The sequence below is a fragment of the Camelus dromedarius genome, chromosome 23 (genome assembly GCF_036321535.1).
Source record: "Camelus dromedarius isolate mCamDro1 chromosome 23, mCamDro1.pat, whole genome shotgun sequence".
NCBI classification, from domain to species: Eukaryota; Metazoa; Chordata; class Mammalia; order Artiodactyla; family Camelidae; genus Camelus; species Camelus dromedarius.
Window position 1 is genome coordinate 12,784,462 of NC_087458.1, and position 144,179 is coordinate 12,928,640.

The 144,179-nt window shown below is 39.7% G+C and overlaps 1 long non-coding RNA gene across 1 annotated transcript; it reads left to right on the plus strand.

The window, feature by feature from the left end:
- The first annotated feature begins 25,130 nt into the window (after nucleotides 1-25,130).
- On the plus strand, nucleotides 25,131-101,959 carry LOC116148090 (uncharacterized). The gene is made up of 3 exons (XR_004131560.2): nucleotides 25,131-25,390; nucleotides 60,530-60,668; nucleotides 100,693-101,959. It is a non-coding gene; the product is annotated as an uncharacterized LOC116148090 (long non-coding RNA).
- The last annotated feature ends 42,220 nt before the right edge of the window (nucleotides 101,960-144,179 follow it).

Genomic DNA, 144,179 nt, shown 5'->3' on the forward strand with positions numbered 1-144,179 from the left:
GGAAAGCAGGCCCAGCCCTCCGTGGCACCATCCCCAGGGCCTGCTAAGTAAATCAGCCAGCGCTCCGCCGGGGTGCGCCCTGCTTCTGCTCCGATTCTCTCCTCCCGCCCGACATCTCCGTGACGTTTATTAAGAGATGACAAGTCTATCAGGCCTCATGAGCAGTCTTTCACAAGGAGGAGATCTTCCCGTCCACCCAGCGAGTGTCATCAATCTCGTGCTGGCTCTGCGCTCGGAGCCGCTGGGAGCGCAGGGCCCCTTCTCCGCCCCGCCCCCTCTTTCTAACCTCCTCTCTGGGGCTTTGTAGCACAGTGGGAGGTGGCAGAGAAGAGATGCTATTTGCATAAAGTGGATCTGGTAAAGAGATGGGTACTGAAGGACAGAATAAAAGGGCCCTTTTCTCCTGTGTTCCCGGCTTTCGGGAATATATTTTATTCTAAGAAATGGAATGGGTAGAACCGAGACCACAGAAATGACTGCCAGCCACACAGCTAACATTGCTTATGTACAAATCTACAGTCCACAAGTGATACATGTTTCATATTATGTATGTGAATATTATACCCATGTCACAGAGAATTAGTTGTACATCTTTGTAAAATATCAAGAATTTGGATATTCCATTCAGTGTACATCGGCACTGTGTTGCTTTTCCTACATGCGTGCTTTTTTTGTTTGTTTTTTTCTTTCTAGGAAGAAGCTTTATGTTGTAAACTATTAGCATCGAATACTCAAGGAAAAGACTCCATTGCTTTGCGCAGAAAGCAAAATAGATACCGGTAACTAGCAATTGCAAATGGACCTCACTGAATCTGTGTCTTTCGAGCATTATATATGTCACCATATTTGTAAGTCAAATGTGCTCCACGTTTATTTTTTATTAGAAGGCCCCTAATCTGAACCACACCGCTTCAGGTCCTGAAAGACACTCTGTCAGATGGGATAATAATATCATTTTTAAATTTCATGAAATCTATTGAGGTTTACACATCATTTTTTGGCACTGGTTCAATATATAAACATTTCAATCGAACACATCATAAGGTTGTTTTTTATTTGGGGATGGGAGAGAGAGAGGAAATTATTTTCCTGTATCATAAATGCTTCCAAATATTTTTTTGAATCTTGTTCTTTACTATAATATGTGCTTTTCAAAGATTTTGACACTGGGCTTTGTTTGGAGACATGAGGAAGGTCATGAAAAATGGCTCTTTTATCCTTTGCACGGCACCTCGATGACTGTAGCAGAATCAGATAGAGATGAAAGATTGGGCTGGTTTCATTCGCATTGGAAGGCCCTCTGTTAAGACTTAGCTGCCGGTAAAGTGCTTTACAATGCTTAGATTCTGTGATTTGTTTCCATTGGAAGCTATTAAAGGTCCAGAGGTGCAGTGTTCAGGAATATATTAAGAACCTAACACTAAATAGTCGCCTATACCAGCCTAGCCAGGATCTGCCTCGGTACTGCAGGTGAGGTCCCCAAACTGTCACGTCACAACCTGACATGGGCTTGAGTGCATGCACATGTGTGAATGTGTGTGTGTGTGTGTGTGTGTGTGTGTGTTAGGAAAGGCAGGTATGGCTCAGACCAGAGAAAGAGTCATGATAGCGACAGAAATGACTTCGGATGGTGAGACTCGCTCTGCTTCAGCTATCTAAAGAGAAACGTGTTACAGTTAAACGTAAAATTATATTATTTTCCCATTTTGATGAGCACTACTAAAACTGAGAAAAGTGCCTGGTCTTTTATAGGAAAAGGACATTGCACAAAAAGTTTCCAAATCTTCAAATTAGTTTATGAGAAAGATTTCAGGTTCTATTAAAAATTAGCTTCCAATACTAGGTTGAGATTTTGAGTTCTTTTTTTTTTTTCATAGGATATGTAGAAGCTTTTATTTGCATGGGGGAGAGGCGAGGGGGGAGGGTGTGTCACATCTTCATCACCATTTCAGACATGGTTTGGTTTTGGTTTTTGTTTTTTAGCAGTTTTATTGAGATATAGTTAAAACCCCATACACTTCACCCATTTAAAATGTATAACTCAATGGCTTTTTATAATTTACAAACTGGTACAACTATCACCCCAATCAACTTTAGCACATTTTCTGACCCTAAGGAGAAATTCCGCCTCCCTTAGCTGTTGCCTCCCAACCATATCAACCCCCTCCAGTCTTACGAAAACATGATCTATTTTCTGTTTTTATAGATTCCTATTCTGAATATTTTAGATAAACGGAATCACCTAATATGTGGGTTTGTGACTGGCTTTTTTCACTTTGCATGATATTTTCAAGTTTCAGCCATATTGGTACATGTTTGAGTATTTCACTTTTTTCATTGGTGGATAGTATTCCATTGTAACAATGAGTTTGATGGGCATTTGGGGTTATTTCTACTTTTTAGCTATTATGAATAATAATATAATAATAATGAATAAATTCATGCGCAAGTTTATGTGTGGCTATATGTTCACTTCATTTAGATATAAATCTTGGAATGGAATTGCTGGGGTCATATGATAACTCTAGGTTTAACATTCTGACAAACCACTAGGCTGTTTTCCAAAGAAGTTGCACCATTTTGCTTTCCCATTAGGAGGGCTCCAATTTCTCCACATCTTTGTAATTAACTGTTTTTTTGAGTATAACCATCCTGGTGTGTGTAAAGCAGTATCTCATTATGATTTTGATTTGCATTTTCCTGATGGCTGACACTGAGCATTTTTATTTTTCCTTCTGTGTATCTTCTTTAAAGAAATATCTACTGAAATCTTTTGCTCACTTTTGAATTGTATTATTTGCCTTCTTATTATTGAGTTGTAAGAGTCCTTTACTCCTGTGTTCTAGGTAGAATCTCTTATCAGATATACTATTTGCAAAAAGTTTCTCTCATTCTTTTCCCTTGCTTGATAGTGTTGCTTGAAGCACAGAGTTTTTAATTTTGATAAAGCCTTTTTAATATATATATATATATAGCTTGTGCTTTGGTGTCATGACCTTTATTTTTACATGGCTCTTTAAAGGAACTCCTAAGCTTCTGGATTCAAGCTGCAATAGGAGTATTGATGGACGATGGTATTGGAGAAGATGGAATTAAAGATAGATACCAGTGACTTTAGAAAACCTAAATTTCTGCTTCAGGCATCCTCACAACCTACCAAAGTCTTGCGACCTATTGGTTAGGAAAATATGTTGTAAAATGTTCGTTGTCTCACCTTTTCCAAGTCTGTGTGATTGTAAGGAATGCATAGGATTTTATATTCAGCTCAAAAATATTATACAGTATGCTGCCACCAGGGGGTGGTAGCAGCAGCCTTGAACAAACAGGCTCATTGTTTGAACTTCAGGAAGCAGTTTATCTGAGACCTGGGTTTTCTGTTCTAAGAACAACTTTTCAGGGCTCCATTTTTTTGTTTGTTTGTTTGTTTGTTTTTGTTTTGTTCTTTAACAACACTTTTCTAATAAAACCAAACCCTGAATGTTAAGAGCATGCATTTAAAAGATAATAAAGAGAAGGAATAAACATTTACTAAGCACTTATTATATGACTTTATATACACCTTTTTATTTAATCCTCATAATACGTTTTTCAATATAGCTTCAGTGTCCTCAGTTTAAAGATGTTTAACTTCTTTGTTTAGGGTCACATAGCAGCGACATGCCACAGTTCAGGCTACCTGGCTGTAAAGCCTGTAAGCTACTACTATGCCTATATTTTGTGGCTTCTTCTCAATAAATGTAAATTCATATTCAAGTAACATTTCATAAGCATCCACTGTAATTGTCATACATGTGGGTACAATTTGGACTTTTTTCCCACTAATCTTATTTGTTATCTAACATTGCTTAAAATAAAGGTGATCTTCCCTAGACTTGGTAAGGGTTCTTTTTCTCTCTCTCAGTCTCTCTCCACCTCACTTTCTCCTCCTTCCCCTTAAAAGCAAAACCTTTCATAGGCTGGTATGCGGCTTAGGGGTTTCTGCTCAGCACATTGTCTCAAAAAAAAAAAAATCCTCCAGAAGTGAGTCTACAGCTTTTTGGTTGTTTGCAGATTTCCTGTTTCAGCCTCAGAAACACTCTTCTTGGCTTAGTGTCATCGCCACTAATTGGCAGCAACCTTGTCCATACAGATCCTCTGAGCTTCCTGGAGGCAGAAATCCTGTCTGCTCGTTCTCCACTTTCACGCCTCAAAATGCTTCTGATGCGGTAAGGGTGCGCAAAATATTAGTGCGTGCTTTGACTGGGCATGCCTTTGGTACCGTCTGGCTTCTCCCTCCCCACTCTTGAGCCAGGTAATGTATAGCTGATCCCAGCTGGGTCAACCAGATCTTCCCTCCAGAGATTCTGAAACTTTGATGGAAATCATAGGGATGAGAAGCATGCTGGTTGTAATGGAAGCTCCCTAGAGAAGAAGCCTTAACTCTTTGGGCTTATCTTAGATGCTAGGGTTCCTGGGGATTTTAATCTCTTCCTTCAGTTTACTGAACTACTTCAGTATTCTTACAATATAGCTCCTCCTTCACTAAACTTACATGGGGTTAATTCAACCAAAACATTTAAGCTATCATATTGAATAGACTTCTTCCTTTCCTTCCTTCCTTCCTTCCATCCTCCCTTCCTTCCTTTCTTTTAATGAGGAGGCGTATGTTCTGCCCGGTCACAAGTATTTCCAGGGGGATTGCTGTTCAGGGCTTTTTGGCTTTTATCTGCATTGCTTCTCTTTATTGTGGCAATTACCATCAGGCTCCCAGATAACTGATCTCTGCAAGACGGATCTTCAAAACTGATTTTGAAAACAGTGAGCATGAATCCTAGGATAAGATTTGTTTCACCAACATTGTAACCAGGGTTCTGAACTTAAGGTTTCCTCAAGATTTGGAGAAGCAAAACCCTTATGTACCATACCTGCTTGACGGAGAGTTAGGAGAGCAGGGTTTTTTTATGAAATACGATAAGGTGGAGGGGTAGAGTTGGAGGTGACTGGGTTCAAGGGCTGGTGTTTCTCCAGAGTCAGGGAAAAGGGGCCAGTGTGGCAACAGGGAAGCCTGGCCTGGGTCGTGTTCCTCATGTAATGCACAGAAAAATTGCCACTTGTGGAGAGACTTACATTTGCAAATGGCTTTCACATCTTGAGGCAATATCTGTGCATACAGATATTTTAGTTGTTTTGCCTTTAAGTGAATCAGCAACTGATTACAGTTAATGGGCAATTAAAAACGAGTCATTTCCAACAAGCTGGCCATGGAGGGAAAAAAAAAAAAACCTGGTGTACTTCCTTCTGATTTTATTATCATTCCTTTTCAGTTTCTGAGCTTAAGTTGGTAGTAAGAATGACAGGAAAATCCAGGAGAATCTTTAAAGCTTTTGGAAGCCCGGAGCATTTGTGTGGGAGTTGGTGAGAACATGGGGCCAGGCGAAGCTAGCCCTGAGCTCTCTTCCAGATACGTTTCAGAATTTGGATCTATGATTGTGAGAAGATTGCAATTTGCCAACAAGAGCAGGCCTGCCTGCGGGTAGCCAGGAGCTTCAAATGGGAGGTGTGACACCAGAAATAATGCGACGGGAGAGACACCAGGGTCTGATTGGCCATTCTGTGCCCTGAGTCATTCCCAGAAGTTTTTAACTGCTTTCCAAAAGAGGTATAGTCTCTTGGGTTTCCCTAGGACAGCAAAAGCACACATAGAAAAGTTCAGATATCCAGACAGGCAACTGTTTAATGATGTGAACTGAGGAGCTCCTGATAAGGTACTGAAAATCTAACTCATCTCTGCCAGGGTGTTTTACCAGCCCCTAAGCATATTCTCTGCCCTTGTTAAATGTGCCTCTACCAAGAGTGGGGAAGAATTATCCATAATTACCCATCAGCACCTAACAGAAGCACCTCTTCCTGCTTCCTCCAGGCAGAATAAGTGACTCTGGTGTTCTCATAGACCTTTTACACAACTTTGCTGTACTTTTATGATAAATGCTGGAGAGGGTGTGGGGAAAGGGAACCCTCCTACACTGTTGGTGGGAATGTAGTTTGGTGCAGTCACTATGGAAAACAGTATGGAGATTCCTCAAAAAACTGAAAATAGGCTTATGCAATGATCCAGCAATCCCACTCCTGTGTATATAGCTGGAGGAAACTCTAATTTGAAAAGACACCTGCACCCCAATGTTCATAGCAGCACAATTTACAATAGCCAAGACATGGAAACAATCTAAATGTCCATCAATAGATGATTGAATAGAGAAGCTGTGGCATATTTATACAATGGAATACTACTCAGCCATAAAAAAGAGTGAAATAATGCCATTTGCAGCAACATGGATGGACCTGGTGATCATCATTCAAAGTGAAATAAGCCAGAAAGAGAAAAAAAAATACCATATGATATCACCTATATGTGGAACCAAAAAAAAAAAAAAGACACAAATGAACTTATTTATGAAACAGAAACAGACTCACAGACATAGAAAACAAACTATGGTTACCAAGGAAGGGATAAATTGGGAGTTTGGGATTTGTAGATACTAATGACTACATATAAAATAGATAAATAGCAAGACCCTACTGTATAGCACAGGGAACTATATTTAAAACCTTGTAATGGAGTATAATGAAAAAGATGATGAAAAGGAAAAATATATATATATGAATCATTATGCTGTACACCATAAATTAACACAGCATTGTAAATCAACTATACTTCAGTAAAAAAATTCATTCATTCATCATATATCATTTGTGTTGCCAGGTGGTGAACCCTGCAGGCAGTGGATATGAAGCTCACTAGGAGTCATTCCCTGCTCCCCCCACCCCCTGCCCCCAGGCTCACAGCCTCAGGAAGCAAACACATGGGTAAGCAAAGGATTAGAACAAGGTGATCGTTGTCCTTGGACATGTGTTGGGAGCACAGAAGGGAGGAGGAAGCTTTCTGAGAAGATTGGTGAAGGCTTCGGAAGAGGTGAATTGTGAAGGGTGGGAAGAATGTTGTAAGTGAGCAGAGGCCATGGAATGAGTGAGTAAAACAAGTGCGAAGGTTCCCAGGTGAGTGTTCCCCCCAATGTATTGGGGAGGTGAGTGCACACATTGTACTGGGGAGGTGAGTGCACACATTGTATTGGGGAGGTGAGTGTGCACACGTTGTGTTGGGGGAACGACCACAGGCTCATCAAGGCTGGGGTGAAGTACGGTAAGGGGAGGCAGGAGGGCTCTGGAAGCAGACAGGGCCAGATCACAAGCTTCTAACATGCTTTATATAAAGAAGTGGACCTTGTTCTGAAGATGGGACAGTTAACCAAAGGCAGAACAGTTAGGATGGTCCTCCAGGGGAGAGACGAGGAGGGCAACAAGGGAAATGGTAGCAAGGAGGGAGAGGTGGGATCCACCGAAGAGGGACAGAATTTCAAGGATTTGCCACAGCAGGTTTCTTGGAAGGTCTCTCCCAGTGTCCTGAGAACCTGAGAGCAGAGTTGGGTTTACCTGGATCCTCTGTCCCCAGGGCCCTCTGTGCGTGGCGGGGAGCTGTCATGCAGTCTACACTTACCCAGCAAATGTGGGAACGGGACTCATGACCTTGTGTGAAAGAGCTTATTCACTTGGTTTCTATTTGGGAATCGGTTTTGATGGAAAGGAGAGGAAGAGAGTGAGGTGAATACGCACATATTAATTTATAGTGAGGGGTAGGAACGATCCTTGAATGGCTCTTTACTGTCTCTGCTGACAGCAGCTTCTCCTTACCTGTAAAGGCCACAGAACCGCCCAGTGTGAGCTCGGCTTCGGAGATATTTGATCCACGGTCTGTACCCCTCTTCCTTTTGAATGGCCCTCCCACCTCAGTAGCTCCTCACCTCCTGTCAATGCAGGGCGGCCAATCAGGGCCGACCATCCGGCCCCACCTTTCTAGTATAGCACTTTACGAGTTAAATGCTTAAAAAGACTTTTTCCATGAAGCTCAATAGCACAGAGAAAGGGCTCAATAAATGGCAGCTCTTATTTATTTATTTTTTCCCGCAACTTGAACCAGCTCATGACTTAAGACTTTCTAAGAACAAATCCTTCCTTGTGTGTAAATGAGATTAGCCTTCTTGAGTACATCTTTGGATTTTGAAAGGGGTCTTTCTGGAAATATAGTGACCTAAACCGAGGAATGGTTCTGATGGTGGGGCTTACGGCCACTGGGGAAGGTGTCCTGGAGCTGAGTGCATTTCAGAGCTGTCCGCCTTGTACCCACAGGGATGGCTCCCCACCCCGTTTAGGAGGCCGGGCCCCAGGAAAGATCACATCGCTTTGGTTTCTGTCTCTTTGTAATGACCATCCAGAATGGCTTCAATGTGTTTTCCATGTGTGGAAGTGGTTGTAACTTCCTAAAGATGTCTCGGTGGGGGATGGGTTTGGAGAGGAGGGAGGGGTCTGGGCGGACGAGGCAAAACCGAAAAAGAACTTTGCACACAGAACGACGAAGCCCAGGGAGGAGGAAGCAGAAGCCACAGTGAAACACCTGTCTCTGCTCTAGCTTTGCCCCACTTCTTGTTCAGCCCCAGACGGCCTGGCTCTGTTTGTGGGACGCCATAACCACAGCCTGAAAGCCAAGCACATTTCTGTCTGTCTTGCTCCTTAAGGAGCTCATTGACTGGTGGGAAGAGAGAGGAGGAAATAGGCAATCATAGTGAAAATCACTGCAAACACTTGAATTCCCTTTATGATGGCACCGTTTGAAGTAGTTTGTATTTTTTCACCCATTCCATTCTCACATCTCTGAGATACTGGTTTTGTTGTCCTGTTTTGAAAATGGAGGGACTGAGGAAGAGAACAATTAAGTGACTTGCTGAAGGTCACATACCTAGTGACTGGCCGGGCTGGGATGTGATCCCAGGCCACTCAGCTGGACCACACCAGCACTTCCCCCATCTGTGACACTATTTCATGGGAGAGGGTCTCAGCCCAGACTGGAACCTCTGGGAAAGCTTCCTGGAGGAGATGATACCTTAATCTCGAAAAATGAATACAGTGGTGAAGGGGTCTTCCAGGCAGACGCACGTCAAAGCCTGGAGATAGGAAGAGGGCAGGCTGGTTTCGAGGATCACCAGTCACTTGAGGTCCCTGGAGCCAGGGGTGCGAGCTGTTGTTGCTCCTGCAGAAGCTGGAGAGGTAGGTGCCAGGTCATGGAGGGTCTTCTAGTCCCAGCTGAGAAACGTGGACTGAATTCTGAAAGCTGTGAGCAACCTCGGACGATCTCTAGGTTTACCCAGCTTGAATGATAGACCTTGCCATCCTCATTTATGTGCATTTCTGAAAGCCACGTTGTAAAGGCTGCAAAGAGAGGAGCCGTTCCTTCCTTACCAACTCCCCTCCCCTCCCTGTGTCCGCCCCCCGCAGATGCTAAGATAGGCTTTTGCTCATTCGTTCATGTGGGCAACGTTTATTCAACAGGTGTTCATTCAGCACCTATTATGTGTCAGGGATGGTGCTAGGTACCGACGTTACAAATGTGAATGAGGCACAGGAAAGGACAGAGTTTACAGACATATCAATGCATAGTTTCAAAGCACTAGGCAAAACGCAACATAATGGAGATATTCAACGGGTCCCAGTGCCTAGTAGGTCTTCATGGCTAAGAACCCAGAGCCCGGAGCTGCACTCCTCTCGGTTCAGACCCCAGCTCCGCCACCTATTAGCTCTGGGACTTGAGGTCACTCGCTTCACTTCCCAGAGTCTCAGTTTCCTGATGTCAGAAATGCAGATCATAATATTAACAACCTCACAGAGTTGTTACAAAGATGAAGTGGGTTAACATTTTGAAGTCATTTGGTTCAGCACAGAAGCAGGAGCCCTGAAGTGACGTCGTTCCCCAGTAGGTGTCACTGCTACATAGCGAGTTAGGTGAGATGCTATCTGAGTTCAAGTCTCCCACTCAACAGGCCCTTCAGAAAAGTGCTACATAGGTGGCTTTCGTCTCAAAATGCAAAATACGGCAGAGGGTTAGGAGGTTGTGATGTGTGCAGGGGTGAGGGGTGACAGGCACCTCTTATAAAAACGTTCCTCTGGGGGAGGACACAGCTCAGTGGTAAAGAGCGTGCTTAGGATGCACGAGGTCCTAGGTTCAATCCCCAGTACCTCCATTAAAATAAACAAGTAACTAAAAATAAGTCGTATTACCTTCGCCCAAGACAAAACCCCAAAACAAACAAACAAACAAACACAAAAACAAAAAAAAACTTCTTCTAAATCTTGAGTCTGACTTGACAGTTGTAAACTTTCCCTGTAGCAGCTGACTGGTGGAAGCAGTTATCCCCCTGCTTCCTAGGAATCACGTATTTGATTCTTGCAGCTTAAGCTTTGTCAGGAAGCATCTAAGCCTTTCCAAGTTTTTCAAACCATTTCTGAGGAGGCGTGGCATAGTGACTGACAAAGCCACCAAGCCTAACTTTAAAAGGGACTCACGATGGGGAATTGGGACTTGGTGATGCAGGGGGAACAGCTGTGAGGTAGCAAGAGGCAACTTCGCTGGGGCTGGCTTTATGGCAACTGGGTTTGAACCTCTAGCTTTATTTTCCATAGGCCAGGCCAGGTCACAGTTCAGAGATTCCAGCGCTGCCCTGTGACCTGTGTAGATCTCAGCCGAGGCGTAGCATTGGGTGAATGAGTCTGGGTCTTGATTCTGACATGACCAGCCCTTGAGATCAAATGGGCAGGCGGAGACAACGGGGGTCATCGTCTGCTCATCTGCTATCAGAGTTTTACAGAAAACCCCTTTGGGCCAGGCTGTGTATTAGGTGAAGGGACACAGAGATAAGTAAGGCCTGGCCCCTTTCCTTTCCTCAAACAGTTCACAGTCTAGACGTGAGTGGGAGAGACAGACATGCAAGCATTTAGCTCTAACACAGCACTTTAAATATTATTTGAGAACTGGCAACAAAGTTTGTAAAGAAGGAAACATTGAACATTTTCTGGAAAGATGAATAGGAGTTTGTCATGTGGAGAAGTGAGAGAAGACCATGCCAGAGAGAAGAAACAATACATACACACGTATAAAAATTTAAGGGCAGAATTAATAGCAATTTCTTTGAATTGAGGGTGTGAGTCTTTGAGCAGACAGGTGAGGTGCCACCCTTAATTCAAGGAGACTGTACCATCGGGTGAAAAAGGCCCCAAACCTTTATAAATGGAGTCTTAAAATACTGCAGAATTGGAGCCTCCCTTCTTTCTTATCTGGTTGATTCTGTAACTTCCGTTTACTTGCTAGGTATTCAGTGCTCACTTCATTTCCCGGGGGCCTGGGCTGGGAAGGTAATTCTGGGCTCACCGCACAGTGTGCATCGGCCCTTGTGAAGGGCATCCCTGGTCAAAACCATTAGCCTTAACGTGCACCAGCTAATAATAATCATGATGTTAACAGTTTCTAATCTTGTTGAGTGCTCTCTGTCCAGCACTGTACCAAATGCTTTATGTGCATTATCTCACCTAATCTTTATAATAATCCTATTAAGAAGGCAGGATAGTGTCAGGGTATACAGGAGAGCCTGGGCTTTGGCTGTCTGGAGCCTGACTGCCTGGGTTCACAGGCTGATTCGATTCCTTATTAACTATGTGACCTTCGAAAGCTGCTCAAACCCTCCGTGGGCCTCAGTTTCTCCATCTCTAAAATGGGAATAATAACAATACCTACCTTTAGTGAGTGAGTTTGTTTTAGGAGAGGACACCTCAGGAGCTAAGCTGGGAGGCAGGTTGCCCTGGGTCTGCAGCACTGAGAATGATTTAAAAACCCTGCTTTGTATCCAGCTGGCGTCCCCCGTTCTTCACTCTCCGTGAATGAATCCAAGAAATTCAACAGGTACAAGCAATCACCGGAAAGCTATCTGTTGTGATTGGAAAACACTCAAAGAAATGGAGTGCTTCGCAGATGATTTAATATTTTAGAGGTAGCACATGAGAATGAGGAAGCTCAGGGTATGTGAGTGAGTTTACATTCCACATCAAGGTTTTACTTAAAGTTTACATTTTGTTTAAATGAGAGGTAAGATCAATGTAATACGGCTTAAACCTTTCTCAGAAATTTATGGCTTCTTTTAATAAACCTCATAAAAACACTTTTAAACATATGCAGCGTTCTTAATGTAATGGTTTCATTCTTGAAATATATAGTATTTAGGCTGTATCCAAAATGCTCTACAAGTACCACAAAGGCTGTAAAAATATTGTTAACGGGAAGAAATCTTTTAGAAGGATAAATATTTTCTTGGAAAAGGAAAAAGCTGTGAACCTTTTAGACAGGGGAATGGCTTGGTTTTGAAAAATAACAATTTGCCCTTTTTTTTTTTTTTTACTATCCTTTCTGTGACTCTTCCTCAGCCAATTATTAGATTAAAGCAAGCTGTTGCTACGTGCCCCAGAAACTCAGATGGATTTGATGTTGCACCCTAAGTTTGCGAGGACAAGTTCCACTTAAAGCTTTAATGAGGTCAAGGGAACAAAGAAGGAGGCTGGCTGAGTCTTTTGTGTTATTTTCAGACTGTGTCTTGGAATTACGAGGCTTGCATAATGCCATGGAAAGAACGCAGGATTTAGAGCTAAAAGCCCTCAGTTTGAGACCTGGCTCTGCCGTTGGCTAGCTTTGTGACCTTGGCGTAATCACCTGGATGCTCTGATGCTCACTTTTTTTGGGGGTGGGGGGGAGGGTCTAGAAAACAGGGTCAAGAATACTTGCTCTAGAAAAGAGAGAAAATAGCTCAGTGGTAGAGCATGTGCTTAGTGTGCGTGAGGTCCTGGGTTCAATTCCCAGCACCTCCATTTAAAAAATAAAATTAAAAATAAAATTAAATTAAAAAATGAAAATAAAAGATATACCTAACACTAAAAAAGAAAGAAAAAAGAATACTTGCTCTAGCCACTTTGCAAGGGTAGCATGGGGTCAAATGAGATAATACAAGAAAAAGGGCTTTGTGGCCAGAAAGGCATAAAGTGCACGCAGACTTTATTTGCTTGTCAAACATTTGTTGAACACTCACTACGTGCAGACACAGAGCAGAGCCACCTCTAAACCACTCTGCACAGATGAGGCTGTTCTATTATTGAAGAGAAGTAGTTACATCCTTCTTTGGTGACCAGTTTCCCTCTCTAGAGAGTGCCGCCTTCAGAAAAATTTCCAGTAAGTATAACGAGGGACACACGTAGCTGCGAGTAATGGGGAAGCACGCCACGCTGCAGCTGGAAAGAACATGGAGTCCAACTTCTTTACAGCACAGATGAGGAAGCAAAGATGCAGAAGCGGAGACGGTGTGCCCTGTTCAATTCAGTTTTCACCTGCTGCAAGCCACAATTCTACATACAGACACAGTGAAATAAGAAAAACAATTTCTCCTGCCAACTGCGCAGACTTATGCTGAGTGAAGAGGGGGCTTGTGGAGAACGAAGCTAGAAAGTTTGGCCAAGGTCAGTCCAAGAGGGATCTTGTATATAGAGAATTTAGAGATTATTGTGAAAATGTGGGACTCCAGTAAAATATTTTCAGTAAGAGATTCATAGAATTAGTTGCATGTTTTAGAAAGAAGACCCTGGGGCAGTGTAGAAGAATAAATTGGTTTAAGTCATGACAGGCAGCGAGGAATCGGGTTGAAGGCAGGTATAGAACCCTGAAAAGAAATAATGGCTTGAAGGGAGGAATGTTAGTGGGCGGGAGATGGGAAGAAGTGAGCCTATTGGACAAGGTGGCTGGAAGAGGGGTTCTGGGTCTATGGCTTGGAGACCAGGGTGAGTGATGGTTTTCACTGAGAAGAAAAGATGAGTTTATTTGGGGGAAGATTGAATTTAGGCTGACGTTTCGGGGCAAGCGTAAAAATATATAGTTGAATATGATCCTATGATCAGATATTAGATCTTTAAGTGTACTTTTTCATCCTTCCTTCTCTATTCCTCTGCAGTCTGTGTTGGAGCCTGTTTATCCTCCACATCTTTTGACTTCTCTTTCACTTTAAAAAAATGCAACCTCTGTTTTAATAGGACTTGACGGCCAAGTTAAATAAGGCAAAAAGTGGGATAATCAGTCAAAGTACTAATGAAAGATTAATATTTTTTTAGGTACAGTAATGCTGCCTTTTAAAATGACACTTTTCTTTAAAATATTTCTTTATCTGTGCTATGTTTTTGGACGAATTCTTCAGTATTAATTTGTATTTCACTTCTGTGCTTTGTGTCAAATCCAAGAGTTAGCTGTATATTTTTCATTTCCAGGATATTTTTTTTTGTATTGCTTTTCTTTAGAAAAGACCTCTCTCTCTTGTTGTTTCATAATGTTCTACTTTTTGTGAGTAATAGTATTTCTTCCTTTATGTGGGGATATTAAATGTTATTTTTAAAGTCACTTGAATCGGCTCTATTGCTTTTATTTAATTTCTTATGAATTAATTCCCATACTATTGATTTTGGTGACTTTCTCAACATTCTTTCTCCTTACACTTTTTAGCTTTTTTTTTTTTACATACTCATCTTCTGTGGACAGCATGCTTTGTACCCTTTTTATCTTACTTCTCCCTCCATAGTGCTTTTAAGTGTGACCTCAACCATCCTTATCAAGAATCCAGTTTCATATTCGTGTTAAAGGCTCCTACTCTATTTTTATTTTCTAGATACTGCAGATCTGTTCACCGATCTGGGTGGCTTGACCCAGGTCCGGCTCAGAAGCTACTTCCTCCTTCCTCTCCAAGGAAGCAGCTTTATATAATTCATAATGGAGACAGTGTTTGACTCTCTTTACAAGTGGGAGGAGCTCACTTCATATTTGATTTTTAATTGTTAGTTGGGTTCTGGTTTCATTCTTCACAGGGGGCACATTTTACTCCCCATTACTCAACAAGGTGTTAGCTTTTCATTGCTTTTGCCTATTTTGGGCACTGAATTTAGAAGATCTATGGATTTAGCCCGATTTCCTATCTCAGTTTCTCTTTCAGTTCTGTTCCATGGAGATGTTTATTTTATTTCAGAGCATTGAAACATATATGGAGATTGAGTTTGCCCTGCAAACATGAGTTCCCCATGCTATTTTCAAAAATAGTTTTACTGAGTTGTAAGCAATTACAAAAAAAAAGGGTGCATATGTAGAGGGTATAATTTGATAAATTTTAGTACATGTGTACACCTTGAAACTGCCATCAAAATCAAGATAACGAACACATCTAACATTTTCAAACATTTTTCTCATTTTCTACCCAGCGTAGCTTCTTGAACCCCAACCCATCCTCATGCAATTGATGATCTGTTTTCTGTTCCTATGGATTAGTTTGCAGTCCTTTAAATTTTATATTAATTGTACCAAACAATATTTACTCTTTTTCTTTGGTCTGGATTCTTTCACAATTATTTTTAGAATCATCCATGTTGGTGTGTGTCTCAATAGTTCATTTCTTTTTATTGTTGACTAATATGTCATCATACGAATGAACTGCAATTTGTTTATCTAATCACCCATTAATGGAAATTTGTCTTGTTTTGAGTTTTTGATTGTTACAAATCTGATTTCCCTGAATATTGGTATACAGTCTTTTTCATGAATACATGGTTTCATTTCCCTTGAGTATTTGCCTAGAAGTGGAATGACTGGGTCATGAGATAGATGTAAATTTAACTTTTTAAGAAACTGACAAAAAAAGTTTTCCAAAACAGTTATTTTAGATTCCCACAAGAGTTTATCAGAGTTCCAGTTTTTCCACATCCTTGCAAACACATGATATTGTCAGTATTTTAAATTTTAACGTTTTTGCTAAGTTTGAGTTTGTATTTTCTGTGGATTTATTTGCATTTTTTAATCACTAATGATGTTGAGCATCTTTTTATGTGCTTATTTGCCACTGATATATTCTCTTTGGTGAAGGATCCGTTCATATATTTTCCCCATTTTGTTATTGGGTTTTTGTTTCCTTACTGTGTTTTTAAAGTTTGCTATCTATTCTGATACAAATTCTTTACCAGTTAGATATATGCTTTGAAATGATCCCTGCAGTTGGGATTGTCTTTTCATTCCCTTAATGACTAGAAAAAGTTTTAATTTTTGATGAAATTGAATTTATTGATTTTTCTTTTATGAATCATGCTTTTGGTATCATATCTAAAAAATCTTTGCCTCACACATGAGTCACAAAGTTTTAGAAGCTTTGTAATTTTAAGTAGTATCTTTACACATATGATCTATCTAGAAGTAACGTTTCAGTTTGGCATGAAATAAAGTTAGAAATTTATTTTTTTATGTGTGGATATTCAATTGCTACAACCACCATTTGTTGAAAAGATTATTCCTTCTGGACTGAATTGCCTTTGCACAACTTTGTCAATTAAATCAATTGACCATATATGGATGGGTGTATTTCTCGACTGTGTTGACAATTGTATTCATTTGTTTTTATTTGCACCAATATCACATTGTCTTGATTAATGTAACTTTATAATGAGTATTGAAGTCAGGTTGTGTTACGTCTTCCAATTTTATTCTTCTTTTTATGATTATTTAAAATATTCTAGGTCTTTTGTATTTCCAAATGAACTTAATAATTAGCTTTCACAAAAACATGCTAGGATTTTCATTGGAATTGTGTTGAGTTATTCACCAATACTGGGACAACTGACATCTTAACATTATTAAGTCTTCTAATTAATGAACAAATTATATATATATATATATACATATATCTCCACTTATTCAGATCTTCTTTAATTTCTCTCAGGAAGAGTCTGTAGATTTTAGTAAATACATCTTGTTCGTACTTCGGTAGATTTATACCTATTCATAATTTTTGATGTTGGTACAAATAGTATTTTTATTTCAAATTCTGATTGCTATTGCTAGTATATGGAAAGGCTTTGGAATTTTACATACTGATCTTTTATCTCGCAATCTTGCCATGGACACATAATAGGTTTTTTTGAATATTCCATTAATTTTCTACATAAATGATTTGTCATCAGTGAATAACAACAGTTTCTACTTTGTGCTTTTCCATTGTGATGCATTGTATTTCTTTTTCTTGTCTTATTTCACTGACTAAAAATCCTGGTACATTATTGAATAAAAAAGTGAGAGTGGACATTTTTCCTTCACTCCTAATCTTAGGAGAAAGCATTCAGCGTTTCATCATTGCATGCTATAAACCATGGGTTCTTTGAGATGTCCTTTATCAGGTTGAGGATGTCCTTTTCTATTGCTGGATTCAGACTGTCTAGGCTCAGCCCTGGCTCCACCATGTAAGAACTGTGTATGCTTGAGTGAGGTTTAAAACGTTTTTGTCTGAAATCTCTTCTGGACAATGAAGACAATAATAGTACACCTGCCTCAAATGGCTGTTCTGTGGGTTTACTGAGCTAATGTATACATTAAGTTCTTAATGCTAGGCAGTGCTAGACACATAGTAAATGTCAAACAAATGTTAGTTATTGGTATCGGAAGAGATCACTAGGATTCCTTGTCAGCAGACTCAAGCAGTCAAAGAGGCTGGTTCAGATTGCTCTTATCTCTGCAGTTCCCCTGTCCTTTATTACCTGATATCTAATGATTTGAAAATTGTTGTTTTATTTACTTTGTATGTTATGTTATCTGTTTCAAAGGGAAGGCTAAATTTAGTCCCTTGCAACTTCAAGTTGTCTAAAAGCAGAAGTCTCACGGTGCTATCTTAACAAAGAGTCAAGAGTGAAAGTAAATCCTTGTAAGAAGCTGGATTTCCATAGTACTCAGAAACAGAGAAGGTTAAACAGAGCAGGGTTCTAAACTTCTGAAAAATTTCTTTGTAAACCTGCCTGGATTCCACTTTTAATTTACTTCCAGCCAAAGCCCCAATGAATTATGGCAGCAGCGTGACCTCTCTTTCAAGATGCATATAGATATCAGAGCTCACATCTCATAAACTTTATCTTTGTGCTGATCTGACATTAACACCACAAGAACAATGAAAAATATTATCCCAAACACCCTTTTCTCTGTAGGCACCATCCCATCATTCATTCACTCATTCTCTCTGGAATAAAGTTGTTACAAGGAAAGTGGTAGAAATAGCTAGGTCCTGGATATATCTCGGAAATATTTATTTTTGCATGACACACTGAAAAGTTAAATGTGGGGTATGAAGGAAAAAGAGCAACCAAGAATAATAATTGGGTTTTGTACCTAACTAACTGAGTTGAAGGTGCTACCATTTACTAAGATAAGGAAGACTGGAGGAGGTGTAGACCAACAGGGTGTGGATGATAAGAAAACAAAAGCTGTGTTTTGACCAGTTATGTTTGAGATACCTGTTAGCCATCTAAGAGGAGATGCCAAATAAGAATTTGGATTTATAAACTCAATAGAGAGATCTGGGCTGGAGATAGGGTTTGGGGAATGCTGAATTATACATACAGATAATTTCCACAGCACTCAGAAAGATCATCGGAGGAGAAAGTGTAGCAGAAGGTCAAGGACAGAGCCTTCAGATCCTGGGAGTGTTACAACATTTAAGGATGTTGCAGAGAAAGAGATGCCAGTTAAGGGATTGAGGAGAAGGCAGTGAGGTCAGGAGAAAACTGGGTGAGTGCAATTTCGTTAGAGGCTTATAGAAGAAGGTGTTACAAGAAGACAGGTGGGATCAACTGAGTCAAATGCTGGGCAGAATTTGAATGAGATGAGCACAGAAAACTGACTTTTGGATTCTGAGAAGATGGAAGTTATTGGTGACCTTAAAGAGTCCTGTTTCAGGGCTTAGAGATGGAGACCAAAGCCCAGTGGGGGTGGCTGAGAAGGGGATAGAATGTGAGGAAGCAGATCCAGGGAGTACATACAACTTTCTTGGGGTATTTTATTATGAATAGGAGCAAAGAAATGAGATGAAAGCTGTTGGGGAAATCAAGGTCAAAGGGAGTTTGTTTTTCTTTCTTCAGATAGATGATATTAAAACATAATGTTAAGATTTGTATCCTGATGGTCATAATCCAATAGAGGAGAAGAAATTGATGGTGGGAGGCCAAAGAGGGATATTAGGAGGATTGGGGAAATACTTGAGTGAGAAAGAATGGACTTCAAGATGTAGAAAAGGAATAAGTGAATTGACTTGGGTCCTAGAAGAATTGTCTGACGGCGCTGTGTACCTAAAATGATGATCTTAGATTAAAAGGGGTGTGTGTGTGTGTGTGTGTGTGTGTGTGTGTTTTTCCTCTGGCAACATTCAACTGCTTAGATGTAGGTGTAATATAAGTGGAGAGCTGGACGTGGCAGCATTGGGACTGTGCCAGGTGTGTGTCATACAGGCAGCAAAAAGGCAAAGGGTTTAGGGTCGACAGAAAGGGAGTAGTTACGGTGTCACACTATGAAATCTATGCAGGGTACGTTGGGCAATAAGGACTTGGGCGGAGTAAGTAACTTTGATTTAAGATGGCCAAGGAAAGTCTGCTCTAACCCCACTACTCTTGGAGAATGCATGGAGACAGTTCTGCCTGATGTTGGTATCCTGGGAACAGGCGACTTGCTTCCATTCCATCTCCACGCCATCAGCCCATGTTCCTTGACCCTGCTCTGTGTCAGGGGCTGTCCTGAGACCAAAGGAAGGCGAATTTCCACATTAAAGTGGCACTTTTCTTGTCATTAAGGTTCAAAGGTTTACTCCTGAGAAGACCTGATCTTCTGGCCTGCTGCACGTGTGCCCCTTTTGAGCTGTGCCCGTGCTTTGCTCCTGGGGAAGGAAGACATCACTCAGGGGCTGACGCATCCTTCCAGTCCAGGTCAGTGGCCTCAGAACCCACGTGACCATCATGTCAGCAGACTCCCAAAGGGAGAAGGTGAGGAGTGAAGACTAGAGTGGAAAAAATACAAGCCCAGATAGAAGACAAGGCCATCAGTCCTGAGTGTGCCTCTGGCTGGTGATGTCACATCTGGTCCTTAGCCCCTTCACCTGTAAATAACAGGAAATATGAGATCTCATTTAGGCTCAGTATTCTGCAGTAGGTGGTACCAGGTATCCTGCAGCTCCCCTGTCTCCTTACAACTATTTCCCACAAGAGCCTCCATTGCTGGCTAAGATGTCTAATATTTAGCTTACGTTGTCAAAAGCTTTCCCAAAGAGTGAAGAACTTAATCTGATGTCATCTGAGAAGTTAATTATTATCCCATCATAGAAATATATTTACTTGGTGAAAATCTCTGGCATTCATTTCTACCTGGAAGAACGCAGGATATGGAAAAGATTCCTTGGCTACATGGGTCCCAAGTTAATGAAGAGAAAGATTTTGCCACCACTGGACATTGTTGAGAAGGAGTGTGTGTGTGTCTGTGTGTGTGTAGGATGAGCTGAGCAGCAGAGGAACACATAAAAACGGGGGAAGCAGGGAAATACATACAAGATCTTATGGTAGCTCACAGAGAAAAAAATGTGACAATGAATATATATGTTCATGCATAATTGAAAAATTGTGCTCTACACTGGAATTTGACACATTGTAAAATGATTATAAATCAATTAAAAATGTTAGAAAACAACAACAACAACAACAACAAAAACGGGGGAAGAGGACTGACTACTCAGAGACTCGGCATTAAAAATATGAAGGGGATGCTGGAGATTTTATCAGTCCCTATCAGCATGAGAAAGCTAAGACCCAGAGGAGGCAGCTTGGCTCCAAGCTCCCTCATCCTTGGAGCAGCAGAGCCAGGCCTGGGGAGCACTGTTCAGAACCCGAGTCCACTGCACTCTATGTTGTTACTCTTTTACAAGCAGTTATATATCTCTCGTCTCTAGTTTTCCTAATTGCATAATTATCTCTCCAACCCACTGTTCTGCCTCAGGCAGGCTAGTTATGTGTTAATATGAGTGGACCAAGGAAGGAGTGAAAGATTTATTTTGGTCCAACAAGTGCAGCAGGTGACAGTTTCTGGACGTGGGGTTAAAAATGAGACAACCTCTGTGACCCTTGGGAAGAGAGTCACTCAGACTCCCCTGAGCTGCTGTATCACTCAGGACCAAATCATATGTCCTGATGGGCCTTTTTCACCCGAGCCCATGATGTGGGCTCCTGCTAAAGACTGAGTTCCAGAGCCTCAGGAGAAACTTCCCTACTGCCTTGAAGTCTCAGGTAATGGTCAGGGCTGCAGGAGCCCTAGGAAAAATCTTTTATTCCCGCAGGTGCCCCTTCCCCTCCCTTTCTTCCTCTCCTCCCTCCCTTTCTCTCTTTCCTCCCTCCTTCCTCTCCCTTTTTTCCTTCTTTCCTTCCTTCCTTCCTTCCTTCCTTTGGCCAGGAGGTGGCTCTGTACTACATGCTGGGATCAGATACCAAGGAACACTCAGCAGTAAAACTCTTGAAAAATCTATGATCAATACTAGTTAGGAAAGGAAAACAGATGTTCTTCTTTTACTTACGTAGATGAGATGCTTGAATGTTCACTAACACACATACGCAAACGCAGAATCAGTGGATTTCCAAAACTCGGTAGCTCCAAAGGACTCTCTAGAAGACAGAAGTCACAATTTACCACCAGCGTGGATATCTGAAGCAGGGGAAGCACTGCTGAGTTTTTAAACAAAAGAGAGGGTCCGATTTCCAGTACGACATGCACAGCTTTAAATGGGCTAAACATACAGCAGAGAAAATCTGTGTTGGGAGGGTGGGACGAGGTGCTCCGGGGGCCTTGCTAACTGGTATTCAGGGACAGCAAGGAGGAGGGAGCCCTGGTGGAAAGTACTGAAAGGTAAACTGAGGCATACTAAACGTTTTAAGAGTTTGAACAAAAATCAATTAAAATTGGGCAGCGTCCAATCCAGCAGACAGAAGGGAGCTCCAAGGAGCTGTACAAAATGAAAGACCTTTATAAGCAGAAGGGAGGAGGAGCAAGGAAGTTATATTAGGCGAAAAAGCAGGTTGGTTATTACAAGGTTACCTTCCTTTGGGGGATGACGTGGGTCTATCAGGCAGTTTACCTAATTAAATGCTGATCAGATGGTGCCTGGGTGACTGGGTTAGGATTCTATTTCTGGGAGACCCAAACCATAATTAAGTCTTGGTTTGGTAATGAGGAGCTTGGCATAAGTGACTCCATTTTGATTGGCTTGTCCTTAACAGAAGTCTCAGTAGAAACAAAGGCAGGAGGGCCAGCGTCCACAGGGGAGGGGAAAAGGGAATTGCTTTGGACAAATGGAACCTGTGCTTGCTGACATAGCTGGTGCTTTGTGGAGGGTAGCTTCAGGCAGGAATCCACACTCTCTCTGCCTCCCCCCACCCCACCCCTCTGTTCACACACACTTGGAAATTCTAAGTAATGTTTATAGGTCTTAAATCCATGGGATGTTAGAATGGGAAAGGTCATAGGATCATTCGATCTGACTCCTCTCATTGTCTAGGTGGGGGTACTGAGCCAGCAGAGAATTTGCACCTTTCCCTGACCTTAGTGTGACTATGAGATGGAATTTCAGGACCACGAGCACTTTGAATTGGCTAACAACAACCTCCTGCCCACAGTAATTTTCTGAGCCCAAGAAATCCTAACTCAGCCGCAGCGTACATGGGAGGAGTGGCAGCATGGGTTAGATCTTTATCTCCTAACTGCTGCTCAGGACGTTCAGAAGAGGCTCCAACTTCATGAGAGAGGAGCCAGGGCTCGTGACCAGGCAGCTGGTTACTGGGCGGTGTGTGTTGATTCAGTTCAACCTGCCCACATCTTTTGCATCCTAAAGGGGCAGGTTTGGCCCACATCTGCAGGAAGCACACGCCATCCATCGCAGCCTCATGGTCTTTCCCTGACTTTCTTTAGTCCAAATACCAATAACAACAGCTTCTCAATACCAGGCTCCGCACCTACTGTAACAGAATCCCCTGAGAGGAAGCTTTTTCAAAAACCAGCTCATGGGCCCACTCCTGGAGATTCTGACTCAGTAAGACCAAGTCGGAGTGGAGTGCAAGGCTTTGTAGTTTTCTAAAACGTCCACAGGTTAATACTGATGTGAGCCAAATGCTAGACACAAATGTTTTCTATACCTAATGAGCATAAAAATTAACTTTTTAGTCTTTACTTAGTGCCAAGTCCTCTATGACTATTATTTCAAGTAACCCTCTCCCCACCCCAATGACCCCAAGAGGAAGGTGCCATTGTCTTTTGACCAAGGACTTTCTCAAGGTCACAGAGTCATGGAGTGGCAGGATGAGGTTGGAATCCCCTCACCATATGTTCACTATCTGACTTTGAGCAAATGAGCAAATCTTGTTGAGCGTCTGTGTTTCCCCTGGAAAATGAAGATGGAAATATTGTCTGTTCCATGGGGTTTTAGCAAGGAAAGCATAAGTGCTTAGCGTGTTGTGTTAACAGGCAGAAAGCACCCCTCGTGTGGCGGTACTGTTTTGGATCACTTAGGAACCTAACTACCTCACCGAGTATGCTTTAGAAAGGAGGTTTATGGTGCAATTAAACTATTACAATGTGTACGTTGTCTGGACTCCAAAGACGTTCTTTACCATGAAAGTTTTACTGTTTACACTAACAAAGCACTTTTACTTACCATTTGCTATCTGCTCTTCAAGACTATTATGAGGTATTCCTCTCTTCTGTATTCAGAAAAAAAATAAAGATAGAAATTGGAATACTTCAAAAACTGTCCTAAGTTTGTTTTTTTTTTAATAGTCCACTGTGGTTTATCAGAAATTCTAACCGTATAAGCCCATGAATATATATACGTATGTATGTGTGTGTGTATATGTGTGTGTGTGTGTGTGTATGTATATATATATATATATTTGTTGTATCAAAATCTAAGATGTTATAGAAAACAAGTTTATGGTTACCAAAGTAGGGGAGGGGGAAGGATAAATTAGGAGTTTGGGATTAGCAGATACAAACTGCTATCTATAAAATAGATAAACATAAAGGACCTACTGTCTAGCACAGGGAACTGTATTCATATTTTGTAATAACCTATAATGGAAAAGAATCTGAAAATTATATATATATGTATGTATAACTGAATCACTTTGCTGTACACCTAAACTAACACAACAGTGTAAATCAACTACACTTCAATAGAAAAATGCACCTTCCCTCCCAAAAAATCCAAGATGTTATTTATCTTTGTTTAAAGCAAAACAAATTCATCCCCTACCCTGCCCCTCTGCCCCCTTACTCCATCCAACCTCCTCTAGAAAATATTAGGAACTGGTCAGGGTGTATTAAGAAGGCCTCCCTGGGAAAGGAGCTCCTGTTTGACTGTTTGAGTAAATTTGGAATTTTCATTTTATCCTAAGGTCGATTTGCCCACCCTAGGAATGACACATCTTTGATGAAATGTCCTGGTGTAAGATAGATAGTTGGTTCGGTTAGACAGGAGTGAGACATTAAAGACGGAAGATACAGCACAGAACAGATCATTTCGTGCGCCCGGCCCTGACCATGGACCCCCGGAATGATCTGTCTCCCCCGGGCCACTTCTCTCCTTTCCTTGGGGAAGCCCCATGTTGCAGTTGATTTCTCGTCGTCTGTCATTCTGATGCTCAGTGGAGGAGGTGAGGGTTCTTTCTGGATTTCACCCCAGTTCCCTCAACCCTTTGTTCCGTGTCTCTTTTCCCAGACTCATTTAAGGACCTCGCATTTCACATTCTGCAGTCTTTCATTAATCTTCCGGAAATGTTGATACAGTCTGCCTTTAATTCCTCCTACACTTTATGGATCTTTCAGAAACGTGGCCCGTTTAGCTCTTAGTGGTAAAACACCCTCTTTAGCAAAATGTATTTTAGTCTGTTGCATTTGACAGTAAGAAGTGTTTTCTTAATGGTCAAGCCTAAAAGCTGGATCAGTGTAGGTGACACTGTATCGCTGAAGCTTCTGGCTCAGACCTTTGCTTCTCAGCGTGCGTGGTTTCAGGGGCTCCATGGAGACAAAATGGACACATCTCTTTCTTGGTGGATGGGGGACCCAGGCAGGGAAGGAAGAAAAGACTGCAGGAAGCCCCACAGCACTCTCTGTCCAGAGCACAAGGAACCTTCTGCCTTCCTGCACCCTGAGTTCTTCTGTCTATAAGAATCTATCAAACCGATAGCTCAGTATTAAAAGAATCAGAACCATGGCTCCATTATAATAAAGCTTAATTTATATGCATGTTTGGTTTCATTTACTCAGCTCCTTTCCTCCTTGGTCTCTCTGTCTGCACTCCACCCCCCTCCCACCCCCACACCGCTTCTCTTTGTCTTCGTAGTCGTTGGGTTGATTTCCACCAGCTGTGGATTAACCCACTCCCCTGGACTCCTAATTACCCACTTCTCCCGTCTTCCAGACCAGGCCTCTCAGGGTTCTCGTTCGAGGGCAAGAGCTGGATGCCCTGTCCTGGGCAGGATGTCGCAGCTGTGTCGCCAGCATCTGCAGACAGACCCATGGACGTTTTCATCCTTGTGGTTTCATCGCACAAAAGGTTCTCACTCAAATGTAAGTTTGTATTTCCTCTCTGAAACCATATGTTTTTTTTTTTAATCTTTTCTTTTTTTATTCCAAGATTTAGGCTATTCTAAAATTGCATTTCACTTCTGTGCCTGGTCGCCCAGTCTGTGTAATAAGGTTCTTTTGGATGAGCTGTATTTTCTGCACATTGCCTCTCAGCCTATTCCTTACACAGAATTACTATGTCTTGATATGCAATTCACAGGGCTTTTCTTCTGAGACTTCTAAAATATTTTCAACATGGGATTTCCATGATATTAAAATTTTTTTATGGTGAAATACATCATCCGTAGAGTCTATATAACATATACTTAGAATTTAGAGAAAAATATTGAAATAAACTCGTATGTACCCATCAGACTGCACACAGAATAGGATAACACCAGTATCTCTTACCATCCTGTGTGCCCTTCACAGGTCACGTTGCCTCTCTCCCTGCTTGGGCTAACCATGGTCTGGATTTGCTCTTTTTAAAATTATTATTTTTTTATTTTAATTGAAGTATATAGTCAGTTACAGTGTGTCAGTTTCTGGTGTGCAGCATAATGTTTCAGTCATACATATACATACATATATTCCTCTTCATAGTCTTTTCCATTTTCATTATAGGTTACTATAAGATATCGAATATAGTTTCCTGTGCTATACAGAAGAAGTTTGTTTTTTTTAAATCTATTTTTATATATTAGTAGTTAATTATAAATCTTGAACTCCAAATTTATCCCTTCCCACCCCTTTTCCCCCAGTAACCATAGAAGAAAGAAGATGCTAATGAAACTCACCCACAAAACAGAAACAGACTCACAGACAATAAACAATCTTATGGGTTTGGTCTTAATCATTCTCATTGCTTTCACACATGTGTGTCTTCCTGCATGATATATTATTTACTTCCTTCTGTTTTTGATTCTTATGTAAATGAAGTCAGGCTGCAAACATCTTGTGATTTTGAATGCTTTGGTCAATACTGTATTTTTGAGATTCACCTAAACGTTTACATAGGGCTGTATTCACTCATTTTACTGTATGGTATTCCCCGTTTATCACATAATACAATTTGTTTATCCTTTTTAATGCTGAGGCATTTGTGTTGTTTTCAGCTTTTTGTGGTCACAAGCGTTGCTTTGCTGAACAATCTTGTACGTCTTCTGGGGCAGAGTTGATGGGTCTACGCACCTTCAGGTTTCCGAGGTGTTTATTACCAAATTATCTTTCAAAGTAGTTGGATCCCTTTATCCTCCAATCAGCAGAGTCTAAAACTTCTCATTACACATTCTTGTCAACTTCAGGTTTTACCCAGCAATTCAGTTTTTGCTAACTTGTTGACTGGGATCTTAGTTCACAGTTCACTGATTACTAATAAAATTATTCTCTTTTTATATGTTTATCGACCACTGGTGTTTTCTCTTTTGGAAAATGCATGTTCATGACTTTTGCCAATTTTCCTATTGGGATTTTTTTTTCTATTTCTTTTTGAAATGTAGGGTTTCTTTCTTTTCTCTGAACACAAGTCCTTTGTTATTATATGTGTCGCCAATATTTCTTCCTAGTTGGTGGCTTGCCTCTTCCACTTTCTTTATGGTATGTTTTGTTAAGAGTTTAAGTTCTAACTTTAATATAGTTTAATCTATCAATTTCCTTCTTTATGATTTTTGCTTTTGAGTCTAGTTTAAGAAACCTTTTCCTTCCTTGAAGTCACAGAAGTCTTTTCTTACATTTTATTCTCAAAGTTACACATTTTGCCTTTACATTTAGGTCAGTAAGTCTAGCTCTAGCAACTAATACTTTCAAAGAGTGGGAAATAGGTATTAAATTTCCATTTTTTTTCATATGACCAAGTGTCTCCACGTTGTTTATTCTATAGAATCTACTTTATTTACTGATTTGCCAAGTCAGTTCTGTCACATATTAAGTTTCTAAGAATGTGGAAATCTCCATTTGATTGCATTTGTCTATTTATCTTAGCTTAGCCCAGAACTACACTGTCTTTATCTGACTTTAGTATAATTCTTTTTGTTTGTTTGTTTTGGTGTTTTTTTTTTTAATTGAAGGATAGTTGATTTACAAAGTTGTGTTAGTTTCAGGTATACAGCAAAGTGATTCAGAGTATAATTCTTGATTATAGTCAGATTCACGATCTCGTCCTTTCTTCTCCATTAATGTATTGGCTATTCTTGATTTTTTGTTTTTGGATATAAATGTTAGGATCAGCTTGAAAGAAATTTGTGCAATATTCTTTGGAATCAAACTGAATACAAAAACTAATTTGAGAGAGAATTTACATGAATCAGATGTATCTCTCCACCTACTTAAGATTTCTTTAATGTCCTTCAATAATACTTTCTAATTTTCTCCATAAAGGTTTGGTCTTCATACCTTTCAATGCATTTTTCCCGTGTCCTTTTTATCATCATAAATAGTACACATAAACACACACGTAAAATATTTTCTAATGCCTTCATATTCTTTACAGCCATGCGATTGATTGTTATAGATTGATCTTATTGTGGGAAACACTGCTAAATTATTTTATTAATTCTAGTAACTAGTCTCTATTTTTTTGATTTCCTATGTAGACAATCATATCATCTGAAAATAATGACAGTTCAGTTTCCTTTTTTCCAATCCTTGTATTTATTATGTTTTTTTTTTTTCCTGTAGTCAAATCAAGCTGTCTAGGTTCCAATACTATGTTGACTAGAAGTGGTGACAGTAGGCTTTTAAAATCTTATTCATAATTTAAAAGAGAATGCTTTTAATAATCTCCATGAAATATGGAGTTGCTATAGTTTTTGGCACTTACCTTTTACCAGATGAAGGAAATTACATGTATTCCAAGTTTTCTACGATTCTATTTTTAAAAAAATCATGAATATCAGCTGAATTTTATCAGTTTTCTGTATTTACTGAAGTGATTTTTTTATCCTTTTAATATGGTGAATCACATTAATGCACTTTCTTATACTGAAATTGTGTTGCATTCCTGGAACATGTCTAATTTGTTAATGATGTATCATCTTTTTATACATTGCTGAATTTGGTTTTTTTGATGCTGTATTCAATAATATTTCATCTCAATTTGTGAATGAAATTGGCCTGTGCTTTTTACATATTCATAATTTTCTTGTTTCATCTTGAATTTGCATCTAGATTATTCCTATAGAATGAACTAGGCAATATTCCCTCCTTTTAAGTCTTTGAAGAAATATGTGAAACATTGTGTGAATTTACCAATGTCTTAAATGTTTGGTGGAATTCATCTATACAACCATCTGGACCTGGTGTGTTTTTGATGAGCAGACTTTTTAAATAAGTATTCATTTTAATTAATGGCTATAGATAGGAGTGACCGGTAGAATTTCTGCTGGTGGTTTGGATCAGGCACTGGACTAGTCAGGATAGATGCCAACAAATACGTGTGAAACGGGATCTGTAGGCCTATGGTACCCAGAACTGATCTTCAGTTGATAGATTGTGGGCAGGCTTATACGGTCTTGGGGAAGGGGCAAAACTGGCCCAGTTAGTACTTGGGGATCAAGATTGGGGCTCTTCAAAGCTAGCGTGTAAATGTTTCAATATTTAATAACCTAAATGACCTGTATTACATTAAAGCAATGTATGCCGAATCAATAAAAGAACTTTCTAAATTGACTTTTTGGGGTAATTCCTATTTTTCTAATACAATTTCTAACAGTTAGGCTAGCTTATTGGTATCAGCTTATTATAATATCTATTTAATATTTGTTGAATCTTTCATGCACCTATAGTCTCATTTTTATTCCTAATGCTGTGTCCCAGACCTTCTCTTTCTGTCCGTGTCTCCCATGTTCTTTTTCTGTAATCAGTTTTGCAAATGGTTTGTCAATTTACCAGACTTTACAAGGAACCATCTTTTTGATTTTTCTGAGCCTTTCTAGTGTATGTTTACTTCTTATTTCATTAAGTCAGCTCTTATCTTTTTTTCTACTTTTTTTTCTTTTCTCTGTTTGCACTCTTTTTCTAACTTCCTAAATTTGATGCTTACTCGTCCTAAACCTTTCTCTTTTTTTTATTATAAGCATTAATTTAAATTTCTTTCCAAATCCTGCTCCTTCAGTGTTTTCCAAATTGGACATAGGATGTTTTTACTACTGCTCAGCCCAAAAGTTTTCTGAACTGAGATGGTACCTCCAGATATGCAGTCTACCATCTTGCTGAAATTCAAGTCACCGCCGGTCCTTGTAAACATCTCTGGAAGGATCAGGTCACACGTGATTGTTTAATCTTCTAATTAGAAATTGTTGTGACTGAATTTTTGAATTGAAGTGGATTCTTCGTCTCTCCTTATGCTCACCAAAGTGCCAGGAATGAAGTAATTAAATAAAGGCACAGCTCCTTTTGACAATCTGTTAAAAATAAACGGGACAATAATTTTTTCTCTTTATTGCTTGCTTGCCCCTCCCACCCCCATATCATTTTCCAGATTTATTGTAATATTATTGACATATAACATACATAATTTTAAGATGCACCATGACATGATTTGATACATGTATCTACTGCAAAATGATTACCTCAATAAGGATAGTGAACCCTTCCATCTTCTCCCATAATTACCTTTGTTGTTGTTGTGATAACATACAAGTTCTACTCTCTTAATAACCTTGAGTATATAATGCAGTTTTGTTCATTATAGTCACCATGCTATACGTTAGATTCCGAACACTTATCTATCTTCTACCTGGAAGTTTGTACCCTTTGGGCAACATCTCATTTCCCCCACCCTCCTGCCCCTGGGAACCATCAATCCACTCCATATTTCTATGAGTTAGGCTTTTTGAAATTCCATGTATAAGTGAGAACATACAGTATTTGTCTTTCTCTGTCTAACTTATTTCACTTCACACAATGGCCTCCAAGGTCCATCCATGTTGTGCAAAAGGCAGGACTTCTTTTCTTACGGCTGAATAATAGTCCATTGCAGATATACACCAACAAAGAGAGGGAGAAACGTTAATTGATTCACTGAATATAGAGACAGACATCAAGACAGCCTTTATGAACACACAGACACCAAGCATGTGTGTGTGTGCACACACACGTAAACACACACATACTCACACTCACACAGAAGAAATGAGGGAGACACACACAGTGAGAGATGGTGGGGCGTGGAGATGAGATAACAGGTATGAAGAGAAAGGAGAGAGAAGTAAAGAAAGAGGAAAAATCAGATTCACACGGGGAAGAAAAAAATAGAATAAGAAATACCCAGAGGGAGATAAAGAGAAAAAATACAGAAGAAAATTAAAGGATACAAAAAAAAATAAAAACCACACACACACACACAAAGATGCAAGGATACAGTTCTAGAAATACACCCAAGAAGAGAGAGAGAAAGCCATTGTGAGAGGCTGTAAAATTCAGAGACAGAGGCTCGGAGAGAGTGAGAAACTTCGAGATACTTGTCCTTGCAGAGGTGGACAGAGACAGCCATACAGAGAAAGAGACAGAGATGAGTTAGAGTAGACACAAGCAGAGGGTTAGAGGAACATCCTGGGGCGGGGGTGGATGGAAGCAGAGACATGGAGAATAAGAAAGAATAACAATAAGAATAAGACACGGAGAATAAGAAAGAGAGACGGGGAGAGGCAGTGAGCGGTAGCTGAAGATCAGGGGGCTGGAGGAAGGCAGGAGTGGGCAGCCCTTGGAATAAAAAAATAAATAAAAGAATAAACAAATAGGACAATTCCTGTTATATTTTTCCTTCTGACACGTTCCTCTGCTGAAAAGCAATACAAAGAGAAACAAGTACGGGGAGAATAAAGAATTTGGTCGACATCACACAACGACTTTTTCAATATGGTGCTAAACTTCCAGAGAACATACTTTTTTAAAAATTTTTCTCTAGTTGTTGGCATTGGATACTAGTGATTCAAGTCAGCACAACATCTGGAAATGAAAGTTATACAGACACCCGGGGGACCTGGATTAATCACCTCCCCTGCTGCCCTTACAATGAATCAGCAGCAACTTCAAACAATAAAACAGCCCTGAACCGGTGATTTCTCAAGGGTTTGTTAACGATGCGGTACTCGAAAAATGTATCAATTAAAAAGTACATATTGAATGGCACAATCTATCATCACTGTGTGCTAAAGGGAGATTAAAAAAAAAAGAGCTCTAAAATATAACCCCACTTTCTTTGGAATTTATAATTTAGTTATGAAGATTTGACTCATATATGAATACACTATAGAAAAATAATCCACTGAATTGTAAGATACTGAGTATTGATCCTACTTTTGTAAATATATGGTATAGGCTGGAAAATAAATTCTCTGAGGACAGAGATTTGTATTTGTGCTGTTCACTGAAAGATCCTCAGAGTCTAGAATAGTACCTGGCATACAGTAGGCATTGAATTTCTTATTAACTGCATCTAAATGGGATTTTGAGCCAGACAGATTTATCTTTCTACTATTTATCAGCTATGTAGTCTTGGGCAATTAGTTATCTAGCCTCAGTCTTCTCATCTGTAAAATGGGGATGACAACAGTATTAGCCTTACAAGCAATTATGAGGCCTAAATTAGGTTATACGTACACACTTTGTCCAGCATATGAACAGTAGCAAACAGTTAATAAATGGCCCATATTATTCTTATTTATTACTGTCTGCTTCTTAATATATCTTCTGCTTTGAAACATTTTGCTAACTTGGTAGAAATCATTTCAGTACCATCAAAATTTAAAGCATACATTTAAGAAGTACTTTATAATTCTAATTATTAGTAATTAAGAGGATTCCTGCCTTAAGCAAGATGAAGTAGTGAATTTGACTAATATTGTAAGAAATCAGATACACAGATATCACTAAATCCATAGGGTTTTTTATTTCACTTAGAAAACTGTGTTATATTCATGAGATTATTAGCTGCGATACTAATAAAAAAAAAAAAAGAATTGTAATGATCTCCACATTTTTTAGGTGTGATTCTGCATTTCAGGGTCAGGTCCTGGAAATGCAGATGCAAGAACAAACTTAACCATTCCAGGGAACAGAAGTGACCGATATTTCCAGTCATGTCCAATTGCACCAATGGCGTAGAAACACAGAGAGTGATGATGCTTAAAAAAAGAAATAGTCAGCACATTTTCAATTTAGATTGACACAATTCAAGAGACAGACATAACTGACATTTGTTCAATAACGTTTAAGTATGTCAAAGAATGGTGAAAGAAAGTTTGATGTCTGCAGTCAGCTTAAAGTCAAGCACTGCACTAGGAAAATGTGTCTCAGGCAGATGCAGATGTTCTCAGATGAAATATTCCCCTTAAAAAGTTGAAGGAGGTGTTCAACTAATGGAACACCCGTGGAACATCACTTAGCCTTGCCCCTCCATAGTCAGTAGTAAATAAATCTCCTGTCCTTAAATATGTGCATGTGTACATTAATTGTTTGGTTGGAATTGGTCATAGACAATGTACTGGCAGGAATAAGATCTCCATTGACATAGCTGACACACTACGAATCATGAGCCTAACCCCCCTTTCTGGCTGTTAGTTTGTTACTGCCATCTGCATACCTGATCTACGGCCATCTAGGACCTCTGATTGTTCTCAGGACATAATTGTGTTTTCCTCCAGTGTGCCGTCCCTCAAGGAGTGCCTACCACATAGAACATTCCCTATTCTTCTACGTGGTCATTAATATCCTACTTGCTCATTGAAATCCATCTTAGACGACACCTTGATAATCTTTCCTTACTCTACAACCAGACAGAATTTCTCCTTTATGTGAAAAGCTCTCAGGTTCGCTATGAGATTATAAGGTCCTACATGGCAAAATCTCTTTCCCTTTATGTTTGTATTTCCTGTAGAAAATGACTCAAGAGTTTTCCATATAAGGCACCCACATTAATGACCCCAATTTTTCTTCCTGACAAATCTCCATACCGTTTGCGTATAACTTGACACTACCCTTTTGCGGTGGGCAGGGTGTACCTTCTCCGCCCCTTTGTTTGGGCACATGACCTGCTGTGGCCAATGGCATGTTAGTAGGCGTGGTGGGAGCAGAGACTTGGAAAGTGCTTGTGTGAGTGGCCTCCTTCTTCTTGTTCTTCTGACATCACCATGAGTGAGAAGGCCATTCTCAGGATAAAGATGAGAAGAAGAGATGTAGAGAGCAGAGTTGCTCCAAGTAAGATGCTCTGGTCAAAACTGCAGAGATATAAGCAAACTCAGCCTAGATCAACTGAGCTGCAAAGATAATCATGTGAGAAATAAGTGTTTATTGTTCCAGGCCACTGAGATTTTGTAGTTATTTGTTGCATAGCAATTTTGCAACAATAGCCAGTGGACACAGTATTCAATTAATGTCTTCAAATAAATTGAAAGAAAATATTTTCCAGACTCTAGAATTCAATATTTAAGGACTATTTTATATGCACTTCAAATGTGGAAGAATGACCTATGGAAGACTTTATGGATTTGTTAAATGCATATTATAATGAGACTAGACTAAAGTTGTGGTTGTAATAAACGTTAATTTCAGTGGAGATGACCTGTGGACTATGTGGCGAGGTAGGAGTGAATGACACTTGCTAATTGGATTTTGAACTGGTAAGGGGATACGTCCCCAAGGCAATGGGAAGGCAAATGTCGGTAGGGAAGGAGCCAGGGTCCCCATCATCACCCATCTCTGAGTGATTTGCAGTTGCTCAGTGTTCTCCCCGGAGCATGAAGCCCAGAGATAAACCCTGTATGTGAGGGCTCTTTGTTAACTGTAAACACTGAAGAAATATAAGGGGGTGTCTGTGATGACGACCGGGATGATGACGGTGACAACTAAGGTTCTTTCCAACTCCGGCTTTCTCAGCTTTTATTTCACCACCCTGAATTTGAACTTTAAAATTCCTGTTCTGCCTTTTTATGAGAGTCATCTTAAGGCGGGAATTTTTGACATAAATACCGTAGGAATAAAATAAAATGACTATAAATGTCAGGCAAGAGAACAGACCATTTCTCTTTACTCTGAAAGCTAAAACTGTTCCCACGAAGCCCTACCAATGGCCTTATATTTATGAAAAGTATGTTCGCCATTGACATCTGGTTTCATCCCCAGCCCAGCCTTGTGAGGTTGGTACACGTTAGCCTTCCGCAGCCCCCTCCCCATTCGACAGATGGTGTACTTGCCTTGCAGACAGACTAAGTGATTTGCCCCAAGGGTATATGAGGAGGGAGCAGTAGGGCTAGGCTTGGAAGACAGGGCAGAAAAATCACTGACTGCCTCTCATAAATACTTACTTCAGGCTTCTTCTGAAAATTTAATACACACTGAAGAAAAACTTCCAGTCACCACGCTTACCATAAGCTTCATGCAAGCCGTCAGAGACGTGGTGCCAAGAGTCAGGACGCAGACTTGGCCCACGTGTGCGACTTCAGCAGTGAAGGGCTTTGACTGCTGAGCTCAGGTGTCTCTGGGTTCTGAGGCTGCATCTCCCAGACAGAAAGGGAGGCAGAACGAAGTGTGCATCTAAATTACTGTCACTTGTTATTGATTTACTGATGGCTTCTAAAAATGTCGCATTTGAACTGTCAGTGGATTTGCCGACTGCTGGCACGGGTGATGAAAGCAAGTGTGAACCATAATTGATTAAGCCCCATTTGCTTATCCATATTATGCTAATTAGATCTGCAATCTTTCCCTTTGTACCATCACCCAGTGACAGAGTGAATCAGGGTGATTGGGATGCAGATAGGACTGGAGGCAAGACTGTAAGATTGAACAGGGCCCATCTTATCTGAGAGAAAGTTTATTTCTTTAATATACTTCTCTTTGGAAATTAGGCTTTATATGACTCCCTTCCTTGGCATTTTCTCTGGGATGATTTTATTCGAATTCATTTTAGCTTTCTGGACCCAGGACTTGAATTCTTTTTGCATAAACCCATCCTCTGCTTGTGATGGCCAGGTTTGGAATAGGGTCAGAACGAGGAATTCTTTGGCAAGAAACTAGGACCACAGTACACTCTGGGGCAACTCCTAATAGACCAGGAGAAGCTGAGTTTATTCTCTCTGACCTCCCAGCTGCCCGTAGAAAGTGAAGATTTTCTCCCATTTCTGAAGAGGGTAGCTGGACTCCAAAGTCCACATTGTACTAGAGTGTGAAACTTTTACATAAACTTTTTACTGCTGATCCTTACATGGCTTCATCAAAGCACCCAGACCTCAGGAGAACGCGATGCTAGCTAAGAGGAAGCCGTTCATCACCAAACACATGTTGAACACACACTAAGTGCCAAATACCAGAGTATCTTCTCTTTTTTTTTAAGTTGAACTATATTTGATATACAACATTGTCTAAATTTAATGTGTACAACATATTGATTTGATACATTTATATGTTGCAATATGATTGCTATCATGGTGTTAGCTAACACCTCTGTCTTATCACATAATTATCATTTTATTTTTAGTGTTGGGAGCAATTAAGCTTTAGTCTCTTAGCAAGTTTAATGTGTATAATAGAGTTTTGTTGTCTATAATCACTGTACTGTGTAGTAAATCTCCTGGACTTAGGTATCTGCTAGTCACAAGTAGATACCCTTAAACAATGTTTGTCCCATTCCCTCCACCGCCAGCCCCTGGTGACCACCATGTTTACTCTCTGCTTTTATGGGTTCAGCTTTTTTTTTAGATTCCACATATAAGAGATTATACACAGCATTTGTCTCTCTGTCTGAGTTACCTCACTTATCATGACATCCTCAAGGTCCATCTGTGTTGTCACAAATGGCATTTCCTTTTACCTCATGACTAACTAGTATTCTATGTAATATGTGTATTACATAGAAAATATATATATATTCATATATATATATGGTACCAATTCTATCCATTTATCTATTAACAGACACTTAGGTTGTTTCCATATCTTGGCTATTGTGAATAATGACACAATAAACATGGGTGTGAAGATATCTTTTTGATATCCTGTTTTTATTTCCTTTGGGTATATACCCAGAAGTGGACTTGCTGGATCATGGAAGTTCTATTCTTAATCTTTTGAGAAACCTCTGTACTGTTTTCCATAGTGGCTGAACCAGTTTACAATCCCACCAGCAGGACACAAGGGTTCCCTTGTCTCCACATCCTCACCAACACTTAAAGTATGCTTGCTGGGTCATCAGTGTAACCGTCTCCTAAAGTGTTTGTTACAATACAGATTTTTATACCCTGCCCCAGCACCTTCGGAATCAGTCTCTGGCATTGCCATCTGAGTATCCACGTGTTTAACAAGTTCTCTAGGTGATTCTTCTTTGTATTAAAATGTAAGAACTACAGTCTTAGTATGATTCAATGATACAAAAGGAGTGTAAGAGGGAGATTCTGGCAGTAATTAACTTAAAATCTAGATGGAATTATAATGATGATGATGATCATAATAATAAACATAAGAATATGGTATAATTAACAAACAAGATTATTTTAAAATCTTAGGGAGAGAGTATTAAATAGCATCAAGTCTCACACTTCTCAAACAATTTTTATATATCAAATCCCAGAAGGAACCCAATAAATAAACTGTTATAGTTGAAAAAAAACAAGGGGACGTGGAGCCCTGGTATCTTGGTAACTCTCTTTCTTCCCATGGTGGCTCCAGGAACCAGAGGGACCTTGTGTTTACATTGGAGAAAAAGATTATTAACAACAAATTGAAACAACCAATAAACTGTGGAAAAAGTGCTTAAGTTCATTAGCAATCACAGGGATGCAAGTTAAAACAACTTCATAAGCGTCACATTGGCAAAAATGTACATGAGTTGGCTAGACCTCCAGACAACTACCAGAAGTGTTCTTGAACATTGTTGGTGGAAATAAATTAGTAAAGTATTTCTGGATGATTCTGACAATATACGTTAAAAAAAATAGACTTATTCTTTGAAGCAGCAATCTCATTCCTGGGGATTTATCCCACAGAAATAAAAGCCCTAGAACCTACAAGGATGTTTATTGAACAGTGTTTTCTGTTGCTAAAAACTGAAGACAAATAAATGTTCATTGATAGGGAAATGAAGTTGTAGCCTACCCATAGGATGACAGGTTAAGCCATCATTAAAATGATGAAGGTAGTCCTGTACCAGTTAGCTTAGAGTGATTATCGGGGCGTATTTTTATGTGAGAACAGGTAGATTTTAACAACTCCAACTTTTATGATGTCATGCAAGTCCTCCATATAGGTATATTTTGTTGTGTATGTATATTGTTTTAAGAGCGTGCTGCAAGTCGGAGAGTTGTTAATGATGTTGCTTATTGTGTCTGGTTGAGCAGTGAGGAAAAGAAGATAAAAGGAAATATGCTATTTAAAAACTAGGGTTTGTACTATAAACCCATAGTATGATTTATGTAAAATCGTGTGTCTGTCATGGATACATGCAAAGATTTATATACAAAGATCGCCACCAAATTATTAATAGTGGTGGGATTTCAGGTATGTTTTATCTCCTTTGTTACATTTCTACATATTGTTTGAATTTTTTTCCCCCAAGATACACTGTGAATAATAAAAGCAAAACACTGATTTTGATCAAGCCCTTCATTTTAAATAAAAAAGCTAAAGGTCTGAGAAGTGTGGGTGAGGTGATTTGCCTCTGGTCAAATAATAAGGAAATGACAAAGCATGAATCGAAACTTTGCTCCCCTCAAGTGCTACTGATCAGCATTATTTGTCGATGCAATGATGTTCTGAGTCATCACCTGGATTAAAATCTTAGGGGCAGACACCATGCCTCATTCATCTTCCAGTCTCTAGTGCCTTGCACATGGTAGATAGAATTTTGTAAGTGATATAAAATGAGCAAATCTAATACAGAAAAAATAGCCTATAAATATTATTTCAAAACGTACACTTGAAAAAAGGATACACTGAATTTGTATAGATTTTGTATGTTTTTGTGCAAATGTCTACCCATAAACCTTTCTCATTGATTTAAAACTGGAACAGTGAACTTTATTCTAGCTGTTCAATTGCCATCTAAACAGTTCTTCAGGACTCAGGAAAGTGTGAGACCTGAGATCACGGTGAAGTCCATTAACATGGCCAACTACTTAAGTACTAAGGCAGAGATTTTTCATTTTAAGCTGACCTTATTTTTTCAGTGAAGTTCCAGATTCTGAAAGCTATTTGTTTATTTATTTTTTTTTACCATATTACACTGTTTCATAGCATTACAGTTACAAAAGTTACAAGATGTGTTTTTATACTCTGAATATTTTATAATGCTGCCAATCTTACTCACCATTGGAAACAATTTTACAGAATGAAAAGATATTCAAAGAAGTCCTCAAAACAATATGATCAGTTCTATTCAAAGCCATTGTTCTTATTACTGTTTATTGTTTTTATTATAGTTAATATTATTAACATAAAAGTAATAATCAGATGATTAAAAGATGGGGCAGTTTAATTAGTATGATTCTGATAATGAATGTACACCATCTAAACAGGATTCAAACCCTGGGCAGTTAGACTCCTAAACTCATAAACGTCCCACTGATTCTACTATATGACAACCCTGGTAAGTGTTAATGTCTATTAGTTCAAACCTTAAATAAACATGATGTCAAATCAACTATGTGGTAGACCAGTTGACTTGTTTGGTGATTCCAATACACATGGTATTTGTATATGTTCTCTAGTCAGACATCCTTGAGAGTCCACTTACTAGTTTTAATTAATCTTCAACAAGTTAATTACTCAAGTCTCCATTTCCTCATTTGTAAAATGAGGATATTAATATAACTTGACCTCATGGAGTTACTGTGGGGATAAAATGAGATAATAATTGTAAGGTGTTTTGAATGGTGTCTAGCACATATTAGGCACTTAACAAATGTTAACTATTACTATTAAATGCATAACTTAAGTGCCACCCAGTAAGTGTGGCTGATGAGTTTTCTCATGGACAAAATCCATCCTGCATTGTGTCAATTTGCCAACGCGAATAACGAACACCACCAGCCATGCTGGCATGAAGGAAAGTGAACTGTAACAGGCAAAGCAGAGCAGAGCTGAGCTTCGCTGTTCTCAGCTGAAAAGACTTAGGGACCTTGGTCTCACTGTGATTCAATACGGCCATGAGCAGGGCCCACTAGTCCACATGGCCTTCAGGTGCATTAGAAACTGTCTCCCCTTCCCCCGTTTGGGTATGCTGATTGTATTGGAACAGGAAGCATTACCAGCATCTCCCGAAGAGCCGCCGTGATGAGCATGCAGATCTGTGATGTTAGTGTGTGAACTGTTCCTCCCAAGATGTGGCACTGTGTGTGGGGGCTCTGCCTATGAGCATGGCTGCTGCCAGCCCTGGTTTTACAGATTGTGAAGCAATCTTTAGAAGCCATGGTATGGCACACTCTCTAAATCTTTGAGGTAGGGAATCATGTAAACCCACTTTGCCCAACAAGATTTTATAACGGAACATATGTTGTGAGAACAACAAGAATGCCTACGTAATAGGCTTTTTACTCAATCGTGAAGAAAATTGCTTTATTTGAATTATATTATTCAGTGTTTAATCTACCAAGTACAACCACATCTATGGCAAAATGATATCCTAATTAAAAAGGAGCTGTTATTCTTATTTAACATCTTCTCATGGTTATATTTTAAAGATAAGGCTGGCTACTTATACTCTAAAAGCTTTATAAAAACTTTGCCCACACAAAAAGTCGGTGATTATAACCTGCTAAAACTATCCAGCCTAGAAATGCTTCTTAGAGTCAATGTTCCTGTTCCTGCTTCTGGCCCAGGCAGGTGTCATATAGTCTGGCTATCACTTCTTGCTGTTCACAGAATCAGTCCGGAGTGGTCCACTTCCGCCTGATCTAAATGCCTCACCAGTTCCCCTCTCAACCCTTGAGGCCCTTGCTCTCATTCATTGTTTATTTCAGTTCTCGTCTTCCTTCATGCTTTGAACTTGGCATGTCCTTGTACCTCTATGTGACAAGGGTCTTAGTTCCTCCTGACAATCGGCCTGAATTTTCTGCCCAGAATCACCATCGGACTGCTTGAGTAGTGACCTCCTCATCTGAACCGTGCCTCCAAGGATCTTTTCACCCTGACTCTATTCTATTAGATTGAAGGTTACTTGAGGACAGGGAACGGGTCGCATTAGTGAGTGCAGAGTTGATCGTGTTCAACAAATAAATTTCTTGAATGTTGTTGGACAAAATTAGAACGAATTAGGAGGCTCCCACAATAGTCTAGGTCAGAGAAGCAAAGTGTAAAATACAAAATAGCTCAATGTCTGTGAAGCTGAAAATAGGCAACATACACAACTAAGAATACAAGGTAGGGTGATAGGATATGGTTTCCAGAAGTGACTGAGAATATGCTTGGGAGAATGAAAAGACTTGGAAGAGTATTAGGGAAGATGAAACAGTTTCAATTCACCCTTTTTACCTATAAGACAGTTACGCTGGCGTTAGCTCTTATTAGTAGGCATGAACTCATGACCATGAACTATGGGGACGTTTAGAAATGGAAACCACATATTCTAAGTATTTGCTGCACATCAGAGAGTGCAGTCTTGGCATTCTCTATTGAGTGGATGGGTGTAAACAAAGAAACCAGAAAATTCGGAGACAGAACTTAGCAGAAAATCTTGTCAGGGTTTGGGTACAGGGGTTAGCGTATTGCCTCCGGTCAACTTCTCTGAGCCCCTGATAAGTCTTTTGTGAGGTCCCAAGGCAGGTTTCTGTCCTCAGAGCTTGGTGGGATCAATGGAGATGCTCCCATCACATTATGGAAATGAATGGTTCCACTTAATGTATGGGGTGTCCTCACAATTTACTCATATGAACTGGAGCAGCATCACGCATTATTTTTCAATCCCTTTTATTAAATGTGCTGGGTCTGACTCAGCAAACTGCAGGGCCTTGCTGGCCTCTGGACCTGAATGATGAGGATAACTGCATTTATTAAGTTGATAGGCACAATGGTACAGGGCCTCCACCCTCATCTTCACTTGTTTATAATCTTATCTAGTCTCTACAAGCACATGGTTTAAAATCTGATTATTTAAGAAACAAGTTGGAGGAAGTGGTGATTTTTTAAGAGGTTTTGAAAATAAAAGCATGGTTAAGTTTACTAAATTTTTTTCCCACTCTTCATGTCTTTCCAAGGAAAGGGCAGGAAAAAAGCCATGTATCTTCCCACCAGGCTGAGAACTCTTGATGCTGAGTTAATTGTTGATTCTTAAAAAGCCCTAGAGAGTGGTGTTTATCCCAGTTATTGGAGGGTTTCTTTAGAAATGGGTTATTTAGCATTTCTTTGCCACCTGCTTTGAAGCTTATTCCCTAATTTCGGGGCAAAAGGAAATATCTCACTTACTGTTCTTTCACATTTAATCTCCATAAGCTGAGATAAAATTTTTATGGTCTCTGGAAAAAATGTGTCTTCTCTGAGTGCTGGAAAGAACTGTAACTAACTCCATTCGGATATCATTTCTACCCTTGGGACCGTCTACCTGAGACATCACTCTGGGGCAGATGCAAGGTGTCTTTTAGGCAGCCTGGACCCTCTGGTATGGCCTGAGGGCCTCTGAGTTGGATCCGGACCTCCAAAGATTGCCCAGTGATCCAGAATCCTTAACCTACCATTGGCTTTCTCTGTATCACAGTTTCTCATTGTGTATAATTACATCCTTCCTTCACAGGGATTTTATTGGGGGGCATTGTTAGGCATAAGATCAAGAAAATTTATTAGTGTGTTTTTTTTTTCCCCACACCATGACATTAACATAAATACTAACTGCTTTATAACATTTGAAACATTGGAGCATTAAGACCACGTGTAGAAGGAAGAACATGTATGCGTATGAAGTGTTATTAGTAATTAGTTAGGGCACAAAGCCAATAATAAATAGTAAATGTCAAAGAGTAGACTCCAATTTACTTTTATCTTGGGTGTTCTAAGAATCTGCATATATTTTTACCAAGTTGTAAAGGTGTGTGGTTTAGTGTAGGCTATGTTCTTATTTTCGTGGGTGAATTCCTTTCCTTGGGGTGAGAATCAGTTATTCCTGCCACCCATGCTAATTTTAACTCACTTCTGAATAACTTGAATTCATCCTCCATTGTTGGAAAGGGTAATTAATGAACCATCAGGAAACAAAGGTTGCATAGCTCCCTCTTCCTCTTCACCTGTCAAACAACTGCTTCATTGAAGGCAGAGTCCAGAGCTGAGTGTAGAGACAGGCCAAACTGGATCCGTAGGAAGTGGGTGTTTCCATCTTTACTTTTGGTTGCCGTGTTGAACCTCCTGGGTTTGGTCCATCGACTCAGTTTTCGTTTCCTAGTCAGTGCCGCTCCACATCTGCTCTTCCAGTGGATTCCCTGCTTCCAGGGCTGAGTAAAGCTCCAAGGACAAGCTGTTACAGGATAAAGAGGGGCTGATGATTCTTGCATCTTTTTTAGCACCTTGGAGCTTCAGAGCCTCCTCCCACCTCAGTGATGGCCCCGGGGCTTGCTCATGGGAAAAAAAAAAAAGTAAATTAAAACAAGGGTCACTTGCTGTTTCCTGCCTGTGAGGTTTTGTTTGTGATGTGAAGGGAAAGGCGGTATTGGCGAATGGAAAACATATGAATACAAATAGAAGTACAATGGCTGGACTTAACCCTGATTTGTCAAAGGGTTTCTGCTCTGAAGGCATCGCAAAATATGGCTGAAGTTGCTATTCAGAGAGGTCAGAGAGTAAACGTGGATAACACGTTTCAGAAAGGACTATAAGATGAGGTGGGAACAAATACAGAACTTATGGCGTATGAACTTCAGATACCACTGCCTCTTCCTGGGCTGGCGGTTTCCCTCTCCCCTTCCAAGCAGAAATGACCTTATTTTTTTTGAAAGATTATAAGAGTAACTCATGATCGTTGTGAAAAATATTAGAACCTACAGATAAAATTAAAGAAGAAAAACGGTAAATATAATCCTACCACAAATATTTAAATAGTTACCAACTCCTTGTGCTCTGACTTTATCCTTTTGAATTCCTTTTTGGGTATGCATCCATTCTTCCCCAGGAGGTGAAAACCCCTGACCTGGAGAGCCGGGACCATGACGCTTTTCTTTGTAGATTTGTTAGTAATCAAAGGGAACTTTATTTCAGCTTTTGCCATATAATACATCTTATTCTGGTGACCTAACAAGTATGAGCTCATTTAATTTTGACAACATCACTGTAGGGTGAACGTTAATCTTCTATTTATAAATGAGAAAACTGAGGCTCAAAGAAGTCAAGTAACCGACACTGCATCTTGCAGTTTTTAAGTGATGGAGGTAGGACTGTGAATCAAAGAAGTCTGGCTTCAGAGCCCATGACCCTCACCTTTACACTTCAACCCTTCCTCTGTTAGAGATGCAGTAAAAATCATTAATGATAATCTGATTCTGTAAACATATAAAGGCAGAAGAACTGAGACGAAGAACCAAGTCTTATTGCCTCTAGAGGACTACACAGACCACAGGAGTCTTAATTTTCATTTCTTTGGTCTAAGCTCTACTCAAATCCCTTCCCTTCTCAGGTTAAGAGACCACCACATCGACAGTGAAGGAAGGTGTGATTTAGTGACAGGTGCCCTCCTCACAGAGAGGGCACAGGCTTCAGCTTTGTACACTGGTAATGTTTGCAAACAGCGCCATATTGATTTTGGCCCTAGCAATGAGAACACAAACAGCCACACATTATATGCCCTTTTTGCTCAAATGAGAGCAAAGCCTTAATCAGGCCCAGACATTCAGCATCCTATATGAAAGAGAGATATATAGATATAAATCCAATAGATGCTTGCCTCTGTCATTTTACTTTAATTGTAATTTTGCAACTTCAACAACAGAAGATCCATTAGGCTTTCCTTCTCAATCAATACACAATATATTATCGGTCTAGACGACCAAAAACGACTTGTATAAAACATCAGCGCGTTGCATTTTCATTATGTAAATGGAACTCTGCAGGAGAATTAATTGATTATTCAGTTACTATGGATCAGTCTCAGATGTCTTAGTGAGATAAGACAGAAACTTATCAAGCCTCTCCAGTGACTATAACTTAAAAAGGAACAAGGTACTAAAAAAAAAAAGCGAGAGAGAGAGAGAAACACAGAGCACATTTCACTTTCATTGGCAGCCTGGGCAAAACCTATGAAATGCTGAGAGAGAGAAGAAATCCATTACCGAGTTTATTAGTGATGGAGTGTCGAGAGTTATTAGGCTGGTTACTGTTTGGGGATCAACATTTTAAAAACCACACAAACAAAACGGAAATATAGTCAGTGAGAATCCGCTAGCTGTCTCCCCAGACTCTCAGTGCCCCAAGTAATTCACACCCAGACCGTATATAATTACAACAGGATTGTTTAAGTAATAAATAGACCCCTTTCTTTTTTCTTGCATGGGTGGAGGCTGGAGAATGAAGGAGAGATTTTTTTTTTTTTGTCTGTAGCTTCGAAGAGATATGAGGGGAATAGTGGCCTCTTCCGGCTTCCCCTTCTTTCAAGTACTGAAGACAAAAAATTGTTCTCATTGCTACTACAGAAGTATATGTGTTTGGTTTCAAATGGATGTGATTTGCTTTTAAGAAACACACAACAACTACATACATTAAGTTCTCCCTTTCAAGCAGAGGCTGTTCCGCCCTTGTTCAAAGACACTGCCTTTGCTTAGAAATGAGATCTCCCTTGGGGGTCACTGCCTACAGGACGTTCAGAACACATGGGTAGGGATAGTCTTTTTGGTCCATTAGTTCAGGGTTGTATTTAATTTTTGCAAATCATCACTACTCTTCCCATACTCATGTGAAAGAGAAGGTTGTTAGCTTAAGGAGTATTTCTCTGTTTCAAAATGAGGTTTTGAAAAGCAGCAAAAACTCCTGGCTGTAAAGTAATAGCTTTTTTTTTTTTTTTTTTGCAGTACTCTGCAGGCAAGTTCCAAAATATTGGACACAATGACGACACTGAGGAAGAATATATCATGATTCTTAAAGGGGTCATTTTGCAAAACAGTCATCCTGGCTCTTCCAAATATGTTTAATACCAGTCAGGCCAAATCAAGCCAAACCACCTTATGATTTTATTTTTACTTTGTGTGTAAGCCAGGCTTAGCTGGTAAGAGTCAGGTATTTTTCATCTGGGGACAAAATACAAAGTAAAATGTGATTCGCCTTTGCAAGGAATTTTGATGTGGTGAACAATTTCCTACAGCTGCTGTAACTCATGACCTCAAACGTAGTGGTTGAAAATAATACACATGGATTATCTTATTGCTCTGTAGGTTAGATGTCTGACACTGTTGTGCTGAAATCAAGGTGTTGGCAGGGCAGTATTCCCGGAGGGGAGGTGGAGGGGAGAATCTATTCCTTTACCCTTTCCAGACTCTAGAGGCTGCCTGCCTTCCTTTCCTTATGGCCTCCTTCCGATTTCAAACCCAAAGCCAACAACGGCTAGTTGAGTCTTTCTTATACTTTCTTATACTGCGTCACTCTGATGTTGGCTTTTCTCCCTCATTGTAATTACATTGAGCCCAGCAGGTAATCCAGGATAATCTCTTTCTGTAGAGTAGCAGTGTGGCAATCTTAATCCCCTTTTACCATGTAACAAACAGTCGCAGGTTCTAAGCATTAGAATGTGGACACGTCTGGGGGCCAGTATTCTGCCTGTTACAGCTATGGCACAAGGATGACACTTGCTCTTTTGAGAACACGTCTGTAAAGTGTTTAGCTGCTTTTGGACATTGAACGAGCATTGGGGTAGCTGGAATATCGATGTTCTATTACTATGTTGTTTTCCCACTACTTCTTATGAAAATGAGAGTATGAGAACAATGAGTAAAGAACTTTCCAGATATAGTTGAAGAAACAGCCATCAGAACTGTCTACAGATAGCATCAACTACCACATAAGATGTCCCTCTTCCTGGGATTGAGCCCGCATAGGCTGGACAATCACCGGGAGGGATTACGGTCACTTCGTGGGACACAATCACTGCAGAGAGAACACTCACCTCTGAGTCAGTGCTCCTTCTCCTCCTGGGATTCCATCATTTAGTGTCTCCAGAGAACTCTGCATCTTACTCAGCTTACACAAGAGTTGTGAGGTCCAACAGCTCTTGTGTTTCCTTGTGTGTTTCCCCCTACTTTTCTCAGGGTGGCCCCTGCTCCTGTTCAGCACGGACATGCTCCCTTCATGTGATGTATTGAAGGCTAAAATGACAGGCAGATATGCCACTGGCTCAGGAATGGGTTTGGCTCTCGGGCAGGCTGGGCCCCCAGCAGCAGCATTCGTTGGGCTTGGGGATAGAGAAACAGCCAGGATCTGATGTAGCAGATATCAAGTCAGTCTCCCTTGTGTTTCCCCAGTCAGGATTTGATCTTCCCTTGAGACAAAATCCAGTTATGTGGATAGAATTTGGTCTTTCAAATGAGGGCTGGAAGTCCTACAGAGGATGGACAGTTATACACGATGAAAAATTGTTTTGCCAAAAATGCTAGTAGGGAACTTACTCCCCCTCCATGATAAACACTATCTGTATTAGGTTAGTTGGTTGGAACTCAGCTGAAAAATCTTCAGGGGCCAGGTGGAAATCTCACAGGACTGAAGTCAATCTGATGAGGATGGTGGTCAGCTTAGATACCAGTAAAATGAGCAGAACCTATCGGCTTAAGCAAGTGGTTGCCAGGTAACAGATTGGTCCCAGTACTGCTGAGTGTTCTGATTTTTCAAAAGAAGCTGGATACTCAAATCTCAGTTGAAAAAAAAAAAAAATCTTAGTTGAAATATCCTCTATGTAAATGTTAACGACTAATTCACAAGTTTAAAAATTATTATGCAGGCCAAATGGAATAATTTTGAGGGATTAATATTTCCCCCCGGGCTGCTGGGTTTTTTGTTGATTTTAATTATTCAAGTTCTTAAAGGAATTGGGACAGTGATTTTAGGTCATTAGAGGAAAGAGGACAGTGATGTTTGTGAGTGGGGACAAGGGGTGAGATGGATAAGGGTGCTTTTTTTTTCTCTGCTTCTAGTTCTGCAATTTCCCTTAGTTTTCAGAATCTCTTCTGCATAGTCAATCAACAAGCATTTACTGAGCTCATGCTCATCTTAGAGTGAGTGGTACAGCTGATCAAGACACTGTCCTATCTCTCAAGAAACTCAAAGCCTGACTAAGAAGACAGAAAATAAGCTGAGGAAAATACACACAAGAAAGTCATTACTGCTGTTACTGAATATTCAAATACTATAAATAAAACCTGAGAACTCTTAGGGGAACAAATTAATTATCAGTTGGAGAAGGTGGGAGAGAGCTGAGGAGGCAAGTGGGTTTTACACAGGAGATGATATGCATCTTAGATCTTGAAAGAATAAGTAAAATTTAGAGACGTTAAAATGAGGAGGCACATCCTCTCTCTTAGAAATTTCCCAATCACCTTTAAAAAAGATCAAAAGTCCTTTCCATCTAAAAATGCAAAACGAAACAAAACAATGTCTCTTTTGACTAAACTTCTCTGTCCAGCTTTTGCCTATTCTCTTTCCTTCTCTTCAAAACCAGAGTTCTCCAGAGCTGCCTACACTCTCTGTATCTACATTCTTTCCTCTCACCCAGTTCTTTCACCCAATTCAACTGAGCTTCTTCCCATCTCTTCAGTAACATGGCTCTTGGGAAGGGTACCTCTGATCTTTGCTTAAAGATCCCTTTCTCGGAGAAACCCAGTCACCTCCCTACTTGGTTGAGTTCTGTGTGGATGTGAGAACTTTGCATGCACTATCACAATTGATTGCTCTTTCTCGCATCAGAATAACGAGTTACCTTCTACCCATAGGAAGTGCTCAGTAAGTACGAGGGGAATACACGCAGGCATATCTTTTACCATCTAAAATCCTTCCCACTCGTCATCCACTACTATGGCCAATATGCAAAACCGTTGCTTAAAGAGTTTGATTTTGTTGCGTTTCAGAAGGTAAAAAAAATAATGATGATGAAGTAATCTGAGTAGAGGAGGCTATACATTGAAATTTTAACTTAAGGTGGGGACTTATATAATTGAGTGTATATCATGCTGACTGACATCTTCTTGGACCAACTGAGACGATTCTATGCCTCAAGGAATTGGCTGAGGTAGCTGGCTTGATTGATCCAGGATGCTCAGAAGGTTTACTGGAAGCCACAGCCCACCACAGCGCTGGTGCAGTGCTGGTGCAGCATAATGTATGGCTGTGATTGTCCCGGTGGCACACAGCTGTGTTTTCTAACTTGTTTTTTTATTTTTACTGTCACTCACAGTTAAGAAATACAGTTTTTGTTGCAACACATGCACTTATACACACGAAACTGAAGATAGAATATCATAAAACAATATTTACTCTTATTATATGAGATACACTCTGATACTTGCTATTGCATTCTATTTTACATTTTAAAATACTTATTGTGAACCACTGATATGATTTCATGACCCATCAGTGGGTCTTGACCTGCAGGTTGAGAAATGCTAGCATATACAAAGTCCATTGAACATATCTGTCAATAGTCACCTGTGAAGAATCAGAAGAAAAACAAGGAATGTTGAATGCTCTTACCTCCTTTTTTTCAGATTTTGAAGCACCAGTAAGAAAGTCTTTCGAGCTCTGTTAGTAAACTCTCTTTCCTTCTTCTGCCTTAAACCTGGCCCTCCTAATATGTCCAACCATCTCTCCCTTTACATACACCATATTTGCTCACAAATTCTTAATAAAAGGGAAAAAGGAATCCTGCATTCTCATTCTGACTCTTGTCACCTGTCAGCTTCCTCATCCATAAAATGAAGGTTGATCAAGTGAGATTATGAATATGGAAAACTTTATAAAGATAAAAAAAAATGGTTATTGTTTTATTTGTCAGAAGTGGGCATCTGATGCACTCATGGGCATCTGGTCAGCTCCAGACAGACAAGCATCAGAATCTGAATGTCAGGGTCTAAGGCTGCACAGTGAAATGAAAAGAATTTCGGCTTAATTGAACCAAACTTGCCTGAATTCAGATCCAGTGCTGTCACTTACTAAGTATAACTGTGAGGTTTTGAGAAATCTATGTAGATTTTCTGAGCCTCTTTCTACTCTGTAGAAGGAGAATACATCTGCTTTAAGCATAGGTGTGGGGATTGCATGAAATAATACATACAGAATACTTAACATGTTTAATAATTTAAAGTAAAAAGAAGATTCAGAAATCCAGAGAAGTTTTGCCTAGAACACTCCTGTCCACTAGAAACATAAAAGAGCCACATACAAGATTTAAAATTTTCTAGTAGCCATATTCAAAAAATTAAAAGAAACAAGTCTAATTCATTTTAATAATATTTTATTTAATCAAACATATCCAAAATATTATCATTTCAACATGTAACGCATATACATAATTATTAAGGAGATATTCTACTTTTATTTCTACAAAGTACTTGAAATCCTGTGAATATTTTATGTCTATAAACATCTCCATGAAAATGCTCCATTTTATCAGAAATACTTGATATCTATTTAGGTTTCATCAAATTTATAAGGGAAAAGTAGTTTCATACACCCAAGTAGTTATAGACCTTCTTGAATGTTTTCCAATAATTGAATGAACGGTCAGTTTTTAAATGCACGTTAATTAAAATTGGTTAAAATTGAGACCTTATTTCCTCAGTCCCATTATCTATGTTTCAAGTGTGCAGGAGCCCCCTGTGGCTCATGGCCACCATATTGGGCAGCACAGGCCTAGAAGGTGTCTTCCTCCAACCCCACGTCAGCAGGATCTGGGAGGCCTCTGCCAGGTCTTGATGGAGTGTGAACACAGAGGTGTCCTCTGGAGGACCGCGAGATTGAGAAAGGCAGAGTTTATAAAAGAGTATCCAGAAACATTACAATTCTCCGTGGAGGCCCTGGGAACAGAAGGCAGAAATCAACAATAGCTCATATCCACTCTTCTCTACTAGCCAACAAGCTGTCTTCTCCCTGTAAAATATAAAATGAGGGAGTTGGGTGGGGAGAGGGGTCACATTCTGGTCCAAACTTCAGTACCTCCTCCCTGGAATAGGGACACAAAGGACAGCTGTGAAAAATGAGCAAGGACCTGGCTGATGAGGGGAGCTGGCAGGAAATGAGTGTATATTGAAAACATGGCTGGGGAAAGCTGAAAAGGGAGTGACATATTAATTGCCCACAGGGATCATCAAGGAAGGGGAAAAGTGTTCAGAGAGGTCCAAGAGATCATAAGGAGGGGCTGAAGAATTAAATTCGGGAAAAGAAAACATCAAGTAAGTTCAGCACAGGGATAAAGTTCCTGAGGATAGGACACATCAATCTGAGAAACAGACTCTACAAGGAAGAAGCGAGAAAATCAAGACTTCAAACATTACAACCCAGCCAGTCGTAACAACGGGGAGGAGGAACCATTCTGTTCTTGCTCTGAACAATGAGATAGACTAATAATTCAAAAAATGAAAGATATAATTTTACACTTGGAAGGGAACTAGTAAGTTATTTAGATGAGGAACCTCATTTTATAAGGGGGCAAGTTGAATTCTATCACATCTCTAAATAGCAGTGGGATCAGAAGTAGAACCTATTGCTCTAATTGTCAAATACTCAGTCTATGATCTATTGTCTACTCATTTTCAACAATTTTATGGACATTTATTAATAAATCTGTAAAGCATCAATAGCGTATGTCTTTGATCCTTCTCTGGTTAAAAGAGAAAATTGGAGCCTTGAGTTAGTGTAGGTTAGGGGACCTGCCTGTGGGTATCTCCAGCCATGCTATCCAATATGGTGGCCACCAGCCACCTGGAGCTATTGAGCACCTGGCACGTGGCTAATCTAAATTGAGCTTTGATGTACACACTGGATATTTTAGACTTGGTACAAGAATGTTAACTCTCTCATTACATCCATGTACATTAAAATACATTTTAATGTATAAAATATATTCTAACGTAATGACTACACATTGGAATAAACACATTTTTAATACGTTTAGTTAAATAAAAATATTATTAAATTTATATTGCCTTTTAAAAATATTTTTAATGTGATTACTAGAAAATTTAAAATTACATACATGGCGCTATTATGTTTTTGTCAGCTTGAGCTGAATAGAAGCTACTATGAATTGAAAAAAGGAGCCTGATGCTTTATTTCAAGCTTGCTTCCTCAAAGCACAAATTAAATTCTTAGGCCTTCAAAAGGCATGAGCAGGTCTTTAAGAGCCCAAATTCAGATTAATAAATAGCCCCTGAAAATTAGCATCTATTCCAAAACCATTAAAGAGAAAAAAAAAAACTTTCCATTTGCCTTGTTCTTTATTCTCATGATTGCTCAGTGAATTAAGACGTTTAAAAACCCCAGCGTGTTTAGCCGTAGCCATCCTCCATTTCTTCTCTACAACAGCATTGCGTTGTAATGAAGACCATGAAAAAGCATTTCAGAAAATAGCCTCCAATATGAAGCAGCAATCAGTATGCACGGTATATGCAATCCAGCCAGAAAGATGTGCAGGAGAGGCCCAAATATCTCTGGCCTGCTTAAACACATGCTTTCTGCTTGCCAGCCAACAAATCGCTTCTATATATTACATAAGACTAAATTAATACCTACACGAAGACAGTTTATTGTGGATGATGGATCGTGGGTTTGTTACTCATACATCCAGAGCAGGGCCCTGGAAATCGCATCATCATTGCATTCCCAGGGAAAGAAATGATTGTCACATGCAGACATGTTTTATCATGGAGAGAGAGACTGATCGGGGCCCATCTACTGGCCGGGAGAACACTGCCTCCTCCTGTGATGAGTGCTCGGAGGGAAGACTTGGTGTTGACTGCCAGATGCCAGCAAGAATATGGTTTCATTACAGTTCCCCCTGGGGGTAATGAGGAATGATCTGGCTACATCCCACAGTCTAAGTTGTTAGGTTTGGGGGGCCCAAGTAGGAGTGTCATTTAACTTTAACAGAAGCAACCGGAATAGCATACGCTCTACTTCGGGAAGCAAAAATTATCTGTGTTACACATACTGCAGTCAATGGTATAATATAGATGGACCCCCAAACCCATAGATGCAAGTCCTAGCATAAACGTAGGAGGTGAATGAAGGACAGATTAAACTGAAGAGATGGGTCTCTTTGGCCTATCTCCTGACAAACTGTCTGGCTGCATCAGCAAAAGTCAAGTGCGATCAATACTTATGAAACAACAACACCGCCTCAATCAGAGGCAGAGCAGGGTTGGAGCGCTATTACCATAAGTGGCTGAGTCGTTGATGTGAATGTATATGTCATTTTGCATACCATTTGCATGTTATTTGTGCAGCCCTGCCAATAAACAAATGCAATTTATCAACTTACACAACCTACCCTGACCCTTATAAGTATACGTGGAGGAAAATAAACTAGACCTGCAATGAATTACTATTTGTTTAGCATAAAAAAAAAGAAAGAAAGAAAGAACAGTTCAGATCCGGGGAGTAAGTTATTAACTTCAGTGCTCTCAACTGGGTAGAATGCTTCCTGTGGGCAAGGCTTCGTTTCAGACATTTGTGTTTCTAGCCCTGCTTAATGGTCTCACATGGTGAGTACTTCCTGTGTCTGTGTTATTGCAGATCTCACTAAGAAATATGTGTCTGTAAATTGCATGCTTGTGTCTCTTTCTCTCTCAATCACATTTATTAAGTGCATCCCACATACTAAGCAGAGTAGTAAGTGCTTTACATATATTGTAATTTAATCCTCAACAAAAATGGTCTAGTTTTACAGACAATGGAAAAAGGGTATAAGCATGTGGACAAACTCTTTGGGACACACAGGTGGTAAGCAGAACATGGATTTGAACTCAAGTCTATCTGACTTCAAAGCATGATGAGTTCTTAGCCGTTTAACAACTGTACTAACCCTAACAATATATAACTAGATGACAGTTATATACGATTTATATCAAAAGATACAGGCGGGCAAATTTTCCTTTCCCCAGGGGTGGATACAGGTTTTGTGAAACCTGAGGCATATAAAATTTAGGGAAACTTCTAGAAGAAAAATGATGCAAAATTATGAATACCACCTTAGATATAAATGTGCGTATTTCGAATAAGAAAAGAAATCCTAGCAAATTAAAATACCACAAACATAATAAAATACAAAACATAATATAACATTTTTATTGATTGACTGAGTTAATCTCTATCCATCTCCTCAATAATTTTTCCTGAATGATATTTGCTATCTCTTTGATCATCTTTTCATATGAAAGCAATTATTGTAATATTTTCTAACTAGAAAATAAAAAGAACAATTCATTATTTCCTTCAACATGGTTGATCAAAATTTGATTTTCATTAACAGTGGTAAAACACAGCCTCACCCGTGGACACATATGTACAGTGTCTGTTGTACTGCTGCAGATTCGTGTCTCACAAAAACACAACTTCTAGTATATTTTAGAATGAAATACTCTGCATGAAAACCAAGTAAATTCCTTGCAAGGGTGGATTTCTCTCTTGACCACATGTTGGTGAGGACTGAATCTTCTGCTTACGACTTTAGATGTCTAGTTATTGGGAAATTTTTACACAGACTAACTTTGGATGCTGTACATTTCAAACCTCGTCTCTCCTCTGTTTCCCCCTCTAGCTATGATACGGAGCTATTTACTTATTTCATCTTAAAACCTCCAGCCTGCTGCTTCATTTCATTAACAAGTAGGTCAGCTCAGAGAGCCGTATGGGTGGTCCTGGAAGCCATTCCAGCACTGTGCTTGTTAGCAGTACCTTAACTATGTGTGAGGGAGTGACGGCAAACTACATAAATCTATCCCACTAAATCTGGTTTAAATACACCCCCCAACTCAATTTCTGAAATCCCCCAAATGACCACAATTACTCTAAGGACACCAGACAAAAGGGGAAGTGTATCGGAGTGGAAAGCAGACTGGACTTAACTGATTGATATTCAAATTTTTACTTTTGCAAATTTCACAAAATCTTATCATCATGTGACCATTTTCCTAGAGTCCTTCCCAGGGCCTTGTGAGGGACAATGCAAGGGAGGGCCGCTGAAGCTTAAGTGTCATTAGCTTCTTGGTATGTCTACCTTTGTATCCATATTTTGAACAGCTTCATAGATGGGAAAGACCTGTCCATTCGGCTCCCTGCCATTCACAGAGTTGACTGGACCTATGACCATAGGTGGGAGCCACATGTCCACTCCCCCAGTTCCAGTCCCCATTACTTGTTCTGTAACAGCTCATGACATAATTGTTACTTGGATTTTATTTCCTTTTGACAGCTATACATCAGTCAAGCCCACCCCCATCTCTATGAATGCACTCTCCAGCAGTGCTCCTAAAACTTCTTGAGTATGATGACCCACCGATAGACCTAACAGATGGGGCTGACCCTCACATATATTAATAACTGTAACTTTAGGTATTTCTTGACCAAATACATAAAAGTTCTTTGTGTTTGGTACTTTTCAATTTTTGCATATTTCATGTAATTAATAGTATACATTTTTCATTGTTAGATTCATATTTCAATGCTTTATTTATTATATTAGTATATACTATTTATTATAGTCCTTATTTATTTGTTTATTATTACATGGTATTTATTTATTATTATATTATAATAGTATCTAAGTGCATTTGAAATCTAGGAATATATGTGTGGGGAGCCTGTTGTTTATTCCCTCAACAGACTATTCTTGGATATATCTCTGACCTCTGAAATGACTTTCTTGATCTCAGGAATTCTACAACCCACCTTCCACAAACTACTCCTTTAAGCCTTATACCACCTAAAAGTACTATGGGTCGGGCTTCTCCAGACATCCTCAGTTTTAAAGGAAGAAAAACAACCAACTCATTGTGGTGGTTACTGTGGAAAGGAATACGATCTAGTGTGTGGGAACCCCTAAGTTGAATTATTTGGAATTATAAATATCTGCGTAATAAAAGTTGACTTTCCCATGATTTGGGACAGTTGGTTGAGAGGAAGTCACTGACCAATATGAACTGAAGTTTGTACTTTAGGCTTTGAAAAAAAATGAGTTTGCATTCTCTCGGGGAGAGAATGTGTGACCATCTTTCTTCCCTTGGCTGGCAAGGCACGTTGGCTTCATTTTTAAAATAGTGCTAGGGAGGGAGGGAAAAAAATGTAATGTATTCTTAAAATGTTTATATGTCAGCAAAATCCTGAAAACCATTCAATAGATTAATCTTCCTGCTGACTTAAAAAGGATGGATTTCCAGCTATAACTGAGATTGGGAAAAATTGATTTCCATGTTCCTTATGACTGAATAAGATAAAAGCCACTACCCTGGCAAGCTTCTCCCAGCCTGGATCCAGACTTCTGGAGGGCTGGCTAATTGAAAAGTCACTCCAAATACCCGGCCCCGACCCTTTGAGGAGATCTGGAAAAAGAATCAAGGGCAGGCTGTCCATTTTTCAAGAATGATTTCCAGAACACTGTTTATTCTCAACATTGCTGAACAGCTGCTGTCAAAGGTGAAAATACTTTCTCTCCCTTTTCTTCTAACTCTTCCTCCTTCCCCCCTTACCTTCTTCTCTTTCTCTCCATTTCTCAAGTTTCTCTTCCTATGATTTATGTAAAGATGGCTTCAAAATGAGCTCACCACCTGGTTCAAAGCTCTCTTCTTAAAGCTCTGAGCAATGGTGAGCCAATTTCTTTCTGAGATCTTAGTTTGCCCAGTTAAAAAGAAGGCATCATCTCTGTGCCTGGGTTTATGGTTAGCAAAGCGTTTCACCCACCTTGGCCCATTGTAATCCTCATATGGTAGCTGTGGGAGGCCAGTTAGTATTGTCACTGCTGTAAAACGATCTCAGATGACTTACAAATGACATGGAGCCAGTATTTGCCAAAGCTGGGACAAGATCCCACATCTGATTCGACATGGAATGGGTGTCCACTGAGTCACAGTGGATTCCCGCATTATTAACACTTCGTTCCATCACACACATGTTGAGTGAGAGGCTTCACTCATTTACTCGATCATTCGTTCTTTCATTTCATCAATATTTATTGAGCATCTAAGACCTCCTGGGCACTATACAAAATGTGACAACAACTGCGAACTAGACAGGCAGGATCTCTGCTGGCAAAGAGTTTATCATCTACTGATAAAGCCAATTTGAATATGGAGTCGAAGAACTATGGCAAATTCCAGATTCTTCAGAAAGTAAAATAGTCCAACATCTCTAACACCGACACAATGTTCAAAGGACAATTTTAATGGAAAACATAGTAGATTAAGTTTTTTTTTTTTTTTTAAAGAGCTCAACTTTGATGAAAGAGTCTTATAGGATTTACGGACCTAAGTGCTAGTTAAAATATTTGTGTTTTCCTGGTTATGTTTTTTTTTGAATTGTTTTTTAAGAAATTTCTCTCCCATCTATTCCATGCCATTTCTTCCTTTCCTTTTACTTTTAAGTTTAACCCCCCCACCCCATCTTGTTTCCTACTCCATCAGGTCATTTCTATATGGAAGCCAATGGGCCTGTCATTTTGAATCAATCATATGATGTCATTTTCCTAGCCAGACAGGACAGTGGCTGGAGCCATGTATTTGTATTTTCCAAAGAATTCTATAAAGTTCTCCAAAGCACGTGGTTCTGAATATTCATGAAGTTATCTAAATAGGATAAGAAATTCTCAAACAGTAAGCTTAATCCTCTGAACCTTGATATAGAAACAATAACAATAACAAATATTATTAAATGGCACTTCCCTCTGAGTGCCATATAATTATATTCTAACTAATTGAATCTTCATGACAACTTTTTGAGGTACTATTTAAATTCCCAATTTACAGATAAGAGAAATGAAGCACAGGGAGAATTATTTTACCCAAGTTTATAAGCAAGTTAATGACAGAGACTGGATTTGAACTGAAATCATCTATTTGCAGAGTTTATTCTCTTCTCCATGTACCCATAGCTCTCATAGAATCAATTAGACACTACTCAGTCAATTGACAACATTAGCAAATGGCATTTGAATTCTCAGGCCAGCCTTCCTAATCACCCAGGGCTGGGGTTGATAAGTATTTTGTGCCATCACCTGATCAAGTATTATACCTTCCCTGATTTTATTAGGCTCTTATCCCTTTAACTTGTAAATTGCAGGAAAGGGGGGCGGGGATCTGCACTGACACATCCTGCAGTTTCCACTGTGGGTCAATCCTTCGGTGGAGGACTGGTATCTACATGCACGTTTGGTATATGCACAGTGGGAGAGGAAGTACCGAAGACTACTGTACGTGGACAGAGGGAAATGGGGTCATGGCTGTAAAACCATCAGTGGTTATTTGCGAGTGGGTAGTTGTGATAACAAGGTTTGCTTGTATGGCTTCTTGGTGGGTGGAATCAGTGGGGAGACGTTCCCATAATGACAGGGGTGTGGTGTGGTGGGGTGTCTGTGGGTGGGTAAGTTGAGGATAAGCATTTGACAGAAAAAAGTCCCACCAACACATTTTGTTCCTCCTCTCTTCCTTGTCCCCTCCCACCTCTCCTCCAACCAAATACCCACTATGTTGTGGTAGAAATTAAAATGGCTAAAGTGTGAAGAGGGATTTTTTTTTCTTTTGAAACAGAGTGTAAAACCACACTCCTAACAACCAGGTTCCCTACATAAATCTATTTTTAAGATGATTACAGGGTTTCCATAGCCATTCTACCATCAACTGCTGGTTTTGTTTCCTCGTCGTCAGTAAACTGTTGGCAGGATAGTGCACCAGAGGTATACTTTTTAAAGGGTGTAATTGCATGGCTCAGAAATTATCACTTTCTCGACGACGGGTTTCATTGGTCTCTCCCTTTGAGAATCCGGTTTAGAAGCTGGGCTTGTCAGTCCCTCCAAGCACACATCGCATTGTGTGTGTTGGTCTCGCAGTATATCATGCTGGCAACCACTAGGCAGAGGGTAGTAATTAAACCACACAATAGGCATCAAGGGATGAGGAGAAGACACTGTGTTTAGAATAAACGAACACAAGAAGTGCAGCCAGCTTCCCTAGGAAGGCTATCTGAGCAGTGTGGCGAGCCAAGATTGGGCAGCCTTTGCAAAGCAAGCTGGGAAACTCCCCATGGTGCCATCAGCCAGCAGCTGAGGCTGCATCCTTCCCGAGGATCTGCCATGGGCTGCCTTCTCCAGGATTAACTTTCTCTGGAGCATAGGAACCTAGGAGTGGCTTTGCAGAGTTATGCCCTTTCTACTGCCAGGGACCAGACACTATGCAAATTTAGACTAATTTGGCAGCTATTTCGAAGAGGCACGTCTAATAATGATGGGCACAGGAACTGGAATTCTGTCTCCAAAACAGAGGGCACAGCAGGCAGAAATCAGCCTCTAAAACGGGCCCTAGAAGCACCAACATGTAATAGGTAAAACTGGCAGAAGTAACTGTTTCTTAAGGGTGATAAGGATGTGGCAATGATAAGACTAAGTACTCAATTTCTGTCTAGGAGAGTCGAGAAAACTACCCCAACAAAAGACCACAGTGTTTCTCACTTTAATCAAGACGGCCAGCATGGTGCCTCAGTACTGAAACGCAACTGGTGTTGAGAAACCAAAGCTCATAAAGTAATGAGTGATGACTGTCTGCGATAACTATGTCTAAAGACTAGAAAAACGTGAGCTGCAGAGCAAGAACGGAGGGTAATTGAAGTAGTAGTATCCAGGGGAAAGGGCACTGGGATGCTAACAAATTATCTACAGAGGAGAGAAGGGCTCTTCACCCAGTGCCCTTGACTAGATAAAAATAGATGTTACAGGCATCTAGCAGCTCTTGTCCTCAATCTGTCTCACCAAGCGAGCTTCAGATCTGAAACTTGGACTCCGAGGGCCCTGACCCACCAGAAGTGAGAGTCCTGGGAGTGTTTCTTCATTCAAACATTTGTAAGTACCCTGATGTCCCAACCATACCAGCACTTGGGTTGCAGGGCTAAAAGGATGTTGCACATTTTCAAGGGGCTCATAGTCCAGTTGGACAAACTAGAGAAGTCAACATATAATCATAATGTGGAGAGACAGAATCCGTTAAAGAGAAAGCAGAGCGTGGATTGGGAGCATGGAGACGAGGCACCTTACCCAGCCCGTGGTAGGGGCGAGTCCATGAAGTCTTATCAGATGAAGGGATATCTGAATTTACCCTTAAATATGAAAAATCAGAAGTGGTAATAGAGGGTTAAGATGGTAAGTCAGGGTTCACATCATGTTTAAAAGAGGCAGGGGGCACATTCAAACCAGATATTCAAAGCATGGGCACTATAAGAAGACACTGGAGAGCACTGTGTGTTTGGGAAAAACTGTCACATTATTTAGTAGGTTGCGTGTGAGGGGTGGTATCGAAGGGGATGAGGTAGGAAGTGGTTATGTCAGCAATTGCCTGATTAGCAGTTTGTAGGCAGAAGGAGGGATTGAAAATGTTAAGCAGGGGAGTAATATGGTTGAATTTGCAATTCAGATGGAATTCCCATACACGTCTCCCACTCCAAATGAACTGATGTTTTGATGTGTGAGTTTGGTAGACGCACATTTCTTACTTTGATTGCGTCCGAGAGCTTAATGAGCTTTAGGCGGGCTGGTAAAATTGAGTTTTCAGACTTCAAACTTGAGGGCTGGACTCTGGACTTATGGACATCCCCCATCAAGTTTTCACTTGTGAGACCCTGCTTGAAGCTGTCCCCTGACCTCTCTTTGCTGTATCTCTATCTACAGAAACTTGGGTGGAAAATGGAACATGCAGTTAACATTCAAAACACCCTGACATGTCAGTAAGAGATCACAGTGTGGAAATTATCCCAGGGAAGGGAAAAATCTCACCAGTGCAACTTTCTTGATGCAAAACCCTATCTTCTGAGCTTTTAAACAATTTCTCTTGGAATCGTATGTTTGGCAATAAGGAATAAAATGGCATTCCCTTAAAAAGAATGCCACTGATGATTAAGACTATTGCACTATCAATCTTTGTCAAGGCTTTTTAGCAAGTGGATTTAGCCCCAGTTCTGAGATGGTATGCCTCATTTTACTTTTTTATTAAACTTACAAATGGTCTTTCTGCTTAGGGTGAAAAGCACGTGATTTAAAATCGAACAGAACTTTCTGGAGAGGACGATGAAGAAGATCAGAGTGGGGACTATTCAAGAGGAGACTGAAAATTTATTAATTCAATTAAAATGGGATTTATAAATATACTACGCTCAGGTAAGAAAGAATAGTATAAGACATAGTACAGGAGATAGAATGTTCAAGATGAAAGAAATCCAGAGAATGATGGAAACGGTGTATGTCAAGTGTTCCAGGAGTACAGAGAAGTGTTCCAGCATGCGGGAGGGAAGGGAAGTTAGATCAAGAGGATGGGAAGTTTCCAAGTGTGATGGGCACCATGAATTAAGACCCAGAAGGAATGCCTTTCCTGAGAACATGGGTGATGATGAGGAAGCTGGCCCACATGGAGGAGGGGTTCATGCTGAAGGGGCCACCACAGCCACTGGTTTGCCACAGGGCAGACATGACCGCAGGGAGTTGTCATTGTATAACACAGTCAGAACTGTGGAGTGTGCTTTTCAGTCTCTCGACACCATGTCCCTGGCCCTGTCTCCCTAGTCTTATCCTAGTAGGGCACTGGGCCCTGCCTCTGAGCTACGGATGTGCAGACAGCAGAGCTCACACGGTGGGAGGGATTCCAAGCACAGGTTACAGGAGCCGGTCTCTGATCTGCCACTTTGCATAACAAAGGTCATAACTGATAGAGCCTCACTCCTAACATGTGCTCAACTAAACCATGTCAGAGTCAGTGTCCTGCGTGATGCAGGGTCAGTGAGATGCAGGGCACAGGTATGGAACTTCAGAGCCAGCAGGGACCTCTGATCCCAAGAAGTCCAACCTTCTTATTTTACAGTTGAGGAAATGAAGTCCCCGGGGAAGTTCAGTAATTTGCTTGAAGTCACATAGCTAGTGGCAAAACTGAGACTAAAGTCCAGTTCCCCAATCTCTCAATTCAGTTCTTTCTTCATTCTTACCACATTTTTTAAAAAAGCAATGATCTGTAAATATTCAAGATGATCCCTCTTTTCCCTTATTTGAAAACACTCTTAAATGTCTGCATTTTTCTTTAAGTTTGAATACTTTTCCTGTGATGCTCGATTAATAATTGTAGTTTTAGGCTTGTGTAGAATACAGAAGGCCCCCGGGAGGTTGTTTATTTGGGACAAATAATCAATCCTTTTACCTGCATATGTTTTGCCTCTTTCAAAACTTTTGTATGCATTTCTCCACTGAATTTCACAAACGTGCCACACGGTGAGCTGGGCAGCCTTGTCTCGTCATTTGACCATTGAAGGAAACGTATAGAGAGACTTTCTCTTAGCGATGGCATTGAAACTAAAACCCCACGATTCCTTAAAACAACAGAAGAGAACCAGTGAGAAGGAACAATGGTTGAGCGTGGGTTGAGAGATGTTAGTTACATCGTCAAGTTCATGGTTTGTCATGCTTTGCTGTTGTTGTACACAAAAACTTTGCCCAAGTTGCAAAGCTGCCCCACGGAGAGGTCCGCAGACCACAAAAGTCATATTTGAATTCCCAGATTATGCTGCTGTACCTTATATGAGGCCCAAGAAAGCAAGCTCTAAGCCTGATGGAAAAGGACAGGATCCGTCAGTGCGTTGGTGTGACTGGGCTGAAAAAGATTCAAAGAGACATGATCTGTCTCTGGAGACAATTAGAAAACAGAGTAGGGGGCCCTTGGCTACATCTCTCTCTTTGTTTCAAATGTGGCTGTTTAAATTTGAATTGAATGTGTTTGGGGATTTTCTACAAAGGGAGCCACTTGGAAGGCTGCCGTTTCTTGTTATCAGTCATGTTTTATTATTGAGAGGAGGGACGCCCAGAGGAATGTCAGAGCTCAGGCACAGGTGAAAAAAAATATGGGAGGGACTGATGCACGACACTACTTTAGTCCCATGGCATCCAAACTCATAGACACTGTCTTCAAGGATAAATGAAAGATTCAGTAGAAAAGACAATTTCAAAGAACTTTGAATGGGTATCATCTGAAAGGTGGAATGAGAATGTCAGGAAGGGCAGTTAATCTATGCATATTTTTTTAAGCACTAGCTATTGACTCTTACTGCACCAGTTGGAGAGAAATCAAAAGAATCAGACCCCTTGGTGGCCCTCAGGAAGTGGACAGTGCAGTCTTACCAGCTTTAACATACTTACGCCCACTAAAAACCAAAGTATGACTCAAATCAATGAGTTGATAAATAAGTGGTACTGATTAGTGTTGTGAATATGTAGAGAAGATGCTTGAAGTCTGCATTCCGTTAGACAGGAAGAAATAATCAGCAGCACCTTTAAAGTTGTGGAGTAGGGTGAGGGGGGGTAGCAGCCAAAGGGAGGGAGAGTCAAGGATTAGAGAGTAAGGAAAGACAATGTAAGTAGGTTAGGGGCACCTGCTGCTTCCTTATCACCCCTACCGTTCGTCTTTGCAAAGGGAAATATTTACGTGGTCTCCATTTGCCCTTCTCGTGCCTCAGTCAGTTCTGAATGGAACAGGGAAGTTACTCAAGCTCTTCATGCCTGACATGATCCCATCTGTCATAAAGGGAGTTATATTTCTCGTATAGATAGATGCCAGCGTTTCTGGAAGTTTAGAAGCAATGATGTTTAGTGAAAGTCCTTTAAAATGCACTGAGAGCTATAAAACTGTGAGGAGTTATTCGTGATTTTCTCTGTGTAACTTTTTAAGAGGTACCCACACTGCCTGGTTAGAACTGGGATTTGCAGCTTCCATTCCGCGTGACCACCCCGATGAAAGACAAGCTTCCTCATTTCTTTATCACGGTGTCTTTTTGCCCAGAAGAACACAGGTGGGGCAAGGTTTAGCCCAATCCAGTGATAGGTGTTAACCCTTGGAATGTGACTTTAATAGCCAATAGGTATTTATAATTAATGTGCAATAACTCAATTATGCACATGTCTTTAAATTTAATAGGCCCAGTTAAGGTAAGATCATTAAGCACCCAATTGAATGTTAAACACATATATTTGAAGTTTAACGACTATGCAGCAGATGCAGGATGGATTATGGGATTGTTAACGGGCATTAAGAAAGTTGTTAATATGGTGGGGGTATTTAATTAATGTTTTAAACAATCTACCCTTTGAAATCGGCCCAAAATGCTATGTGAAACCTGTTCGGGGAGCAGGAACCTAATTGACAGCGTTACTGTTTAAGCCCCACCACACTGAAGAACACAACAAAGCAGCCCTCTAATTAGCGTGAGAAATGACAACAGCACAACAAAAACCATGGAGTGTCTCCAATGACAGGTGCAGCAAATAACAAGGCTGATGAAAGATTCTGCAATTAAAGATTCCGCTATGAAGATTAATGGAGTATTATCTTAAATTAATGTAAGGCGGGCTATCGAGACGAGCTTCTGCCTTACAAGCATCCGTCCTTTTCTACTTCTCTTGCCTCAATTCGTTTCTGTGCCTCGGAGTCCTCGTTACTATTCCTCAATATTCAAATGACTTTTTACTTTATAGCTTCTGTATTCTTTTTCTACCTGTCCATGATCCATTTTTCTTTCTTGTTGCCTCTTATCCTCTCTCTCTCTCTCTCCCCTTCTCCTCCCTCTCTCTTACTTGGAATAATATGCTTCCAGCCCAATGTCAATGCTCTGCCTCTTACACCCAAACTCTCACTAGGGTCTCTCTCTCTACATCTACAGTTGTGTTTACACTGCAAATTAGCCTCGGAGCTCTCAAGGATCGCATAAATTTGCAATATTCAAGATGTCCTTCTCATTTAGTTTCCCTTTTCATTAAAGATTTTTTCTTTTTCTTTTTTTAAATTGAAGTAGAGTCAGTTTACAATGTTGTGTCAATTTCTGGTGTACAGCATCATGTTTCAGTCATACATATATGTATATATACATACACACATATATTCATTTTTATTAGAATATTTATTTTGGATGTCATCATCTCACGTTCATTCTCTCAATAGGTATTTATTAAGTGTCTACTACATGCCAAGCGCTGTTCTAGACACTGGGAGTACAGGCAAAGTCTGTCTATTCATAAAGTTTACATTCTCGTTGAGTTAACAGAAAGTAAATACCAAAGCAGAAGCATGGCAGATGGTGATCGATTCCATAGACAAAAACACAGCAGAGAAGCGAGCAAGGGAATGTCAGGGATGGGGGCTGCTCTTTTAATCTCACAAAGAGTGACGCTTAAGCAGCCATCTGAAGGAGGTGAGGTGGGCAAGAGCAAGGGGGCCTGTTTGGCTGGAACAGAGTGAGAGAGGCAGGAGGTCGAATCAGAGAAGTGGTGGGGGGCCAAACTGCACAGGGGGTTATTGGGAATTTAAGGATTTTGACTTTTATTTCTGGATGATCTAGAAAGCCACCGAAGAATTTTGACCACAGGAGAGAGATGAGTAAGTTAAGTTTAAAAATCACTCTATTAGCTGCTGTGCAGAGGGCCACTGAAGAGGTCCTGGAGAGGATGCAGTAAAAGTTGACAGAGCAGATTGAGAGTGGTTTGGAGCCGGGTGGTTGTAATACAGGAGGATGATGAAGTCAGATTCTAAATGTGTCTGCAGATCAAACCAACGGCATTTGCTGGCAGATTAAATGAGTCTAAACTTCCGGGGCTAAGCAATTAGAAGACTGAAGTTGCCATGTACTGAGGATGAAAATTTGGTGCGGGAATTCAAGGATTTCTTTGTGGACATGCTAAAGAGAGCTATCCAGTAGGCAAGTGGGTGTAGGAGTCTGGATTTCAAGGGAATGTTCAGGAGGAAGGCACGTATTTGGAAATTACTGGCCTATTGCTGGCATTGGAAGCCGTGAGCCTGGATTAAATCACCTAGGGAGACGGAGAAGAAGGGAGGTCTGGGAACTGAGCCTCCAGAGGTTGGAGAAATAGGAGGAAAGAAGCAGAGAAGACAGAGAACGAATAGCCAGGCAGAGAGAAAAAAGACTGAGAATGAAGAAAATGCTTCAAGTGGGAGGAAATGATCAATTGTGGCAAGTGCTGCTGATGGGATGAGTAAGATGAAAACTGAGAAATGCGTGTTGCTTTAGCAGCGCCATTGGTGACCTTGTCAGGAGCTATTTCAGTGAAGCATTGGGTTAAAAGACAGATTGGCATGTATTAAAGTGAGACTAGAAGAACCGGAGACAGTGAGAACATAAACCTCTTTGGAGAAATGTTGCTTTAAAAAAGAGCAAATATACATGAAAAAATTCTCAATGTTGCTAACTGTTAGAGGAATGCAAATCAAACCTGCATTGAGGTATCACCTCACACCAGTCAGAATGGCCGTCATTCAAAAATCCACAAATGACAAATGCTGGAGAAGCTGTGGAGAAAAGGGAACCCTCCTACACTGCTGGTGGGAATGCAGTTTGGTGCAGCCGCTGTGGAAAACAGTATGCAGATTCCTTAAAAAACTGAAAATAGACTTATCCTCTAATCCAGCAGCCCTACTCCAGGGCATATGTCCGGAAGAAGCTCTAGTTTGAAAAGATACATGCACCCCCGTTTCCATAGCAATGCTACTTACAATAGCTAAGATGTGGAAACAACCTAAATGTCCATCGACAGATGACTGGGTAAAGAAGTTGTGGTTTATAGATACAATGGAATATTACTCAGCCATAAAAACAGATGAAATAATGTCACTTGCAGCAACATGGATGGACCTGGAGATGGTCCTACTAAGTGAAGCAAGCCAGAAAAGGAACGAACACTACTATATGATATCACTTATATGTGGAATCTAAAAAAATGAGACAAAGGAACTTATTTACAAAACAGAAACAGACTCACAGACATGGAAAACAGACTTGTGGTTACCAGCGGGAATAAGGGGCTGGAGGGATAAACTGGGAGTGGGATTTGCAGATACTGTGTAGCACAGGGAACTATATTCTGTTCCTTGCAATAACCTATAATAAAAAAGAATATGAAAAAGATAGATATGTTTAACTGAATTACTACGCTATGCACCAGAAATTAACACAGCATTGTAAACCAACTATACTTCAATCAAAAATAATTAGAATGAAAAAGGGGAAATAAATGGAGTAATACCTAGAGAGAGATATGTGATCAAGAAAAAAAATATTTTTTAAGGTTGAGAGATATAATATCATGTCTATATGCTATTAGGAATTATCCAGAATAGAGGAAACTTTGATGATGCAGGAGAGAGAAGAGGTGTTGCTAGAGCGTCGTCCCTGAGTAGGCAAGGGAGGAAGGGACCTGCTGCACAAGCCATGAGGTGGGGTTTGGATGTGACCATGGTCAGCTCGTCCACCTCGGCAAAAAGGAAAGCAGAGCATATGGGCGCAGGTACGGACAGTTTCATTAAACACAATAGTGGAAGAGTGTGGGCACTCTATTCTACTTGCTCTTGCTTCTATTGCTAATCTATAGTTAAATCAGAAGTAAGGTCATTAGCTAAGAAGGGGAATGAGGAAGGAGGAATTAAGAGGTTTGAGGGCAGAAGAGAAGGCATGAGATATTCATGAGAAAAGAGGAAGAGGAAAGATAGCAGGATTGCTGAGTTCACCTGAAGCCAGTAGTCATGAATTTTAAAGTGAGATCAGAGAGGATGGTTGTAGGTGTTTTCCTGGGTAATTGTGGGCGGAGGATAGGTAGAGAGCTACATATAAATAGGTCTGGGATTTTTGCAAAGTAAGTGTAATAGAGAAAGAGAGAGAGAAAGACAGTGGAGATGAGGGTGTATGCAATGATAGGATTTAAAAAATAATGGGTGATAGAATTTAATCTAGGTGTTGGCGAGGGGACCCAAGAACATGATGGGGAGGGAAGGACAATGAAAAGGTGGTATGGCCTTTGGATTTTATGTCCAGTGGAATAACTGATCCTTAAAATCAGATTCAAGGGGATGTGAGATGGAAAAATAAAAGGTGGTAGATAGTAACCAAGAGGTCTGGAGATGACTGTAACAGAGGCTTAGCGGCTGGCACACACTGATGGCAAACATTTCCACACTGGGGAGTGCAGAGGGCGGAGGGAGTCGCAGTGGTTTGGAACTGGGAGCAGCGAGAGGAACAAGAAGGACATCTATCCCTAATGCTGGTATGGGGGGAGCTGTGGGGGGAAGAGAAACCTCTGCATATAGGAGGGGGTTACAGGAGGAGTCTTGTCCTCAGGGGAGCATTAGGTTAGGTGTAAGTTAGAGCAAGAAGAGGAGGATATTTTGAGAACAGACTGGGAATAGAAGAAAGTCTGATGACGAAGGATCCAAAGCTCCAGGGGACCCAAAAGAAAGGTATGAGGCCATAGACAGGATCTGGAGACGCAGGTATGTCCAGAGTAGTACGGGTACTGGGAGAAGGGTACTGGGGGTAGTGAATGCCATGAAGCTCTTGCCTTGGCTTCCGGAAACAGTAATAAACAGTTCATCCTGCCGGCCTCTACGAGAAATGGTGGTGGTGAGGCTCTGGGTCCTCGTCTGGAGTCGGGACAGGAAAGAAAGGTAGACTCTTGCCAAGATCTTATGGAACGTGGAGCCCTCATCTTCACTCCATTCGTATGTCCCATAACCTAAGACGTGAGGGACTGCGTGTGCAGAGAACCACTGCTGTGAGCTCCCACGGTCCTCCACCCCAGGGCGTTCTAACGGCCTTGCTCATCGTTCCTCAAAAGTAGGAGCCAATATTGCCACTGTGGTGTCTGGGAAGTGAGGGAATTGCAGGAGCTGGCAGTGAGGGGAAGATAGAGTTAATGACCAGAGAAGTGTGTAAATGGGCCCTTCTGGTGGCAATGGGCACTTTTGGAGGGCAGCAGAAACAGCGGTAGATCTTTAGCAGGGAGTAGCTGTCACAGGTGCCACCAAGAAGTGTAAGATGTTCAGGACTAAGGAGTCAGGATAATAAAACAGCATGGTTCCTTGGCGACAAACACCACTGCAATGAGGTCGACACCCAACCCTAGTTATCTCCAAGGTTGGTGTGACCTGGAGAAAAATGGTTATAAATATATGTATATACAAATACGTGTGTATATAAATATATACACAGACAGCCACTAGTGTGTATACAGGGTATATGCATATATATTATTTATATATACCGTGTATATTCATATACATTATATATATTCATATACATATTTACATATATGTGTATGTATATGTGAACATCCCATGAGAGAAAAATGACGGTAGAATATTTTCTGGAGACTAATTCCGTGACTTGGTAAAAATAACATGTTTCACTTCTGTGTGTCTAAGAGTATGTATCATTGTAACACTTGCATGTTGCAAATGCCTACCTCTTATCAGTGGACAAGACATTTCCATGATTTGTGCTTTTTCTGCCTTTTCCAAGATATACAGCTGGCCCCCAGGAGAGAGGTCAGTGTCCCTGCGAGCCCTTTAGCCTGAGCTGCACTGTCTCCACCAAGCTGTCATATTCATTCATCTTCAGACTCCCTCCCACTGCACCGCACTCACCCCCGCACCCACCCCCTCGATCGCTAAAATGGCAATACAGGGCGGCTGTGGAGCCCCGTTACTTCACCAGCAACACAGGGAACATTCTTCTCCCTGATCAAATGAGATTCGGTTACATGTCATGGGAAACCAGCATCAGCAGCTTGTGTCATTTAATAAAACCGAAAGTTACAACGTCCTGAATAGTTCCCTTAGAAGCTATTTTAAGTGGATGGCCCTTCCCCAGAAGGCCCCGTGAGTGCAGAATAACAGAAGTTAATTTTAGCAAGCACTTTTTAACCTACATTTGGGGACAAAAACGCCAGGAAACCTATTACATAATTGAAGTAAAAAGAAACCCTCTGGGCGTGACAAAAAGTTGTCTGTCTCAAGTTACTGCAAATGGAAAAATGATATACCGAGGAGCCTGGTATTTCAGAAGTGCAATAGTGAGAAACTTTACGGCTGAGAAGGCAAATGAGGGCACCTGGATGTGAAAGAACACCTGACATTCCGGGCAGCAAGGAACGTTCCTGTCGGCTGCTCACTGTCCCAGGTTGCATTAAGCTTTCCATCGAAAACAGTACTTTCATACTGACATGTGAAGGTCCAAATCCTAATTTGTTCATCAGTCAGAACCCCTAAGAGTCCTAGACTTGCATTAGCTCTTAGCGCATTGCGAACTAGAGGGACCAGCATAAGGGGATCAAAATGTTCCTGTACCTTCCGTACCTCATTCAGTGTTCAAGCTCATTATCTTCATGGATACCTGACCCCATTCTCCGGCACTACCTCTCTGTGTCACCCACCACTTGTCCCCTGCCTCCTGTCTCCTTCTCAGACCTCAGGTGACTTTTTCAGCACAGACACGCCAGCTTCACCGCAGAGTGCCAGCCTGCTCACCCACGAGTTGGGTAACCTTAGCCAGGTTACAAGAACTCTCTAAAACTCTTTCTCACTTACAAATGGGTTAAAAATATTAAGTTTGCATTGTTGTTGGGTAAATCGAGTTAAGGAAAAAAAGTATTTTGTAAATTATGATATGTTATACAAATATAAATCAATTTTCTTTCTGAATGTGATCTTTTGACTTTAAAAACCTACACAACCAAGTTCTGACCTTGGTCTACTCTCTGCTTGAACTTAGTAACCAGTTTCTTCCTTGATGAAAATGAATTTCCCTGGCAGATCTTGGTCTCTTACCCCACTTCCTGGAGCTACGCTGGACATAGCTTCCATTCCTTGATTGTCTTAGGTCAAGGAATGGGACCTTGAAGTCCCAAGGTCCACTTCCCTGAAATGCTCTGTAAGGGTCACTAATATTCTGCGTCCTTCTAAAAAGATTGCATGACACTAGCTACCCCTGCTATGTAGGAAAGCCAAGATAAAATGTGATATAAAAATGTCTCGCAATTTATCTTATGAGCTGTCATATTATTTCATTGGAAATCCACCAGAACCTTTGAGATAGGAAATATTCCAGGTTTTTCGATGAAAAAACAGAAATGTATTGAAGTTAAAGGAGTTGTTCACAGGCTATCTTTTCATGACACTTTTGCTTGAGTCAGGAAATCTAGGGTTTATTCATCAGGTTTCAGCAGGTGCCAGAAGGAACATACAAGCTATGTCACTGAAGAAGTTTAATACATGGATTATTTACAAAGAGCTGGGCAAGGTTTACAGAAACCAACAAGGAATGATACAATATCCCAGGCGAAACAACAAAAGGAGTTATTACCATTTTTAGACAGGAAGCACCAGAGAGAAGCCTGCTGCAGGAACCTGGGGAGAGAGTTATATGGGAAGTCTGTCTACTGAACACAGTCTTGCAGGGAAATAAGCAGAGAAGTCAATCAGCATCCTCATTTTCCATTCTCCTGCCTTCCTCCTCCATCTCTTGCTGTTGACACTATTGCCTGAACACAACTGGAAGCCAGAAGCCAAGGGCTCAGAACAGGCTAGAGATGAATGGGAAGAGAATCTGGAGGTATGAAATGAAAGATACAGAGAGAGACAATGATCACACTTGTCCTGGAACCCAGATACCACACCAGTTTCTCTCTGTGTCTCTTTCTGTCTTTCTAACTTTTTATTTTCAAACGGTTTTAGATTTACAGAAAAAAATTTGCTAAAATAGTACAGAAAGTTCCCACACACTCAGATTCCCCTATTATTTCTTATCTTATTGTGATATGATAAATTTGTTGCAACTAATAAATCAATCTCGATACACTGTTATTAACTAAAGGTCACACTTTATTTACATTTCTTTGGGTTTCATCTAATGTCCTTTGGTCTAGTACCTCATCCAGGATACCACATTGCATTTAGTAGTCATGTCTCCTTGGATTCCTCTCGGTTATGATCATTGCCCATGCAAAATCTCTAAGCCCATTGTCTGCCATCCATTTACTTAATTGTTCAATTCCAGTATGCTTGTGCAATGGCTTCAGAATTTTAGCCCATACTCCCACGGGAAACTTTATCAACTACAGTACAGTGTTTCTATACAGCTCCTTTTGCCTTTAGTATTACAGGCTCCATTCAAACATTTCCAAAATTAGTTAGATCAGCACATCCTCCACCCCCCACCGCCACTCCATTCAGTGAGGTTATTTCATACATTTGTGAGACAGTTAAATTGTCACATTCAGCGTTGCATCCTAGGATCCTCCAACCTCCTAAAAACTATGGCATACACCAAAGCTTATCTTTCATGTGTTAAATTCTATGGGTTTTGACAAATGCACAGTGTCATATGTCTACCATTAAAGTAGTCACAAATATAGTTGCACTGCCATGAAAATACTCCGTATGCTTCCCATATTTAACTTCCCATCCCTCGGATTCCTGGAAATCACTGATTTGTTTACCATGTCTTCTGATTGGCTCGATTTTCATTTTCTCAAATCTTTTTCATAGACCTAAAAAAAAAATTTAATAAAGGCCAACATAGGATTATTTTCATTTTCTTTCATGGATCATGCATTTGGTGTAGTGCTTAAAATCTTCTCATCAAACCTAAAGCCATATAGATTTTTCACTATGGTTTCTTCAATAATTCTTACAGTTTTGCATTTTATATTTAGGTCTATGATCCACTTTATTTTTATTTTTATTTTTTGGTGGGGGAGGTAATTAGGTTTGTTTATTTATTTAATTTTTCAAATAAAGGTACTGGGGATTGAATCCACGACCCTGTGCATCCTAAGCACACACTCTACTACTGAGCTGTATCCTTTCCCCTCTATGATCCATTTTAAATTAACTTTTGTGTATGGAATAAGTTTTGTGTCTAAGTTAATTTTTTTTTTTTTGTGGGCTTATGGACATCCTATTGTCCGAGCACCATTGTTGAAAAGATTATCCTTTATCCATTGAATTGCCTTTGTACTTTTGTCAAAAATCAATTGATTTAGAACAAATTCAGCGAGTTGCAGGATATGAAATTTAACACTCAAAAATCAGTTGTATTCCTATACAATAACAATGAATAATCCAAAAAAAAGGAAGTTAAGAAAACAATTCCATTTACAAGAACAATAAAGAGAATAAACTACTTAGAATAAACTTAACCAAGAAGGTGAAAGTCACACTGAAAACTGCAAATCACCACTGAAAGAAATTCACACAAATAAATGGAAAGACATACCATGCTCATGAATTGGATGACTTAATATTGTTAAGATGTAAATACTACCCTAAGCAATCTATAGACTCAATGCAATCACTATCAAAATCCCAATGTTGTTTAGCAGGAATAGGAAAATTCATCCTAAAATTCATATGGGATACCAAGGAGCCTCAAACAGTTAAAAACAATCTTGAAAAAGAAGAATAAAGTTGGAGGACTTATATTTTCTGATTAGAAACTTACTACAAATCTACAATTATCAAAACAATGTGATATTGGCATAAAGGAAGACAGACATAGAGACCAATGGGATAAAGTAGAATGCCCAGAAGTAAACCCTCACACTTAGAGTCAAATGATTATTGACAAGGGTGCCAAGACCATTTAATGGGGAAGAAGAGAGTCCTCACAGCAAATGGTGCTCAGAAAACTAGATATCCATAGGGTAAAGAATAAAGTTGGACCCTTACCTTGTCCCACATACAAAAAATCAACCCCAAATGGATACAGACCGAAACAAAGCAATTAAAACTACAAAACTCTTAGAAGATAATGCAAGGGAAAGGCTGCAGAGCATTGGATTTGACAGCTATTTCTTGGATATGACACCAAAAGCATATGCAGCAAAAGAAAAATAGATACATTGAATTTCATCAGAGTTAAATATTTTGGTGGTGTGCTTTGTGTTGTGCAAAAGCAACCACCAGAATGCAAGGCAATATTTGCAAATCATATATTTTAAAAGGAATTAATATTCATAATATATAAAGAACTCCTACAAATCAACAAAAACAAAACACAAACAACTAGATTAAAAAAAAGTGAGCAAGGAGCTAAAGACACATTTCTTTAAAGGATACATACAAATAGCCAATAGGAACATGGAAAGATACTTAATATCACTGCTCATTAGGAAAATGCAAGTCAAAACCACAATGAGATTCCATTTCATACCAATTAGTATAGCTATTATTTTTTTTTTAAAGTAAATAATGTGTTGCTAAGAATATGGAGAAATTGGAAGAAAAAAAGAGTATGTTTAGTTGAACTTCTACATTCTATCAGCTTTGTGAAATGACATATCTCTTAATTTTTTGATATCAGTCATCATAAGGCTAGTGGAACATATCCCTTTTGAAATGAAAACCATGCCATTTCCCACCAGCAACAAAGATGACTGATAAAGTAATTTGTTTGCCAATGTTACTTTTTTCAGACAACTGGACTGGTTGATTTTCCGTGACCGTACAGAGTGACCATTTGCAGGTCGATGGTTAAGGTCTATTGATCCAATTTCTTCAATCCAATTCAGACATCATGTTGTCTGGAATAAATGGCCCATGTCTGGATAGTTTAGTAGTTATGACAAGCATATCAAATTAATCGTTCAGCAATAAATCCTTTGCTATGCAAGCCGTTCCGAACTTAGAAATGGGTGTGGTTCCAAAAGTTCATTCTAAACTAATTGTTTAAAACTTCAAATGTATAATCAATAAAAGATTAAAGAGGCTTGAAAATATGAATTAAGTTTCTTAACCAGGCTGTTACACACACAAACACACAAAACTTTATTAACTCATGTCTTGAGTTCTGGTACTGGAGACAAAATATATATTTTGAGTTGTGATCTGGTAGTTGAAGAAACTGTGCGTTCTTCCACGTCTCAGTTAGAAATGCTAGCTGTTGTGAGAAACAAACGCTAAAACATAGAATTACTCAAATGTGATATAAATTTATTTCTCCTTGATAAAGTTTCTGACTGGCCCTTCGGCAAGCAGTGATTTAGATGAATTCCCTGTCCTTTCCTTCTTAAATTTTTACAGTTTCCAGTTTCCAACATCTGGCTTTCAAGGTCACTGAGTTAATCTGCCTGAAGCTGGGGGGATGGGAAAAGTGCATGTGAATGGTGTCCAGTCTGAGGAAAGAGGACACAGGGAAAGTGAGTGCTAAGGGTGGCACTCAACGCTAGTCCCAGTAAGCAGCTGAGGTGGAAATAACCAGAACACGCTGGTTTCAGTCTTATCTGATCAGCCAGCAGCATTCATCTCTCAGTCTCTCTCTCCTTCTTGAAAATACCTTCTTGGTCTTCACATCACACAACTCTCTGGTTTTCTGCTTTGCTTTCCTTTTTGCCGTCATGTGCTGTTTCTCCTTAAGGCTGTGTTCTAGACCTTCCTCACTGTTGACTCTTTATTTATCATTGGATGATGACTTCCACAACCCCGTGTTCAGTTATCACTTGTGCTCAGATGATTCACAAATGTATACCTCCAGCCCAGAGCGCCCCCCGTAGGACCTTATTTATAAAGCTTCCTAATTAGTGTCTCCTCTTGGAAGTCTTGAAGGCCCTTTAAACTCAACATTCCCCTAGGAACCTCACTTTCCACACTTGTACTGTGTCACCAAGCCCAGTGGATTCTTTTTTTTTTTTTTAACATTTTTTATTGATTTATAATCATTTTACAATGTTGTGTCAAATTCCAGTGTAGAGCACAATTTTTCAGTTATACATGAACATATATCCAGTGGATTCTACTGACTAGAACTTGGCTACACAAAGTGTGTTCCGAGGACCAGAAGTTGCCTTTGTGTGAGGCTGGTTAGGACAGTGAGTTCTAGGTCAATCTGCAAGTGCCGCTGCAGACCTACTGAATCAGAACCTACATTTTGTCAGGATCCCCAGTTGATTCGTATGCACTTTAAAGTGTAAGTGCAATAAAAGACTCTCAGACCTATCCATCGGACTGCATCTTTACTTCCAGCCCCTTGGTAACAGCTGCTTCCCACCTGGACGACAGAAGCAGCTTCCTGACCTGACGGCCCTCATGTGTTCTTAGCCCCTTTGTATTAATTTTCTATCCAGAAGCCAATATGTTAATTACCAAAACACAAATGAGATTGTATCACCCCTTTCAAAAATGCTATATCTTAAGATAAAGACCCAAATCTCTTCATGTATAACTGAAAAATTATGCTCTTCACTGGAATTTGACACAACATTGTAAAATGATTATAACTCAATAAAAAATGTTAAAAAAAAAAAAGACCAAAATCTCCAATTGATTACCAGGGCTTCCAAGAATCCATACCCTGGCGACCACTTAATCTTCATTTCCTGTCACTCAAAAGTCCCAAGTATCTTTCCAGCACTGCACATGATGTTCTGTGCGGTTCCCTTCTTTCCTTTCATCATAATTGAAGTGAACTTATTTTTCAGATCTCAGTTCAGAATTCCCTGACATTCAAGGTCAGGTTAGGCTCCTTTGTTACATATTCTTATGTACTTTTTCTTCATAGTCTTTTCTTCCTCAACCCCATTCCATATATATATGGAATATTTATATATATTTAAGTATTATATCTATTTATTTAGTATATATTTATAAACATATTTAAGAGTGTGTGTGTGTGTGTGTGTGTGTGTGTGTATATTTTCTCAGTTTCAGATTATACGTTGATTTGTGAATTGTTTGGCCCACATCCATCTCACCACTTCTGGCCTCCACACCCACTCCTGGCACAATCCATGTAATGTGAACAATTGCTTGATTCTCCATTGTGTCCCCAGAGCTGGGAACACTGTATGTGCTCAACACCTACCAACCGATGAAATGAAATAAACAAGATCCCAGTGAGCTTAGGTGGGAAATCTATAGCTCCATGCCAGGTGGGTATTTATGATTCTTTTTAATTGCTAGAGCTGCAGCCACAGAGTTGCAGAATCTGGGCTTTTCAGAGTCCAGGCTGGCTTCCATTACTGCTAGTGGCCGGGAAAGACAGGCAGCTGTTCAGTCCTTCACCTGGACAGGTGGAGTCAACCCTGAGAGGTGGGGACAGGCTCCATAAAGAAGGGGCCATCTAATGACAGTCCTGAAGCAAGTGTAGTCTGAACTAGGGGAGATGTCTTAATCACAAGTGTGCGGGAATTGGAGGGGGAAAAACTTCCATCGGAACTGAGTATCCAACACATTGTGAAGTAGGTTATCCTGCATTGGTGAGATGACTGGACCGTGAATGGCCCTTCAAGCTCTAAGGCTTTCGCTTAAGTCAGTTAATCACATTGTAATTGTGAGTGCCACGTGAAACGTTAGTGAGAAAACCAAGAATGTTAAGACTGGTTTTACTTTCCTCTTAAAAAATGAAGCCATTGCCTCGCTGTAGGTCTACAGTCTCACTGTTTTCGTGGATGTTAGTGGTCGATGAGTTCATGTTTAAGAGGGCTAATACTAATTGCTGAGACACAGTATTTGAGTTGATCCTGGTCAAAAGAATGGCAGCAATTTATCTGAAAAAAATTCAGATCGTAAACCCATGCTAATGAGAACTAGATGACATTTTTGGCGAGTCACCTAAATCAGCTGTTTACATTAGTTAAATGAGTTAGATAATCACTTTCTCAGTCAACAAACGTTTGTTGAGCATTTACGCTGTGACAGGAGCTGTGCCAGGCACTGTCAATACAGGGTGCTTAAGGCAAGATCAGTCCTTTTCTTCACAGAGCTTACAGTATCATGGGAGGGACCGACTATGAACGAGTAACATGAAGTCATGAGCTGTTGCTCTGCCATCGTCTCCCATTGCAGGCTTAACTTTAGTTCTTGGTTAGCTCACTAGCGTTGCCATAACACAAGTTTATTTCCTTACAGTTCTGGAGGCTAGAAGTCCAAGCTCAAAGTGTAGGCAGGATTGGTTTCTTCTGAAGGCCTCCCTCCTTGGCTTGTAGACCGCCATGTTCTCCATGAGTTTCTACTTGGTCTTACCTCCGTGTCTGTGCCTTAACCTCCGCTTTTAAAAGAAGTTCTTCATATTGGATCAGAGCCACCTTAATGCCTCCATTCACCTTAATTACCTCTTCAAAGACTTTACCTCCAAACATAGTCACATCCTCAGGTATTGGGTTTTAGGACTTCAACATATGAATCTGAGGGAGTTGGGGCACAATATAGACCATAACAGTGCTTCACTCTTCCATGAAAAATTTATCCAATGAAAATATGTGACCCATATACATGATTTTAAAACTTCCAGTGATCACATTTTAAAAAGTAAAAGGAAGTCAGGTGAAATTACACTGAGTAATATAATGTTTAATGTAATATATCCAGAACAGTGTTTCAATGTTTGATCAATATCTACAATTATTATAAGATATTTTATATTGTTTGTACTAAGTCTTTGAGATCCAGTGTGTATTTGACACTTGCAGCACATTGGAATTCAGACACTACATTTTTGTCAGAGAGACTTGATTAATATTTGGAGTTAATAAAGTTTACAGTTGAAAAAGTAGATTTACATAGCCATGTTGTTTAGACACACTCTAAAACTTTTCCAATAACTGAATCAAGCGTCCAGTTTTAGATTTAAATTAGTTTGCACTAAATAATATTAAGAATTTAGTTTCTCAGTCTCACTAGCTCCATTTCAGGTGCTCAATGGCCATGGGTGATTAGCAGCTATTGAACGGAACAGCACAGATCAGGAAGCCACATGCCACTGTCATGTGAAACAGTAATGCTCTGGATATCTCAACCACTCTTAACAACCACCTGCTGTAATATTAACTATGCTTTATATGGTAAAGCTCCATGAACAAGAAATCCAGCTCCCTTGATAAAACAAATAGATTTAAAAAAATATTTAATACTCTCCAACTGGTTCTGAGTTTAAGCAGTCAAACTACCTTTATACATCCTAATCAGCTTTTCCAGTCCCTCCCAGGAGGTTTATTAAATACCATCTCAGGGGACTTCTTAGGCTGGGCTCGGAGCCAAAGTCTTCCACACACTTGCTGTCTTCCCCCCCCTTCCCCTGTCCCCTACTGGGTGCTAATGAGGATTGATACAGCTGAAGATCTCACGTCCTCACAGCAGGATCCTGAGGCCCCTTCTCCCCCTCTTCTCAATCTCTCAATCCCAGTCCAAGAAGAATCCTGGGAAGGGTATTTTTGTCACAGATCAGAAAATGGCCAGGCTCTTTGGTGAGGGCACTGAAGTTCTCAGAGCCGCTTGACTGTACGTTCGCTCTCTGAGGCTGTGTCTACATGCACAGGGAGGCATTTCTAGGGCGTGAAGACTGTTATCTTGATTTTCCCCACAGTCAGTGGTCCATCGCAGACCGGAGGTCCTCAGAAGTCACACCTTGGAGAAAGGGATAAGGTTATAGATCTATGTAAACATTATTCCACCTCCAAACTATCCCAAAATTCTTGGGAAGAAACTCCCAAATAAGTTTTCCATTTTAATGAATGAGATCACTTTTCTCTTTAGACAGGCAAGTGAGTGAGGCCTCCAAATACAGATTATAGCTTTCAAAACAAAACATGCAAAATTCAATCATAGACTTTTCTGGCCATCCAAGCCAGCTTTCAAATGCTATCATGCAGTTTTTGGCTGTCTATTCAGTAGAAGCCAAGCACTGTTTACCAGGCTTGAAATATATCAGTGGATGAAACTGACAAAGATCCACATCCCCATTGTGCTTACCTTCCAGGGGAGGAGACAAAAAAAAAAAAAAAACCCACAAAACAAATATTAAAAGATAGATTAGCAGTAGGAGTTAAGTACTAGAAAGAAAAATAAAGGACAGAGAATGTAAAAACATAAGGCATAGCTATTCATTTTTTCCCAACACAGATTTATGTACTTCCTAGTCTTTGCTCAGTCCTGCACTATGTTAGGAACCGGGGAGGGATAAAGCGATGAACAAGACACCCTCGAGGATTGAGTTTTTGTATAACGTTAACACTTACACGTTATGCATATTTGCCACGTCTTCAAGAATTTTTCTAAGAGTCCCATTTTGCATTTATTTTCTCCGAGAACATTTAGCAGGTATTATTTACACAGTGTTGTTCGGTAAAATTTTATATTGAAAAATGAATGAGTAAATGAACAATCTGGACACGGGATTAAAAAGGGTTTAGCTGTGAACCTAAGACAACTGCATCAACCTGCTGGTTTTTGATACAGTACGAAAAAACACAATGGAATTAAAAATGATGGAATCTGGATTCTCTATCTCCTCCACTTCTTACTTACAATGTGATTTTGGACATCTCTTTAGTATCTTTAAACTTAAATTTCTCCATCTGTAAATTGGGGCTAATAATTACTGCTAAGTACAACAATCATGTCTATAAAGAACAAATGTGACAGTGCTTTGTAAACTCTAAAGCTCTATACAAAGTTAAGAGATTATTATGTGTACTAATGCGTCCCTTCATTGGTGTGGCTAATTGAATATCAACGCTGCTAAAGGAAATTAAAATTAAACAGGCTATATTGGACAATCCAATGTAGAAACTCAGCATGGCAGGGGTTTGCATTAAGTCCAACATAGCAAGAGGAGAAAGGCAGTTACGTTTTGCTGCTAATTAGTACTTTTCCTTCAGGAGGTGGAATCTTCTCTCCCTTCTGCAGATCAAATTACTCATGTACCCCTATAAAAAGCATGTCAAAGTCAAAAGTGCAAGCAGTCCCAGTGCAATTTGCAGTGGGAACGGCTGCAGTGAGCAGTTAGCACACCATTAATTCTCAATTAAGTGCCAATTTGCACATTGCTGGGAAACAATTGCAAATTCTTTGTTTCTCCCCTTAAAGATGTCATTTGAATCCATGAGCGCCAAAATCTAGCGGGGAAGGATTAATAAAGACAGCTAGGGAGCACATCAGACAGAGGGCTCTCTCAAATATCAGAAAGGGATCCCCCCTATTACTAACTTACTCAGTCCCTTCCTGTCAGCAGGCAGACTAATAAAACACAGGGGTAGGGCAGATATTTATCATAATCCAGATTAGCAAGACAAAAACTCATTTCTAGCTAGGAGTTTGCAGTTGAGAAATTCTCTGATCAACCTTGAGCAAGAAGTTGGGAATTTCTATTGCAGAGAAGAAGGCATTCTTTTCTGACGTGGAGCGATCTTCTGTATAAATCCCAGTGCTTCAGCTGCCCAATTGGCCAGTCTTGGAACCTGTCCAAAGGCAGTCAGATTATTTGCTTTTTGTGGCAAAGGACCCAGTATCAATAACATTCCTATTTATACTGCGGATAGGACCTATGTTTCTACACAGGTACATGATGGGTGCAACTAAGTCCCCAAATTAACATTAACTCCTTCTCATCCCAAATGCATTAGACACGGAGATTTATCATAATTTTTCATTCATTTGTAATGTATTCCATTTCTGTTTGGGACAGAGAATTGATGGGTAGAAAAGAAATACAGGCTTGTTTTCCAATAGCTTACAGTTTCCATGGACATAAAATAGGCCAGGGCATGATGCACTTCGGTCCCTGTAAGGTCATGTATCACTCACTGAGGCACTGGGTGGTGCCTATAAGATGCCCAGTAGCCAAAGCAGTAGGCTAGTGCTAAGGCTCATGCAAACAACCCTGAGCTGGAGGGAAGAAATCAAGCACAATTGTCAGATGGCTTAATAAATGCTTGCCTCTTCCCATCTCCTGTCACCTCGTCTACTTTCCTAGGCACCAATCCTCGATTTGGTTTTGTCAGCTGTGTATTTGGGGACTCTCAGCTTCCTCTCTTGCCATCGTCTAATGAACTTCTGATTCTGGACATTCATTTTTTTCTCATGCTACTCGCTACCCACTTGCCTTGTGGATCGAACCCTACTCTCCTATTGCTTACGCATTCTCTTTCCTTTCCATTTCCTTGGTTTGATCTTGAACAGAGCTGGTCACCACATCCTGGAAGTATTTTTGTTTCTTAAAAACTTGGCTTCATTAATGGCAGCAGGCAGGGCTAGATCACAGTGCAAGGTGACTAAGCTCTCCTCAAAGCACTCAGGACATTTTTTAAGATAGCCTTTGTGTTTATCCAGGGTACAAACAGGGGGTGGCCTCCACTTTCTTCTAACTATTCTGAGACCACATTGCTTCCCCTTTCTTTTTATTGGAAAATCACGCAAAGAATATCATGAGTCCCTTGCAATCCCAACCGAGTATTTTATATTATCAGGCACGCTATTCTTTCTCTTGGGACCTGTAAGCAGTTCTAACCTGACTCTAAGAAAACCATAACAGTAAAAGGACTCAGATACAGTGAAGCAATGAACAGACTCGATCATTTTCGCTCAGCTATTTATCCTGGTTTTGCAGAAGCTATGGGGCCTGGGCAGCTCAGGAAGCATATATACAAGATAAAAACATATACCAAATTACTCCATAACTCCTGGACGACTGAGTAAAACAAAGTCGCCTGCTTAAATCAATGGCTTCTCATTGCGATGCTTGTTGTAGATTCCCATATACTCAATAAGAACTACCTATCACAGTGGCAGAATGAGCCTTTGATGTGTTGATACGATTTGATGAGTCCTGGGAAACACCTTCTGCCAAAAATCATCTCTCGCCAGAGCCTGTTCAATTCAACTGTATCAGTAAGTGATTCTCACTCTAAGGCTCTGGCACACATGATTCCTTTTGATTTTCACAACCACTGGAAGAAGTAGGCATTGTTAAAATTCTACTTATACAGATGGGAAAATCAGGCATTAGAAATATTACTGAGTAGTCCAAGGTCCCTCAGACAGCAAACGTCAAAGTCTGCATATGAATTCATGTTCTTTGATGCCAAGTTTCGTGTTTTGTCTGCTCTCTACTCTTCTACCATTAGAGAGCCATTCCTCCTGTCCTTCTTAAGAGGGTGCTCTTCAGAACACTCTGAAAATGCCCGCATCCTTGTATTGACTTACCCTGTCTCATATTTTGGATATCTAGTCCTGGCTCCTCAAAATGTGGTTTGTGGCCAGTAGCATTGAAATCATCTGGGACCTTATTAGAAATGCAGAATGTCAGGATCCAGCCTAGACCTACTGAGAAAGAAGAGGAGACGAGGGGAAGTCTGGACAGAAAGAGAAGTTCAGAAGCGCCAAAGCCAAACTTGAACCAGCTCACAACTTTTTTTTCCCTAGAGTGATCCACAGTCCCTTGCATGAATTTCCTTAAAGTGGAAATAGTCTCTCCTACTTCCCCAAATGCCAGAAAACCGAGGAAGCCTGTATCATCTGGGATTCCACCTCTTAACCTGGAGTTTTGTTCTTTGCTCCTTTCAGGCTGCTGAAGCCAATTTGACAGAATTAGGATGTGTCTCGCCTCATTTTCCTGTTTCGTATAAATACCATTGGTATATTTGGGACAATGAAACAGCATTGATTAAGTAGCATTTAGACTTTTCTCTACTCAGTGTTCACAGATGAATGCTACCTCTAAGTGACAAGATAGAGTGTAAAGCTAGAGGAATAAAGGGTAAGGCTTGAGGATAACAAAAATTAAAGCCATAGAGGAAGAACTATTCCCCACCTAGGATTTGTGAAGAAAGTCATGGACAGGTTAGCAAAGAAGGACCAGTTCACCTTCTAAGAAGCATGAGTAAGATGGCTACCACGTCTCCATTATCAAATATTCTCTCCTGTTGTTAGACCAATGTGTCCCTGTCTGAGGTTCAGAAAATGTGGTCGCCATATGTGTGTTTGATAATGACCGTACTAATCCATCGCTAGGATCAAAAGTGCTCTGCAAAGTTTCACAAGCAGTAGCCATGGTTTAGATAAACTGAGCATCACTCTTGCCCAGTTTTCTTGAAGCCAAAAAGTCTTTGCAAAAATTCTGGCTGTTGTTGGAAAAAGTAAGTTATTAGAAATAAATGTTATATGCAGCTCTACAAAGGCCTGAGGTGGGTGTTAATTAGAAACTTGTAAGTTATGAGCTTTGGCAGGGGTCAGAGCAAGTTTTCTCTTAAATCAGTGCAAGCTTTAGGGGTGAGGGGGCCGGTAAGGGACCCAGTCTGGATTGTAGCTTCCTTTGGTTATTTCTGGTTGTACAAGAAGGGTAGGCTGTGTCCCATGTGGGGAAATAAATATGTGCCCGTGTCTGATAAAGAAGATAAGAATCAAAGAAAATCCTTCACTTACCTCTCAGCTCTGAAGCTCCCAAGTAGTTAGACCCAGGTGGGAACCTGAGGCTGGACTAGAGAATCCAGATGTCAGGCTGCCTGACTCATTACACTTACGACCCACTTCTGGCCACTGGAGGGCATTTCCAGCAGGAGTTGGCAACTGTGCCCACACCTACTCCTCTCTAATTGCTCACTGCCTTCACCCTGCTCTCTCTCTCTCTCTTTTTTCTTTTTTTTAGCTCATCCCTTCTTTTTTTTTCTTTGTGCTCTTATCCCCTCCCCAACCCAACGATTTGTTTTTTCTATCTAGAGACCTCCCCTAGTGCAATTTCTGCTGTGACAGCAAGTCACATCACTCACTATCCTGGTGCCGCCTCATTTTTGCTCTCTGGGGTTGATAAATATGTAGTTCTGGCATGAAAGAGACTGGGTGTAATCACTGGAGATTTCTCCGAGTGGAAACATCAGCGCTCTTTGCAGACACTGCCTAACTGAGAACAGCTTGAGAAAAGAAGTCCTATGAAAAGAAGGGAGGGGGAAGGGCTAGAAAAACGGGAGGAATAAGAAATATGGGGAAAAGCGTATTTTATGGAAAGTGAGACAAAACCACCAGTATTCATTGTTTTAAGAAAAACTTCCTGGAACAGAAAATCTTTTTCCATACCAAGTTCACCAGTTAAGGAGTAAGAGGATCTTGAAAACCAGTTTAGTAGACGTTTTTTTCTTTTTTAGTTAAGGGGAAAAAAAAAAAAAGCTTTACAAACCTAAGAGTATAAAGAGGACAGGCTAAGGGCTTTAACAGGAGATCAGCTCTTATTTTTAAGACAGACATAGTGTTCAGTGCATAATACAACTTAATTATAATTGAATCTTGTATATTAATAAAAAAGCAAGAGTATATTTTGAGAGACAAAACTCAACATTCTGTTGGCAAATAATCCTAATAGTGCATATATTCAAGTGCGGTAACGTTCAGTTTTCCATAAGAAATATACTGATTTAGAATTCTTCATAATTTATCTTTCCTTTAGACTCAGTAATCTTTAATTTCCCCAGACACTGAGCAATAGCTTAAGAATTTGAGCCAATTTTTATTGAGGGTTACAGGGTAGAGGCTTGTATAATGCCTGATCCAAAGGGTTTTGGGTAATCTGGCTCAGTATCTTCCTACAAGGGAATTTCTAAGTAGTGATTTGATATCAATGACAGCATTTAACCCCAAGTCCTTCCCTTTTGCCTACAAATTCTCTCATCCCCTCACTATCACCATTAATCCTAAGTTTGTCCTATGGTACCCATATATTCATAGGGTAGAATGTTCTAAGATCACCTTATCCTCAGCACTGATTGACCAGTAGACTTAATAGAAAATTAGTAAGTTAAAGGAAATCCACAAACAAGATAACTAAAAAAAAAAAATTAAAATTCATTAAATAAGTAACTCCTTTGAAAAGAGTATTGAAAGCTTATGATTCTGCTAGACTGCTTGATCTTCCATCAAGGGCCAAGTCCTTTCCTCTTCAATCCTCTAATGAAGGACTGATCAAAGGTTTTCTCACTTCCACATCCCCCTACAAGTTGGCACTTTTTCAGTTTGCCTTTGCTGCTGAAAGCTTTCATGTTTTGTAATCCTTTTTTGTTCCAGGGACCGCTGCCTTTTATGTAGAAGGACATTTAGCCATGAATCCCTGGGAGGCTGAAATTCATGGCCAGCAGGAAGAAGCCACTGCTGCTCAAATGCGTGCATCTGTAGACATGCTGGTGCTTATACTCGCAGGGAAGTTGCAGATTCCTGATGGTCTGCTGGCGGGGAGCATGGGGAGCATCTCATTGCCATTTGCAGAGATAGACAAGGAAGATAGCATTACTGTGTACTGGCAAAGCAAGGAGAAACCTACTTTTTCTTTCAACATTTTGAGCTTTTGGAAAATCAGCTAGGCATCTTAGGACTTTATGAGTTCTCCATCATTGGTGATGGTCACTAAGAAGTTGTATGATCCCTTCTCAGGGTTTTATAGTACATATCTGCTTTGCGTAGCCCCCTAATCCCATTTATAACTCTGAGATGCTGAGTTCTCATACAAGATATGGCACCAATTGTTGTTGGAACATTCTTTGGTCTTCTTAGTTTTTGCCCCGAACATTATTATTTTTTGTTTGTTTTTTCACTAGTTCTAATTCTCTCAAATTCAATTCACTGAGTATTTCTGAGCACCTATTTGGTACTGAGTGCTCTTCTGGCATTTGTAATTATTTTAATAAGATTATTTTTGTTAATTAAATAAGATTTTTGTAGGTATGGAAGCAAACCTTGCATGCAAAGCTAAGAAGATTAAACATGACCCAACTGACAGTAGAAACAAGTTAGGAATTCTTAAATAACAGAATGCCATTCTTTATACTAATTATAGTGAGCGTTGTTTCATATAAAAGGTTTTAGAGTCAGACAGATGTCATTTTGAATCTGGGTCTGTGCCTAGCCATGTGGTTTTAGTCAAATTTCTCAATATTATTAAAACTCAATATTCTCATATATAAAGTGGAGATAACATCAATGATAAAATATAAAGGTTAAATGAAAACAACATTGAAATCACCTAGTACTTGGATTATATAAGTTTCCAGAAATATACATTATTCTCCCATTGCTTTATGCAGCCAAATCTGAACTTGGAAAAAGGAAGGATTTTCCCATCTTGGTAGGGCATTCATATTTTTTGTTATCTGCTTTGTTGGTTTCTGGTTGACTGAACATAGAATGAAAAGACCTTCATACATCTAAGTCCTCTTGGGATAAAAAGGAGCCATGTGCTGGGCGCCTTCCCTTCAGGTCAACATCACTGCATCGCTAATGTTATTGTTGGGACTCCCGTCAGCACCACAGTCCCTCCTGGTCCTGTCTCAACCACAACCATCACCACGGTGTTAGAGGCAGGGCAAAGAGTCCTCTTACCCCAGGGCAGGGGGATGATTTTGAATACAGAGCTGGAGGACTGCCCTGGGCCACTTTCTCACAAATTTCAGCTACCGAGCCCTCAGTCAGGACATAATGACCCCCAGGAGAGAGAAAAGTGGATTCCCCCACTCAGGACTCTCTGAGTGCATCTGTCCCCCGCCCTCAGTCACATCCTTCCATCCGTAGTCTGTACAGTCCACCTGAGCCAAAAGTCTTGTGCGAGATTTTCAATGTTGGCTTTTTTTCTGATTAGACGCATTACACTATAAGTCAGTGCCTTTTCTTTAAGACTTATGTCCAGGAACAACAAATAGAAAACAGTCCTAGCCTTGATATTATTAGCTTGGGCAAAATCCAATTATGGAAATAAAGTTTCAGAGAGAAAGAAGCCATTTAAACTACTAATACAATTAGAGGGACCTTAAAAAGTACTTAAAACAGTGTTTAGTATACATTAGGGCTTACTAAGTATTAACTATAATTTACGACAAACCAGCCACTGTGTAGGTATTGTGAATATATACTTTCATATTCTCATCATCTTCCAAGTTAGACATCGTCAAATCTATTTTACAGGTAAGGAAACAGGCGTGGAGATATAAAATGAGTGTTTGAAATCACAGAGCCCACAAATTACAGATCTAGGATTTGAACCCATGATTGTCTGGTTTCATAGCTGGCTCTGATTCACTATGACCAGCTACCTCAATCAAATCTGTAAGACATGCAAACCTGTAAACCACATGTAGCATATTGAATACCCACCCAGCAGTGGGTTATTAATGCATATGTCCACTCCTTCTCCTGACCATTAGCACTGTCAGGTTTGGATGTCACTTGTCTGTTGGGTGGGACTTGGTCTTCTTACAAGTGAACACCCCCTCGAGGTGCTCTGAGACTGCGGTAGGCCACACTGACTTTTCAGTAGATGAGGCCATTGACCCTCATTGGCCTTGATGATACAGCCTAGGTTCAGCCTTTGGAAACACTGTAAGAAAAGAGGAGGGGCTATGTCCTCAGTTGGCTCAGTCAGGGTATAAAGCCATAGCGTCACCCTTCCCTGAAGTCTGGAGAATTCGCCCTGTCCTGACTGAACTTCTAATCACAGAGTCCAGGCTATGTCCTTGCATTTCCCCAGTGCACTCAATCAACTGCCAGAATATACTTCGATTCCCATCTCAGAAGGTCTGGACTAGCCTTTGCAGACATCATTGGATGCTGAGATAGAGCATTTCAAGTGGGGACAGCAATGAAATCCCTGTGGCCTTGCACTGTAAGTGCTGAGCACAGATTACCATTCACAGTATCCACACTTACATTAATGAAAACTGAGTCATGTGCGAGTTTTTTTTTTTTAACCCAAATATTGACAGGTGGTGAGCAGGTGGAGCCATGCAGCGCTTGTCAGGGATGTGTCTGAGGGGTAGGCGGAGGAGGAGTGAAGATATGAGTGAACGATGCGGCACAATGGCTCCTTTCCTGTTGCTGAGTGACACTTGGATATATCACTAAACATACAAAAATAGAAGCTCTGTGTCAGCCTTCTTGGGCAGGGCGCTGTGCTGCAACGTTTAAATCTGGATGTCAGTATGCCACTACCATTATTTATAGAGGAGACCCGGATTAACATCTTGAGAGCGACAGAGGAAGAGGGAGAAAGAGAAGCGCACGTGTTGGAGGGAAGGTGCTCTGAATATTGCGTTGCATTAATTGCACACTTAACTTTATCCCTTTTGAAACAATAATCTATAGCTGTATAGGAATGTGCATTTTGCAAGGCACTTTGGCATCCACCAATGTACTGGAGTCTCACAGAGACTCTTGGAGGGACGAAGTAGTATTTCTCTTCCTGTGGAAGCTCGTGGAGATCAGGTGACTCCCCGCCATGTTGCTCAGCTGGCCGGTAGAAGAACTGGGTCTCAATTTGCATCTTCAAAATGCAATTATTCCTCCCCCCTAAAGGGCATATGGAGTATTAATGTCCCCAGGCATCAGACGAGGAAATTGGACCGTAGTGTGAAACTGAGAAAACTAAGGCGTGGTATAAGCATAGGACATGGCAAGAGGCATTCTTCTGGGCACCGAGGACACAACAGTGACAAAAACAGATAAAAATCATTGCCTTTGTGAAGCAAATGCCCCAGTGGTTGCGTTCGATGGCCTTAATGATTCCACATAGTGCAAGTGGAGGTACAGAGCTATCCCATCCTATTTTAATCATCGTTTGGAAATAATAAACTGGTTAAAAACTCATAAAATGATAAAAACATTTGATACTTTAAAGTATTCAGCTAACTTATAGAAAATCTCATTTGTCTCTCAGATTTTAACTATCATGCAGATTCTGTAGTGGTGTGGTGGTATATTTCATTTTCTGTTCAGGTCAACACTACATTGTGAGGCATTTCTGTACGTGCTCAATGAAACCGAATGGCACCTACAGGCTCCCCATGGACCAACAGTGAATAGCTCAGTAGACCCTGCAGCATGGCTGGTATTGAACCAACAGCTAGGTCAGTCACCCCCAAACTTCTCTGTACCTTAGAATCACCTGGGGAGCTTCAGAAAGTGCTAGTTCTTGTGTCCCACCCTAGTGAGTGTAATATAAATGATCTAGCATGTGATCTAGATGTTTAAAAGGTAGTTCTAACATGGTGAAAAGTTTAGGAATCACTGACATAAGGTCTGGCCAATGAGATGGTAGCAGACAGTTGTTTCCCCACCCAACAGCCATCTCTAATCACTTTCTTCCTTACAAACGGAATCTCAGTTCTATTCGGGTACTAAACAACCATGTACACAAAAAGGTGGAGACCCTTCCAGTTCGAGGGGGTGAATGTTGATTGTTCTTCATGGCATTCTCTCTGGCGATAATTAGTTGGGAGCATAGCTATATAACCCAGATCTAACCAATGGCATAGGGGGAAAAATATCTATGAATGGGGAGGAATTATAGGAGAGCTGTCTTTGCTATTACCAAAAGGGACCTCTAGACCCAACTATGTGGAGGAGATGTGGTAGCTGTCTAGAGAGCTTGGCAAGAGCTAGACAGAGAAAGAACCAAGACAACATACTAACTATGGGCAAATGGTAGATGAAAAGAAACTGAGTCTTGCTGATAATCAGTGCACCACCAAAAGTTAATGAACCCTAATACCAAGGTATCTCATGACGTTTTGTTATTTATCATTTATGTGACTTTAGTTGGTGTTTCTGGAATTTAAAGCCAAAAGCATCCTAAATGATACATGAACTCAATTTTAGATTGAGTCTCTGAGAAGTATGGCATATGCTATCCTAGGACAAAATAATGAGTGATCTCAAAGTTTCATATTGTCCTTGAAGAGAGATCAATGGACATTTTGGGGAAAATTATAATAGTTTCCTTATGTGGTCATAACTCAGAGATTATGAATTTATTTCAAAATTTCCTATTTTTTAATGAATCTTCTTCAGATCTATCATATAAGACTTACTAAAATTCTTCTAGAGCATCTTTATATTTTTATGTGCAAACCAGAGGCAGGAGAACTACAATAAGAAACACTTTCATATTAATTAATCACTGATATAATGACATCATGGAATTTCTCAGAAAGAGTCCAAGGATATTTTTGGTACCAGACTGCAGGAAGGAGTTATTGAGAACAAGTGACAAATTGTCTTTTACTCTACCTCCTAACAACTCTCCACTAGGAAGAGAAGTAGAAAAGAAAGGTATGTGGAGATTAATTGGGGCCTCAATCAATTTTTATGGGTAATAGTCCACTAAGTCCCTCTGATTTCAAACTCTGCGTTTCCCTTAAGGATTCTGTGATGACAGGTTTCTGTTTCCCCGTGGGTGTTTTTTTGAAGCTATTAATAATTATAAATAACATTTATTGGATGCTCACCCTGTGCCATCTATCATGCCAATCTTTTTACGTGCATCACCTCAAACAGTCCTCCCCTCTGACCTATGATGATCATGGGTCTTGGGAGTCTAAGTGCCTTGTGAAAGGGCGCACAGTTACTGGGTAGAAGCGTTGGGATGGAAGCCAAGCCTGTGTTCTTAGCCATAGCATAGCATTGTCTTACACCCACTGTGGAAAGCCGTGAAAGGAATGCAAACTTGTGGTCTAGTCCTACCACTCACCACCAGTGTGACCACACGTGAGCCTTCTTCACCGGGTCCTTGTGAAGAACGAATCATGCTCCTTGTACACTGAAAGCCCTGTCCAAAGGTAGCCCAGTACTCCAATATCCTGGACTTGAAGATTTATTCAGTGAACGTTGATAGAGTCCCTTCTATATGCTAGACCTGCCAGGTTCTGGGGAATACGTGAGACACGAGAGTTCTTCTCCTCTCATTCCTGGACTTTGGCAGTTCAGGGAGAGGCTGCCCTTCCCTTCCCAGGCAGGCCTGGGGCTGCCCGGGCTCTGACTGTGTGCCTCTAAGCCACGCCGGTAAAAGCCCGTTGAGAACTGATGCCAGCAGCTCCGCAGCTGCCTCGTGTTAATGTAATCAGCAAGAAGCCTGCACACCTGACGGTAGTTCAGAATATGAGGTGAATGATTAAAGTTTAAAAGGTCGTATACCACTGTAATACCGAAAAGAAACTTTATGATTCATCATTCCTGATGTAATGTCATCTGTTTAATAAAGCTGTATTTCACTCACAGCTCATTTTTAATGGGTCTATTTAAGTAATGGCATTGGAGTTGGGTTTTTTCCCTTCCAAGCTAAGAGTGGTTTGTATGGATTGTACTTGAAAAAAAAAAACACAGTAGTCTAGGGCTTGGATATTTACAGTATCTTTCAGCCTTCAGCTGACTGGGTATTATTTATGCCAAGCCCCTATACTTGGACTGAAATATCAAACAAAGGCAAACAAGCAGCTGGATATGCTAATACACAAATAAACCATGTCTCCCTTAATTGTATGGATGGGAATTTATACCACAGGCAAATCTGTGACTGCCTGGATGAGCAGTGGTCAGAGGGCATGATGCCCAGGGTGGCATTTCATTCAAGCAAGGAAGTGGGATCCATTGGATTTGCTTGTCTTAAATCAGTGGTTCTCCACTGGAGACAATTTTTCCCCCCCAGGGGACATCTGACAATGTCTAGAGATGGTTTCTGTTGTCACAAATGGAGGGGATGGGAAGGGTATTGCTACTGGAATCTAGTGGATAGAAACGGAGGCTGCTGCCAAACGTCCTCTGATACACAGGACCCTGTTTCCGTCAGAGAATTATTTGGCTCAAAATGTCATGAATGGTGAGGTTCAGAAACACTGTCTTTGATGGCTGGATGTGAGGGAGGTTGAGGTCGGGAGGTGTCAGATGCTGCAGTATAAGGCTGTCTCTTACAGGAAATTCAAGAAGAAATCCTAGTGGGGGAAGTGGTACATGAGGTTTGAACTCGTAGGGTAAGAGGACTCTGGGAGTTCTTGTAATCTCCTGTGAGAGTGAAGATGGGTCTGGTCTCATTTACTTGCTCCTACTTCTAGTTGGCTCCATTTATATCTTCCTAACTGAATGTTTTGAAATATTTCCTTTTCATTTATTAACTCGCATCTTCCTGTAGGAGGGGCTCACATTGTAAAGTGAGGATGATAGAGTGGGAGTGGCTGTAATCTAGAATTTATAAAAGTCCTGAAGGTGGAAATGTTGTAAAAAGGTTATCTATTTCCAAACCTTGTGTTTAACAGTGAAACTAAAGCTCCCAAAAAGGAAATAACTTATGAAGGCAACCAACTAATTGTGACATTCTACAACTGAACACTATTTATTTTGCTATCTTTGTTCTGAGTTTAAGAACAATAGATTTTGACTCACACATCATTCTACTTTCTAAATGCGGCACACAAGCTAACATCTTCTTCCTTAATCTTCCTTTTTTTTTTTCACTCCAAAATTTGCTCACACCAAGATCTGTTTTCAAGTGCGATGCCACCAAAACCAAATTGCCTTTTGCCATTTTTCTGCTACTTTTCTCAACAAGTTTAACTTTTGACTTTTTATTGGTAGAGGCAATTTTATCTCTATTCTGTTGCCTTCTCATTTTCTCTTTGTGCTCTGAAATGGTTTTCTTCTTGAGCTTCATGGCTGCTCATCAAGGTTGGTTACCATGGCACAAACTTCAATTCATGACGACCTCTTAGAGTTACAAGATGGAGAACTTCCAAAGATCCTCAGAAAGATCAGCTGTAAAGAGGGGATATGTGCACTCCTATGACCTACTAAATTGGTATGGATTGAACTCTTGATTTATGCTACCCCAAATGTCCATTTTCTCAAGTTTTCCCGTTTGAATAAAGTGACAGTTTGACCCATCCAAGATGCTCATGCCAAAATCCTTGGAAGCATTTATAACTCCTTTGATTCTCTTACTTCCTACATCCAAACCAGTGGTACATCTTGTTGGATCTACCTTCAGAATATATCCATGACCCAAACACAAACCAACCATTTTTTATCACTTCCACGACCTGTATCCACCTGAGTCCAAGCCACCACCATTTGAAATATTGCAATAACCTCTCAATTGGTCTTCCTTCTTCTGCCTGGCCCCTTTGTAGTCCATTCTCAATAATGCAACCAGAGTGATCTTCTTAAGGTGTTAGTTCTTAAAGCACCTCCTCATCTCAATAAAAATAAAATGCAAATCCTTACCCAACCTCCATGACAATATTTATTCTCACTTCTGTCCGCCTCTCTTATCTCAGTTCCCAGGACTTCTCCTTTTGTTCTCCCTACATCTCCTTTCTGTCCCCCAAATGTCAATTGTGCTCTCACTTCAGGACCTCTGCACTTTCTGTTTCTCATGCCTGGAAGGATGTTCCAGGCATAAATCATCTCATGGAGAAGTGTTGCCTCATCCTTCCATCTAAAGTAGTACATTCTGTCCCCTATCTTCCCATAATTATATATAAGGTTACTCTCTTCTGTGCCTGCTTTTTTGCTGCTCTGTGACAAGCACATGGCAGGTACCCTGTCAATGGTTTTTGAACGAATGAATGAACACATGAATAAATGAATCAGTGGTTCCCTTTTATTGTTTAACTGCCAATCTGCCATGCTGCTCACAATTCTTCAGCTTCCCAACTGGGATAGGAATGAGCTGGGCCCGATTTTTCATACTCAGTAGTAATAACTCTAACTTCCAATTCAATATTTTTGGTGTTCAGTTATTTCCAGGTCTCTGAAATTTGAAAGAGCTGACTCAGTGGTAAGTCTTTGGCTTATGTATTTATTTCCATGGATTATCATTTGACTGTGTCCCTGAACATATATCTACTTTTATTTAATTCCTTTTTTCTTATTTGCCTGAACTTCCTAGGGATTTTCTTATATGTCTGAGTACCACCTACATAGTTGATGTTCATGACCTTGTGCCCTACTCAAGGTCAATTGTGATATTATGTAATAGTCTCAGAGGTGTCACATCCATGCCCAGACTCCTTACATTGACATTTATCATCACTCTTTTTCATTCTACACAGAAGCATTCAAGCTCATTTGAATTGGCAAAGGCTGGAATAAAGTAGCTTTGCCACTAACATTTTGTGAGAGATCCTGTCGCAAGTGTTTTACTGAAAAACAGAGATATAAGATCCCTTGCCTACCATTCATCTGCTGATTTGAAATTACATTGTAAAAGGCTATGAAGTTTGTTGGGTGTGATTTGTTCTTTAAATACCCTTGCTGCTTAATGTCCATGAAATCCTTATTAGAAGGCTGAATGATCTTTAAACAATTTTTTTTTTTTTAAGGCAGAGAAAGAGGACATGTAAGCAGATTGACAGGTATCTGGGAAAAGTGGATACGTAGGCCATGGAGGACTCGGTGAACTAACAAAATTGATTTCCAACTTTTGGCCATGGTTAAAGTCCAGTTTAGACCTGGTAGATTTAGAAGAGTCTCCTGATATTGATTATGGCAGCAAAAAATGATAGAAATATCTCAGATTGAGTCATTTCTCTTATTTGGAGGGCCGTGAAGATTTATATGCATTGTATTTTTCATTCCCACACTATTTCTCTCTTCTGGTGTGATGCAAGAGATGGCCGCTGGATCAAGATTCAGAAGACCTTCATTCTGGCCCTGGTTTTGCTACCACTGGGTTGCATGGTTTTAGATCTGTGGTCAGCAAACTTTTTTGGTAAAGGACCAGATAGTAAATATATTAGGCTTTGTGGGTCACGTGGTCCAATGCCATTGTTCCACTTTGCTATTTGAGGATGCAAGCAGCCATAGACAATATGTAAATGAATGGGGATGGCTGTTTTCCCATGAAAACTTATTTACAGGAAGAGGTGGTAGGCCAGATTTGGTCCATGACTCATAGTTTACCGACTCTTTCTTTAGGAAATTGATTCAACTTCTCTGGGCCTTGTTTTCTGTATTTGCCAAGTAGGGGAGTTGAGCTAAAAAGAGCTCAAGTTATAAAGCTATTTGATCCTATGTCCAAAGATCTGCCAGGAGTTGTTCTACTGCTTGAAATTGTGATATGCTGTAAGTCTTCCTAACAATGTCAGAACTGGTATTTCTCATTTTGGTTCAAACCCCCAGCAGGGAGCAGCTCTTGAACTGGGAGCTTCCTTTCAAATTCAAAGACACAGTGGACTCGGCCCCCAGGGGAATGTGCCGAAATTTTCAAAAGTCCCTACATGCTCCCGCCATTGTAGAATGAAGAGAGTTGGAAGTCCTCAGGGATTGGAGCAAAGGGCTCATATCAGAAGAGCCCCCGTACCCTCCCCCCACCCAGTATCCCTTTCTCACTTGATCCTGCCCCAACCCCCATCCCATCACTTGGCTAAGCCCCATCCTTCTCCAATCAAACTCATCAACTCAAACCAAGTCTCCACACGCTCAAAGAAGAAATCCTTTGGAGATGTCTCTGAATGTTAGATTATGAGCACAAAACTGTCACTCAAAATTTTTTCCCTTTGTGGAGAAGGTGGGAGATGATGGCAGGAGCTTTTCTCACCTGTCATTCATTTGGAACATAAATATCTTTGAAAATCAAAAGCACATAATTTTCTAAAAACTATACATTCTTTATTTTTCTCTAATATGTTGTTTTAGTTAAGGGGCCACCTGGGGAACAGTCCTACTGGGAAACTTTGAGGAAATGTATTTATTACAGTCAGACCCATGTTAAGCAGCCAAGTACTACTTCCATTCAAATTACGTCATGTTTTTCAGTTTTCCAGTCTCTTTCAGCTGAAAAAGAAAAATGTTTGTGAAATCTTTCTATGAACAAAGACCTCGGAACCTTTAGAGCAAACCTGTGTTGTGGTCATATATGACTATGGCAGGGAAGGAAGGAAGAGTGTTAGCGGAGAGACTTGAATACAGAATATAAATTGCTCTTACTTCGGCATTTACGATATGCCAGGTGCCTTGCATGCACCCTCATTTAATATCAGGCTGATGAAGTAGTTATTATTTTTCTAATTTACAAATTGAGAAACTAAGCCTTAGAAATCATCCAATGTCACAAAGATTTAAAATGATAGAGTAAGTGTTTAATTTTAAATCTGTCTAAACCCAATTGTCTCCTAAACAATTATTTATACTGTTAATTTTTTGAAAATTATTCTAATTGGGGCTAATTAGATTTATAAGGGTCCGATTTTCCAATGGATACCGATTGCATAATGGACGGCATTTTTTGCTGGGAGGGGGCTCAACAACAGAAAATGTCATTAGTTTGATAAAGTGAAGGTGGTAAGGCTGATCTTCAGATAAACAGTATCCTCGAATGGGCCTACTGCACAAACATTTGGACAGCAAATTTTTTAAAAAATTGAATGTCATTAAAATTTTGAACTGAACGAATTAGATGAGCCATCTCCAGTACCCACTGATGAGGAAACTCGCAAGTTTGGAATCTGGTCCAGACGGATCTGCTACTTGTGTGGAAGAACCAGGCCTGGACCCATACCTGTTGATTCAAAATCCCAGTGTTCTTTCTGCTGAACCACAAATACGTCTCTCGCAAAAGGGATGGGAGAGAAGAATATTAAGAGAGCCAAGAAACCATGAAAGGGGAATGAGACTTTCTAAAGATTGGAAGAGAAAGCAACCTGGAATGGAAGGATGGCCTCAGACTGAGAGACAGACGGCCAGACAATAATTCAGATTTGACTTCAGCTGGCTGTAATGATCACAGCCCCCTATGCCTCAGTTATTTACTTCTTTTTAGTTTAGTTAAATCTTCAGTAAGTTTTAAGAGTTTAAGATTAGGGATTAGAAACTGGTGACCTACAAGCTAAATTAGACTCACAAATTAGTTTTGTTTAGACTACACAGTGTTTTGCTTTTCTTTCCAGATTTTTTTTAGATATAATTGACATATAACATTTCGTAAATTTAAGGTGTACAAAGTGATGATTTGATAAATATATGTAGTCAAATGATTATCACAATAGGGTTAGTTAACACGACCATTACCTCACATGATTGCTTTCTTCTTTTTTTTTCTTTTTGGTGGTAAGAAGATTTAAGATTTACTCTCTTAGTAACTTTCAAGTATTATATAATCCAGTGTTATTAATTATAGTCATCATGCTGTACATTAGATCTCCAGGACTTAATTCATTTTATAGCTGGAAATTGGTACCCTGTGACCAATATCCCCTATTTTCCCATCCCTTCCAGCCTCTGGTATCCACCATTCTACTCTGCTTCTGTGAGTTCAGCTCATTTAGACTCCATGTGTAAGTGAGATCACACAATATTTGTCTTTCTCTGTCTGACTTATTTAACATAATGCCCCTAAGATCTATCCATGTTGTCACTAATGACAAGATTCCCTTCTTTCTTATGGCTGAATAATATTTCACTTTATATATATATGAATGTGTGTATATATATATATATATATGTATATGTATATATACATACACGAGCATGCACACACACACACACACACACACCCCTCTTTATCCATTCATCTATATTCAGATACTTAAGTCGTTTCCATATCTTGGCTATTGTGAATAATGCTTCAATAAATATGGGAGTTCAGTTATCTTTTTGAGATCCTGATTTCATTTTTTTGGCTATATACCCAGAAGTAGGATTACTGGATTGTATGGTAGTTCTATTTCTGAATTTTTGAGGAACCTCCAGCACAGCAAAAGAAACAATCAGCAAAATGAAAAGGCAATCTATGGAAAGGGAGAATATATTTGCAAACCATCTATAGGATAAGGGGTTAATATTCAAAATATATAGAAAACTCATATAACTCATTAGCAAAAAAAAAAATCTGTTTTAAAAGGCACAGAGGATCTGAATAGATATTTTCTTTTCCAAAAAAGACTTACAAATGTTCAACAGGTTCATGAAAAGAGGCTCAACGTTGCTCATCCTCAGGGAAATGCAAATCAAAATCTGATGTCATCTCAGACTTGTTGGAATGGCTATTATCAAAAAGACGAGAGATTACAAATGTTAGCGAGAATGTGGAGAAAAAGGAACCCTTGTGTACAATGTTCCCTTTTTAAAATGTGGCTGAGTTTAGCTGTCAAATGCACTCTCCAGTCTTTGTCACTCTCATTTTTTTTTTAGACCCCACAGACCACTTCACACATCTACATTATCTTCCTGATCACCAGCAATCCTTTGCCAATGACCAAGACTTTCCAAATAGCTCTCACAGTGTATCATTGTCTAATTTAACTGGTTAGTGAGAAAAGGTCTCAGGGCTAAATTCTAAGAATAAGCCACCCGGAAGTTGGTCTCACAAGAAAAATGTCCTCATCCCGAGGCAGGGAACTTCCACTCTGAACATGCAAAATATCAACAGATACTCTCCTGCCAGTGGTAATTTCCAAGACAGGAAGGAAAGGACAGTGTTCCCAACGAAGGTGAAGTGAAGATGGTAGTCAGCCTAATGGAATTACCCAGACAGGAACTTGGCCAAGACGGAGGGCTAACACCTGTGCCACTTGGGGCCACTAGACTGAGGCATCGGCTGGGGTTTTCCCCTGATATACAGGCTTCCTGAAAGCTCAGCAATCTGGAGCCCACACTAGGTGGATCTGACAGAATATTTTCCTTCGAGCAAGTGCCACTTGGCAAGTATCCTTCTCAGAGACGTTTCATCCTCATAAGTCAGACCTGCTAACTGTGAGGCAGTGCATGATTTTAATTTTCATCGGTTTCCTATCAGTGACCTCAAGTCTGGTTAAAAGGCCAAAGAACCCCTCCAAATTCCCGGGTGAGAAGGGCTTGTGGATTTGTTCTGTCTTGTTTCCTATGTTTATGGAGCTTTTAGACGCATAATCTCACTCAGTGCTAATGAAGTAGGCAGGGGAGTAGCTTTCAGCCCCCGTGTAAAAGGGAGTAAGTGGAGACTCGAGAGTTTCAGAGCCAGAACTCAATCCAGGTTTCCAGCTTCCCTGCCTATGATGTTTCCATTGTACTTTGGCACAAGTAAACGGTGTTGTTCCAAGGTTCATGGCAACGGGGCAAGCTGTGTCTACTGGAAGCCAAGGCAACTGGGATCATCTGAGCAAACAAACACTGTTAAACTGGTTATTGGGATTAGCAAACGCTGTCAAAATATTATGGCCTCTAGGTGACTGGGGCATCGTGACCTCCTTTCTCTCTTACATTGGAAAACCGTGGTATTAATGACCCAAGCGCTAGTGCCAGACACCTAGAGGTCATCCTCTCCGCTTCCTTTCTGATACTTCATCTTGGTGGTCACTCAGTTTTGTGGAATCACCTCCTCTCATCTCTTAACGTTGTCTCCTCCTCTCTGCCCCCCAGTAGTGTCCTTATATCAGACCCCAGTATTTCTCCCAAAGGGTGTTGAGATAGTGTCTTAACTGGCCTGCATGTCTCCTGGTTTTTACCTCTACAGTCATTTCATGTGTGATGTCTTTTTTTTTTATTGAAGTATAGTCAGTTACAAGGTGTCAATTTCTGGTGTACAGCGTAACATGCCAATCATACATATACGAACATATATTTGTTTTCATATTCTTTTTCATTATAGGTTACTACAAGATATTGAATACAGTTCCCCATGTTATATAGAAGAAATTTGTTTTTCATCTATTTTGTACATAGTTATTGATTCTTCCTTTCTCTTCCCAGTAGAATGGAGCCCTCCTTAATTCTTTCGCCCATCAAATCCTATACATTCAGGGCATCATCTGTAATATTTTACTACAAATGTTATCTTTGTATATCTGTCTCCCTTCCCTTCCAGATTTTGAGTAACTTGAGAAAAGGGACCCTCCCTTATTTTTCACTGTATCCTGATTGGCTAGCTCTGTACCTGGCACTAGTAAGGACTCTGACCATGTTTGATAAATAAATCATCAAATAATTAAACCACTCTATTTCAGGCACTTAGATTCAAAGGATACAGTCACTGCTTCTGTGGAGTTTCTAGTCTGGTGGTGACATTTGAGCAGATAACCATGATAAAGTTTGATTAAGTGCTTTCACAGAAGTATGATGCACATTCTGTGGAAAAAACAACGAGGCTTGGGTCTTTGTCTCTTTCCACCGTTTGTCCAGAGGGAAGAAACCTGAAGGAGCATCTTCTTGGCAGGCCCTTGGCTACTTTTTCTCTCCCCACCTCTGTCAAGCATGACCTGAGACACATTTCCAACAAGTTAAGCAGAAACATTTCTCTGGAACGTCAGCATCTACTTTGCTGAAATCCATTAATTTTCTGCTTTAACACCCTTGGTCAGAAATAGCTCAGAACCTTATGGGGGAATAAGAAAAGCAGACTGTCTGGCCACAGTCACAAGAAAGATATTAATATTCCCCTTCATGGATCTCTCTCTTTCTCTCCATCCTTTCTCCCACTGCCTGCACCCTCCACCCCACCCCCACCCCCAACCACCAAAATAAATATTTTCCAAGAATCTAAGACAAGAAATTTGAAAGTAAATCAAAACCTGGACAGAGGGTCAACGAAAAAGGATAAAGCTGCCACTTATATGTGTCTAAGGCAGTAAAAGGGGCAGCTTGTTCTATTATTTACAGTCTCCATAAAGATGAAGGCTTCCTTACTCAGACAAAGGCCTGAGCTTATTAATTGCCAGGGAGGTCTCTCCCACTTCTAGGTCTTCTGCTCTTGATGGGGAAGGCAGGGAGAGAGTTAACTCTCTCTTTCCTACCATCCCCCTCCTTTTTTTTTTTTTTTTTCAAGGGAGCTCTTGGGGCAAGCGGAAGGGTTTGTTAAACCTCCAGATTTCTCTGCATTATGTCCAGGTGGCATGACGTGTGAACAGACGAAAGATTAAAATCACCGAGGAAATCGCTCCGTCTGAGCCCAGATCACGACGCCTTTCAGTGACCCAGCGACCCAAATGCTATCTGTCAACTTGTCCTTCCAGAGACTTTTCACCCCATGCTCTGCGGCTGCTACTCCAGGAAAAAAAAAAAAAAAAAAAAAAAAAAAGTAAGAAAGGAAAAAAAAACAAAAATCAGGAGTTGGAAGGAGGGGGAAGAGGGGAGGAGAGAGGGAGGAAGCAGGGATAAAATACTGCCTTATTACTAAGGACTCTGCAATGCAGGTCAACTGCAGGGCGCGTGAGCCTTTTTAACAAACTAAATACTTTTTCCAGACCCTCACTCCCAGTGTTTCCTCACTGTCTCCTCAAACTCTCAGCTCCCTTGGGAAATGTCATGCCAAGTCGTAGGACCTGGTCCCACAACAGAACTCCGGTCCTAGAGAGTCCCCTGAGGATGGAGATTTTCCTAATTTTCAAAAATCTTTCCACAAAACCTGTTTGGCCTTTGCTTGGGTTCTTGATGAGTTTGAAGGGTCACCAGGTTTGCATTGGCCTCCAGGTATAGCCAGAGTTAGGTTACTTATGTCAGGGTGAGAGGCAGGGATTGGGTGAGATGAGAGGAGGGGGTAGAAACAAACACCCTGCAGACATTTCACAGGGTTGGGCTCTCATATTAAGAGCCTGCCTGTTAAGAGCCTGGGTTGGACACTTTGAATGCCCCAGCAAAAGACAGATAAGGCTGCCCGTTCCTTAAAGGCACTAGATTGAATCATATGAAGTTACATTTTTCTTTTTCAGGTCAAAACCAATCAAATATTGGCAATTCCACGTGGTTCAAACTATTTCACAATCTAAATAGCACCTCACCATAGTAAGTTTGGTAAATATCAAACATTATCTTCTTTCAAAGAAATGGTTCTATGCTCTGCTATGCTAGCATCTTGAGCACATTCTTTGTCTGCCCAGGGAGCCAGTCAGCACTTGGTGGTGGTGGTGGGGAGTGGGTGGTGGTCAAATTCTGCGTTAAAATATAGCAGAAAATAGAAGCTCCTTTGCATACCTTTAAACAGACCTCTAATGTGTTTTTCTGAAAGACTTCAACATGTGATATTTCAAATTATACAACTTTAAGGAGACATTGTATGAAAATTCAGGACTCTGTTAAACTTTCAGACACTTAGAAACTTGCATAGAAATAAATGTTTGCATGCTCTTTCACTTGGTGTCTTTTTCTGTTCCAGGATTCCATCCAGGGTACTCTGTTTCATTTAGGCTCCTCTTGACTGTGACATTTTCTCAGATGTTTCTTGTTTTTGATGATCTTGACAGTTTGAGGGGTATTGGTCATGAATTTTGTAGACTATGTGTGCCATTTTGTATATTTTTAAATTTAATTAATCAAGAAACATTTCTTAACATTATCATCTGTTTTTTCAAAAGCCGTATTTTTACTGACTGTATAATATTCCACAGATGACAGTGACATTAAGAATTTTTTCTAAGAAAATGAAATGATTTATCACTGTGTTTCTTTAACACTGACTGGAGATTAACATGCAAGAGACAATATTTAATGGGGGAAAGTATGCATTTATGAATATTATCTGGTGGTGAACATTTTGACATTCTTGTTTGACTTCTGTCCCAGTGTAGCATGTAAGTGCGGGCATACATGTGCACAGAAAAGGACAACATCCTCGGACATATTATTTTTAATCCAGACTCCAAATACCTGTCCATCACCACCACACTCCCTCCTTGTCTCTAATCTGTAATTGTAAAATGCCAGCATTGCAAAGGTGGATTATTTCCTTCTCTATTTGCATAGTCTTTTAGTCTGTGGGAAAACATCACTTGTTTATTTTTGTAGACTTCTTTGCCCTTGGGATTTGAGGTCACTCAGTTGAGAGACGCTGGTTTCCTTTCAAATTAAAGGTTTGCAAACAACTGTTTTAAAATATTACTACCCTTATGGGTTTACATTGTCATAACCATCCACCCAGTTTCCTTCTCTCGCAGTAATCTTTGATGGCTATCTTTCTCACTTTTCATTATCACGTCTGTCAAGTTTATCTCCTAAGTATATCTCTGTCACTCATTCATCTCATCATTTTCACCTCCACTGCATTTGTTCTAACTGCCATTATTTCTTGCCTGGATTATTATAATGAATTCCTCATTGCTTCCTCCACCTGTCCCCAGGACCAGGCTTTCTTTTTTTCAAATTCATGCTTTCTTTTACATATATATATGTAATATATATGTATATATTTGTAATAAATATTACAATTTCCTTTTATTGGGAAGGATTTTGCCATCTTCTGCTTCCTAACATGTCTTCTTTGCTATGTAGAAATCTTCTGATTTCATGGTAGAAAGATGCAAGAGGTTCAGGGCAGGGTGACAGCTCCATGGGTTTCCTTGAAGACAGCAGGAAGAAGCGAAGAAGCTAGAAGAGAATGCACCAAAGAGGAAGATAAACTGATTTTTAAAGAAAGACAATAGGGAGAAAATAAATAATCAGATTCTGAACTTGCTCTTTATATGACCTTGGGCAAGTAACCTTTCTGTGTCTCAGTTTTCTCATCTGCACAACGGAAGACCAGAGTACCTACCTGACAGCGTTATTGTAAGGATTAAACGTAACGATAAATGTGCAATTCTTAGAACAGTGCCTTATCTGTAACGTGCACTCAATAAATGCTTTTCTATTTCTCCCCCTCCTCCTCTTCTTGCTACTACCACCAGATAAAGTCTAAACTTCCTATTATGGCACAGAAATCTCAACCTCAGGGTACTATCTCCCAAGGCCTTGTATTTTCTCTGTCATGACTGCTTCTGAATTTTCTCTGCCTGAAACTTCCATTTTCTACTGCCCCTTTCCTTTCTCAATGCCTCAACCCGTCTTCGATGAACGGATTAAAATACACTGTTTCTGCGACCTTCTCCAACCAGAGCTGATAACTCCTTCCTCTTACCTTTTTCTACAAGCTAAGGATTACTATCTAGACTTTATGAGTGAAAGAACGATGCTCAAGGTAGATAAGTGATTTCCCCCACAATCACACAGCTCAAAATAGGTAATGATGGTGAGATTCAAATGCAGCTATTTCTGGTGCTCTGAGCTTTTTCTCCCCATCTCTTATCTTCCACTTTGGAGTAATCCACAAAGAGCTACACTGAAAAGAATGGCCTTTAATAGATTTGGAGTCTGGTTTCAATTAAGTCACTGGGCCAAGTGTTCTGATTTTATTTGGGGGAGAGTATTGCAGGGGTTCAGCATGAGAATTCTGTTTCCTCATCTACAAAATGAAAATGATGGAGTCATTTTCCTCTGTGGCCTTTCTGCCTTAATATTCTGTGATGTTGCTCTAAACCTGGAGGCAAAAATGGAGCTTACTTGAGATTTGCTTGAATTTTGGACTGACCAACTTTTCTTTGTCATTCCTAAGTTCTCTTCTCCCCCTTCTCAATTTCAAATAATGGGTTTAACAGGAATCATACCGCTGGAGAGTTGAAGAGACACACTTCCAGAACCAGGTCCTGTCAATAATCTCATCTAATTCCATTAGAACCATTTCCATCCCCTGCTGCTCGGATATTTATAACCTCCCTGTTCTCATAACAGATTCAGCCTTAGGTCATTCCAAGACCACTTCACACCCTGCTGGTGTTTATCTGGCTCAAAGGATCAGTGCATAGACCTTCTTTATTCCTCCAAGTGAATTCAAACACTAGCCCTCCTGATCAGATAACAGGCAATCTGTATCTTGTCACCCTCTATTCCTGCACTCTCAATCAAGCTCCCCTCTCAGGACCCAGTGATAATATTAATTACAATCTGTAATTTAAAAGGGGCTCCCGCCTGCAGGTCTCTGTGCAAAGACAGGGTTTCTTTTCTTTTTTTAAGAAGGAAGAGCCACTTCTGGTTAAGTCACAGAGCAGAGGAGGACTTAAGTATCCCCTCCGCTGCTGGTCCAGCCAGCTTCTGGAGTTACAAACATACAGACACTGCCCTGCACTGGAGAGGAATCTACACATCCAACGTTTACTGAAATGTCTGTTCAGATCACTCCAACCACAAGTAGCTTTCTCATCTTCTAAGCATGTAGAATGTATCTATTACAGCCACTCTTCTTGCCCGTCTTCATCTTCTTAAATTACATTATAGTGGGTGCGACTGGAGCAAAAAAAAACCTTTGAATCAAGTCACTGCTCTGTCCTTCTGAAATTATGTGACTTTCAACCATTTGTTCAACCTCTCTGAATCTGAATCTGAATCTTCATTGTTTATCAGGTTTAAAATGCAGATGGCGAAAAGTCCAAGTTCTTTGGCTGTTGTGAACATGATGTTAAACCAGTGCTTTTTTTCTCATATATTTTAAACCTTCACTGAGGTCACTGACTATATATCATGTATTGTTATTCCTTAGAGTTCAAGTGCAATGCCTTCCTGAAAGACTAAGTTAACTAAATATAGCTATTGCTCAAAAGGCTAGTTGGTGCATTGAAAATCAGTGGACTATTCAGCCTTGCCTGTAGCTGGAACAAATCTGAGTAGAACACAAGAGAACTGACCATTTATTTCCTCTCTATTTTCTTTTTTTAAAAATCAATTCAACTTCCTCTTTGGTGCGTTCTCTTCTAGCTTCTTCGCTTCTTCCTGCTGTCTTCAAGGAAACCCATGGAGCTGTCACCCTGCCCTGAACCTCTTGCATCTTTCTACCCATGAAATCAGAAGATTTCTACATAGCAAAGAAGACATGTTAGGAAGTGGAAGATGGCAAAATCCTTCCCAATAAAAGGGTTAATAGACAGTAGCTAGAAAAAAAAATGTGTTATCTCTAAATGCAAGAAAACAAGTTGCTGAAGTCTTTGAACCTAAGGGTAATCAGCGATCTTTACTTTCGCATAGATTAGCTCATTTAATTCTCATAAAAATCTATGAGAAGCTTCCAGGTCCACAGGATAATGGCTGCAGCCTAAATTAGAATCCCTCCACACAGCCTCAAAAAGCAAACAGAAAATACAGATGAACAAGGGGAGCAAGTAAAATCACCCATATCTTGCCTTGCAGTTTAACATAAAGAACTTTACAAACTTTAATTTACAACTGATTGAGAAAGTAAGTAGGGAAAGCAGAGGAGAGAGGAGAATGAGGCAGAGTAGAATCAGAGACTATCATTTAACCCTGACAGGTGGAGTAGTCAAAACTAAGCAAGGAAAAAAAAGAGATTCTGGCTATTACATAAAGGCATTAGTATGAGGTGACAACTTGGTCATGAAAACAAGCCTTCTTAAATAACAAAAGGAACATAAAACAAAATACAAATTTAAAAAAAAAAGGGAAAAAATGGAGATCACACAGTTCAAGTCACTTTAGAACAAAAGTATATGATGAACGTAGGAAAATAATTGATGAAGTTGAAATGAAATATATTATCATCAGTGAATGTAAATTAGCTTAACTCCTGGGTTAAAAAAAAAAATTCAAATTGGCTCACAAAGCAAAACCAACTCTCTGCAGGATTCGCCAGGTACAACTAAAACAAAGTAGTGAGGAATGTGGAAAAGCAAAGAACTGAACAAAGGCAAATGCAAAGCAAATGAAAGCAGGACTGTGATCTTACCATCCGATAAGGTAGAATTCAGGACATAAAGAGATGAGACAAAGAAGACAACTTTGTAAAGGCAAAGCCACAACTCACAGAAAAGATAAGATAGAAACTTTCTGCATATCAGCCAGCTTCCTAAAGCGATATGACAGGAAATACAATGAGACAGAAGCAAACAAACATTAGGAGACTTTGGAACATCACGCTCAGACAGAGAGGTAAGAGGGATAAAAATAAGTAAGGATAAAGAGGGCACAAGCAACATAATAAATAAGACGGAACTATCTGCACCCTGATAATAGAGAATAAATCTTCCTTCCTACTGCACATTGGATATTTATGAAAGTTCACCAATTGTCCACATACTGGGTCATAAAAAAATGCAACAAATTACACAAAGTAGTAATAACACAAAACATTCTCTGATTCTTATGCAAAAAACTCAATTCAGGCAAAGAACTTTTTTTCTGGATTAGATTAGCTAGTGATTATTTTTGTTTTGTATTTGCAATCTAATATTTCCTTATTGATATGGCTATTTTTCTCTTTTCTACTTCATTAATTTTTGCTTTCATTTGCTCTGTGACATTTATAACAATCTTCAGTTATCTCGTTCCTTTATTCATTTAGTTATATCTTACCTGTCTTTCCCAGGAGAATATAAATTCCAAAAGGACAGGAAAGTCTATCTTTTTCACTGTCACATTCAACTCCTTAGTATAGGGACTGGGAAATGATTGGCTCTCAGTGAATAGTTCTGAATAAGTGAATGGTGGATGAATAAATGATAAATAAATGAAGTAAGTCTTCTGACTTCCAGTTCTAGTCTCTTCCTACGACAGGTCTCTATTTTTCCTTCTCTCTGTCTAGTTTGTCTCTATTTGTATGTGGGCCAAACCTCACACATTATGTAGACTATGCTTATGTATGAAATCCTTCCATGTAGCTATCAATGAAATCGTTGTTACTGCTTTTCCTGTTGGAAGTTTAACACTGGAAGAGGTCCTTAGAATTCCTGCCTAATTCTCTTGTTTTACAGATAAGGAAAATGACCCCTGTCATGCTGTGTAAGTTACTCAAGGTCATGTTACTGAGCTCAGGTTTGCCTGCTCACTGCTCAAAAGCTAGTAATGGAGAGGGAAGTGTCAGTGGCAAGGAAAGGTGCTTTATTCAGAAAAGCCAGCAATCTGGGGAGAAGGTGGACTCATGTCCAGAGACCAACACCAAAGATTCTGCTAAGCCATGACAATTTTTAAAGGGAAAAGGGGGAAACAATCTCAGATAATTATTAAGGTAGGAGGTCAGATTCTTCATCACTTTTTTGCTGTGTGAAGACCCACTGATTTCTCCTGATCTTCTTTGAGATACTGTCTTGCCCATGGTCCACCTGCAAATTGCTAAGGGGGACGCTGGGGTAGAGAGTCAGTCATTCTTTAATTACTTAATTCTTCATTCTTACTCTTTTTAATCCGGGAAAGGGATCAACAGGTTGGACAAGGTATTGTATATATTCAGCAAAGCAAAAACCAGGAGTTAGGTTAAATGTTGCTTAGTGATCTCATCTTTATGATTAAAGCCTCAGGAAAGCAAAGACGAACAGAGAGAAAAAGAGCAGAAAAGCTGTTCACAGCCACACAGATAATTATTTCTCTGCCTGAAATTACAACCCAAATCTATGCATTTTCTTCAGTGGTCTATTTAGTACCTTTCCCTTTTCTATATCAGTTTATTCCTTAAACCCTCAACTCCCTACCTCTTGCCAACATACAATAGGAGGAAAGGGCATGAGTGGAAAATAAAGTTCTGGTGGTGTCTTAGAATCATCAGTGCCCCGGGAGAGAAAGTTTCACTGAGCTCATAAGCATCACTGTGCCTCTTAGCAGCATTTTTGCAACCACTAGTGTGCCCTCTCAATGAGACTGGCCTCAAATGACATATGTCTTAGGAGGCTGGATGCCAAGACATCCCCAGTGTGTGCATTTCTGTAGTTTACCATTCCCTAAGAACCATTTTGCCAACTGTGGGGATGGAAAAATTATTCCCGGAATTCCATGGCAACTGTTTCCGAATTTCCCATGTTTGTTCAAATGATAAATGTAAAACCATCATCTATTTTTAAGCTCTTTGAGCCTTATTGACTCAAAAGAACAGGAAAGCGCTGTCAGGACAATTCTGTTTTATGAAAAAGTAAGGGTGGGGACTTTGCTTTTCTTTAAATAGTCTAAAAGTTTAAGGTTGTTTTTTACACAAGAATTGTGTGGTTAATTGGAGTTGAATGGCCTTGCTTTCCTCGTAAATAAAGCCCATTTTTAAGACTGAGATGCTAAATCTTAATCATGGGACGTCCCTGAGGCAAAGATGTGTGTTGAAATATAAGTAACAGTTTAGCAAAAAACCATACAATCCCAATGAGCAGGGGACCCATAAAGAGAACAAGGCCCTCTCTTTCGGAAGGATGTTTCCTTTGATTTTCATAAAGTCTCCATAGTTCCATTCTGCCATCCATTTCTCTCTCTCCATCTGAGCTTAGCATTCACCTATCCAAACTGCTGTATAGTATCAGTTATCCTTATGGCTTATTGCTGTTGGTTATGAAGGACACAAAGATGGGTAAAACTTTCTCCTTTCCATTAAGAAGCAGTTTAATAAAAGTTTGACCACCATAAATTGTGCACAATTTGTATGTACCTTTGTTTAAGACACATGGATGTGGGAAACTCATTGAAGAAACTTGAAGAGAGTATCTGAGTTTGAAAGAAGTTCAGGAATTCTATTGTCCACTGCTACTCAGTGTGGTGTCCCTGGACCAGGAGCATCAGCATCTCTTGTTAGAAAATAAAGATTCATTGGCTTAAACTTATATCCATGCAACCAGAATCTGTTTAATATGATCCCCATGCAAGTCCTATAAACATTCAATGTGAAAATTCTTGATCAATCCACTGATATCTTCTATTTGTTCTATATTTACAGACACAAAAGATTGTAATTCTGTGATAAATATATATTCAAACCAATGATCAGCTCCTATCTCCCACTCAACATCACATAGCTTTATTCAACTTCAGGAATCCTTAGGCAAGCACAGCCTTACCTGGATTTCAGAATGAAGGGTGAATCATTTGGAGCAATTCCTGGGTACTTGAACATTTAGAAAGAAAGAAAGAATGAAAAGAAGGAGGAGGAGGAGGAGAAGAAGGAGAAGAGGAAGAGGAAGAAGAGGAGGAAGGGGGAGGGGAGGGGGGAGAGGAGGAGGAAGAAGAGGAAGAAGTGGAAGAGGAAGATGAAGACGAAGAAATCTGTCATAATTGCCCACAATTTCATAGACTGTGTTCAACATAAGCCAAGTATAATCTCTCCCCTATCAAGAGATACATATCTTTCTATAAAAGGTGGTATGGTGGGTTGTATTATTGTTCCTAATTACTCCCTTCCCGTTTCCTCTAGCGGGCTTATAAAGCACTCTGTACCTTCCTTGGTGGGGAGGGAGGGGAGGTGAGGGCAGGGAGTTTACCCCTCATGGATATCAGGCTTGACCAAATGATCTGTTTTAAGTCCAGGTTTGGCCAAGGAAATGCGTTTCGAGCAGTCATTACAGGGTTCTGGGCAGCCTTCTTGCTCTTACCCGCTGCCTTGAGCAGAGAGGGGCTGTTCTCTTACTCCAGACTCTGGAACAAAGAAGACCGGGAGGAGAAGCCAGCCTGCCGCCAACATGTACTGTGAGTGAGAAGGAAGCCTTTGTTGTTGTTAGCCACTGAAATCTGAGGGCTGTTTAACCTGGGGAAAGCTGAGTAACGCACAGGGTCATCTGTGTCTTCCAGCGTCAAGGATAATCTTAACCATATTTACTTGAGAAGAAAGGATGTTAAATGTAAAACAGTCTCTGTACTACCATCAACATTTATCATGTAGAAAAATTGTAAGAAAAACAAAATGCAAATAATCTTATTTTGAGGGTTCACAGAGAACCCTCCAACTCTGGATATCAAGGATGCTTATTTAAAATTCAGGATGCAGAGGCTGGCATGCCTGCAGTGCACCTTGGATGTCTGAACTATTGTTGATTTGGGGGGGGGTGGCTATTAAAAATGTATCAGTTATTTTAGTGCCTTTTTTTGCCCCCCAGAATTATTATGGTTTTACATTGAACACATTTCTTCTCAATTAAATACATCAGGATTGCCCTGGAAATAAAGTTAATTTTTTTTCACTTGGTATAGGAGCATAATCAGAATATTGACACAAAATGACATGTATTTTTAAAAGTTTAATCCGTCAATCCTTTGTTATTCTTTTAATACAAATTAAATGAGTAGCATCTGCTTTTATATTAGGTTGGAATTTCTAAGGTTAACACTGTAAACAAGTTGATTCTTAATAAGATTCCAACTTCTAAGATTAATTTCCAGTGCTGATAGAGATAATGGCTCATATTTTTATATACTTTTATGGAATTAACATAGTTAAACATAAATAATAGTTGATTTCTCTCAGTAACCTTTAGTAGAGATAGGAAACCCTTTAGTAGACTTCTTATCCAGAGGAGAGCTCAGAGACTTAATATGCACAGTGGTGTAACCACAACCACATAGCTAATGGAGGAATTTAGACAGAACAGTACTTTGAGTTCATTCTGGGAGCCTTTCCATATACAAGAGATTTGCCAAAGCTGCTACCAATTTACTTCATGTGTTGAAACAAATTTGTAAGATTAAAAAAAATTCTGCACCACTTGGAATTTGTTGATTTGTTTTTTTTATTTTTCTCTCCTCCTTCCCTCCCTTGCTATCCTTGTATTTTGTAATTCACATGTATCTAAAGGCTTGGGATAAGTAAGTGTTCTTATCAAATAAGCCCCTTGGATAATGTAATTAACTCAGAACAGAAAAAGGTTCTTGGTACAGCCTGTCTCAGCTGTTCTGTTCTCTCAGGTCTGGGCTTGCCTACCAGGATCCTTCCTTACCCAGAGAAATTACAAAGACCTACTTACACATCTGGAATCTATTGACTGCAGCTCACCTCATGACCTCACAAAGCCTCATTTGTAGACCCTGGCAGTTTTCATTTTTCACATGCACGTACCCTGCTTAAATACAAAGATTTCTGAGTTTTACACTTTTCAGTTAGAGAGGAATGAATGAATGAATGAATGAATGAAGCTGTTGACTGAATAAATAGGCTTATTTTCCGCTTGGGCTTGGCGCAACCCCAGAGTGGACTATTTTTGAGTCTTTTGTTTCATATCTACAGTGTGGCTTCCAATCTTCTATTTTCCACTAGCCTCTATTAAGGGCAAGATATTCTGACCCAGTAAGGTATTTTGTTAATTCAGTGGTGGCTGGATTGTTTAAAGTCCTAACTCCTGCAGACTAATGGTCCTTGACTATAGTTAAGCATAAGATTTAATCAGGGTGATAATGATGTGAAATTTTTAGGATGGTATAGATGAGTTCTCCTTTCACAAACCTCCAGAGTGATTTCATAGCCATGGAGTGGTTGCCCTTTCTACCAGATATTTTACAACAAATAAACTGAAGCCCAGGAAGTAAGTTTCTCTCACAGTAATAACTAGAACACAGATGCCCTGATACCTCATTTGCTCTACTTAGCTCCCTCCTGTTCTGATTAAACAATAGTCTTTTTAATTGAACTACTTTCCAGGTTATTCTGAATGCCTACAATGTACAAAACATGTTGTTAGGTATTACAGATGGTTCAAAGATGAGCAACACTGATTCCTTCCTTGAAGAGGCTTATTAGCAAGTTAGGTAGGCTGTAACAGGCATGGTAAAGTCAAGTCCCAGTGGCAGTCAGAATAAATGAGAGATAATTAGTGTACAAATGATGTGAGCCACGGGTGTTCAGAGGGGTAAGACTCATGAGTGATGGGACAGTCATAGCAAATTTCAAAAAAGAAAAAGTGCCTTGGCCCTAGTAAGAAAACAAACAACCAGATTTTTTAAATGGGTGGAAGATATGAATAGACACCTCACCAAAAATATACAGATGGCAAATAAGTAAATGAAAAGCTGCTCAACATCATGTGACGTCAGGGAAATGCAAATTAAAACAATGACAAGATGCTACCACACACCTCTTACAAAGGCCAGACTGAAAACTCTGAAATCACCAAATTCTGGTTGAGGATGCGGAGCAACGGGAACGCTCATTCATTGCTGGCGGGAACGCAAAATGGTACAACCACTTTGGAAGACCGTTTGGCAGTTCTTTTACAAAACTAAATGTACTCTTACCATATGATCCAGCATACGTGCTCCTCGGTATTTACACAAAGGAGTTGGAAACGTATGTACACCCACATATGTTTATAGCAACTTTATTCATAATTGCCAAAACTTGAAGCAACCAAAATGTTCTTCAATAGGTGGGTAGATAAGCAAACTGTGATACAATGAAACCTTACCCAGTGCTAAAAAGAAGTGGGCTATCAAGCCATGAAAAACACATGAAGAAACTGCAAATATATAATTCTAAGAGAAAGAAGCCAGTCTGGAAAATCTGCGTACTTTATGATTCCAACTCTACGACATTCTGGGAAAGGCAAAACTGCGGATGCAGCAAAAAGAGCAGTGGCTGCAAGGGATTCTGGAGGAAAGAGGGAGGGACAAAAAAGTAGAACATGGGGCACTTTGAGGCATTGAAAGTGTTCACTGTGGTACAGTAATGATGGACATATATCATCATACATTTGTCAAGATCTACAGAATGTACCGCAGAGAGAGCACTATTTTAAACTGTGGACTTCAGTTAATAATGTGTCAATGTTGGTTCATCAGTTGTAACAAATACACCACATGATAAAGACATAAGTAATAGGGGAAACTGTGTTCAGGGAGGATGGGAGAGGGGTTACGTGGGAGCTCTCGGTACTTTCTGATCGACTTTCCTGAAAAGCTAAACTTCTCCAAAAAATTAAGTCAATTACTTTTTGAAAAATCGTAATTGTTTTTACAAAGTGGCCTTGGACTAGCTAGGATTCATACACGCCAGAGGGGCTGGATAGAGAAGTTCAGGCAACGGACATAGCAGAGCACAAAACCTGAAGGAAAAAGGGTGTCCAGTGGGTCAGAGAGCGGTAAGTATCACAAGACAGGTCTGTGATCTCCTGTCTCTGTAGCTTTGAGTCTAAAGCCTCAAACTTGGCACCAGCATAGCTGCACATGGATCTGAGTTCTGTTGCTTAAGGATTATATGAGCTTCATTAAATCCCTAAAGCTTCCTGAACTTCTGTTTCATCAGCTACAGCATGGGGAAAATAGCATGCACAAGGGTGAAGAAAGGCTCAGATGAAATAATGTGCATGAAATTTTTCTGTGAATTTTGAAATGCTATAGAAATATGAGCTGTTGTTATCAAAGAAGAGAAAACTTCCCACTGCTTTCATGGCTTTGATGGTGACCCTCTCTCGGCAACTAGCTGCCGTGTGACAGAGGAGATCTGTCTTGTTGGGATGGAGTCCCCTGCGTCTACACCTTACACTGTTTCACACCGCAGTTTCTCCTAAACACTGTCTTTGCTGCTTATTTGAATATTTGGCCAGACTCGTGCTGACACACCGGGTTCCCGATGGAATCTGACATCCCAAGAGCAGGTTCAGTGGTATTAAGTCTGGGAAATCTGAGGTGGCTGCACAGTGTCTGGAGAAGAGCAGGTCTGAGAAAACAGTCCTTGAACTTGTTGATTTTCTTCTGTTTACTTCCTAGTTCCTTCTCCATGATATTAGACTCTCCATCCCAATTTCCCCTCCAATAGTGATTTTGTGACATCTTCTGCTTGAAGTCCATATTAGAGAAAGAATCAAGGTAGAAGGCAGTTAGAGACAGCTCTGAGGACAGTTTTTACGGGTAATCTGCTCTTGTGGTTAAGGAGCATTCCATGAGGCAAAAGAGTTCAAAGCAGCCCACACTTTATCTAAAAAAAAAAAGTAGCATACTCATTAGATGAAAAACTAGACAGTCTACAATCATTACAAAGGGGGAGTAGACTTACAGAGCTTTTTTGTTTTTCATAGATTATCTCATTTAATCTATGCAAACCTCTGGTGAAGTGGGCTTTATACCAAATGTTACAGATAATAAAGCAAGCTCAGGAATTTTAAGTGACCTTCCCCAAGCTCAGACTCATTTCTGAAAGAGGCAAAGCTCCATTCTGCTTCTGCTGACTCTAAGCCTGATGTCCCGTCTGCTATAGCCATTGTCTGTTACTTCCCTCCCCAGTGATAGACACGGTGACGTTATGGTTGAGTCAGTCACTTAAAAGGGGATCCTAGCCAGTTGAGTGGAATGAGTTTGTGCCTGTGGAATAGAGCGTTCTCGGGTGCTTTCCATCAACATACTACAAATATTTAATGCAATCTATTGTATACCAAACCTGTGGTAGGCACTGTCATTTTAATGACAAATAAAAGATGCTTCCTGCTATCAACAGAGTTTCAGTCTCACAGGAGAAAAAGTATGTCTCCCAAAGGTCACTGAAGAGTACAGATCTTAGGATCGAGGTATCCAAAGATAAGGGTAAACCAGAGATGAACAGAAATGATCACCTATGGGGGACGGGGGAAATGGGGTTGAAGAGACAAGAATAGATAGGAGAGTTGTCTGAGTGCATGCTTATGGGGTTTTGACTTTCAAACAGTGTAATTTTACATATTGCAAAATTAAATTAAATTAAGAAAAAAAAAAAAAAGACTACAGTGAGGGCACATTGGAGTGAGACACTCATTTCTCCTGGGAGTTGGGAAGAGTCCAATAAAAGACTTCATAGAAGGAGTGACCTTTGAAGTGAATGCTTTATTGTCATTTTTTATTTGTTTTGTGTGTAATTTGGCTTTGTCTAAACAGGTGAGTGAATGAATCCCTGAACTATGATCATCATGAATTTTTTTGTCTCCAAACACAGACAGTGGTACTAGATGCACAACCCACCTAAATGGGAGACTGAAAGAGAAGGGACAGTCATGGAAAGAAACGATGGGGAGAGGCTGGGTCACTTCGGTAATCAATAGCATTTGGTGGTAATCAGTAGTGTGGCCACTGGAAACTGTGCATCTCTGAGCATTACTTGTGAAATGAGGAAGACTTAATGGGTGACTTTAAAATCATCTTCCACACGAGGATTCTACACGGAATTGCCAATAGCCCACGACCCATGTTGTGGGTGCATTTTCTTGGGCTGTCATTTTAAAGAGTCCATCTTAATGGTTATCCTCCTTCATAATTAGAATGTAAACCTAGATTGTGGAATTTACGAATTGTCCTTCACTGTTGTGGTCATTTAACCATAAAATATTCACAGCCTCAGTCTTGTAACCCTCTGGCCTTTCTTTCTCAAGGGAAGGGGAGAGAATTACTCAGAAGGATGACCTCTCCACTTGGGTCAACAAGAGCTGCAACCGGTTCTAAGGAGGGTGTCTGACTGCTGTCAAATTGACCGAAGTTGTCACAGGTGAAGCCTGCTGTCACTGCATCCTGCTCAGAACCAGCCCCTTAGCTTGCTGAGTCAAGCTGTGCTGACTCCGAGTGATAGAATTTTAATGTGAGGGATGACAGAGGCCTTGGAGTTAATGTGTGCACGGAGGTGACAGTTTTGAATGTCAGCCAAACTACAAAGGCCTGTCTGAAATTAATTCTGGGGGGCGGGTGGCAGAAAGTCACAGGAAGATGGAGAGAAATAGTATGATGGAGAATTGAGATTGGTTGAGTCAAATCTACTGCCATCTGCCACAATGAAAGCATCCTTCTGCACGGACACAGAATATCTGGGCCTGGGAGGAAGTGACCTTATGAGATAATTCGCGCCTAGGATACAGTTTGCCACCTTTAGGTCTCTGTGACCCCATTTCCTTTCGTTGCAGAAATGGAGTTGCAAAAAGTAGACGTAATCTCCTGATGCTATGATCTAGAATTTAATCACTTAACAGGGAAATAACTTAATTTTCTGATGATGAAAAAGCCGAACTCTATTTTATGCATCTTAATCTTCCTTTTACATCGTTACTTATTAAGAACTCTCAGAGGTTCCCCATTATCTAGAGCACAATATTCAAATCTCCTTTTTTTAAATTCTTATTTTTTATTGAAGTGTAATTGATTTACAATGTTAGTTTCATGCTTTCAGCAAAATGATTCAGTTATACATATACATACATATATATATATATATATATATATATATATATATATATATATATGTATTTTTAAGTTTCTTTTCCATTGCAGCTCATTACAAGAAATGGAATATAGTTCCCTGTGCTATACAATAGGTATTTGTTGTTTATCTATTTTACACATGGTAATATGTGTCTGTTAATCCCAAACTCCTAATCTATCCTTCCCCCATCTCTTCCCCCTGGTAACCACAGTTTGTTTTCTCACAACATTCAAATCTTTAATCTACCTGTGTCAGGCAGGCTAATGCCCTCTCACAGATGTCCACACCCTAATGCCCAGAAACTGAACACGTTATGTTACATGGCAAAGACAAATTGAATGTAGCAGGTGGAATTAAGGTTGTTAAAATCAGCTGACTTTATGACAGAGAGGTTCTTCTGGATTGTCTGGGTGGGCCCACTGTAATCACAAGTGTCCTTAAAAGTGGAAAAAAAATCAAAAAAACAGTCAGAGTCAGAGTGAGTTAATGTGAAAAAGACTCAACTGGCCACTGGGGGCTTTGAAGGTAGAAAAGAGCTACCAGCCAAGGAATGTGGGTGGCCTCCAGGTGCTGGGAAGGTAAGGAAACAGAGTCTTCTTTGCAACTTCCAGAAGGAATACAATCTTGACAATGACTTGATTTTAGCCCACCCCTATCAGATTTCTAACCTTCAGAACAGTAACATAATGAATTTATATTGTTTTAAGCTAGTAATGTAGGTGGTGGTTTGTTACAGTAACATTAGAAAAATTATACACTTACCTTCAAGGTTTTTCACAGTGTTATCCAGCTTTGTCCTCAGTTACCCTAGATGAATCCATCCTGTGAACTCTGAACCCTGACCTCTAAACATGCTTTGTACATTACAAACTTTGTCATTCCATTGCCTGTGTCTGGAGTTCAACACATTCTCCTCTGGGGCGGATGAGGACTAGGCAGACCCCACTGAGGGGCTAGCTAATGCCAGCACAGCGTGATGGGTTCTGGGGCTGGTTGTGGTGAGGTGTGCTGCTTCAAGTGGGTTGAGAGAGGAGCCTTTGGGTCAGTGACCTGGAGAAAGAGCAGAAGCCAAGAATAAAAGCCAATTTCAAGGTCAAGTCCAAAGATCAGTCTTAGACTTAAGAACACAGGACGTCACCAAGATGCTGAGCTCAGATGGCAATAGAAAAGAAGCAAGGGGTAAATGCGATGCTCTGGGGTATTAGTTTTTGAGGGGCCTGTGACTCACTTTTGTGGTGGCCGGCGTGTGGGGTTACTTTGTGCTGATTTACAGACACTCTTTATGTGCAGCTGTGAGCGCCCTCCATCATCTTCCATCACCCCCAGTCTACCCATCATTCAGAGTCTAGCTCGGGTCCAACCTCCTCTGCGAAGCTTTTTCTGAATATTCCAGCCCTCCTTATCACCTCTTCTTTAGACATCTTTGCACTTACTCTTTATATTCCCCCCTCATTTGGTAGCTGCAATTCACCACCTCATATTTTTAATTAAAGCCATTGCATGCACAATTGTAAAAATTCACATAATACAGTAAGGTATAAATCAAACATTTAAAACCACTCAGAACCTTACCACCCAGAGATAACCAGTGTTACTTTTGGGTGTTTATCTTCTTAGACATTTTTTCCTGCAATATTTTTATACGTATATCATAAGCACATATATGCACATAAATATATTTCATATATATTCTCCAAAATCAAACTTATTGCAAGAAATTCTACATAATATAAATGATTCTTATCAAGTTTATTACATCTTAAATTATACATACATTACTTGACATTCACAATATGTATAGTGTTACTCTGACATATGAACTTTTCACCTGCATATATATTTTTTCAGCACAGTTAAGGTTCAAGTACTTTGAGGTCCAAAAGCAAAATTTAATGTATTTTTTCTGTCCCCAGTGATGCCTAGCATAGTACAGCGAACATTTCAGAGGCTAAATAAATATGTATTGACTGATTGATTAAAAAGTTATGACCTGAAAATCCTAAAAAAACTTCCTACCTAGAGATGGATAATATTTGTTATTGATATGCTTTTGAATTTTTGAATTTTTACCAAGAAATTTCAATCATTTTTTTTTTGCACAGAGAATTTTTTAAAAGTAGTGTATACTACACTGCTATTTTCACAATGGTCAGGTTATTATAAATCTAGAGATTTGTCAATTAGCATCAGAATTACTTGTTAAAATGGAAAGGAGATAAACAGAGATAGAGCCCTTGTTAACTCATTAATATTCTCTATAATGAAAAATGTTGCAGGGAAGAAATGGCCACAGTAATATGTGTAATCAATCTGGCCAGGGAAAGCGATGCAATTTGTTATCTTTACAGAGTTGTTCTGTTCTCCAGTCAGCTGGCTGGCGTATTTATCAAATGCCCGGTTGGTGCATAACAGTGTACTGTTTCTCTGGACCACATGTTACTTGTGCTTCATTCATTCATTCACTCATTCACTATTCACTCTTTAACGTGCATTTTTGGCAAACCTGTTATGCACGTCACTGTGATAGATGCTAGAATAATAAAGTTGATCAAGACAGTTTTATCCTCAAGTCAGACTCAGTAGGGGGACAAACTGACAATTCGATGAGCTACGCACAAGCACGAGGACTAATCTCTACTCTCAAAGAGTTTATAGTTGAAAGAAAATACTACAAAATAGTAGTCTTTTTTTTTTTTTTTTTTTTTTTTCCTGACTGCAATGTTAAGTCCAGGAATGGCTGGTTTGGACAGAAACAGAATTCTAAAGTAGGCTCAGTTGTTAGCAAGACTGACAACGAAGGCACAGGCTTTGTTGACGATTCAGAACATATCAGAGCAGGTAACAAGGTAAGTTGCAAACATTCATGCATAAAAGGCATTGCTTTATTTTCCCAGGGCACCACAGATGGGATGGCTTAAACAGTAGAAATTTATTTCCTCACAGTTTTGGAGACTAGAAGTCCACGATCAAGATGTTGGCAGAGTTGATTTCTTCTGAAAACCTCTCTCCTTGGCTTGTAGGCGGCTGTCTTCTCCCCATGTCTTCACATGGTCTTCCCTCTGTGTGTGTCTGTGTCCTAATCTCCTCTTCTTACAAAAGTACCAGTCATGCTGGATTAGGGCTCATCCACATACCTCATTTGAATTTAATTACCTCTTTAAAGACCTTCTTTTTCAATCACATTTTGAGGTATGAGGGGTTAGGACTTCAGCATCTGAATTTTGGGGAGACACGGCTCAGCCCATAACAGGTACCAAAGGAGAGTTTAGCAGAGTCAGAAATCCTAAATCCTTAAATGAAAGCAAACCAAATCCAGACAGGGTAGCTAGTTGGATGCCTTTGTGAGCCTGGCTAAGGTGTGGCTCGGTTAAGCCGCATTTCGCTTTATAATTTGGGTGCATGCTACTAACTGGGTGTCTGTTAGTGCAACAGAGTATATGATTGATGTTACCTTTTAAGGTTGCTTTAAACATTCCTTGATGCTTCTTGCCCACTGAAAACAGCCTTGTTCTGCAGGAATAGTGGAGCTTGGGGACGGGGCACGTCCCTTGAGCACAGTCCCTGTAGTTGGAATCTTGTGGCTTATTTAACCCATTCACAACTCCAGGAAGCTATTCTCACTGAAATGTTATGGTGGTCCAACATTGGTACCCACAAGCATGTAACTGAGTAAACTGTTATATCAGGCAGGATATAGAATGAAATAATGTTGGATGAAATAATCGAAAACCAAACTAAAAATAGATTAGTGTTTCAAAATTCTCTGATGTTAAGACTGATTGCTTAAAAATCATTTTCCAGCCCCTTCCCTTGGATGTTCTAGTTCTGGGGCTTAGGGGTAGGACTGGAGAATGTGTATTTTTAAAAATGGTATCATAGGTGTTTCTTATATTTATAAAAAGTTTGGCAAACAAATGGAGTCAACAATAGCAGTGTGGATCCAAACTCTTGCTATCTGCTCTGCCGTCATTACTGTGTTTATCATCAGCGTGGCCAGGTCACTTCCGATCACGAAATGGCTGCTACAGTTAACAGCAGAAGAGGAACTAAAAGAAAGGAATAAAGAGAGAAAGAGAGAAAGGAAAGAAATAAAGAAAAAGAGAGAAAGATGAAAGAAAAGAGAAGAAAGAGAAGGAGGGAGGGAGGCAGGAAGGAAGGAAGGAAAAGAAAAGAAGGAGGAAGATGAAGAGGAGGGAGAGGAGGGATGTGGGGAGGGAGGGAGAAAGTAATTTAGAAGTTACTCGCTGTGTCTCTCCTGTTGTCTCATCACATGCTTATCTTTAAACCGTAGAGAATGGAATTACCATGTTTGGCTTAGATTATTCAGGATTTACCATTGAATTGATGAGTTGACTTTCTCTAAGCATGTGTCTTCACAGAGGTGGATAACAAGAAACAAGTAACAGGAAAGAGTGATAGAGGATTTAGTGGGCAAACAATGGTGCCTGCTACAAGTGTGTACAGGCAAACACAATAATTTTACCAGTCAAGGCAAAATTAGAATCAGATAATTAGGGTTGTGAGGAAATAGCTAAAATCTGCTGTGTGTTCACACTGTGTCCTGAAGGTTTTATGGGGATTGAAATATTTAAGCCTCACAACTGCTGTGGTGTCAGCGCTATTATTATTCCCACTTTACAGATGAAGAAGCTGAAACATAGAGATGTTAATTAGCTTCTCTAAGGCCATACAGTTATTATGTGGCCGAGCCAGGATCTGAACGCCAGCATTCTGGGCTCCAGAACCACACTCTACTATGATGTCCTATATGAACAGATAATAAAGCAGGCCTCTCAAATACTTACAGTCCCTGTGTGGAAATTGGTGAAGGCAGCTTGGTGTTGGTTGCATGGCTGACTTTGTTCCCTATTCAATAAGCACAAATTAAGCACCCTCTGTCTGCAGTGGACTATACCAGGGACCAGAAAATTTCAAAAACAAGTAAGATGTGATAGAACTCTACTCAAGGAGCTTACAATCTAGGAGGAAATAGATTTGCAATTTTTTTTTATTATTATTATTGAAGTACAGTCAGTTACAATGTGTCCATTTCTGGTGTACGGCACAGTGTCCCAGTCCATGCATCTACATACATATATTCATTTTCATATTCTAATTATTTTTAATAGGATATAAAGTAGAATATAGCAAAAACTACAAGGAACAGATGAAAGCTAAGAAACATTCTCAAACTACCTGCAAAAAGATACCTAAATGATGTAAAACTCCTAAAAATACTGCTTTACTCATTGGATTGAAGATAAAAGAGCAGTTAATTCCTGCTAGATGGATTGGAGAAGACTCATGGAGAAGAAAGGTTTTGCGAGGTGTGGATGTAGGGGAGAGGGGAGGACATTCCAGACTGAGAAGACGTAAGAAATAATGGAGTTGAGTGTGCGTTATATTGCATTCTGTAAATGGACAGATGTGGCTCAAATGTAGGGGGCTTGGAGATACACTGAAAAGCGAGACTGTAAAGATACTAAATGTAAACGAGATGCCACATCATATGTGAAAGTCACCTTTATACTTAGAGAACCGTAAAATTGTTGGGTAGGGCTGTTGTGAGGACTGATGAGAGATTTATTTTGACTCTCGATTTCTGTCTTTGGATAATACTCAAGAAAGATACTCTCTTCCCCTCTCTACTTAAATAAATCATCTCCCACCTTTAGGGTCCATTTTAATCTTTTTTTTCTTGCTTATTTGGCCGTTATCAAAATCTTTCACATATTTTATGCCGTTATCGAGATCTTTCATACATTTTATACTACTAAGTGATTGTTTTATCTTTTCAACTAGATTGAAATCTCATAAAAGGTAGATTATATTTTCAAATATTTTGGGAATTCCCTGCAATGCCTGACTCAGTTGTATTCAGTCAATCTGTCCATGTGGTATAATGACCCACGGTAGAGCATAATTTTTAAGAGTTTTCAGGCACACAGGTATCTTTCTACAGGAAGTTTGAGAGGGTTTCTTAGCTTTCACCTGGAGAACTACTCATCAATGAGTTTCACTACATAGGAAATGACTGGTTTTCCTATTTTCCTCCAAAGTCAGGTTCCTCTCAGGCCAGGAAGTCTTCCCAGCCTCTCACTGACAACCTAAGGCATCTGTCAATGCTTCCAACATCTTCATTTCTGACTCTCTCAAGGGTTTACTTGATCTGTTACTGTTCTGACATCTGCTGCCTTAATAACCTTCCTTTGGGGGAATCCATTCCATGCGCAGGCCTGCCTGTGCACCTCCTCACAGCGCAGTGGCTTCTCTGCAGGCCTCCCTTGGTTGTTCTTCTGCCAGGTGACTCCAGCTCCCTAATCAAGACGTCTGTATTCAACTGATATTTTCTCAGAATCCCTTCTTCTCATCAGTGTTTAAATGAATGAGGAATCTTTTTTCACAGATAATTCATACCATTATTTCTTTTCCCTTGCCCTTGATTTGTAGTTTTTCCTTCCAGGAAAAAATAAAACAAACACATACACAAACAAAAACAAAAACAACTTCCCTGAGATGGCTGTTTCTGACCCACTAGTTATGGAACAGAAGAGACACTCCTAGACCTCGGGGCTCCCTCACTGGATGTTCCTTGTTTGTTGGGCTTTATTCAAAAGCTCTTCATTGACATTCAGGAAGTAAGTGATGTTGCAAAGCTCCTGATAACCCTACAGAAAATTTCTATGTTTATAGTAAACATTCTTGCTCATTTATTTCATACTTGAAAACTTTTTTTTTAATTCCAAATTAGCTTCAGCAGTAAGCTTTATGGGAGACTATAAGGACCAAAGCTTTCCAGTGTAATCCAAAAATCCAACTGGTAGAAATTTATAAAGTTCTTTTTCTCTTCCTCTGTTTCAGGAAAGCAGGGACAAGGCTTCTGCCATATACTGTTGTAGTCTCAGCTTCTAACAGCGCTTGGAAACAGGTAGGTCAGGAACACAACAAGCTAAAATGTGATCATTTCTCCCCAGCCCTGACTCTGTGACAGGCATTAATAATCTATGCTAGCAGTCTTTTCTACAGAGATGTTGCCTCTCCACATTGCCCCCGGAAGTGGAGTTGGCACACAACAAGAAACTTATTTACCATTCTCATAGTTAGCACCCAATGAGTATTTCTTGATGATTGAAATGATCTTCTCCCTTAAACATGACCCCTTCAGCATCATCTCTGATAAATGACCATCCTGCTCCCATTTAAACACCTTCACATGATGAAGAACATGTTATTTCATAAGACAGGTCCTTCCACTGTGATATAAGTTAAACAGGAAGTTCCTTATATTTTGAAAAAATCCTGCCTTTGCTCATTTATTAACCTATTTTTACTAATATAAAAAAAATTGTTGCAGTTGGTTAATGCTTTTGTAAGGACTGGTCCCTATTCAGATACCATCTTGTAACCAGAAACCTTATCTGGTCTTTGCAATTAGTCCTTCAGTGGTGATCACGATCAGCTTCCATTAATTTGACTTTTTCTCCTTAATGTCTAAATTAAAATGTTTTAATGGAAACCCCCAAATACACACATACTATAAAAAATGGAAACAACAATATATTTTTGAAAAGTAAAAGAGTAAAAAAAATTATGACCATGGTCTTACAAGAAAATACAATTCTTATTACATAAACAGAAGAGAAAAGGGGAGCGAAAGAGAAGGTAAAAATAATATGAAAGGGAAGTTAGAGACCAAGAAAAGCAGTACTTGATAAAGTTCAAAATGTGACATTCACAAATATTTATTAACTCAGTAACCCTCTACTGAAAAATTCGTACATGCTCATGTGCTTTGTTTTGCAAAAACAAAACAACCAACCTTAGTACTTATACAATTATTTCTATGTCCTCACAATACCCTGATTTTTTTCATCTCTCATTTCTTTCAGATGAAGAAGAATGTAACAATAGCTAATAAAATAATAGTTAACATAATGGCGAGCATATTATGTGGAGAAAACACTTTACGTTCATTCAATCCGCACAATGACCCAATGTCATAATTACTCATCCATGAGAGGTTCAGTAGCTTCCAGAACGCTACAAAGAGCTGGAAGTGGAAACTGAACACAAGTGTGATTGGCTTCAGCATTCCTAACGTAAGAGCCCCTGCTCTTAAGCAATGTACAACACTGCCTCTCAAAGTTGCAGATGTGTAGAGAACTCACCCAAAGTGCTAACAGCTAGCGAGTAACAGAAGCAGGGTCTGAACACGGACCTCATCCCAAAGAGCTATTCATTCATGTTACAAAGTGACGCTAGACGTTGAAATCTAGTACTGTTCTCTCTCAGGTCAGAAACCTGTCCCCCCAGAACTGATTGAAACAAGAATGCAGCTCTATGTACGGGAATTTTAAAGAAAAGATGATATAAGCAGTATTTTTGTTTTGTTTTGTTTTTTGTTTTTTTTGTAGGGACTCCATAAGAATACCTTCCCTAGCCCTCCTTTCACTGTTAAAGAAACAAAAAGATGAAGAGAAACAGAACTTTTCAGAGTGGTTACAATTACATGTTAAGTGTCTTCTTTCGGGAATTTGAAAACCTGTCATTCTTTGGAACATGTTATTAGAAAAACAGTGTCCCTTGGAGATCTAATTCCTTAAACTTTTACCAATTACCATTTTAATTGAGGTGATAACAGCTGGTTGGGAGGAAGGACTGCTGGAAATAAGCAGATGTATGCTATCAGCCTGAGGGGGCCCTCTGAGATGGGGAGAGGCTACCAGCCAAACTTCTCTACTTCTACCCAGGGCTACCTAAGACCACCTCTCTCTGAGGTGGAGGGCTTAATAAAGCAAAGATGTATAATCTTTGGTCTCCAAAATAGCTTTGAGAGTCAAGATTTCTTACTGATTAAGAACAGACAGGGTTTTCAGATAGGGGCAACTCCAGCCTGCCTGGCACTTTTGAATAGCACAGGGAAGGGAAGACACATATGTCACAATGCTGCTGACAGATGACACGTGAATAATTTGGTTAGGAGAGAGGTAACTCCCCAATTTACAGATACTAAGCTGATACTGGAACAATCATGTCATTGGATGTAAAGGAACACCAGGTTCACAGAAAAGCAATCTCAAAAAGATATTTCACATGATTATGATTTTTACCTTTTCGGTTTTTTTTTTTTTTTCTCCTGATCTGGTCCTTTTTCAACTTGCCACAGCTCACCAAACCAAGTCAGCGCCACCACAAATTCAGACTCTACGGATCTAAAGTTATGATATGTAATTCTAACTCTGCGCTTGGTCCATTGTACAAGGATCCTCTTTCATCTCTCCAGGTCTCAGGATGCTCCAGAGGAAGAGCTCCTGGGGAAGAGGATCACTAAAATAAAAATAAGTGTGTAGACATGCCTCTGAAATAGTTTCAGATCCAGATTTTTGGTATCTAAAGGACTTTTTAAAGCTCTCATTAATTTGACCCTCAGAACAATTTTGAAATGTAGGGTCATTATCATGTAATTTTACTACTATGAAAACTAAAACTCGGAGAAGTGAAATTGCTCACCCAAGTCAAGATCTTTTAGTTCCTACTCAGCAGATGCTGCATTCCATCACACTGCCTCTCAGTAGACAATGAGGAAGGTGAGGCTCACAATATTCATCAGTGTGGTTTCTGCACCTTGTAGCTCTTACTCTTTTTTTTCCCCTCCTTTCTTTTTCTTTTAGTTCTTTTTTTATGCTTTTTCCTTCTGCCTTTTTTGCTTTATCCCTTCTCTCTGACTTTGTCATTACTGCTGCTCATGAATATGAAAATCAGATGGATAAACCACATACCAGGAAGAAGCTCTGAGAACCATTGTTTTCTTAATTTGGCATTTTTTTCCCCTAAAGTTCAAAAATGGTCTTAATATGAAAGGATATGTTCTTTAGGATCTTTGTGTGCAGTAGGCTGGCAAAAGCTGGCTTCAATAAATTTTGCAGAATTAAATTGAATTGAATTAAACCGAGTAAAGGTCAGACTTGACACTTAAATAGGAATTCAGAGTCAGAAGTGCCAGCCAGCCTGAACGTCGCAGCAGAGACAAGCTGGCCCCAGCTTTTGCTAGTGTGAGGACTATTTTAATCTAATCTTGCATATGTTTTCAAAAATCAGCAAAACTGCCAAAATTCTGCTGGCATTGTTCTTACCCAACTCGCCAATGCCAGTCCCTCCCTCTCAACAGTCCTATCCCATCAGTTTCCTAATCTAAGTGGACCAACATTTGCCTGCATGAAAAAAACCAATCTACAATCTGTCTCAGAACCAATCCTATAAAACTCAACAGAGAAAGAAGAGAAAGGATGGCTGAGGGTACTTGATAAGAGTTTAGAGCCCTATGGAATCTAATGGGCTTATGCCAAATAACATGCCTGCTCTATGCGCGTGGTATGTGACATGACGTACAGGAGAAGGGAGTGAGACGAGGTTGGGAAGAGCCACGGAGGGATCAGAGAAGCAGTCTTTTCATACGCGGGTATGCAGTCTCTTCATGTCTAATTCAGTCGCCTCCAATCCAAATTCAAAATTAGGATGCATTTTCGATCCCTGACATATGGCATTTTACAGGCTAGTTTTTTCAAACTCTTTATTGAGTCTTTCATTTTGCATGCCATCTCTATTACCTGTTTTTTGCTTCACTTGAGCCAGGGTGCTGGGCTGTGCTAAGCTAAACCTTGATGAGTGGCTTTGTTGTGCTGTGGGGCTAGACCTTCGGTAATTTATCCACCCTGCTCTGGGGGAGATGGACAAAGAATTAAAGGAAAAATAAGTGGCTTTCCCACCATCACTATATGTGGATGCTACAGAAAGCTGCCATGATGCCACTGAGCAGGTGGATGCCTGAGATCCTTGACGAACCTCACAGGAAGACATGAGTTTTGGGTGCTGGACATCCTGGGGGTCAGGGCTAGAAAGGAGGAGGGAGACAGGACTAGTCCATTACAGAGTATAGTGCAGAGAGTGATGTGTGAGTCACTGCCTGGGACCAAAGCCAGGCAGGAAAAGCAATAGAGTCAATGGTCCAAAGGTCCTGGAGAGAGAACAGGAATCTACTGAGTAAAAATGAATGAAATATACCCACATACGCAACAGCAGTAATGACTATTACCACAAGCATTGCAGGAAAAAAGTCACAGGATAATGCACATGATTTCATTCATATAAACTTTACCCCATGAAATCTAAAACTATATACTGCTTAATAATGCACACAAAGATGCATTGATTCAACAAGGCAATGATTCCAAATAGTGACTAACTCTAGGGTGGGGGGTGGGATTGGAAAGAGTCATACAGGTAACTTCTAGTACATTGATAATATCCTATTGTTAAGCTGGGTTTTGGGTACATGGATTTTATTAATACAATTTATACTATATAGGCATAGTAATGGGCTACTTTGTGTGTAAAAATGTGTGCATGTTCGTAAACACACACACATGGGTATCCAAGAGACTAAGAGATGAAAGCTTATGAGTCTCACTTTCAACTGGGAAGGGGAAAAGAAGCTGCAGGCTGGGAAATGCCCTGAGCCATAGAATATAGTTATGGCTCCTTTCATGGGGTAGTTAGGGTTTTGTGCATGAGCAGGAAGAGGGCTATTATGATCAATGACCCATTCAGACCATAAAACATGAAGAGAGGAGGAGAAGAACCTGGAGGTAAACAGAAAAAAAAAAAAAAAAAGAAAATGGACTTAAATTTAGAAAGTGTTTTGTAACCCCTTCCCTCATAACCCCCTCCATCACAATCACCTGTTTCCTAAAGTTGAATAAAATAGGCATTTAATTTATAATAAATCCTGTACTTCCATGGCACTTAGTAGACACTCTGAAATTTAATTAATTAATTAATTAATTAATTAATTAATTAATTATACATTTAATGTTGACTGAGACTTTTTTTTCAAAGCACAGGCTGGTTGATGAATATTGTATTCTAGAAACTCATCATCAGTGTCCCAGGAGGACGGAAAGAACTTGGGAATTGTTAGCATCAAGGTTTGGGACAGGGATCTGTGGAAGCCTGGCCTTGATCCTTAAAGAGACCGTTGGCAGATTCCATACTGAGTGTGCAAAGAATTTGGCAAAAACAGACTTGTTTGGTTTAAATATGGCTATTGGATTGCATGGTGGGGTCCCATCTAGCAGGCGGGGCACAGAAGTGCCAAGAATTATACAGACTCTGATGTTACAGCCTACTTACTGACAAATTAGTCTTCTCTAGTTTCAAGGATCCTTGTAGTAGATACAAGACTCCCGGGTCAGAGATAAGACTGAATATTCACAGCAGTAACAGTAGCCAGAGCATCAGCATTTGTCCCTGATGCCCAGTTCCCGCAAGGCAGTGCAAAGAGGGCCAGGTGTCACCTGTACATGCAGAGGCCTGTGAAACAGAAGAGATTCTGAGCTTAATCCATTTGGGTTCATATAACAGGATATAATAGATGGGTGGTTTATAAACAGCAGAAACTGATTTTTCACAATTCTGGAGCCTAGGCAGTCAAAAATCAAAGTGCCACCAGATTTAGTATCTGGTAAAGGTCCATTCTTGCTTCACAGATGACTACTTTTTGCTATAACTTCACATGACAAAGGGACAAGTGAGCTCTCTTGGCCGCTTTCATAAGGGCATTAATCCCATTCATTAGGGCTCTGCCCTTATGATCTAATCACTTGTTAAAGTGTCCATCGCTTAATTCTATCATTTTGGGGATTAAGATTTTAACACATGAATTCGGAAAAGGAGACACCAATATGCAGAGGAAGGCAAGAAGCAATGGAAAGAGATAGGGGGAAAAATTTCAAACCTAGAGAAGAGACAAATAGAGGTTTGGTGTTATAAAAACTGTGAGAACCTTTGCCTGTAGCTTTGGGGTCCATAGGAGATGACAGTACCTGCAGGTTTCACATGACTCATTTGGAGAAGCTGCATCAGGGTTCCCAGCTTCAGAAAAGTTTCCCATTTGCAAACAAGGCATCAAAGAAGCTCAAGCACTGAACTCAATATGACCATGCAGGTTGGGCCAATGGCTATCTCAATGCTAATTAATTTGTCTTAATAACTGGAAGGCTATTGCCTAATGTGTTCTTCTGGGCAAGGCATCCCAGGACCTTTGCACAGTCTTGGATATTTGAAAGAGTATAGTAAGATCTGAAGTTTGATTTCTTTCTGTCTGAAGGCTGGAGGCTTGGAGCCCAGATTTAATTTAAAGAAAATGAAACCAGCAACCATTTATTGTTTGCTTATTTTGTGGTTTAAGAATTAGATCTGTTACATAGTAAGAAAGTAGGTAGAAAATGCTGTAACTTTGATTTTACAGAGGTAAATACTGCCAAATCTGTTTCCCAAGATTGTAGGTCTGTTGGTAGCAAATTATTCCAGATGCATCCAGATAAGATTCCAGAACTTCTATATTGCTTAACCTCGTCAGTGTGGTTTAGACTTAAAGTGGATTTGAGCCTGGGAACAATCTACCGATCCACCTGTAGGAAAGCAAGAGCAAAGACGAAACTGATTAAGGCAAAGACCAAAGGATTTTTCCCTGTGGCTTTCATATCTACCAACAATTTCAAGTCTGGAATATCTGAGAATTGGTTCATAGCTATTTTTCATACTTCAGGGAAATGCTGTAGTTAGAATGGGTATGAATCAACCAAACCCAGATCACTCTTCAGAAGATGGTACAATCTGATGGTTTAAAACATTCTGGGGCCACAAAAATCTTTGAAATTCTCATGAAAGCTATAGCTTCTTTTTTGGCTTGAATTGCTTGAAATTTTGGAGTTTTGAAAGTCCCTTGATACCCATTTATAAACCTCATTCAGTAAGGCTTCTCAAACTTTAGTGTGTCTTTGGAACACTTTTATATCCTGAACCCAGAGTTCATTGGGTCTAGAAGGAATCTGAACCTAAACATTTCAGAAATAATTGATAATTCTGATGCAATTGAGCCATGTACTGCACTTTGCAGAAGAATGTTCTCAAAATTTGTCGCCCCACAAATAAGGAACCATTGTCTAAATGCTAAAGTGCTGTAGGAAACTATGGGCACATGCTCTTCCCACGTCAAGTCTCCTCTCCCTTTTGTATGTGACCCAGTATATTCACTGATTAGAGTTAGATTCCAAAGTAATCCTAGCTCAAGCTAGAGCTGCTGAGGTTTTATGAGAGAATCAGGTGCGCTAATGCTGGGTGATTATCTTACTCATGACTTCCAGGTAGGGGAGACCCTGTTTCCTCACCAAATGTATTTGAGTTGGAAGGCACATGGAAACCAGAGATCTGAACTTTCATCCAATTGACTCCCTCTTTCAACCTCAGCAATAGAAATACGGTTAGTTTGCTAACGTGAGAGTCTAAAGGGAAAATAAATCTATTCTTTCCGTTCTCATTTACCTTGAACCTAGGAGCTGGCAGTGGTTCATCAATTTTCTGCAAGGAATTCTGCTCTATTTTGAGTCCAGCTGCATGGACTTCGCTGTCTATAATCACATCTTCATAGGCAGCCACGCCAACGATTGTGTGGAGCAGCCCCTGAGCCATGATTACCCTGCAATGATTATTTGTGGTTTTGTCAGTCATTTCCTAAAACTGGATCTTCCTGGCATCTCCCCACCCCATGTTGTGCTGTGTGAGTTGCAGCTGCATGGCTAAAACTTACATCTGTCTCCAACACATATTCATTGTGTTTATATTAGGGACAATCCTGTCATTTTCTTTATTTATTCAGTGGGCAATTACAATAATAGGATATAATAGGATGTAATGTGAAGAAGTTGAAATGCCTAAGGAGAAAGGTTAAAAATAAATAAGAATTCTAATAAAGATATCACTGGATGGCGATGTGTAAGTCTTGCTTTAGCTTGCTGTTATTTTTAAGTTTATTCTGGGAGGATTGAGCATGAAGTGTGGAACAATTCAGCATGGCTGATTAGAAAGGTCCAGAACCAGAAATCTTGCTATGCAGTACGGTTCTGACAGATAACTTCTAATTGTCAAGCAAGAAGTTAAGATGAGACAGGGCTGAATGGATCAGGCAGGAAGCACAAGATTTCTGGTCCAGAGAGAGTATTTGGGAAGTTGGCCAAGGCCAAGAAAATGTAAACTAAGTACTGCATAGGAAAGATTGACACAGGATATCAGAAACTGTTCAAGAAACACACTAACAGTTTAAGGCCACCAAGTTGAATACTGATCCTAAGATAATGCTGATTTTCCTTGTTCATTAATTCATTTATTCATCCATTGATTCATTTTATAAACATTTATTGGGTACCCACTGTTTGCTAAGGTTCTGTAATAAGCACCATGCATACAGTGGTGAATGAGGCAGACAACTTTCCTCACTTCATGGACTCTGGAATCAATCATGGAAAAGAGAGGATTAAAAAGTATATTTAGAATAAATTATGAGAATAGAGAAAATAAATAACATTTATCTATTCAGTAAATATGAAGTTTACAGCAAGGAGACCTAATTTAAGTTAGGGTTTTAGGGAAAGTGTAGGCAAAAGTAAAGTTTAATAATCTGAAAGACAAATAGGAATTTATGAATTGCAAGAACAGGATGGTAGAGAGAAAAGAAGTTGGGTTTGGAAAGCCAAGGAAGTGAAGTAAGTGTGTTCCAGACATAACAAATAGTATTGCCCAATAGTTGAGAGATTTGGAGTTTTCAAGGACTGAAAGATTACCATGGTTGAGACATAGTTTGCATCAAAGATAGTTTGAAAGAATAAAATTAGAGAAGCCAAAATTCAAATCATAGATTTACTTTTTATCCATTCAATGAATCTGGTTTTTAATTCAACAAATCCCTCACGTAAAAAAAAAAAAAAAAGTCTATTGAGTGTAAGAATAAGAAGATGAATTTTACTTAACTACCACTTTATATTATCACAAGGCTATTGTTATGTATTATTGCAACATATTACAAAAAGAGTTGAAAGCATATTACAGTGAACACCAGTATGACAGGCAGAATAATGGCCCACCAAAGGTATCCATGCTCTAAGCCCTGGAACCTGTGAGCATGCTATGCTATATGGCAAAAAAAAAAGAAAAAGATCTTTACAAGAAGAATTAGGACTTTAATATACGGAGATTATGCTTATGGGGAGATTATGCTGGATTATCCTGGTGAGTCCGATGTAAACACACGGGCCCTTAAAAATGAAAGAGAAGGGAAAGTAGATGAGTTAATCAGAAAAGATGGAAGAAGTAGGAGAGATTTGAAACAGGAAGGGGTTTTACTTAAGAGTAAAACCCATGGTAAATTTAATAAATATTGAAATCAGACAGTGTTTATTCTTCAATTTTGTTCTTTTTCAAAAATATCCTTGTAAACAGTTCATTTGCTTCTGTACTTTACTATATTGCATTTTTATTATTCAGCTGAAAAATTTTTATAATGTATCATTTTACTTCTTTTGTCCATGAGTTATTTAGAAGTATATTGTTTAATATTCAAATGCTTAGGATTTTAAATAGCTATCTTTCAAAATCTAGTAATAAAGATTTCCAGCTTAATTCCTTTGTGGTCAGAAAATACTCTCCATTTTATTTCAAAAATTTAAAAACTTAAATGGACTTGCTTATGGTCCAGCATGCAGTGCACCTTTGCGAATGTACCATGTGCACTTAAAAGAATGCATTCCATAGTTACAGGGGGTAAGTTTCTAATGCCAACAAGGCAATAGTTATTGTTTATTTGGATCATTATTTCCCTTCAGGCTGAAGAACTTCTTCAGTATTTCATGTAGTGTAGGTTTTAGTTTTCTTTTATCTAAATATCTTTATTTTTCCTTCATTTTCAAGAAGTCTTTTTGCCACATGTAAAATTTTGGATGGGTGGTTTTCCTTTCAGCATTTTAAAAACATTATTTTTTATCTTCTGCCTTCCATAGTCTCTGATCAGAAATTGGCTCTTAATTCATTTGTTGCTTCTCTTTCTGTAACGTTTAATTTTTCTTTTAACACCTTCAAGATTTACTCTTCATCTGTGTATTTTAATGGTTGACTATGACATGCCTAGTTATGACTTTTCCATGTACATTTTGCTTGATGGCTATTGCGTATCTTGAAATAGTAAATTTAAGTCTTGAATCAAATTTTGAGAATATTTAGCCATTATTTTCTAAAGTATTTTCTTGTCCCATTGTATCACTCCTCTATTTCTAAGACACTAATTACACATATGTTAGAAAATTTTATGTTATCTAACAGTTCCTTGAAGTTCTATTTTTTTATATATATTTATTCTCAATGTTCTTCATGTGCATGATTTCTATTGATCTAGCTTAACATCAACTGAAACGTCCCCTGTCATCTCCATTCAGTGTTTAAAAAACAATTACAATGTTGTATTTCTCAGTTTCATTTGGTCCCATTTTATTTTTTCTATTTATCTTCCACCATTTCCTTTTGTCATATATCCCAAGTCTATTTTCTTTTCCTTTCTTGAGAAATATTTTATTAACCACTTGGAAATCCTTGTCCGCTAATCTCAATATCTAGATAATTATAGAATTGGTCTCTTTTTTTAACATTTTTTATTGATTTATAATAATTTTACAATGTTGTGTCAAATTCCAGTGTAGAGCACAATTTTTCAGTTATACATGAACATATATATATTCATTGTCACATTTTTTCTCTGTGAGCTACCATAAGATCTTGTATATATTTCCCTGTGCTATACAGTATAATCTTGTTTATCTATTCTATGTTTTGAAATCCCAGTCTATCCCTTCCCACCCCCCACCCCCTTGGCAACCACAAGTTTGTATAGAATTGGTCTTAGTTATTTTTCTTTTCTCTTAAGACCAGTTTCATATGTAAAGTAATTTTGGATTATATCCTGGGTATTGTGAATATTAAGTTGTTGAAATTCTGGATTCTATTCTTTTTTCTCTAGTAAGTATTGATTCTTTTGTTTTAATAGGCATTTAACTTGGTTGTACATAAACTGCTAACTCTTCCTCAGGTGGTATTTTTCAATCTCAATACAAATATTCTGTCTTTTAAATTTTTTAGGTTTTTTTTTTTTTAATGGAGGTACTGGAGATTGAATCAAGACCTTGTGGATGCTAAGCATGTGCTCTACCACTGAACTATTATCTTCCCCAAATATTCTGTCTTTAGCTGAGCTTCTTTGCAATTGTTCAGAAGTCAGCCAAAGATTATTCAGACAGAATTCAGAAATCCCTCTTTGCTTTTTACCTTTGAAGGATTCTCCTAACCCCAATGCAGTTTCCAATTGCCCAGACATTGTATTCTGATTTCCTGAGCAAGAATGCCTGCCATTATTTTCCATTGGTAACTCCAGTACCTGTACCATTTTGACTGTGTTTGCCCTCATACTAAAAGCAGTAAATATGGGTAACTCTAACCAGCTACCTCCTTTTAGCATGAACACACCAAAAGAAGCTCTTGTTTCTGTTCACTTTCTGGTGCTTTCAGATAGTTTCTTTTTTATTATGTCCAAAGTTTTATGGCAGAAACACATTGGTCCGTTATGATCTTATTCATTACTGAAAGCAGAAATCCTTTCTTTAAATTATTAATTATTTGCTTTCAGTAGTTGCTATTGGCATTGCAACATAAATATTTTACTTTTCAAAGTAGAGATCATGTAGTTTGATTTCCTGTAAAATGTAGAAATCAGTTAACTATAAAAGTCTATTTATCATGCTCCAAGTCCCTAATTCTTTATTCATCACAGATATTAAATCTACATTCTTTATAATCCTAGAAGGTAATTTTGTTTAATGAAAAAGAATAAAAATTGATATATCTAATAATTTAACAAAATTACAAGAAAAAGTCTTTTATATTTACATGGATATTTAGTTTTTCATTTTGTTATATCTTTTCCGTCAGTCTGATAAATGTGCTTTTGCTTTCCCTATAAAGCAGATATACTCACAACAATTTTTCCTTCTTAGATAGTATTTTTGCAAGATACAGATACCTTTTTGGGTAAACAGTGTTTGGGATTTTTGTTTGTTTGTTTTTAATTTCATCATGTTAAAGCTATTTATGCACTCTCTTCCACTGTCTCCTGACCTTCATAGTTTCCAATGAGAAGTCAGCAAAAGAATGACTCAGTTCTTCCAACATAAATAGACTCCTTTTCCCTGGCTGCTTTCTAATTTTTCTTTATATCTATGATTTGGTCAGTCTGGCCCTTATGTTACTAGGCAAGGGTGTTTTTAATATGTATTTTGCTTGAGATTGTTGCATCTTGAATATGTGAATATATATTCATCTTTCATCAAAATGGAAAGTTTTCTACATGTATTTCCTAAAATACTTTCTGCCCCATTCTCTATATTCTTTCTTTTTGGAATGACCGATAAAATGTGGTAGACATTTTGCTATCATTCCACAGGTCTCTAAAGCTCTATTCTCCTCTCCACTTCCCACAATGATTCTCCACTTTCTTCTTCAGATTAAGTAATTTCTATTGCTCTCTCTTCATTTTAATCGACTTGTTTTTACTTCATTATGCTTATAAATCCATCCAGTGAATTTCTTTATTTTAGCCATTCTACTTCTTAATTCTGTAATTTCCATTCTGTTCTTTTCTTATGTATATAGTTTATATTTCTTTCCTGAGATTTTCTATCATCATACAATTTATTATTAATGTATATTTTTCTTTATAGTATTGAGCATAGCTGCAATAGCCCCTTTAAAATTCTTGTTTCCTAATTCAAATACTTGTGTGATCTTGTAGGTGGTCTCAGTTATTTATGTTTTTACTTGAGACTTAGTCACAATTTCCTACTTCTATCCATGACACGTAATTTGAATTGTATCCCAGCCATTGTGAATGTTATTTATATAGACTTTAATTTCTGTTCTATTCACTCAAAACCTGTTGATGTTTTTGTTTCAGCTGGCAATTCAATTGGTTGGGCTCAGATTCAAATTATTTGACTGGATAGCCATTCTAATCTGAGTTCAGATATTTTGTCTTTGGTCAAGATATTTTGAGTCAGTTTCCTGCATGCATAGCTCAGAGTATAGTCAGAGAGTTGGGAAGAATTTGTACCCAGAATTTGGGAGTGTCCCTCTCTGGGTCTCTCTTTTCTGAGTTTCCTCCTCACTTTCTAGTGTTTACCTTAAACTTTGGTCTCTAGTTCTTTAGCTCAGAAAGACTGTGGATTTTTATTGGGGTTTTAGCTGCCTAACACAGCATTGACTCTGGCCAGCTATCAGGCTACAGCCTATAAAAATAGGAAAACCATCCCACATAGACCCTTTCTTCAAAAATATGTCTTCCTCTAAGAATTTATTTGCTTGTGTTCACTTTCCACTATCTTCATATTATTATTTTATATATTTTCTCTAATAGTTTATAGTTGTCTTCTACATGAAGTTAGGGTCTAGTAGAAGTGTACACAGTTGTACTTTTTTGATATATCAGGAAATATATATCCATAGAGGTTAAGCAACTTGCTCTAGTTGCTGGTTAGTAAGTGGTGGAATAAGGACTTAAACCCAAAGCTTCTGAGCTCAAAACCTGTAAGATATTTTCATTGTGTTAATCTGCATGTTGTTTCTGTCTTCCTGCTACAGGTGAGTGGCAATAAAGAGTGGAGGCTACAATTCCACAGAGGAATGTATCTCCTGAGTCAGCTAGGGGTAGGCGGATAGCTTAGGTACTAATGATGCCAAACTAAGTTATCCAGAGTACCAGAGGGTATGGAGAAGAAAAGACAAATTATGCATATTCTGCCTGGCACTTCTAGGAATTACCCATCTACTTCCTTCCTTCCACATATGGACACTCCATTCTACCCACAATTATTTGAACTAGGCAATCTTTCTTGGATGCTGAAATGTAAGATGTAAATATATGTATCAGAAAGTGTGTTTATCATTAATAGAAGGAGAAACATAGTAAGTTTGCTCACGAAGGGCAAGAAGATGGAGATAGACACAAAGAGGGGAAAAGGAACAAGAGCAAGAGAGATGAAGAAGAAGAACAAGAGAAGAAGAGATGTACATAGTCAGCTCTCATGAGCTGAGCAGGCTCTGGCATACCACGGCTTACTACACAGATCATGCCAAGAATGCTAATTTTCAAAGTAATATTGACCAGAGATTGGCAAATTTTTTCAGGACAGGTCCAGACAGTCAGTATTCTAGGCCTCGCACTGCACATGGTCTCTGTTGCAACCACTCAACTCTGCCATTGTAGTGCAAAAGAAGTTATAGACAATACATGAATGAATGAATGTAGATATGCTCCAATAAAACATTTTTTATAAAAACAGATGGAAAGCAGGATTTGGCCAATGAGCCATAGTTTGCTCACCCTGTATAGACTGTAAAACACATGTAAAACCCAAAATGAGTTCAACACAAGATAATCTTTCTTCAGAAATTCAAAAGACCCTTTGAGATCTTTACCTATACCTGTTATGCAGGACTATGAACATCTGAGATTACTGTGCTGTCAATGCATGGAATTGTGGGTTAAAGGGGGTTTAAGCCAATAAAATGCAGCCTAATAAAATGTTTACTCAATTATATTGTTTAGGGAACTGAAGTGTGTTTCTATCAGATATATTGATTCTGTCACACTGCAAGATGTGAAAAGACTAGGGGAAAATGTGAAAGGCTGGTAAAATTGCCAGGGGTCTGACTCACATTGAACCTATCTGCAAGCTTATTTACATGATATATGAATCGTTTATCATAAATATGTAATTCTTAGTGAGCATGTGCATGAGTCTCTCTTGCCAAATTCTCACCCCTAGCAAAAGCCGACTTCAGAACCATGTGATTAGTATGTCTCTCTGGTAGCATGTCAGTGATCAATTGTGACAGATTGCACTAAATCAGAGGGGCTGTGGAATTCCAAGCACTTTGAAGGATCTGGTCCCAGCAAAGCATCTCTGAAAAAGCCAGGCCCAAGACTGGTTGAACTAGGGCTCTATTCATTTTCAGCTCACTACTCTCCCTCAAAGGATCAACTCTCTTACAGTTTAATCCGGGAACTCCTTGGTGGAGAAGGAGCTTTGAGTTTAATAGTTTCCCGCACTTCAGTGCCATACTTGTTTCCTAGGAACTTGGTAACAGACAAAAGGACCATGATGTAAAGGCTCTAATGTGCTTAGCGATTGTTAAAAAGCACTTAACATTCCACGCTCTCCATGTAAGTATTGGATGAACAACTCAGTCATCAATTCAGTGAAGGTTGCCCTGCCCCTTCATTATGTGCCGTGTTGACTTGATAACAGCGAAACCATATATATCAGCAAGAAGGCTCAGCCCTTACTCCTCCTTTAGTACACACGGCTGAGTCTTAACAAGTCCCCCAGGAACCTGTGTTTGGGGCAAATTCCTCTGTGAATCATGATAGGACTTGATGTTTCAGTAACACCCCTTTATTAAGGAACTTGCACTTTACTTACGTTTATCTTGTTAATCACCAGAGCCTCTCAGTGCAGCATGTAGGGAGCCAATCTCTCTCAAACGTGGGAAAGCTGAGGCTTCAGAAAGGGGAAAAAGGCTTGCCAAGAGTTGTTATGTCATTCATTAGGGAGAAGGAGATTAGAATTTAGGTTGCTGTGGGAGTGATGGTCATGGCCACAGCTAAAAACGTTTTTCCCTGAGAAATAACCTGAAATCTTCAAAGGCATTTAACCTCAGGGCCAAAACCCTGATTGTCTCATTAAATTGTTAGCAATTCCCCGAGGGGAACTTCTTTTTCATTTGTGCCTTGACCTGGAGGCCTGAGAATGGGGGGCCATAAATCCTGTGAGGAAAAGTTTATCTAGTAGAGAGAGGTACCTCTCTTCCCTGAGATAGACCAGAGTTGGGTCATGGAGAGGTCTCAGAGTGCCCTTAAAGCCCACCCTAGGTAAAAGATAAAAGTGTCCAGGAATGTAGCATGCGATTTTTTTTTGAAACTTCTGAGAGTTGCATTTGAAAGGGCACCATGACTTGTGGGCAGGGGGTGAGGGGGCAGTGGGGAGAAATTCAACGGATCTGAATTTTGGAGCCAAATTCATGTATGTGTCATATTTTACATAGTAAAACATGGCTGTCCAAAACCGATGCAAATCAGTCTGATGACAGTGGAATTGTAGACTCTTTAATCTGAGCCTTCTCTTGGGATTAACAGCTTCCTCTAGGAAAGTTGAGTCATGGAGTGTCAAGCTTTTAACTTCTACTTTCCACCAGACCAGCTTTACTTTAAAATTTTTAAATATTGGGACTCGGTATAAGATTTTGTTAGGATAAAAAAAAAAGTTTTAGCTAGAAAATCATTGATTTACAATACCCTTCTTCTATGAAAAATAAGAAATTGAGACACAGAAATGTAAAGCAACATTCTCAAAGACCATCCAAACTGTTATTAGCAGAAATATTCTGTTCCATTGAGAGTTCCCCTCATCACGCATGCTGGAGGGGTGACAGTGCCACTTCAGAGATGTTTCATAAATCCATAGTGCCTAAAGCTGAAAGGAAACTCAGGAGATTATGATCTTCTTCCAGGCAGACCACTAATTCTAATCTCACTGTGGAGATAAAAGCCTTGACACTTAGGTGTTTTATCCATCTTCATACAAATAATTAGTGACAGAGAGGGTGACCAAGGCTTGGGTTCAGTAGAGAGCTCTGCTTTCTACCCGTACCCTTGACCTTTTCTTGTCTGACTCTTCATTGGTCAGTGGCTTCTGACTCTTTTGCTTCCAGTTTCTCTGATCTTTAATTTAGAAACAGAGCTCTGGAAATCTAACATTTAAGGCTTTCTAAAAGCAAGATGTGTCCCCTCGAGGAGAGCACTTCTGAGAAAGGTGATTTTCTTCCCTGTGCCATTCATGCAGGTAGATTCAGATACAAAACTTTGGTTTGGATCCTGGACGTGTGTCAGAGATGTATTTGGTCTCTTAAGAACTCTCTATTGTTAAGTAAGACAAGACCCATGGCCTTTGGAAAAGTCAACTTTAGGAACGAGATGAGAATAGTATCTTTTTTTTAAATTGGATCATACTTGACCTATATCAAAATTGCGTTTGTATTTTGTAAACTCATCTCCATCATCCTACAATTATTGCTACCTGTTCACCCCTTTAATAAACTCATATGATAATTTTAACTGGCTGTCTCTAAGCTGTTCTATGCCCTTAAGTGCAATGGCTCTGATCTGGACGTGTCAAAAAGTGATAGAACGGTCAACATAATTTCTTGAGTAATGATGATCATTTATGTGAGCATATTAACAACAAGCACAGATACGAACTATGTCGTTAGAAGATGCATTTGTTAAGGGAGAAAAATATTCAGACGTTCCATCCACCCCCTCTCCCTCCAGCCTATCCAAGCGATCGTTCCTGGTGCTGGTGAAAGGGGACAGGGGAGGAGACAGCCACTGCTCTTAGTGCTCTTGGAGATGCTGCTTGAAAACATCCCTATGGTCAAGAGCGGGACTCTGCTTTGGCAGCAAGACACCAAAACCACGATGAGAAGCACAATGTAGTTTATGGTCATTAGAAATACCTTTCATTTCTGTAGCTCTTCACGTAGTTCTAGGTAAAATCAAACAGAACTTCTGTTTCTCCAACCTCATTCTTTGCTCACGGTTCCCCTAAACTTCAACCGAACTGGCTTTCTGGCTTTCATCACCCTCTACTGGGTTGGTCCTGCCTCGGAGCAACTTGCTGGAGTTGGTTCCATTTGCAGTTCTCTATTACCAGATCTGCTGCTTCTTATTCATATCTCAGTGCAAATGATGTATCCTCCAAAAGACCTTCTCTGTCCTATCTAGAACAGTGACTCCGCCTGCTAATATTTTGTTTTATTTTCTTCATAACATTTACCATGATGTGAAGTTACTTTACCTACCTACACTTTTATCTAGCAACTTGTTCATTCTGTATCTTCTTCTACAAGGTAACCTGAAGGAAAGAAGGAATCTTGTTCTCTGTTGAAGCATCAGCATTTGCAACAGTATGTACATACTGATCTCAATAGTATGTACTCAGTACCTGTTCCCTGTGTAAGTTGTTTTAAAAAGAAAAAAAAAACACTTATCACTTTTAATCCTTTTCAAAATGTCTGTGGCATAAAAAATTATGTAAGTTGAGCAAAGTCAAACAGTTAATAAATAGTTGAGTTTAGATTGGAACTCTCACTTTGGAATAACTGGTGCTGTGTCGATCAAACTATACTGCTATTTAGCAAAAAAAAAAAAATTAGTAGCTAAGAGTAGTCATTTTTAACATTTTTACCTCACATAAAATTGGGCAATTATTTACCCCAGGTTTTGTATAATGAACCTGCATTGCCTATCACCCAACTTCAACAATTATCTCTGTACTTTTTAGTTAAGAATGGTATTTAGAAAAAAGATCTTGAGGCTAGGTGTGCTCATTGTTTTTGGTGTGTCACCATTACCAAGCCCTTTCAGTGGACAGTGCTAGGGAGTCTGAGTAATGGGTTGAATAGTCTCCCCTCAAAACTCATGTCCACCCAGAACCTAAGACTGTGACTTTTTCAGATACAGTCTTTCCAGATGGAGCTTGTTAAATTCAAATGAGATTATACTGGATTACGCTGGTCTCAAATCCAATGACTAGCATCTTTATAAGAGAAGGGAGAGGGAGACACAGAGACACAGCTCCAAATATCTTTATATCTACATATTTGACCAGCCTCCCTCTGTGACCATTGATTTACAGTGAGATACAGCAATTAAAATAGTTGAATTGGCCATTTTCTTTGGGAATCCCCAGCTAGTGAAAGCATTCACCAAAGGAAATCTAAATAAAGTAGACATCAGTAAGTTATTGGTGATCAAAGTTTGAGACTATTTGGACAATGTTATCCTCAAGGTTATTTTATTTTCATCAAACTGAGTAACTAAATATATCCTTCCTCATTTTAAATATTTCTCTTTACTCGTATTAAATCATCTGAGTGAGAACTTTATCTTCCACAGCATTGGAAATACTCTGATTAAAAGTCTTATTAAAATTCTGTTTTTCTAGACTTACTGCTAACCAGTTGGAGGTAGGATAAATTTATCTAAAGTAGGTTAGAAACACAAAAGAATTAGGACACAGCTGGCTTTACATAGTTACATTGCTTTTTTTGTTCTCTTGCTTGTATTTGTAGAAGACTCGGGTATCTTTTAAAGAAGGCTTGGCTAACATGTTGGCATCACAAGTAAGAGAACTGTATAGTGGTTCTGGTTTAGCTTAATATTAAACTTCTTGGGCTCTGAATCCAGGGCACCTGTGATCAAACACTCACTCACTACATGGATCTGGAATATCATTTCACTACTTTATCATTCACTTTCCTCACTCGTAAAATGGGGACTGAAGCTTACCACGTTATAGAGAGAACAAAGTTAGTGCACCGAAGGCATTTAAAATAACGCTGACCCACAGTGAGTTCCCAAGGACTGTTAGCTATTCTTGTTTACAGACCAGTTTTTCTGAATATAATAAGGTAATTGCAGTGGTTTTATATTCCTCCCAAATCCATCTTTTCTTCTCATTTAACAAATATATTGTGAGCTCCTAGGTATGTGCCAGGCATGCATTCTTCATAAATTCCAGCGTTTCCTTGTGCCTGCTGGAAGATGCGACGTGAAATGTTGCAGACAGTGGGGCCACAGCATCACGACCAGCCTCAGTGGGCGAGTCTACTTCACAAAGTGCATCTCTCATAAAATCCGAATAATATTCTAGAGTAGAACCACTTCTCAACTTGACAAGGTAGTCACTTCAGTTGCTGACACCAAGGAAAAAAAACATTGAAAAGGACCAGCAGGAAGGAAGAAGAATGAGATGGTAGTGTGTTTTCAGTAGCGAGGGTACTTTCTCCAACATAGTTTGGTGCCCCGAAGTACCGGTGAACTTCTGCCTCCTGAGATTTTCTTTTCAGAGTATGGAAAGGCACCCCTGAAAAATCTGCCCTGAGGAACCCTTCCCATTGGCCAGCTATCCTAAACACTTCCCTGCCTCATTGATGAAGTGGTCTGACCCCTCTGACAAGAGTTCCCACAACCATCTCTTCACGCCTTGTTGGTTTAGTTTTGCGTGATGGATGACATGACAGTCGGCAGGGCTGTTGGTACCTGCTCTGTAAATGACTCTGGTATCATGCCGCCCAAGGCGAAGTGACCATCTCTCAATTCTGGCTGGGCACTTTGACTTCAGGTTCTCAAGTATGGAAGCAAGTGATTTATGAGACACACACACACACACAAAGCATAAATGGTCTTCCATTCCTTTTGACAAGGATAGACTTCCTCTATAAGCCCCAACCCATGCTTTCTTTGCAAGATAACACTGCCCAGGAAGAAAGAGTGTAGTGTCCCTCCCCCTCCACAAAAGCCAAAAGGTCTTTGCTCTAGCCACCCTTGTGTGTCTATAGGCCTGGCTGGTAGAGGGACAACTGGAGTGACTGGATGTGCTATGTTGGTCTAAGCTGAGTCATTCTCATTTATCCCAGCTTGTCGGTACTGCAGGTAATAATCCTGTCCCCAAAAGAACTGGTTTTGAGAATGGCCTGAAACCATGCCATAATTTAGATATGAAGATAGTGCTAGGAAATCTTGTGTTCAATGGCTTCTGCATTAAAGATACACAGTCTATCCCTAGGTTCCTGATGGGTGGTTTGAGACTGAGTGCCCTTGTGGACCATCTGAGCGACTCTGCTTCAC